At 42.2% G+C, this 109,907-nt stretch overlaps 2 protein-coding genes and 1 pseudogene across 9 annotated transcripts; 1 reads left to right on the forward strand and 2 right to left on the reverse strand.

Annotated features, from left to right (window-relative positions):
• Nucleotides 1–207: 207 nt before the first annotated feature.
• LOC144391368 (centriolar satellite-associated tubulin polyglutamylase complex regulator 1-like) lies at nucleotides 208–15,287 on the reverse strand (annotated as a pseudogene). The gene is made up of 13 exons (XR_013455274.1): nucleotides 15,108–15,287; nucleotides 14,969–15,010; nucleotides 14,388–14,760; nucleotides 11,555–11,613; nucleotides 11,284–11,435; nucleotides 10,701–10,831; nucleotides 10,306–10,384; nucleotides 9,651–9,736; nucleotides 8,397–8,610; nucleotides 8,265–8,269; nucleotides 3,477–3,602; nucleotides 2,111–2,174; nucleotides 208–1,637 (listed from the first exon to the last, which is right to left on the reverse strand). The product of XR_013455274.1 is annotated as a centriolar satellite-associated tubulin polyglutamylase complex regulator 1-like (transcript).
• Nucleotides 15,288–25,863: 10,576 nt separating this feature from the next.
• LOC120812446 (cytoskeleton-associated protein 5-like) lies at nucleotides 25,864–75,434 on the forward strand. 7 transcript variants are annotated; one of them, XM_040168394.2, is made up of 45 exons: nucleotides 25,864–25,963; nucleotides 26,658–26,753; nucleotides 27,574–27,767; nucleotides 28,444–28,650; nucleotides 29,623–29,794; nucleotides 29,890–30,019; nucleotides 30,118–30,218; nucleotides 30,301–30,414; nucleotides 35,648–35,752; nucleotides 36,232–36,321; nucleotides 36,913–37,077; nucleotides 37,761–37,889; nucleotides 37,995–38,156; nucleotides 38,468–38,566; nucleotides 39,023–39,133; nucleotides 40,818–40,910; nucleotides 41,804–41,989; nucleotides 42,114–42,208; nucleotides 42,301–42,484; nucleotides 42,578–42,723; nucleotides 50,928–51,102; nucleotides 51,361–51,474; nucleotides 51,603–51,731; nucleotides 52,111–52,305; nucleotides 52,405–52,531; nucleotides 52,844–52,926; nucleotides 53,215–53,304; nucleotides 53,828–53,950; nucleotides 61,606–61,755; nucleotides 61,841–62,044; nucleotides 62,136–62,271; nucleotides 62,376–62,569; nucleotides 62,648–62,829; nucleotides 64,335–64,358; nucleotides 66,261–66,434; nucleotides 66,523–66,658; nucleotides 67,988–68,167; nucleotides 68,253–68,440; nucleotides 71,571–71,643; nucleotides 71,713–71,901; nucleotides 71,988–72,125; nucleotides 72,597–72,680; nucleotides 72,810–72,969; nucleotides 73,048–73,169; nucleotides 73,973–75,434. In XM_040168394.2, the coding sequence occupies exons 2-45, from the start codon at nucleotides 26,697–26,699 to the stop codon at nucleotides 74,234–74,236; spliced, it is 6,174 nt and encodes a 2,057-aa protein (XP_040024328.2). In that variant the 5' UTR covers nucleotides 25,864–25,963; nucleotides 26,658–26,696; the 3' UTR covers nucleotides 74,237–75,434. The 7 variants fall into 7 exon arrangements, with proteins under 7 accessions (XP_040024328.2, XP_040024329.2, XP_077953712.1 ...); XM_040168395.2 differs by having other exon boundaries at nucleotides 66,538–66,658; XM_078097586.1 differs by lacking the exon at nucleotides 64,335–64,358.
• A 1,608-nt stretch (nucleotides 75,435–77,042) lies between these two features.
• On the reverse strand, nucleotides 77,043–82,273 carry LOC120812175 (homeobox protein DBX1-B-like). Its single transcript, XM_040167967.2, has 4 exons — nucleotides 81,650–82,273; nucleotides 81,109–81,192; nucleotides 78,915–79,117; nucleotides 77,043–78,764 (listed from the first exon to the last, which is right to left on the reverse strand). Exons 1-4 carry the CDS (start codon nucleotides 82,011–82,013, stop codon nucleotides 78,510–78,512), a joined length of 906 nt encoding a protein of 301 aa, XP_040023901.1. The 5' UTR covers nucleotides 82,014–82,273; the 3' UTR covers nucleotides 77,043–78,509.
• Nucleotides 82,274–109,907: the final 27,634 nt, after the last annotated feature.

Below are 109,907 nucleotides of genomic sequence, written 5' to 3' on the forward strand. Positions count from 1 at the left end.
ACAGGCCACAGGTCCGTCCTTTGACCATCCCTAGTGCCCGTCTGTCGTCTCCACCAGTGAACTCGAGAACAATGGTTCCTACAGGTATTTATAACAATGCTTAAAGGTGTGAAAGTTAGTGTCCACACCTCTGGGAGTGGTCTTCTGGTGAGTTCAATGTAACTCGGATTTCGAATGATCCTTAGTCAATATCAGTTGTTGTTCAAGTATTACATGCATGTATTTCAGTTGATTACATTACATCAAATACAATCATAACTGTACATTGGTATTATTCTATTACAGTTGCAGATTTACAGTGGTTTTACAATATTGTCATTACTTTATTGATTACACAGTTTCAGAATCATGGCTGTATTCTGGTGTACACTATATGCATTTTTATTAATTTTATGAACCGGGTCGTATTTTTTTTTCTAATATCCTACAAAAGCATACATCGTTTAAGTCTTCATCTTTTAGCTAGTACACCTTCATTACAACAACCCATCATTAATGATCCCCGTTCATCACACTTCATCCTAAGATCTAAAACAGTTGTGGTTCAATTTTCAAGACATTTGCCTCAGTCGGCTGCCTTACATTAAGTTGTTCATTTATTACCTGACAGGAGAAAAAACTCCCCAAAAACCCTCTTTGGGGATAAAATTGGGAGAAATCCATAAAGGACGGCAATTGGCATCCGTCCCCAGGTTTTAACATCACATTGTGACAGAATGTTAATGTGTACAGTGTTTATATGATTTAAATGACTATGAATTGTGTTTGATTGAAATTGCATTCACTTCATCTAATATGTTAATGTAATAACTAATATCTAATAACACACAAACTATAATTCTAACACTAAACATTATTACACATACTATAATTTCCTGACTAGGGGTGCACTTCTGGTTTAAATCCCTAACACATGACACCTCTGGAAGTATTTATACAAAACTCAAAATAGGACCTTTTAATAGAAGAGAGGCACTAATCTAGTCTAATAAAATACGAACAGTCTTAATGTAACGTATTGGTTTCATTATGGCATGCTATCATGAGTCTTCTCCAATATAACAATCAAATTTCAGGTAGAATTGTGTGAACTGTGATTCAGCGTAGTTATACCACTCACTGTTAGCAAAATAAAAAATACTCCTAACTAAATTCTAAGATCACAGTAAAATTCTAAATTGCTCCAGAGCAGTTATATGTTCGTGTGCAGACATGGGACTATCACATGAGCAGGACATACTGTAGGCCAATAATACGTAGCATAATCAGTCCATCTTGAGTCCAAGGGTCCTCATGAAGACTCATTTCCCTTTTCTGGACATCACTGGTGGACGAAAAGCAGACGGTCTGTTGCTAGCTGGAGTGTGCTCTGGAGTGGTCCAGTACTATTTTGGGTTTACATGAAAGTTGTGACATAAAGCACACCACTGATGAAAGGGGAGGTGTCAGACTAGTGAAAGATTAGAGGTCAGTTTTCAGAGGAGTCGGTCTCTTCCGTGGAACCATCGCTTTCCACCTCAATCTTCCTCCTGTGGTGGATGTTCCTCCTGGGGGAAGCCCTCCTGTGCACCTCCTTCAGCCCCCCCACCGCACTACCGCTGCTGTTGCTGCCGGGACTTACTGAGATCTGAGCAATTCTGGAACGCACCGGGAAATGAACGAGATGTTAAAAGGAGAAAGAAAGTTAGGCGAAGTGAGACAGGAAGTAAAAGCCAAAGAAAAGGAGGACAACAAAATTAGAAAACATTGAGCAGACATTTAAAAAAAACATGTTATTCCCCTCCCTAAATACAGCTAAGTGTGTTAGCATATTTTATAATAGTTATCCTTTTCAGTATACAGTACACTTTGTGTTTATTTATTTTAGGGACAATGCACACTAATCAACAGGTGTACTGTAAGTGAGCTAGAGAGGCTAATTTCCATCTGCTGTCCCCAGCCAGATGTTTTTATGGCACCCTAAAATAAAAAAAAACATAAAAAATCTTGAAAGGAAATTTAAATTAAATTCATAGACAAATGGACACAGCCAACACACAGAAAAAAGAAGAAAAGAAAAGTATACGACAACAGACTAGAGCAACCATAATAGGCAGCAGCATGCTCTCACAGTTTGTCCAGGTCCTGGTCCATCTCTGGATCAATGAGAAACTCTGCCCTGCTGGGTAGTACCCCTAGGGATAGAGGGATGAAAGGGAACGTTAAGGTTTCTAATTATATATTGTTTAAAATGTAATCGCATTTTCTTATTTTTAGGTCTATTTTGTAACATTTGCCACTTTGGACTACAGAGGAAAAATTGTGTTTTGGCTAAGCATTTACTGCAATGTTTCTATTAATGTGCACTGTCCCTTATCGATGAAAACCCAATAACAGTTAGGCAGCCTAGTGTAGAAAGGGTCAGACAGTAGTTGAGTGGAGTTAATCTCGTAAACATAATAATAGGATTACCGTCAGAATTAATAACTATGACTAATAACAAAAAACTAGTAATCTGAACTCATTGCCAACTCATTTGTTACGGCTGCCGACGGCAACCTCAGGTGAACAGGGAGTCAGGCTGCAACCTCCCACGACGCAGAGGGAAGTCCGAAGCGGATCCGCCTGGAAGACTCTCAGCCAACCAGAAGAGGGCATTGGAGTGCGCGCCAGGCTTAAAAGGCCAAACGAATTGCAGCTGGGGGCGGCTACCAGATCCAGAGAATGACTGTGAGAGCGAGGAAGAGGGCCATGGCCAGGCACCACTGAAACACTGCACCTCACAGAACGTGTGTTAGCCACATTAGGAGCAGGGGTGCCATTGGGATGTATCTTTATGTTTTGGTTAATGTAAGCAAGGATTTTTGTTACTTGTTGGTTTTGGCATAGTCTTCCTTCTGAAGGTCTCCTTTTGTTCTATTCGGTTTTTGATTTACACGGCACCCCCGGCCCCTTCCCTCAGTTCGTACGCTCTTGTGTTTGATTCTTGTCTCCAAGAATAAATATTCTTTTTCACCCAACAAAAAAGTCTGGGTTTATGTATGCGTCCGTCTCCCCCTAGTGACTGGACGTAACACATTATATAGAACAGTAGTCCCTTGTAGTTTTACGTTGAACAAGTTAATATTTTGCATGATCCATAGATATTGACGGCGTAATGTAGAAAGCTTATAACGATGACACCAAAGAACTGAACTAAAGATTAACAGATTAAAAGTAACCTTTTAAAGAGTATCTTGTGGCCGCCATTTTAAGGGAGGAAAGTTTGAGTAAATCCAAATCCCTGTACTAATCTTATCAGTAGAACTAGCAATAGCAGTAGCATTATCAGTTGAAGTAGCAGTATAATAAGTAGAACTAGTAGTAGTAGTAGTAGTAGTAGCTTTAGAATTATCAGTAGAAGTAGTAGTAGTAGTAGCAGTAAAAGTGCCAGTAATAGTAGTAGTAGCAGTAGAAGTACCAGTAGTAATCCTACCACTTTGTCTGTTGAAACCTACCAATAGTTTGGTTGATGCTCTCGTGTTTGGCCAGGCTCATTAGGAAGCTGTAGTAATAGACTTTGTTAGTCTGTCCAAGTACTTCCCTTATGCAGTTTGAGGCTGGAGCTAACGTTTTTTTTTCCCCTTTGAAGATCAAAGGGACCGCAAAAAACGTGTCCTAACATGCAGACGGGTGTTTCACGTGTCTAGTTCACGTGTCTAGCTATCCATCAGATTCTATGACCTGCAGTGTTGGAAAAAGTACTCATTTACTTAAGTAAAAGTATGTAAGTATTACCATTACTATAATTACCAAGTTAAAGCTAAAGTACAAAATTAGCAGAAAATCGGGGTGTGACTGATATATATGAATATTGTTGTATATTGAATATTGCAAATGTTATATACAAGGATGCAACAGGGACAGATGCAGTTGATGCAGAAATATTCAGCGACCTCGTTGGACAAGGCAATGTGGTCCTGACAGTTTTCTCAGATCAGGGTGAGATATCAAGGCAGGTATAATAAAGCACTCTACACCTTAGTATATCATTTAATAATTTAAATGTTCTCTATTGCTTTAGAATTCTCTGATTTCTCCTTGTCTTCTGAGACGTCTGACTCAAGCTTCAGCTCAAGTGCATCAACTATAATCCTAGATGTTCCGAACAAGAGACAAAGAATTGAGGATACACGTGATGCTGTGTCTGCTAAACAGGTTGCTTAATGCTTTCACATTTTTTCACTCTGAGTCACTAGAAAAGCTGTTTATCACCATGTTTTGTATTCTCATGTTTTTGTTTTTTATTAGTTGATAGAAGCTGTGCTAAGAGGCAAGTCCGGAGGTGAAGAAGTACTACAGGAGTACCAAACAACAGAAACCCTAACAGATGCTGCAAGAAGACAAATGGTTAATATCCTGGTGGCTCACATGATTGACAATCATGGGTATGTTTGTTTCACATTGTTTTTATTTGTGCCAAATAAATGCATGACCATTGCACAAATGTACTAATTTACTAATTTAATATCTCCTCTCAGGAACTGCCCCACTAAAACAATCAGAGAAGATTATGCACGTGGGATAGTGATGCTGTTCCCTTCCCTTAAGGATCCATACTCCAAGAAGGGCTATGTAATAGGCATTATTATTGTTTAAACTTCCATGTCATGTTGTGACCCAAAACTGTGTGGATGACATTGATATTTGAATTCCGTGAGATTTCTCATGAGCCTGGTATTACAACACATTTCTTTTTTTCATTTCAGGAACACTTCTATGATGCTGCAAGCAGCACAGGATACATTTCTTGGCGTCTGAAAACAGTCCAGAGGAAGATTCGTGAAGGATCTGCACAGACACCAAATAGCCCAATTTTCTCCAGGAGGCCCAAATTGCCAAAGGACTGTTAATGTTGAAGGGCAGCTTGATGGTGATGCTTGCCAAGAGGCCATGTCTTAACCATACAGCAGACAATTCCCTGATTTCCAGAAGATGAGAGAGACCTTTCAGCATCGTCAGAAGCTTGTTAATGACCCAGGCAGAAGTGTTGATATACTCTCCAGCTTCCCAAGATTTCTTGATACAAAAGGATTGGTAAGTTTGGGATGAGATGTTTGGAATGGCTTGAAATTTGAAAGTATTTCCAGTAGTAGTCGTAGTAGTAGTAGTTGTTGTTGTTTAATATCTTCTTTCCTAAAGGTGGACCAAGACTTCACTCTCCTATTTGACGAAGACACATCCTCCAGGCTTCTTCAGAAATGATATTTGTTCTTCAAGCCAAATGTCATTAAAGAGGCTAAGCGGCTCACCTCAACACCAGAGTTGCGTCGCTTGGTGCAGTCAGCAGAAAGTCCCCCAGGAAGTGATCTTGATGAGGCAACAAGTGAGTGTTTTGTTTATTTGAATACCTTTGCTATCATTTCAGTTAAACTATAACTGCAATAATATATATATTTTTTATTCTGTGTCTCTGAACGTTGATCTGATTTTTGGGATAAGTGTGACTAATAGATGGATGACTCCTTCTCATTCTTAAAGTGTTACATTTGAAGAGGTTTTAGTTCATTCTTGTGACTGTTTGTCCTCAGCCTACGACCAAGAAATGGCCTCCCTGTTGTTGCTGTTACATCTCCTTCCACCACCTCCAGGGGGACTGATGTCTCCAAAAATTAGTGCATGTGATGCAGTTGAAAGACTTATTGTCTTTCATAAGGTAATTATATTATTAAGGGGATTATAATAATTTGTCATGTCAACTTCTTAGCCACATATGTAAATGAGGGTTGTGGATTGTAATTATGTCTTCATTCCCATCTTGCACTAGCCAATGAGATGTTTAAATAATCACTTCTATAATGTTTTTTTATTTGGCTGCACATTATTCTTGTGTCTAATGTTCAGTTTTCTGATCTCAACCATAGTCATGCTGCAGTTTGGAGGAGCATCTCCTAAACCAGCAGGGTCGGCTCCATACTTTGGAGGACCAATTTATTCCACAAAATCAATGTAGTTCTTCCAGTATTTCTTCTGAGACCAATGATTCAGGACATAATAAAGATCCAACTAAAGAAATGTGTGCATCCATCGTGGCCAAATTACAGGGGAGTGGGATATCCAACAGTTTGGTATCCTCAATTGTAGGAGATTTGGAAGAACTAACGAGTGAACTTCGCTCACAAGCAAAGCATACAGCTATTTCTGCTTTACCTATAACTGACCCCAACATATCTGTGATAAATGAATCTTTTGAAGATTATGAAAACCCGTTTTCAAATCTGAACACAGAATGGAAACAAAATAAATACTTCCACCAAAAATGGGGAGTTGTTGAGCCAGTAGAAATAACACTGGGAGTGAGATATGACAACAGGCGAAATCAGAAATCCGGTACTTATGATCAAGTACCTGTGAAGGATACTTTTATCTATGTGCCTATTTTTAGAAACATTGAAGTTCATGTGCAGAAATCCAGATATTTGTGTTTTGCTAAAGAAGGAGTGTAGTTTAGAGCCTGACACTTATACTGACTTTTTTGATGGAAGTTATTTTGAAACCCACCCTTTGTTTACAGCTAATAGACATGCATTGCAAATTCAACTATACTATGACGATTTTGAAACAGCCAATCCCCCTGGCTCCAAACGTGGAATACACAAAATTGGCTGTCTTTATTTTGTTGTAAGAAATTTGCCCCCAAAATTTAATTCGGTTTTGATGAACATTCATTTGGTATCACTTTTTCACACACAAGATCTGCGTAAGTATGGTTTTGATGTTATACTAGAACCGTTGATAAATGATGTGAAAAAACTAGAAAGCCAAGGGGTAAGTCTTCCATTTGTAGATGAGCAGGTATATGGTACAATCTGTCAGATCACTGGAGATAATCTAGGGATGCACACAATTCTTGGTTTTAATGAGTCATTTAGTAGCCGTCATTTCTGTCACCTTTGTTTGATTGAGAAGAATGATTGTCAAACGGTATACAGTGAGGATGATCCTAAAGTGATCCTTCGTGGAAAAGATATGTTTGATATGCATTGCCATTTAAGTCACTTTATGGTTTGAAAAAAAGATCTGCACTTAATTCATTGAGGTATTTCCATGTTTGCAATAACTATTCATTTGATATCATGCATGATCTTCTTGAGGGTGTGGTTCAGTATGAGATCAAATTGCTTTTTGGATATCTCATACAACACTTTATGTCAGAACAAGACTTGCTTTCCAGGATTTATGGTTTTGATTATGGATTTTTAGAACAAAAAAATCGTCCTACAAAGATTATTTTGGAGAGTGCTGGCAATGGCATTGGTTTGAATTCTATTCAGACATCGTGTCTTGTGAAAAACATCCCACTGTTGTTTGGTGAAATTATTCCTGCAGGAAACAAAAACTGGAATTTGTTACTGTTGTTACTTCAAATAATGAACATTTTTTCACCTTCTCTCACTCTAGGTATGACAATATATTTAAAGCATTTGATTGTTGACCACCACAAACTATTTAAGCACTTGTATCCACATAGAAACTTGATACCTAAGCATCATTTTAAGATCCATTACCCATCTTCTATAAGGAAAATTGGCCCCTTATTATATACGTGGTGTATGAGGTTTGAGGTCAAACACAAGCTGTTTAAAGATTCTTTAAAAAATGTCAAAAACATAACCAAATCGCTTGCTATAAAGCATCAGATGGCCATTGCTTATCACTGAGTATGGGCCCATTAAATCTTTTCTCTTCAGAGATGAGAATGTGGTCAACAATGAAATGCTTGAAACAATCTTGTCAAAAGATGTTTTCTCAACTAGTTGGGTTAAAGTTGATGGTGTAGAGTATAAAGCTGGACTAGTTATTTGCAGTGCAATGGAAGAAGACATGCCAGTCTTTTGTCAAATAAGTGATGTACTTTTGGTTGAAGATCACTTTTTTTTTTTGACAAACAAGCTATTTACAGAGAATTTTGATGACCATCATCATGCATTCAGAGTATTACGAAGTGCGGAAAGACATCAAAATGGAGAAGAAAGGGTGATTTAAGTTACTTTGAACGCGGCATGGTTGTTGGTGCCAGACGGAGTGGTCTGATTAAGTCACAAACTGCTGATGTACTGGGATTTTCATGCACAACCATCTAGGGTTTATAGAGAATGGTCTGTATCCAGTGAGCAGCAGTTGTGCGGACAAAAATTCCTTGTTGATGTGAGAGGTCAGAGGAGAATGGGCAGACTGGTTTGAGATGATAGAAAGGCACCCGTAACTCAAATAACCTCTCGTTACAACCAAGGAATGTAGAATACTAACTCTGAACACAACACAAATCCAAGGCATACTTAACCAGTATTCTGCAGCAACATGCCATCCTATCTGGTTGGCGCAGTGGGACCAGATTTGTATTTAAACAGGAATGAGACCCCAAACAAATGTTTTACCTGTGTTTGAACCTGTCACAGAGGGCATCAATGCACTGAGCTAGAGTGGACGGGTCTGCTCCGTCCTGCTGTTGCTGCTGCTTTTCCTTGCTGATGTTCTCTGCAGCCACAGAAGGGAGCAGGTCGATAGAGGTAGATGTGGGAACGATGACGGTGTTGGGACTCTTCCCTGCTAACAGATCCTGGTAGATCAGCAGCATGCTGTTCAGGAACTCTACAGAAACAGGAGAGTAAATTCTGTGGGGATTAGAGTCAGGGATGCCCACACATTTACGGCACACAAGCTACTTTTCAACCGACCAAGTCATGGCGATCTACCACTACCCTCCGAGGACCATCCAAATTTGATACAGCTCCATGTGGCTTACTTCTAAGCTAAGATTGCTCTTCACACATTAATGAAAGATAGCTTTTTATTTTGAAACGTAATGGACTAAATAATAATCAATCCAAATATAAAATATAGAGTATCAAACACAAACGGTTTATTTTCATCATTCACGAAGACAAGACAGACAAACACAAACACAAACCTTTTCCATTTTAGCTGTAGTACTATTTATTCATCTATTCAGCTTTGGTAAAAATGATGAGGTACTAAAGCTGAATGGAAGAGCTTGCTGTTCTTGCTGCTTGCTGTTATTTGAGCCAAATAATATCCCGTGGTAACCACATAGTTTTGCTTAGTATTGAACAGAACAGGGACTTCATGCTAATCCTATTCTGGAATCATTAGGCACTAGTTAATCGTCTCTAATCTTAGCATTGGTCAATATCTGCAATAGTTAGCACCTCAGTGAGATTCAATGAGGGGTACGGCCATGGTTTTAGTGTGAGATACCAGGTGTTAGAGATGTCGCCTGTAGACACGTCTCCCTTCTCTTCAATGTAATGGGACTAATTAGTGCTTAAACCACCAAAACAAAATTGGGAACCGGTTGCTCAAGATAATCCAGACATTGTGGTGAGCAGCTTCCTGTAGAAACGATAGTGCTCTGTTGGAGAGAGTTGGAGAGTTGGTTGGACATTGAAGAGCAGGCGTCTCAATGGGTGATAACTCCAACACCTGGCATCCTATACTAAAACTATGTATATAGGATATACATGGATGAATAGCATTACAGGGAAGATGCAAAACGTGTAGTTTAGATTTTTGGGGTGTACTGTCCATTAAACACTCCTATGTTAGCCAAACTGAGTGAACTGATTACGCCTGGAAATACTGCACAGAGCCATATGAAGCTTTTATTGTACTTGGGTAGTAGAACTGCAGCTGGAGGGCATAAAGGAAATTAGAAAAAGACATTAGACAGTCTACGACATCTTCCATCTGAACAATTCTAAAAGGAGAAGAAAAGACAAAGCAGAGAACCATTTATAAGTGCAGTGGTGAACTGGTCAAAAAACAATTAAATAACCCAGTAACATATCAAAGAAAAAAGAGTATGTGCCTAAAAGCCCCCCCAGACAGAAGCCTCCTGTGAACCAATATTGATAGCCATACTGGACGAGGGGACTTCTATATTTTGCGAAGCATTATACTATTCATACCGTATTTCACTTTGTAATTGTATAGCTTCTGTTAGTTACTACATTTTTTATCATTTTTAAACTCGAGGCAGTTAATTCTTCTTAAAAGGAGCGGAGGCTCTGTTCTGCTGTTAGACCCCACAAAAACCACTAGCCACAGTGGCGGGTGAGCAAAAATGTCATGCCCTGGATGTCTCTACTGAACTTTAGTTAGTCCAGTCACCATCCTCTTTACTCAACAGCATGTACCTCATGCCATTTTTTTCGAGATAATTGAAAAGGCAGAATGTAATGTTAGCGTTGCAAAGGTGTGACCTCTTTGGATTGGTAAGCAACAGCTCAAAGAAATAATAACATATATGAGTGTCTGTGAAGTGACCTGGCTGCACGCATCTCCAAAGGGAAGTCTGGACACAATAACTGCAGAAGCGACCTGTACTCCAGCGTGGACAGTAAGTCTGGAATACAACGCATGATATTTAAAGAACAGACCACAGTGACGCTCTAATTTCAATGTTAACAACAGTCAAATCCACTGGACTCAACGTGTCAATAAATTAGTATTTGGAAACAAAATGAAAGTATACTACGGTAAATTAGTTTTGACTTTGTATTATTCATTTACTCAACTTATTTTACAGTCTATAATAACTATGTTCATGTAATAACAAATGCAGCCTTATCTAGAGAATAGGGAAATTATTTAATGACTACAACAATCAAACTAGAACCCAAACACAAAAGGTTTGCATTCCAATTATTCCTCTAACTCACCACCGCTTTTGCCAATCTGTCTGTAACATCTCCAGAAGACTCTGATGAAGGAGGCCCTGTTATGGGGAGTGGCCCTGATGTAGTTATATTCTCTGAAGAGTACATGGTTACTGTTCTTCACACTGCTGAAACTACAAACATACAGAGTAATTAATAAATACAAAGTCAAGTCAAACTCAAAATTCACATTATCAGTCAGTAAAAATGAAAGACAACATGCTATCTTAAATATAATCACAGTTACTCACAAAATGTAGAGACAAATACTGTGCTGTAAAGACAAACAGGCCATTAAAAAAAAGAGTAGACTTTCTGCATCACATTTAGAATATTCTAACATACACATGTAGATTGTATTTTAGAATGTGTTTAATTAACAATCAGTGGTTTAGTAAACAATTCCAACACAATACACCAGCAAATACAATAGTAATTGAATGATTGTGATTATAATGGACACCAAATAACAGATGGTACCGAAGAAGTTTGCAATTTGTAGTGAATTGAAAATGTTTTAGTTAGTTCGTTTAGTTAGTTGGTAAGATGAAGTGGGTAACCATTGGACTAACAGTGTAGGACATACTATTCAGCGAAGTAGCGGATCAGCCCGAACGTGGTGTACTCCTATTGGTGGTCCAGGAGCTGGGTCACTGCGTCCCTCAGGTAGAACAGCACGTCCCCGTCCGCTGAGGCCAACACACACACACACACACACACACACAGCAACAGGGGGGGTTAACGTTAATTACGGGTGGCTTCTTAACAAAATACTCATGAGAAAAAGCGATGACATAGACATAGCTAGCGACCAGAAGAAGCTAACGTTAGCTGTGGACAGGTAACACAGATCCTACCGAGGTACTCGTGGCCAGGGACAGGGGAATATACCGGTTCACTCGAGTCACCCTCTCTACTAAAGGGACGCGTGCGACAGGTCGCCACACATATAAGAGCTATTGCTGTAGCTTTATGATGGTGCCGACTCAGCACCGCCCGTTCTCAACATGGATGTGGTCCAAATATGGTGGCCCAGATGTTGTGAGCTCCATCAATTAAATTCCCTCGAACAATATAGCCTACAAAGGTTCCCCTTGTTTGTTTTCCAACACAATTATAATCCCCACCATCATTGTTAGTTATATTAGTGGTATTCTTCGTAATATTAATATTGGCTATTTTATCTATTGGCCAGTGTTTTGTAACTTTAGCTCAATTAGCGAGGAGCTGTTTTAGTTCATTCCTTTGCCTTTGCCATCCAAGGACGTCCCGACATCCGGTTAAAATGTGACCCGAAACCAGGCAACGATTTGGTAGTTTATGTTTGCTCACCTAGCAACGGCGTACGCAACGGCAGCATACCGTGAATAACTAGAAAATGCGTTGGAATGCTGAAAGCTTAAAGCTAAAAGCGGAAATTATTATTTTTAAATAACGGAAGTCAAATGGTGCTACATACAGTACCGATGGACATATCTTCTCATTCAAGTCCAAACGTGTGTCTAACCGTTTGATTGGTACTGTGTGTTTATTTTCATACACTCTTTATAGAACAGTTTTTTTCAGTCTGTCTCGACAGGATTGTAGTAGTTATCAAATCATACACTTTGTACACACTATGTACCCGTGGGGTGGTGGGCCTAAAACCTCTCCCCATTGACATTTGCACGTTGCAGTTATCCTGTACATCAGGGGTGGGCAATTATTTTTCCCAGGGGGCCAAATGAGAAACTGAAAATATTTTGGAGGGCCAGGCCAAAATGCCAAACTGAGCTGGTAAGAGTGTATGTTATTATTTGTCAATTCAAAAGTGAGGTTAGCTTTCAAAAGTATAATTTATTCAAATATAATTTTCAAAATGTGAAACATTTGACTTATTTTCAGTCACATTAATAACAAAGGGCATTTTGAGTTTCATATACTATTGAAACAAGGATTTTCTTAGCTTTCCAAAGACATCACATCATCAGTCGGTGCCGGTGATCAGATGATGGTTTGACTTTTTTCAGGGTTTTCACGTGTTTGAGATTGTTGCTGCCTAGTTGCCTTCAAATGAATTGCAACTTTGTCATGAAGGCTTTCACATGGATGTGCATTGTTAGGGATTTAAGCCAGAAGTGCACCCCTGGTCAGGAAATTATAGTACGTGTAATAATGTTTAGTGTTAGAATTATAGTTTGTGTGATGTTAGATTAGTTATTACATTAACATGTTAGATGAAGTGAATACAATGTGAATCAAACACAGTTTATAGTCTTTTAAATCGTAGAAACACTCTGCACATTAACATTCTGTTACAATGTGATGTTGAAACCTGGGGACGGATGCCAATTGCCGTTCTTTTATGGATTTCTCCCAATTTTATCCCCAAAGGGTTTTTTTGGGAGTTTTTTCTCCTGTCGGGTAGTAAATGAACAACTTAATGCGAGGCAGCCGACTGAGGCAAATGTCTTGAGAATTGAACCACATGAACTGTCTTAGATCTTATGATGAAGTGTGATGAACAGGGATCATTAATGATGGGTTGTTGTAATTAAAGTGTACTAGTTATAAGATGAAGACTTAAACGCTGTATGCTTTGTTAAATTCACTCATTGGGGCATAAAGCCAACTGAATCTACATTGTGTGCATTGGAATGTGAGGGACAGATAGGACAGAGAGGTTTCAGGTTACAGCTGCAGCTTCACACCTCGACGTGAAGGGGACAGTCCAGGAGGTGGCCCTTTGGAGAAGAAGCCAATGACATTCAAATGCACCAAGGAAGACACACCTCAAGAGTTTTCAAAGGACCATGGCGGGGGAAAGGACTGGTAGAATCTGACCTGCAGCCGCCTTGAAAAGTCACTTTAGACTTGCTCAGAGGATTCTCTATTTCGCGAAATATTCCACTGTTCGCTTAGTATTTCACTTTGTAATTGCATTCCTTATAACGTTGTTTAGTTATTAAATACTTTTTGAATTTTGAATCTAAACGAATTGACTCATTCGTGTCCTCGTTTCCGGCCGGGACGAGAACAAAGGAGTGAGGCCTCCCTCGAGAGCTTTCCGAAACCCTAACAGCATTTCATGAGCAAAAAGGCCCTCGCCCTGCAGCTGTGTGTTCAGTTCATTCATCACTGCAGTCACATCAACAGCAAATGTTCAATCTGCCATCCAGTCCTTATCAGACAGCTCTGGGATGGTTTTGTCTTTTATCTCACAAAACTCTTTTATCTCTGATTTCAGAACTCAAAACCTTTTTAGCACTTTGCCCAGACTGAGCCATGTGACAGCTGTGTGGTACCGGACATCACCATGTTCGCTCTCTTGCTCCTCCAATAGTGAAACAAACTGCCTGTGATTCAATGCTCGCGCTCCGATGAAATTAACTGTTGTAGTAACAATTTCTGCTCTGCGGTGAGTTCACTCGCTTTATCTTTCATTCTTTTCAAAAGCCCAACATCCTTCCCAGTCAAATTTCGACATCCATCCGTGGTGACCCCTGCCAGTCTGTCCCATTGGAGTCCCGGTTTGTCCATGCATGCGTTTACCTCGGTGAACAGATCACTCCCCGTTGTGGTTCCTTTCATTGGCTGCATTGATGCCAGCTCTTCCGTAAACGTGAAGTCGCTCGTCATCCACCGGGGAGATATGAGCAGCTGGGCCGTGTGACGGACGTCACAGCTCTCATCCAAAGCTTCACACTTCACCTTGCAGCTGAAACTCCAGATTCTCCGCAATGTCCTCCACCCTCCTCGTCACGGTGCGGCGGGACAGCGGGATGTTGTAAACGCTTCTTTTTTCTCTGGGCAGCAGCGCTGCAGACTCGACCACGCACTCTTTCACAAACTGCCCCTCAGAGAATGGCTTAGTGTTCTGGTTCTGGTCGCTGCATCTCTGGCTGCGTGCACCTTTGTAAAACAGCCGTGTTGTTTTTCTAGCTTTGCTAGTAAATCCGTTGATCCGCGCTCGTTCGGCATCAGTCAAGTTTTTGTATTTATCGCCATGTTTGGTCTCGTAAAGCCGTTTCAAATTGTACTCTTTTAACACGGCGACATGCTCCCCACAAACCAAACACACAAACTTTGAAACAGAAGGTAGAGAGTTCAGGGGTGACCCGGAGGGGAGACAGGTTGTCAATCACACGCATTTCATGTGCACAGTTGACGTGCACCGTGAGAATAAATGGGCTTCGAAATAAAAGCAATGCGGTTTTAGTTAGAAAATATGTTTTTTTTTCTAAATGATGTAGTCTTTCGCGGGCCGGTCAGAATCATCCCGCGGGCCGTACAATGCCCAGGTCTGGGTTAAGGGCACAGCCGGAGGAAGTTGCCTGAAATGAGAGGGAGGTTAATTTTCAAAATAAAACAACAGGAAATTACGAGACACAAGACGACTTGACTAACACCGTTTCCTGGACATGACAGTACCCCTCCCCCTTTAGGGATGGCTCCTGACGGACTTCCGCGGTTGTCGAAGTCCCTGATGAGATCCGGGTCCACGATGAACCTATCGATGAAGCAACACTTGGCCGTTTGCGTACGGCCAAGAGTCGCTGGGACCAAATCTGGGAGCCAATTTCCGGGAGGTGACACTGCGGACCATGGCATGGACAGACGGGACGACGACCTCTTTCTCGGTCTCCTGAAACACGGGTGGTTGGTAGCCAAAGACACACTGGAAGGGAGCCCAGTGGCCACTGTGGGGAGAGTATTGTGGGCATATTCGACCCAGGTCAGGTGTTCGCTCCAGGACAAGGGGTTCTGGGATACATTGTTCTCCTGATCCCTGGATGGCAGGTAAGCTTTGAGGTGTGAGCCCAGTGAATCACCTATGGGCGCATAGCAACCGGAACAAACCGGCGAATAACTGGACAACCTCCAGGTGTAGGGTTCTCACCATTAGCACGCTTCACCTCTGATTCTATCTGCCACGTTACCGCTCCTACCACACGGTGCAGTGGCAGGATTGGCTCAGGTTTCTTGGCTGTGGGCTTGGGGTCAAACAGACGAGACAGGGCATCCGGCTTGGTGTTCTGGGACCCCGGTCTGTAGAACAAAACAAAGTCAAAGAGATTAAAGAACAGTCCATCTGGCGTGGCGAGAATTCAAGCGCTTAGACTTGTGAATATACTCGAGGTTCTTGTCAGTCCAGACAATAAACGGGTGTTGAGCCCCGTTTACTTTACTTTACCGCGAGCAACTCACGGTTACCAACATCATAGTTCCGCTTCGCGGCCAAAAGTTTCCTGGACAGGAAGGCACATAGATGTAGTTTGTGGTCCTTTGCAGACCACTGAGACAGGACCGCCCCCACACCGTTGTTAGAGGCATCCACCTCCACCACAAACTGTCGACTTGGGTCTGGAACTGTGCGAATGGGGGCCGTGGTAAACTTCTCCTTGAGCTGGGTGAAAGCCTCCTCAGCTTGGAGAGACCACAAGAATAGAGCTTAAGGAGAGTTTACCCTCCACTACAGCCCTGCCCTTAAATAACCTCCAGGTGCCCACAGTATTACCCTATTAGTGGTCCAATAAACCAAACTATGCATACTTGTTGACAAAAAATGATTAAACTAAATTGAACACAAAACAGAAAAAGCTATCTCTAATACTATATCAACCTAAGAAACCAAACAATAATATTATATACTATATATACTATATTAGTATCCTCTTTAGTTGTAAATTTGATTAATTTCCTTGATCCTTTCCTTGATTACAGTACAGTTTACAATAGACTGTAATGTTCTTAATAGAGAAGCAACCAAGAGCCCCATGGTAACTCTGGAGGCGCTGCAAAAATCCACAGATGAGGAGAGAAAATTCGTCCACAGGACATCTATTAGTCGTAAACTCCACAAATCTGGCCTTTATGACAGAGTGGCAAGAAGAAAACTGCTGTTGAAAGTAAACCAGATAAGACTAAAACTGACATATCTCAATGCAAAATGTTCAAGATTCAAGATATTTATTGTCATGGTGTACAGTTTAACAGGTTATTCTGTACAATGATATTCTTATTTTACTATGCCCTCCTTCCACAGAGCTACAGATGTATAATTAAAAACTTAGTAAAAAGAAATATATACACACTAAAGAGCACAATGTATAAATGTCTGTTCTGGGTGGTGGAAACCCAACACTGGCCCTCATCCTGAGCACCCCATTCCAACAGGGAAATACGGTGGTGATAGCATCATGCTGAGGGGTAGCTTCAGAGCTTCAAAGTCGAAATTATGAGATAAAAAGTCGAAATTATGACTTAAGATATGCGCATGCGCAGCTTCCGTGACGCGGTCACAACGTCGCTGGTTTTGCAATGTATACGCTATCCAACTCTCAATGGGGTAACTATTACGGGTGACTTTTTTAAAATGTAAGATGTTATACATGACCATACGTTATCTTAATCAGTTCACTGTTAACGCTAAGCACGTTACAAGATCGAAGTTAATGTAGTTTTGGCTACAATATATTTTCACCGTTGATGAACCATGTTCCCCTGAGGTAACGTAACGTTAAATGTTCGTAAACGGAAATGAAAACTGGCAGTAATCAGCGATGTGTTCTGTATGTTTCTCAAAGGAGGATAACATCAACGTAGCGCTTTAAACAATATATGGTACATGTTGAAATATCCCATGAACGTCATTACAACGCGATGCGTTGACCCGGCACGCGAAAGATAATGTTATGGCGCATGACCAGGACACTCGTCATTGTACGCTTTTTCCGGTCCTTTTTTTGTCTATGGCCCGGGAAACGTCAGTGATGTTGATTCATACACGGAAATTAAAACTGTTAGTAATAAGCGATGTGTTTTCTGTATTTCTCAAAGGGGGATGACGTGATTATGCTGGTAACTGAACATTTCTATTAAAGTCAAAGAACAAAAGTGTGGTATTTAGACGTTTGATTTAAGATCACATTTGAGGTAAACTTTTATTCAACAGAGGTGTTTGAACCTTCACAAGATGGAGGACCAGTGACTACTTAAGTTCACGGCATGTACCTGTTGAAGACATACAACGATTGGAACACGAGAAGGTAGCTGATCTAAGAAATGCTTAAATTTTGATTAAACATTAAAAAAAACTAAAGTTAAGAAGAGCTTTATAAATATCTGGTATCGCAAATGCAGGTTATTCATTGTTACAATTTATTTCACAGAGCATAGAATTAATAAAGTATTCCTTCGTTGTAGATTGATTCCAGTGTCATACACCTCATGACAGATGACCAGCTGAGAGAGTACCTGCCATCCGATGGTGCTCGTCTGGCTGTGTTTGGCTTCTGCAGACGGAGAGAAAAAGAACCGAGCAGTCGCAAGTCAAAGATCTTTGAGCGACTGAGAGGAAAGCTCTCACAAAACAAAGATGAGTATGTATTTCCGAGAAAGCATCAAACCACTCCAAAGAATGCTCAAAAAACTCAGAGAAAAATTGAGATAGGATGGATGAATTTCCGCGAAGGGGGATTTTTACAGATGCGCGCCAAAAAAGGGAGGGGGAACCAGAAAAGAGAGTGTCCCAAAGAACAGTAAAAAACAGAACTTGATTGAAAAGGCTACCCTGTTGTTTTTTTCCAGATGGAGTAAATTTAGAGGGGAGCTGTTCAGATTTTGATATAGATTTAACTGACTTTCAGCAGCATTCATTGGATGATAGTATCACTGTGGGGGAACTCTACGAAAAGACAAAGTTACCTCTCCTGCGTTTCTATTTAACAACGAAGAAGAAAGACATTGTCAATGACATCCATCTTAAGGAAGAGAACGGTGATGTCACTGAGCAAAAAGGGGAAGAGACAAATGACAGATCTGATCCCTACCGTCCTTCTCCAAATACTCCTGGAACAGACAATGTGGAGATACATGTTTCTGATGTAATTTATGTTGGAAGCAGCACAGAATTTGCAAATGCAAGTGATGAAAGTATGTCCCTTCTTTACACCACAGTCAACCATACCGATGCACCTACCTTGCCAGAGCATAACACATTACATCATGTGGATGCTTTAGAGGATAGTGGCATAGTAACTTTCCACACAGAAACCATGGATAGGATGGAGTACTCTTCTCTTGATGACACCGTGGCTCTCTCTCAGGACATATAATTTGCATCAGCTTTGCTTCCTCCCATGGATGTTTTGCAGGACCAAGCCAGTCAGGGAGAAAGAGTGAAGAAAGTTATTGTTCTTCATCGTGGACAGATTCTCAGAGAACTTATTCTAGTGTTTTCTGAGGAAAGTATCATGGAAGATAACATTTGCTTTCAAGTTATTCTTCCTGATGGAAAGCTTGAAAAGGCTTTCGATGATGGTGGTGTTTTGAGGGATGTACTGTCAGAATTTTGGAATGACTTTTATGAGGAGTGCACCATGGGAAATGGCTTCAAAGTGCCATACCTACGCCATGATTTTGGTACACAAGAATGGGAAAGTGTTGGACGAATAATCGCATTTGGCTGGCAAAGAGAGTACCTCCCTGTGAAACTCGCACCTGTTCTTCTGGAGAAAGCTGTTTTCGGCTTTGTGGAGAGCGATCTTGTGGAATGCTTTTTCAAGTACGGGTCAGAGTCGGAGCAGGCAATCTTTGAATCTTGTCGTTCTGATTTTGAAGGTGTCGACTTCGAAGAATTGTTGGAAATCCTGGATATGCACAACTGCCGGGGGGTTCCAACAGCACAGAGCATGGAGCAAATCTTGAAGGAGCTTGCTCACCAAAAACTGGTTCAAGAGCCTGCTTTTGTGATTGAACAGTGGAGCAACATGCTTGTACCTGTTAGATCAGAGCTGAAAGGGATTGCAGCAGTCTATGAGACTAGAGAGAGCTACACCCAACATCACGAAAGATCACCAGATCAATCACTTACCCCATCACCCAGAATGCCCAGGAAAAACAAGTAGTCAAGTATGTAAGCGCATACCTGAGTGTCAGACACCCAGCATCTCTCCCGTTTCCTTAGATTTTGCACTGGGTCCGACTTGTTCACAGGAAAGAAAATCACGGTCAGCTTCACACAACTCCAGGGATTTCAGAGAAGACCTGTTGCCCACACATGTGGCTGTTACTTGGAGTTGCCAGTCAGCTATGACAACTACCCGGATTTTCGACATGAAATGAACAACGTTTTAGAAAGCAAAGTGTGGGTAATGGACATTGTCTGAGCTACACAGATGTTGGCTACCAAGTTAAGGATTTCTAGGTTTACAGATTGTTGGCTTATAAAGGACACATATCATCTACTGAGTGTCACAGTTTTAACATGTTGCCCATATTTTTCAGCTTGTTCAGCCAATTTCTAATCTTTTCTTTATTTAACATTGTTTTCAGTTTACGAACATGTTCCTTTAGGTGGTATGTTTTAATACACCGGGCTTAGAGGAAATCTCCTTTAAGGAAATTTCAGACAAACTGTTATGGTTGTTAAATAAATCACATGTGAAAATGTTTCTGTCAGAGTTCTATTTGATACATTTACAATTTGTGATTAAACTTGAAAAAATGAATAATTAAGTGTATTGTAAATGTTTTTACAAATAGTGTAAGGACAACAGAGTTTGTGTGTACACATAATATCAACAATTATATTAACATCCATAACATGAACCATTATTTTCACAGTTGCAATCATAAGTTTGCAATTTTAGTCCTGGAATGAAACGGAACCTAAATAAACAATTTTTGAAATTTGACACTGGCAAAAAAAGTTTAAGGATTTAGTTAATTCTTTATCAGATGCCTGAGTTCAATATACAGGTTCACTGTTTCAAACACATCATTGTTTAATTTCAGGTTATACTCTGACATCAGGTCCACACAGATATGAAACATGTCTTCATCGCAGGGGAAGTCCTTGAATACACACTCTTCAAGACAGACTTGAACATTCTCCAGGTCCACATGGTGCAAACAATCTCTGCCTCTGAATAGTTGAGGGACTGCATGCAGTATGGAGGGACGTCCATGAGGTGATCGGGAGTTGTGGACTCGACGGACTCTGTTGCTGTTCCAAGTCAAACTCACCTCATTAAGTTCCTCCTAAGAGACACATGATTTTAAGCCGCAAAAAGGTACAGCATTTTAAAAACGTATTCCTGGTTGATGCATTGGCGTAAGGGGCCTTTGTACACACTAGTAACTAGTTATGAAGAATACACACATTATCCCACGTTCTTGTCAAATGATCAAATAGCTCAACAATCATCAATAATAATATAATAATGATGGTATTTATTAGTGTGATCTTTCTCGTGGTTATATGGTGGGATGGCACAATACAATATTAACACCTGCAACATTTAAAATGCTAAAAATGTGTTGCAATAATATTTCACAGCAATCAGTGAACCTAAAAATGAGAAGGGTCTTTTACATCATTATTCAATGCCACACAATTATCTACAAAGAACATAGGAAATTACTGTCTTTTACATGGCTCCTTAACATATTATTTGACAACCCTCTGTGTGTGTGTGTGTGTGTAGGTCAATTACCTGTATTGTTTGAAGAAAGCAAAACTGGATCAAGGACTTATCCAAAAAGTCGTCTGAGAAGTAGACATCTTCTCTCAATTTGTCAAACAGGTCCATCCAAAACTGGACACACTCACTGCGCAGGGTCAGCCACCAACGCTCAATCCGCTGGTTTCCTGTGCTTGGACCAAAGGTTACACAGTCTGTCTCAGCTTGGTCCTTGGACAAATGCAAAAGCCGCTGCATTTCAGCCATATGTCCATTTTCAGTTCCTAAATCCAGTCTTAGTCTGGCAGGGCATCCATCAGCATTGATCACAGCATCCATGAAGTAGCCGGCAATGATATTTGGGTCATTGTTTGTTTTGTAGGCTTCAAGCCAAATCATCTTTCTTGGAAAAACCGTCTATGCATCCACTGATAGCAATTCCAAATGGCTTAAGTTTGTCATAGCCATCAATGTGCCAGACATAGTTTGGACCACAGCTGTGGTAAACACGCCTTCGCAGTCTGTTTCTTGACCTCAGATCAACACCTTCACCATCCAATAACTGAAGCAATATTTGAACGGTTTCTCTGTCAGTTGTAATTCCATGTAACCAACACTTTTGGTGCATCCATCTGTAACCATGACATTGACCAGAAGTTTCCAGTTGTTGTTCAATGAAGGTTGCCACCTCAGCCACATCGGTTTTATTCTTCCTATGCCAGAGCTGCTTTTTGTTTAAAATTCTTTCAAGGGTGCGTTTGCTTAGCACAATCCCATGTGAAGAAGAAAGCAATTGAAGGATTTCATCTGTTGTAAAGCCACGTTTAAAATAGTCTTCAATATACTGAAACTCCATTTCTCTGCCGGTAACCTGTCAGCTATGTTGATGTTGCTGTAACGCAGACCTGGGCATTGTACGGCCCGCGGGATGATTCTGACCGGCCCGCGAAAGACTACATGATTTAGAAAAAAAAACATATTTTCTAACTAAAACCGCATTGCTTTTATTTCGAAGCCCATTTATTCTCACGGTGCACGTCAACTGTGCACGTGAAATGCGTGTGATTGACAACCTGTCTCCCCTCCGGGTCAACCCTGAACTCTCTACCTTCTGTTTCAAACAAAAATGGTGTACTGACGAAGTCCTGAACGAAGTCTAGTACTGGTTGCTAATATGGTGGATTAGTTTTAGACGTGCGCCCGGTGCGCTCGAACACAGCAAAACGGAGTCTTGTGATGTTACAATTATCTTGCATGTTTATTTTACATCCAAATATCATAAAACGGCAAAACTTTAACTCATAATACAGGTACCCAAAATAATAAACCGCATTTCTCACCACAAAGGCACACACGCACACTGGCACACGTCTAAAACTAATCCACCATATTAGCAACCAGTACTAGACTTCGTTTAGGACTTCGTCAGTACACTTTAGGTCGAAAACTGTTTGCTTCCCAAATTACCAACACCTGTGTCTGACATTCCTGCAGGTTAAATGGCCTACCTGGGCTGATCCGAGGTCAGCTGAGCCACAAAGCACATACAGCCCCCTAGTGGCACAGAGCAAAATTAAATGAAATAATACCAAATGTATATGGCTCCTACAAATGGACTACTATTTCTTTCTTTAAGGAAGTCAAAGGTAAACCTGTGTGTTTGGTTTGTGGGGAGCATGTCGCCGTGTTAAAAGAGTACAATTTGAAACGGCTTTACGAGACCAAACATGGCGATAAATACAAAAACTTGACTGATGCCGAACGAGCGCGGATCAACGGATTTACTAGCAAAGCTAGAAAAACAACACGGCTGTTTTACAAAGGTGCACGCAGCCAGAGATGCAGCGACCAGAACCAGAACACTAAGCCATTCTCTGAGGGGCAGTTTGTGAAAGAGTGCGTGGTCGAGTCTGCAGCGCTGCTGCCCAGAGAAAAAAGAAGCGTTTACAACATCCCGCTGTCCCGCCGCACCGTGACGAGGAGGGTGGAGGACATCGCGGAGAATCTGGAGTTTCAGCTGCAAGGTGAAGTGTGAAGCTTTGGATGAGAGCTGTGACGTCCGTCATACGGCCCAGCTGCTCATATCTCCCCGGTGGATGACGAGCGACTTCAAGTTTACGGAAGAGCTGGCATCAATGCAGCCAATGAAAGGAACCACAACGGGGAGTGATCTGTTCACCGAGGTAAACGCATGCATGGACAAACCGGGACTCCAATGGGACAGACTGGCAGGGGTCACCACGGATGGATGTCGAAATTTGACTGGGAAGGATGTTGGGCTTTTGAAAAGAATGAAAGATAAAGCGAGTGAACTCACCGCAGAGCAGAAATTGTTACTACAACAGTTAATTTCATCGGAGCGCGAGCATTGAATCACAGGCAGTTTGTTTCACTATTGGAGGAGCAAGAGAGCGAACATGGTGATGTCCGGTACCACACAGCTGTCACATGGCTCAGTCTGGGCAAAGTGCTAAAAAGGTTTTGAGTTCTGAAATCAGAGATAAAAGAGTTTTGTGAGATGAAAGACAAAACCATCCCAGAGCTGTCTGATAAGGACTGGATGGCAGATTGAACATTTGCTGTTGATGTGACTGCAGTGATGAATGAACTGAACACACAGCTGCAGGGCGAGGGTCTTTTTGCTCATGAAATGCACATCCATGTGAAAGCCTTCATGACAAAGTTGCAATTCATTTGAAGACAACTAGGCAGCAACAATCTCAAACAACCCTGAAAACCCTCGTGAAAACCCTGAAATAAGTCAAACCATCATCTGATCACCGGCACCGACTGATGATGTGATGTCTTTAGAAAGCTAAGAAAATCCTTGTTTCAATAGTATATGAAACTCAAAATGCCCTTGTTATTAATGTGACTGAAATTTTTTTTTCACATAATAACAACATACACTCTTACCAGCTCAGTTCGGCATTTTGGCCTGGCCCTCCAAAATATTTTCAGTTTCTCATTTGGCCCCCTGGGAAAAATAATTGCCCACCCCTGCTGTAACGTCACCCCCCTTTGAGAAATAAAGAAAACACATCGCTGATTACAAACAGTTTTAATGTCCGTGTATGAATCAACATCACTGACGTTTCCCGGGCCATAGACAAAAAAAGGACCGGAAAAAGCGTACAATGACGAGTGTCCTGGTCATGCGCCATAACATTATCTTTCGCGTGCCGGGTCAACGTATTGCGTTGTAATGACGTTCATGGGATATTTCAACACGTACCAAATATTGTTTAAAGCGCTACGTTGATGTTATCCTCCTTTGAGAAACACACAGAACACATCGCTGATTACTGACAGTTTTCATTTCCGTTTCCGTACATTTAACGTTACGTTACCTCAGGGGAACATGGTTCATCAACGGTGAAAATATATTGTAGCCAAAACTACATTAACTTCTATCTTGTAACGTGCTTAGCGTTAACAGTGAACTGATTAAGATAACGTATGGTCATGTATAACATATTACATTTTAAAAAAGTTACCCGTAATAGTTACCCCATTGAGAGTTGGATAGCGTATACATTGCAAAACCAGCGACGTTGTGACCGCGTCACGGAAGCTGCGCATGCGCATATCTTAAGTCATAATTTCGACTTTTTATCTCATAATTTCGACTTTGAAGCTCTGAAGCTTCCCCTCAGCATGAACTGATTAAGATAACGTTTGGTCATGTATAACATCTTACATTTTTAAAAAAGTCTCCCGTAATAGTTACCTCATTGAGAGTCAATTAATTAATTAATTAAAGTCATAATTTTGACTTTCTTAAGTCATAATTTCGACTTTTTAAGTTATTATTTCGATTTTCTAATCCTTCTTTTTTGTGTGTGGCGGAAATGGGCTTCCATAGCTTCCATAATAAACAGCTCAAAAGGTGGAAAAATTAAATATCTATGGAAACAGCAACGGGACCTGCAACCACAAACGACTTTGAACTAAATTTAACCATTTGATTAACACGCATCAAACAGAGCATCGTTTAATGAGTATTGCTGTGTACACGGATGAATGAAAATAAATATATGTGGAGTTTGCTAACACACTATTTGGCTCGGATTATTTAAATATACCTATTAATGAACCTTTATTCTAATGTTAATGTGGTGTACGATTGCATCAAAGACGAATTTCTACAATACAAACTTTCTATTGTGTTGATTTACTGTGAAAGCTGCCAATCAAATCTCTACCAAGGATAGCTGTGTGTGATGGGCCAATCCGCAACGTAATATCCTACCTTGTGGGCGGGCCATTATTCAAATTCAACCAATCAATGGCTTTTTTTCCAGTAATGAATAAGAGAGCCTTTAAAGACGATAATGGGGCTTACATGGGTTTCCTATTCGCTGTTTTACTCTTCGTGTAATGAGACTGTATACGACTCTAGATTACGGATTAGATAAAATAAAGATGTAACGTTAGGCCATCAGGGTGGTGTCCATGTTTCCGCCCCTCTTTCGCGTTTCCAAAAACTGGAACAAGTTGGACAATGGCAGAAGAGACAATACCGGAAATTGGTGTTTATTTGTGTTTGAAATAAGAGCGCCACATGCCTCGGCTACACATAAAGACATAAGCAAACACAACTGTATATCCTGCAAAGCTGTTTCCACTAAGTCGTTTACTACTCAAAAATATAGGCCAATTAATTAGGTACTCCGTATTGAGAAAGAGACGTTCTTTTTCCGTTTTATTTAGAACCGGATGTGACCGTGGGTGTCACTGGCAAACCTTGTATAACGTTAAAGCTCGGCTGGACTGCTCCCTCGTAAAACCATTATCACCTTCATCTTGCGAACTGGACAGGTTGGATCTTATTGTCCTTAGAGACACACAAATAGGATTGTAAATAGTGTTTTAGTATTGGTAAAAGCGGAATTTTAGTCTGACTTAAATGCTCAGATATTGTGCTCAGCAGCTGTCAATGTGAACTGCGTTGTTAGGCCTGTCTGTTGGCGGATGTGGAAGGTTAATGGTAGCTCGTAGCCGTGTTTCTAAGCAGCTAACGGCTACCCACTGCGAGTAAATAATAAGCTATCGCTATGACTATTGGCTGGAGCTAATAAATATATACCAAACATGCTAACATGCTACATACTAGTTGTGAATGTGAGCTGCTTGTGTATTTGTCGTTGAGGCGTTATCCGGATGAGCGGGTTGACGTGCTAGCGTAGCAACGGTCACAGCCGTTGCTAACTTTGCTAGTTAATGGCGCTCATATATCTTGCCAGTCGTATAAGACGATATTTCGTGACCACTCATAGTGAGAGCAAACTGAGAATAGCACTGGTGATTAAATACAGAGCCATATGACCCCCACTGCTGCGGTCCTTCTGACCTATTTATCTGACTAAGTAACGTTTAAGTTTTGGTATTGAAGAAATCCACTATCGCCAATAATGAGAACGATTTTAGGGCTCACTTATTGTCCAAGCAACACATTACCAGAAGATGTACGACAAATGTAATGTAATTTTATTTCAATAACTGTGTTTTCTAGTTGAGTACCTTTGGGGAAACCCACCTCCAAGTGGCCACCATGGAGGACGATAGCGAGTGGATGAAGCTTCCCATCTATCAGAAATGTGAACACAAGGTGACTGAATAATATTACCTTCATACCTTCAATCTCATCCACTTAATTGATAGATGTCTTTTCAGGCAACATATGATCCAAAATGGGTTTCATATCCCGCCCATTTGCTAATAGCTCCTTCTCACTAGATGGTATTCACTGAGGCTCATCCTTGCTCCCACAACTAAATATCTTTAACACTTATCAATTTGCCGAGACCCTGTCACTACCACACATTGAAGAAAAGTGAGATGGAGGACGACTGTATTGTGACATTGCCAGGAACTCGGCCAGCCTGGCCAATAGTACACCACCAATTCTGATTGAAGGGCGATGCTGTGAGCACCACTGAGACTCAGTTACCCAATCCTCGCGTCCTAACCCTAATACTCAAGGTTAATGCCCAATCCTACAGTCAAACCAGCTACAAAATAGACAAGGTACAATTTTTAACAGCACCGCCTCCAAAATGTGCTAATTTCTCTGCTTCATTGCAGCCCAACCTTATGGATGGTTCTTCCCATATTGCCAACATTTTTTTTTTCAACCTATCATCTCCATAACTTAAATTCAGTGTCATGAGCTCAGAAACTCTTTTTAACTTTCACCTGAGCAAACAAAAAAAGGGGAAATGGAAAAGATTTTATGTAACAGTTTAAGAATCTAGGTCAGAGCCCCTCGTTACACATTCGCAGACACGTTTGCTTGGCTGTGCTTCTTTCTGCTTTTTAGAAAGATTATCCTATTTATGCTCATCGGATTTAGCCTTTTGAAAATCCTGTCTGATGTGAACTTTGTATTCCTCCTTTCTCTCCACCTTATCAACGTGACTCTTCTTCAGGTGTGGAAAGCTCGTCTGAGTGGTTATGAAGAAGCACTGAAGTTGTTCCAAAGGATACAAGATGAGAAGAGTCTAGAGTGGGGGAAGTACCTTGGACTGATAAAGAAGTTTGTTACTGACTCAAATGCTGTGGCTCAGCTTAAGGGCCTGGAGGCCGCCTTGGTCTTTATTGAGAATGCCCATGTAGCTGCCAAGTAAGTAATATTTTTAACAGCAGTGGTTAAATGGACCACGGTTGATCAGTGATGGGAACAAATCTAAATAATAACAGTTTACCCTCAACATCTGTTTAACAAAGCTAGCTAGCTCTATGCTTATAATACATAACTTCCATTGACTAGATTTGTCTTAATCCATAACAATAAAATCTTCTAGTCTCAGTGTTTCCCCTACCATTATGTTGTGATGTTAAAAAATAAAGAGACAGCAGTAACAGTAACCAATAACATGCGTAAAGATTTAATAATGATTTATTGTTATTATGCAGCAAAAGGATACACAACAAAATGCAGTTGTAGCCCACGGCAATGTAGGCCGGGTAGTGCAGCAGCCTCAGGTCCTAGCTGGGTTAGCTTAGCTTCCACGTCTTCTCTCTGGGGCACTTTGCAGAGTTTGGTCCGGTATGTGGGCGGTGATCGTCTCAAAGTCTGCTATACTTAATTCTATAGTCATACATCAGGTGTTGATGAATGTCTTTAAATAGTATTAGTGCGCCAGTATTGGGACAACGTAATAAAAATAAATAGGAACATTTAGTGAGATTCAGGGGAGCAATACTGGTACAATATTCATGTGAAAGTGAATTTGAATCCAGACATTGTATACATGTTCCGAGAATGAGTTTATTAATGACTGAATGCTATGTTACAGGACGACGGGGGAGGTAGTGTCGGGCGTGGTGACTAAAGTGTTCAACCAGCCAAAGGCCCGCGCTAAGGAACTGGGCACAGACATTTGTCTGATGTACATGGAGATAGAGAAGGCGGAGGTGGTTCAAGAAGAGCTCCTCAAAGGACTGGAGAACAAGAACCCCAAGATAGTGGTGGCCTGCCTCGAGACCCTCAGAAAGGCCCTCAGGTCAGTCTTACTCCATGTACATGGATTGTAGATTATGGTACACAGTGATGCCTTCTTGATTCTTGTTGTTCTGGCCTTTCGGCAATTGTAACTCGCTTTGAATAAAAGCCTAAACTGAATGTAGATGTATACATTTGTTGCAGACATGGTCTCTATCGGCTGGTGCATCCACGCACACATGTCTGTATGTGCACATGTCAGAATATGCGCGCACGTGTCTGAAGAACTGTTGTGCGTAGCGAGGAGTGGACAATTTTTTCTGTAGGATAAGGGGGGGGTTGTAAAAATAAGAAATAAAGAACAGAAATAAATCCCTATGGCCCGCAACCACCTAAAGTGCTTTTCATCGCGGACATATTTGTCCTGTATTTTCCTCCACAACTTTGTGCACCCCTCGACCGGCAAACCGATGTTTGCGGTGATCTCCCTCCATGAATCTGAGGCCATCTGCGCGTCCTTATAGTCAGTCAATGACGTGTCGTATAAGTGGTCATAGTTACGGATTTCTTCCGACAATTTTAATAATGGCGGTATTATGCCATAAAACTGGAAATCTGAGACTCCGGAAAGGATATAGTTAGCAGACCAATCGCAGCCTTGCTGCAATGTTTAATGTCTCAGCCTAATTTGTATGATCGATTAATCCCCGGGGCATGTCGCTGCCGGCCCCCCCACCTTGTGGTCATCTTTTCACCCTTTATGTATGATCATTCCATGTCTGTTTCAAAGTATCTTTCACTCAATTTTAACAGGTTCTAACACCACCTCAAAGAGGACTGGTAATTCTGTGTACCATGACCAGTACAACCAGTGTTTACCCCCCAAGGAAGTATGGAATTTAAAAAAGAAACTATATATTTTCTACTACAATTATCCACTTCTTAATCTCCCTGACACGTGTACGCATACACAACCATGTGCGCCTCAACTTTGTTGACTGGTCACTGCTAACCATTTTTCCTCTTCTTCTAGTGAGTTTGGTTCGAAGATCGTGACGTTGAAACCAATAGTGAAGATTTTGTGCAAGCAGTTTGAGTCCAGAGAGAAGGCGGTGAGAGACGAAGTCAAGCTGCTCGCGGTAGAGATCTACAAATGGATCAGAGACGCTCTGAGACCACCACTGCAAAATATTAATTCTGTACAGGTGGGGCACACTTACACAAATACATCCCAATCTTTTACTGTTCTGCCTGGGAAATAAAGTTGAGCTAAACAAGGATTGTCTGCCTGTTCTTGCAGTTGAAGGAGCTGGAGGAGGAGTGGGTGAAGCTGCCTTCTTCTCCTCCCAAACAGACCAGGTTCCTGCACTCTCAGCAGGACTTGAAGGCCAAGTTTGAACAGCACCAAGCTCATGGAGAACAGTCTGATGGTAGGCCTCAAAAGGTTTCTGCATGCAATATGTTGCTTTGATGTTGATGAGTTGTTGAGTGATGTCTGGTGCCAACTATTGTTTTCCTCCTCTTTCAGGAGAGGATGAGGAGGAAACGGTGGTTGCAGTGGATCCTTATGAACTGCTTGAAGCTGTGGAGATTCTCTCAAAGATACCCAAAGACTTCTATGACAAAATAGTATGATGATTCAAAACTCTTCATGCCTGAAGTCTGTTAACTCAGGTTTCAATATGTCTAATCGCTCCGTCCGTTACTGCAGGAAGCTAAAAAGTGGCAGGAAAGGAAAGAAGCTGTAGAGGCTGTGGAGGCGCTGACCAAGAATCCCAAACTAGAGAATGGAGACTATGGAGACCTTGTCAGAGCTTTGAAGAAGGTAAAGACTGAGTGTTTTTCGTGTGGTCAGTGAGGCCATCTCACCTCTTCTGGAATTAAGTGAAATAGAAGTGACTAGGCACACCATCTACACTAGGGGTGGCGCGGCCGGTACAGGGTTGCATTTTATGTTGCGTTACTCGTGGAAGTTTGAACGTGGGATTGTTTGTTTGTGTTTTTGCTTCATTGATGCTGGACGTGGATCTTTTTCTTTTTCCATGTGTCGTTCTGTACTAATTAGGGCTGGGCGGTATACCGGTTGAAACGGTATACCGATATAAGATATCCTTACGGTATGAATTGTTCACAGTTTATACCGGTGTTACGCCATAACTACTGATGCAGCTCTGCGGCTGGCGGCAGAATTTATTTTTACTGGGGGTGTAACGATTTATTTTTACAACGATTCGAATCGCGATTCATGGTTACCGATTCGATTCATGGACGATCTGGGTTAATTTAGAACAATTCGATTCGATTTGATTCAGTAACTTGAAATCAATTCAGTAACTATACTGGACAGTGCAGGCAAAGTTTCTGAGATCCCTGTTGTTTCTTGTAAGGAAATCAGGTTTAAATTAATTATTGATATTATAAACAAGCAAACAACAATTAATGGCAAATGTATTAAACTTTTATTTGAATCAAGTGCCATTTTCAATGTAAACATTACACAATAATTACACAATGTTTGGATCAATTTACAGAACCCCGGATTTTCAACCACATTGTAGGGTCGCATGCCTTTACAGATAAACTTGGCAATTGTTACTGTGATGTTGAGTTTCGTGCTGGCGAGGCCTGAGGCAGAAGGTAACTCCAGCTTTGCAGACATGCAGAGCTGGAGTTCTGCTGCTGCTGCTGCAGTAACACTGCTAGAGGTGCCTTACTGTCGGCGTTGTTTAATCCCATGGCGCCTTAGTAGATGGCCGGAAAGTTTTTTTATTTGTCTTCTACATATTCTACAAACAGCGACCGACTTATTTAGAACACCTCCGTGTTTACAAAAGCTAAAATGTTTCCACGCGCTGGATCGACATGTTAGTTTGTAAATGTCTCGCTCACAGTCGTCTCCTCCGCGCTGTGTTTTGTTGTTCTGAGTTTCGTGCGGCTGCCGCTGCGTACTGATGACGTCACAGACAGGCAGACTGAATCGAGTAACGTTTAACGTGTCTAAAGTGCTAAAAAACAAACAAACTAACACACATCCATACCGTTTTTGTACTTAAATTCAATGTGCAGTTTCCAAGTATCGATACAATCGATTATGTACCATTTCAATCGATTTGTAATCGATATATGTTAGAGATGCTCCGATCTGATCGGCGTTCTCAAAACGGCCGATAAAATTTGGCCGATCAGATGTCATAAAATCTGCGAGAACTACTATCAGAGACGTTTCAATAAAACGTTAGAGATAGGCATTTCAGGCCGCCAATGTTTTTTTTTTTAAAAGCTTGTCATTGTCTGTCTCTCCATGTTATTAAATTTCATTGGCCCCCATCTTCGGTGGCGGGTAGGTGAAACCACTGAGACAAAATGGCTTCGCCGGTCTGGCAAAATTACAAGGTGTCGGAAAAAGATAATAAATCTGCAGTTTGCAACGTCTGCTCAAAAGTAGTTCCCCGTGGAGTAACGCGTCAAAGGGGTTTCAACACCACGAACCTCATACGGCATTTGAAAGCTTGTCACATCAAGGAATTTGAGGAGTTTACGAAGTTTGGATCAATTTACAGAACCCCGGATTTTCAACCACATTGTAGGGTTGCATGTCTTTACAGATATCCTTAAGCGAGCGTTAAGGCAGATGAAGACAAAGAGCGTGCAACCTCTTCCCAAACGCCACTCACTCAGCTGACCGTAACAGAGACATTGAAACGACAGCAACCATACAGCAATGACAACAAGAGACGAAAGGAATTAAATGCCAAGGTAATGGAATTCATATGCCTTGATCAGCAGCCGCTGTCTGTTGTGGAAGACTCCGGGTTCAAACGCCTTGTATCCTGCTTGGATCCACGCTATACGCTGCCGGGCCGAAAATACCGATGTTGTCTGATGTTTGTCTGCCGGAATTATACCGAAATGTCTACACGCACATCGAGAGCCTTATGAAGGACAGCATCAGGGCCGTTAGCTTCACGAGTGACATTTGGAGTTTGAGTGTCTGTCCTGTGTCTATGCTGAGCCTAACTGCGCAGTTTATTAATGAACACTTCGAGCTGACCAAAGTGGTGCTTCACTCACAAGAGTTTCCCGGATCGCACATCGCGGAGGCACTTGCTGCAGCTTTCACAGACATGTTCCAAGCATGGGGAATCCCACAAGAAAAGGTGCACGTTATTCTGCGGGATAACGGCAGGAACATGGAGAAGGCCATGAGGGATGCGTGTTTACCTAGCCTACCGTGCATGGCGCACACCCTCCAGCTCGCTGTGCATGAGGGAGTTTTGGCACAGGTTGACTCCTAAAAATGCTGAGATGCTTATATTTATCAAGGCAAATCTGGCAGTGATGCTGCTTAATCAGAAGTAAGGTTTGAATACTCTAGTATGCCCCCTCTCCGCGTGAGTTGAGTGAGTGAAGTATGTGAGTGAGTGAGACACTATAAAGATAGATATACATGTTTTGTTTAATTGCTGACTTCCTGTGCACCTTTAATCTTTATTCTGTCTTGTTATCTCCTCCTATAAGCTCCAAGTTCTATTGAGAGCCTCTAGAGAGTGGAATGTTGCACATGTTATTCTATTGTTGTGATTTTCATTTAAAGATTTATATTTTTATTATTGTTTTAATATTTATTATTATTTACACATTTTATAGTAAGCAAGAGAGCTTTTCTACATTGAAATGTTGCATGTTCCCTGCAATAAAACGGATGGTTGTCAATTCATGATACTCTCTCGTCTCGGAATTTAAATACTTAAAATACAAAACCAATGTTGTTAAGAATAATTCATTTCATAAATAATGCTACACAATAAATAGAATGCTTAAATCGACTAGGTGATCGGTATTATCGGATCGGCAGATACTGATTTCAGTGATCGGTGATCGGCACCAAAAAACCTGATCGGAGCATCTCGAATATATGTCGTCCGGAATGCAGATTTGCGGAGCATTTTTTTTTCTCTCGATTCAATTAATCGATTCAGTGAATGAATCGTTACACTCCTAATTTTTACACTTCATCGCGGAGTGCGCAGCGGTTGGAGCTACTTGTCTTACGTGTGTTGAGATTGAGTTATGGTTATAACTAGGGCTGAAACTAACGATTATTTTGATAATCGATTAATCAGTCGATTATTCTTTGATTAATCGTTGAATCGGATCATAAAAATACATTAAAAAGCTTTATTTTCCAACCCTGTATTACAAAACAGAACTGCAAATTTGCAAAAAATACAGGTTGCTCCTTGAACATAATAATCATTTATAAAAAAATAAGAAAAATACAAATCAGAAAATTGAACAGGATTTGTTTTAACGTCCCAACTTGTTCAACTCAATACTATAAATACAAGACAACAGATTGAAAAATGAATGGTCCAAAAAAGGTGAGTAAATTAAAAACGTGTCCTAGTCTTGCTAACTGCTTTACTGCTTTTATTAGCGAGCTAACGCTAGCTTGTTGCCTCTTGGAGGCTCCTTACCTTCCTCATGTCAAAACGGGACAACGTGGTGCTCCTGTGCCATGTTACGTTGACTTTGCATATTTGGCCATTAACACACTTTTTTAGTTTAGTATGAAATGCTCGTACACCATAACTTAACGTCTTTGTCTGCGTCGTGTGACTCCCAACTGCCGGTGCTGCTGGCTGCTCTTTCCTCTACGTCGGCTCTGCTTTTTTTAGAATCGATTTTGATCGATTTCCTTGATGCGTTATTGCAGCCCCAGTTATAACTTTATAACAACAATGAATAACTCACAAGAAACATTCTTTAACAGGGTAAAGCACCACAAAACAACAGCTTGTGACATAAGCGACTGTGGGTGAGTGGGGAGCACGGTCGTCCTCCAATCAGAGGGTTGTGGGTTCGATCCCAGGCTCTGCTAACCCACATGTCGACACTGTGTCCTTGGGCAAGACACTTAACCCAACATTGCTCCTGTAACTGCGACTACAGTGTGTGAATGTTAGTTACTGATGTGCAGGTGTTACTGTGTATGGGTCCCCTGTCATCAGTGTATGAATGGGTGTAAATGGGTGAATGATGTCATGTAGTGTTAAAGCGCTTTGAGTGGTCGGAAGACTAGAAAAGCGCTATACAAATACAGTCCATTTACCATTTACCATTTATATAAACAACTTAACACACATAGTTGTACATTTATGAAATTACCCCACCAAACTGCATGGTGGGTAAAGCTAACAACAAGAAGTAACTTTCATGCTACATTAAAACACAGAAAAGAGCAATACAGGAGGAACAATGAGAGACCAGAGATGCACCAACACAACTTGTGGCCAAGAGAGGAGCTGTGTCGTAAGTTAGATCAGAAAACTATTTTTTGCAAAGTTGGTTGAGCCGCTGGTATTTTCTCTGGTGGCAACACCAGCAGCCACAACAAGCTAACTCAGCTGGCCAGTTGCGAGTGAGTTGGCCAGAGAGCAGCGAACAGGTGCCATACCGCACAGCCCTACTACTAATATCGGGTGTCATGGAACTTCGGGTGAACAGCTTTTGACTTCAATATTTTCTCCTCCATTTTATGATTCAGTGAAGCTGACTGCGTCACGCATATTTCTTGTGACTATTAGCCAACCTCAATTCTGTGTCAACACGTTGTAATGATGACTCTGGATGTATTCTCAATGTGCAATAATTTAGTGTCACATTTTTACACTGCTGTGAACACAGAACAGAGACACGAGCAGTGGGAACATTGTACGCTTTGTAGGGGCGACTGTGGGTGAGTGGGGAGCACGGTCGTCCTCCAATCAGAGGGTTGTGGGTTCGATCCCAGGCCCGGCTAACCCGCATGTCGTTGTGTCCTTGGGCAAGACACTTAACCCAACATTGCTCCTGTAGCTGCGACTACAGTGTGTGAATGGTAGTTACTGATGGCAGGTGTCACTGTGTATGGTTCTCCTGTCATCAGTGTATGAATGGGTGTGAATGGGTGAATGATGTCGTGTAGTGTTAAAGCGCTTTGAGTGGTCAGAAGACTAGAAAAGCGCTATACAAGTACAGGCCATTTACCATTTACGCTTACTTGCTTAATATTCCAGGTTGTGGGCAAAGACGCCAATGTGATGCTGGTGTCGGCGGCAGCAAAATGTCTTGCTGCACTGGCCTCTGGTCTCAGGAAGAAGTTTGGAACGTATGCAGGACAAGTAAGTATCTCTTTACACTAATGAGTCTTTTTTTTCTTTTTCTTAAAATGTCCATGACAAAAGTTTGTATTAGCACCTGAAAGGTTGGCGTTTTCATTCCAGTGAAACCATTGTGTATAATCTACAACAGCAATTAGTATTGCTGTTTTCATTCCACAGAATATTGCTTTAAGTCGCTTAAAGGCATTTTCACATTGTTTTGGTTTAAATGTGGAGGTTTAGTTAAAGGTTTTTTGCATGTATCAAATCAATGGACTCACATGCTGATTCATGTGTGGGAATTAAGGGTGTAGTCAGAATTATAAATTTACCAACTACATGGGAATTTAAGATTTGCCATTCGTGATTTGCTATTCATGCTACCATGTGTTTCCACCACTTTGTTCATATGAACGGACAGATGATAGTTCTATTTCCTGTTTCTAAATCATTGATAACTGCTAAATTAGATCTCCTGTTCTTTTTGTTGCTTTCTTTAGGTGGTTCCAACTATTCTGGAGAAGTTCAAGGAAAAGAAGCCTCAAGTGGTCCAGGCCCTGCAGGAGGCTATTGATGCCATCTTTCTCACTGTAAATCCTCCTTGATTAAACTATTTAGTGTAATGACAATAACTATGTAATAACAATGGAGCAATCAGTTACTGTGACTGAAGCAGTCTGTAACCCTTGAATTTCTACCTACCACTCACTGGATGTTACACAAGCCTAATTGGGCCCTGATCTTTGAACTGATCGATGTACAACTCCCAGTTGACTGTAAACAGTCTAAAAGCATAAAAGCTATGCTGACCATAATATTAAGACCAGCAACAATAATTCCTTAATGTGAATACATTTGGCCATCTCAAATCTTAAGCAGCAGAACTTATAACATCATTAAATCGACAAGATTACAGCAGTAAAAAAAAATCACAATCAAACATGAATCGCTACACAATGATAGTGGACTCAGCTATATAGTACTACGTTACAATACTACCACTAATTAATGTGAACAAAACTCGTACTTTTCGGTGGGTGAGTCAGTTTTTCAGATGCGTTCTCGAATTCGGCGATCAGCTGTTTCAAGCTGGAAAGCTGCCTTTCAGCTGATTCCCTAATGTAAATGTGCTGGATTGTATTTTGATGGGCCAAATCTAAGATTGCCTCCTTTTTTTCCAGACCACTCTTCAGAACCTGTCGGAGGATATTTTGGGTGTGATGGACAATAAGAACCCTTCCATTAAGCAGCAGGCCTCTCTGTTCCTGGCCCGCTCCTTCAGACACTGCACACAGGGCACCCTGCCCAAAAGTGTCCTCAAACCGCTCTGTGCTGCTCTCATCAAGGTAACGCAGAGGACTTACTACTTTTTCTGCAATACTCTACAGCAGTGGTTCCCAAACCTTTTAGACCACGCACCCCCTTCTACATCCCAACTGGCTTCATGCACCCCCAGTCGCCCACACTTAAAAAGAAAGGGTCTGTTCATAGCTGCATTAAAATTGGAGCAATGACAGAACAGTTTGCTTACACATGATGTTTGTTTACAATGCTAGAGAGTAAGAGACGGGAGTATTAACTCTTTTTCCATCGCCTGTTTCCTCCGTCTCTGTGTCCCTCTCGTCTTTCGCGACTGATAGCTTCAAATGTCCACTTGACAGTTTCCCGATTTCAGCCATTTCAGCGTGTTTTATAAATGTTGCTGAAAAAGTTAGCTGCACAAACTAGGTTACGTTAGTTAGTGTATTTATTAATTAAATTGTACATTTTTAATTCTAAATTTGAATCTTGTAACGGGTATAATTCATGTCTGTATTTTGTGTAAAATCCACCATTACACCACACCATTACATGTTTCCTCTTGTGCACCCCACTTTGGGAATCCCTGCTCTACAGGAATAACTTGTGCCATCATTGACATAGTTGTGTGTTACCTGAGATGACTTCCGGCTGTTCATCGAGAAAGATGTAAAGACCCGTGGCTCTCATTTCAAAGGCATCCCTTTGCTTTTCCCTCTGACCATTTCAGCAAGTAAATAACTCTGCTCCAGAGGTGCGTGACGCCGCCTTTGAGGCTTTGGGGACAGCCATGAAAGTGGTGGGAGAGAAAGCCGTGAACCATTTCCTGTCTGATTTGGATAAACTCAAACTGGACAAGGTAATAAACCAGCAGAATAAGGGGTAATACATTCAGACCAGGAGAAGCATCACTATAGCTACCATGATCTGTTTACCACTGTGCTTTTATTCCATATGTCAACAGATAAAAGAGTCTGCTGATAAAGTAGAGCTTCCTGGAGGGAAGAAGGCTGCGGCAGTGGGTGGGGGGGCAAAGAAGGCTCCAGCTAAAACTCCTTCCCTTGCTGAAGCTCCACCTAAATCTTCTGGCCAACCCAAGAAGACTCAAACTGGTGCTGCAAGCAAGGTATGCTCAGTGGGATGCACATATAGAGAAGTAAACTGATGAAGAAATGTCATTGTGGCCAATAACCTGATTGCATTGAGTGTGTACAGTTGTACTATAAGAGCATTGTGGGGGTCGTCGTGGCGCAGGGGGTAGAGCGGGTGTCTGGGAACCGCAAGGTCGGTGGTTTGAGTCCTGGCAGCAAGACACCTATTGCTAATTGCTCCCCGGGCAAAAATGTAAAAGCCATGGGTTTAAAGTGTAATGTAAGCCGCTTTGGATAAAAGCGTCAGCTAAATGACCTGTAATGTAATTGTGTCTCCTTTGTGCAGTCATCGGCGGCGTCCAAGAGGTGCAAACCAACCGCTGTAGCTGGTGGAAAGACTAAGAAGAGCCCTGACAGTAAAGAGTTCACTGAGGGGGAACTCTCGGTGAGACCCTGTGCATGAGTTTTCCCCCTTGTTGGAGCTTTTGTCTGGGCCGCACAGTTCTTCAAAAGTCTTCAAACTTCTTTTTGATATTCAACGTCAACATTTTTTTTTAAAGCGATGGCGTTAATTCAATGTCGTATTGTTCGCTGTCCCCTTCCGCTCTGAATGCCAAGATGGTTTGAAGTACAAGAGCATAAAGAGTGTTGTGGCTTTTTTGAATCTAGTTCAAACATCAGCTACATTACAATTTCTGGTTCCTCTTAGATTTGAGGATTCTTTTTAGTGGTTCAAAGCAGGAAATAATGCTAATAATGATGCTCGCTGCACCGTAGCCTCTTTACCTTAGAGAGACCAATCGATCCTCTGCAGTCAGTGTCCCTTGATGACACAAACAACTTTAAACTTTGTCAGTATCTTGTTGATGAATTGACATTAATGTTTGCGTTGTCACGACAGATGGAGGTGTGTGAAGAGCGGGCTGCAGGTGTGCTTCCTGCCTCCTGTCTACAGCAGCTGGACTCAGCCAACTGGAAGGAGAGACTGGCGAGCATGGAAGAGTTCCAAAAGGTGAAGTCTTTACTTCCTTAATGACTATTTATGTCACACATTTTAGAGTTACATATGGTGACACCAAAATATCTAAAAATGTGTGGTGAAAATAATCAGAACAATTGCATCAGACCAAGATAAAATGTGCAAATATCACTTGCTGCCGATACTAATTGAATATTATTCCTCATCCATATGGTCCGGAAGAGATCGGGTCTAGTCTATATCCAGCACATGGTCTAACCTTCCCTTTTATCCAGTCTAGCTAACAACGAGCAACGAGCTTCGCATAGCAGTGCTTTAAGTGATCAGTTTGCCACTCACTCCCTTTCTGTTTGACACATGCAGTGTTTCCCACAGATCCAACATCTATGTGTGGGGGCTGACCACTGAACTGGAATAATTCGTTCAATATTAATTTTGAACACAGAACTTTACAAAACAGGGATTCACGCCTATACAAACGTCAAACACTCATCACTGGATAGAACTATACACAATTCACACTATATACAACTCCCATAGCTGTTGTACACATTTCACACCCTATACTACTTGTTGTTACAGCCCACATGCGCAAAACAGAACTGTCAGAGCAACGGATTTTGCAGGGCTTGCTAAAAAAAAAAAGACGCAACACAGACGCGGTGTGCACGGAGGGGAGTGGCTGTGTGTGTGTGTGTGTGTGTGTGTATGTGTGTATGTGAGATGTGTGACTGACCGACAGAGGGAGAGCAGGGAAAGGAAATGCAGCTGGATGAATACACTGCGTGATTTAAATGGCGTTAAAAAAAAAAAAATACACCAAACGCAATGTGTGGCGGCCGGTGTTGAATCTGTGGCGCGCTGCCACAAATTAGTTTATGTGTGGGAAACACTAACATGGAGTAATTCCTCTGCACAGTTTCCGCTGTATGTTGCACCTCTTGTTTATTTTACTTCCAATGCAAAAAGCTCCATCTTGACGTAACTGACTGCAGCTAGCGGCCGTTTCGTTTCTGCGGTTAAAATATTTTGTTTGTTTGTTTGCATTAATCTCGGCCACATTAATCTCATATATTAACGCGTTTATGTTGAGAGCCCTAAAAGAATTTATGACAAAAATGGTTGTGCAGAAACTTGATAGATATTAACATGGAATTTGCATGAGGAGGAGGCAGGTCCATGTACATGCCAAGTGAGATGTTTGCCGATCGGAACCTGCCACTTCTCGCTCTCCGCGCTACTGTGGGAAACACTCTGAGATGGGTAGATACCAGCCGCCACTTTATGATGACAGGGTCACTCCAGGCAGCGGCGCACACTTGAAAATGATGGTGACCCCCATGTCGGCTGGAGCATTGTGTATAATTTTAGTGGTCTGGCCCACTTCAGATTAAAGGGGACAGTATGTGGCCACTTACCGGAAATGAGTTTGACACCCTGTTACAGAACAATACATGTATGCCATAAAGTGAGATTATATTGTATAATCTATAATATGAATTATGGTGGGTGACGATTGATTAGATTTAAGAAACGTTAACATTGAATTACTTTAATTACAGTTGCTATAAACATGCGGTCCTCTCAACAAGTCCTCAAACCGTGTGACTAGTGCAGTTTGATGTATTACAGCGAGTCATGTAAAGTGGTAAAAAAATAAAAGTAAAATTTTGTTTACCAATTTTTTTTGCGATGGGCCATGACTGTTTGTTTCTAGGCTGTTGAGACCTTGGATAGGACAGAGATTCCCTGCCAGGCCTTAGTGAAAATGCTGGCCAAGAAACCCGGTTGGAAGGAGACCAACTTCCAGGTAAGCTCTCAAATTCCTGAAGCCTTGTGGTGCGTTGTTGTTGTATGCTGTCAGGATCAGGAAACATTTATTTATTTATTCGTAATATATGTCAGACATATATTGGCCATAATGTCCCTCCCCCTCCTTCCAAACCTGAAATGAGTTTGACACCTGTGATTTACAGCCTCACAAAATACTGCATAGCCTCCTCCTTTTTGGTGTTATGGATATGGTCACCCTAGTGCGGATCTGTGCAGCCAACCATCGGGAACGGGTTCTCTCCGGTACTCCGGCTTCCTCCCACAGTCCAAAAACATGCTCTGGAGATTAGGTTAATTGGTGACGCTGAATTGCCCGTAGGTGTGTGGATGTGAGTGTGAATGGTTGTTTGTCTGTTTGTTAGCCCTACGATTGGCTGGCGACCAATCCAGGGTGTACCCTGTCTCTCACCCGAAGTTGGCTGGGATAGACTCCAGCCCGCCCCGCAAACCTGTGTAAGGATAAGCGGTTTGAAGATGGATGGAATATGTCTCCTTTAAGACCCTCTTTTTTTGTCCTTTTTTTTTTTTGAGACAGTAACGATGGAAGCACAAACCAACGATTCCACATCCTTAAAGGACAAGAAAATATATCTAAGAACATAATGATAATCATTTTTAACTGGAATTATCAGGCCAAAAACACAGCATAATTATTAGTTCTTCTTTTTTTGATCTGACATCATTAGAAATTACTTTAATTTAAGCAAGGATCAAATTATTGGAAAAACTATTCATGGTCCGGCACTGCCCATGATTAATTAGTTCATTAGTTCACCTTCAACATTACAGATAAATGTTGACAATATAGATGATTGCTGTAATTGATCAGGGATCAGGATGTACCATTCTGATGCTGCCTGCTCTGTGTAGGTGATGCAGATAAAGCTGCACGTTGTGGCTCTCATCGCTCAGAGAGGACAGTTCTCAAAGACTTCAGCCTCTGTAGTGTTGGACGGCTTGGTGGACAAGGTTGGAGATGTCAAATGTGGTGGAAACTCCAAAGAAGGATTGACTGCTATTGGAGAGGCTTGCTCTCTGCTGTGGACTGCAGAACAGGTCTGTAGAGCGCTTGTCTGTAGTCGGGATGCTATACTATGGACAGAAGAAAAGTTCATTTTCATGTTTAAGAGCCTCAATGGGCCAGTAGATGTTGATCATGGTGAATGTACCATATTTACAGGTTATGTCTATAGCGTTTGCACAGAAGAACCCCAAAAACCAGGCAGAGACTCTCAACTGGTTAGCTAATGCCATGAAGGAGTTTGGCTTTGCTGGGTAATTAATACTCCTTATTTTAGTGTTAACATGTGTAAATGATGCCATCGTTTCAAAGTGTTTTGGCTCAGGAAGAAATCTGTTCTCTGCAGTATCAATGTTAAGGGTTTCATCAACAACGTGAAGACTGCTTTAGGAGCAACTAACCCTGCTGTTCGGACAGCTGCCATCGCACTGCTTGGAGTCATGTTCCTCTACATGGGAGCTCGTCTTCGGATGTTCTTTGAAGACGAGAAGCCTGCTCTCCTTGTACAAATAGATGCCGAGTTTGAGAAGGTATGGAGGAGGGATGGATGTTTCAAGCAAAATGATTTGCTTTGCTGCGCTAATGTGGGTGGGTGTGTGTGTGTGTGTGTGTGTGTGTCACAGATGCAAGGCCAGTCTCCACCAGCACCAATTAGATTCACCAAGAAGTCTGGAGAGGAGGAGGAGGGTGATGAAAGAGAGGATCAGGAAGAAGATGGGGCAGCAGCCGCACAGGACATTATGGACTTCCTGCCCAGAACCGACATCAGGTAACCAACACGCCGTTCCGTATTAAAGTAAGGAACGTTACGTGCCTCCACCAGCTCTTCTCGGCTGCTTTTTACGCATTATCCAGATTGACAAGCTAGCATTAGCGTTAGCACGACTAAAGACACGTTTTTATTGACTCTCCTTTCTTGGCCCATTCATTTTTCAATCGTATGTATATATTCTATGCTTTGTCCCATATTGTTGACAAATATATATGTGTGTTGTACTTTTTAAAGTAATTTTATAGAATTGCATTGGTCATCTTAAGCTGTGTTTAAATGTGGTGTATAAATGTACTTAAAATGATGGTAATGAATAAGCTTCAATGATCTGAGTGTAGTGTATAGAACAAGTTCTGACAAGTTTTTTGATTTGTATTTTACCTACTTACTTTACTTTTTTATAAATTATTTGTGGTGGAAATTTGTAGATTTAGCCCATGTGAGAAATCAAAAATATCTTGAGCATGCTTTGTGATTAAGTATTTATTACTAACTAGAATATAGAAACAAGATAAAGAATACAGAAATCATCAGCACAAGTCGTAAGCACAGACAGAAGTCAAATGACTACAATTCAGCTGAAAAGGGACAGATGTTCCTTCCCCCAAAAGGAGCAGGGCACGTATGATTTCATCTGTGTCTTATTGTGTCATCCCTGGACTGCCTTAAGTCACCGGCTCACATCAAAGGTCACATTCCTGAGAGCCTCACCCCACGCAGGCTCAACAATTCTCCCCCAACATCCCTCTCTTTTTGTCATTTTTTGACAATCAGTAATCAACTTAAGAAACTCTAAAAAACAATCAAATCGAAATTAAGAAAGAAAATTAAACAACAAAAAAACTCTTAGATTTACAGAAGATTCAGAACATCACATCATTAACTTCTAGGTAAATTGAGAACTCTTGCTAAACATTAACACATACATGCTGTCTAGTTACACACAATCCTCACACTCATCACTGTCAGAGCTATCCGGATATGGTGGAGTCCATTTCTGAACCGGACACCGTATAGTATTACTTGTGTGTTCAACTGATATATGAGTACTAACAACCTTCCTTACAAAGAGCTTTAAAACAGTTACAATTAGGGTTATAACAATTACAGACAGATTGATGCCCCCTAATTCCCATAGCAGTTCCTTGAAGAGAGAAGGTCCCTATGATCCATCAAATGCCTGTATTTCCCCAAACGGATTCCAGTCGTGGTCGTGCAATTCCTTAATGCCCCGTTCTGTGTCTGCCACCGCATCATAAACTGATGATGTTGCATCGGAGATGTAAGCGCAACATTCAGTATGAATCGCTTTGCATACCAAGCCTTGTGCAGCCACAACGAGTTCCAGAGCCATCCTATTTTGTAGTACCATGTGTTTGATGTAATTTACTACAGTCACTTGTACCTAGAGAGGAACCACCTAGAAAGTGATAATGTTGGTTAAGGGCTGGACCGGAATCTAACCAACATCACTTTAATATTATTGTCGCCGTGTGCGGTGGAGGAGTGTGTAACAGTCTTCATCATTACTCACAAATCGATGAGATAGCTCAGGCCACCCCATGTCACCCCAGTCGGCTTCCGTGAATGGAACAGGAACCAACATGGGTGCTCTAGATGAAATGGGCATATGCTGACATATCCAACAATTAGAGACATTCCTTTCATTAGCAAACTCATTCATAATAGTCAACGCAATATTGTCATGCTCGTACGGTGGTGTTCGGTTTGGAAGTTCTTAACGTTAGGCTTACTTGCATGCATACTTCCAATCTAACCGAGTGAAATGGGCTGGTTCTGTTGTACAGGCTGCAGGTTGAGCGCACCAGAACGGGTATTCCCAACTCGTGTCATATTTAGGCTTTAGAGTCACCGAGCAAGTGTTGTTTGTCTGACACTGAGTCCTAAATTCCTCCAGGAGTCCAGGTCTGACCAGCGACCTAAGTGCGGCATGCTCAGCCGTAACATGTAAGCTTTACAACCCTACTTCTCAGTCCCCCCTCTCGGACAATTGAGAGAGATCAACCCTCGCCTCCAAGTTGCTTTAGTGGGGGCTGTTCTGGCCTGCGGGAGGTCAGGGCCTGTGGTTTAACAGCCTCGTAAATGATTTCAGGTGGTACTGTTTTAGGCTGTGTCTCGCTGACTGGCTGGTAAGTTCTTTTGCATGCCTCCCTCCAGTTGCTGGAGCCAGTGTGGCCTGGTATCTCCTGACACGATCGTGGTTTACTGCACCAGAATGCTGGATCTTCTAAACCAAATCTTCCGTCCACCCACACAGTACATATTCTTCTCCCAACCCGGCAACACACACAATTTCATTTACGTGACTTTCTATTTTAACCCATGCATCATGTTCGATTGTGTAGAGCAAACACTCTGTCTCGTTGCATTGTTTTGCTGGACAGTGGAAACTTCCTGAAATTCTCTATTGGAGAGGTGGAGAAGGCTGGAATCCGTGATGTTCACATAAGGAGGTTGTAGTTCATTGATCGTGAGGGGAATCAGCACAAATGTGGCCAGCGTCAGTGATATGCACATGTTCATTCTCAGGCTCCAACCATGCTTCCTAAGTGTTCTTTGGCGCTGGAGATCTGTCTTTTATTGCTGTTCTCCGGGTGGCTGCCGTCCTTGCTGTCTCTGCCGTCTCTGCCATCTCTACCGGGCTCGTTGGTGTCCTGGAACACTGCAGTGGGAGAGGGCTCTCCACCCTGCAACCCCCTAACCGGAACCAGATGTAGGTGCTCTTTCGTCTCCAGGATCCGGGATGTGTTTGCAGTGGCTGGCGTGGACCCACGTCGCTTTCCCTTCCACCTTAACTGCCGTCTCCGTGGTCAGGAGTACTTGGAAGGGCCCTGTGTAGCGTCTCTGCTTCCAGTGCTTTCTCCGGTGATCCTTAATGAGGACCCAGTCTCCTGGTTTTGGGTGGTGCTGGATTGCTGTAGCTGTGGATGGAAGCGCCGCTTTCACCTCTCCGTGCAGTGCTGAGAGTGAAGGGGAGAGGTTAGCACAATATCTCAGCATGCTCATTTATAGCAGTGCACGTCCCCCCTTTGCCCACGTGATCTTTTCCGTGAGACAACTTAGCATAAATGTGGTATAGAGCACGTGGCAAACAGGGCCTACTGTCTGGCCCTGTCCAGATTCCGCCCTCAAGAATGGCACCAGATCGTTTCCACAGGGAATGCTCCTCTGCACCGGCAAGAGGCTGAAGTGTTGAAAGATCGGCATAAGGACTAGGATCGGTGTGGAAAGCATTTGAGTGAAAGGGAAAAGGAAGCCCTATGAGGCTGCCTTCTTTGCCGCTGCATCCGCTCCCCTGTTTCCTGGCCGCTGCCTGTTTCGGGTGAGCGAGAAGCGGAGCCGTCCACAAACCGCCCAAGATCTGCATTGGGAAGAGCTGTGTCCAACAGATCAGGCCATGTCTGCTGCAAGGCTTCGACACAATCATGAAGCTCTCTCTGTCATCTGCAGTTGGAAGAAGTGTAGCTGGGTTAAGGACATCGCATCGTTTGACAATTACGTTAGGCAGTTCCAACAACGTTGTATGATATCTGAGCCATCTCTGAGCAGAGAGGTGAAAATTCTTCTGGGCATGTAAGATATGTAAGATAAGGAGACAGCATGTAGGACTATAAGTGTGACATCACAGTAGCCCACAATGTCACATGATGCTAAAATGTCTCTCTCGGCTGCTGCCACTGCTCGCAAACAGAGAGGAAGACCCGAGGCAACAGGGTCAAGTGTTGAGGAGATGTTGGCAACAGGCCTAAGTTTTCCTCCATGAAGATGACACAAAACTGATGTCATGTAGCAGTCCTTCTGGTTTATGAACTGAGTCTACGGTAAGTCGGGTCTCAGCAGGCCCAGAGTCGGGGCCTGTGATAAGGAAGTCTTTAAGTCCTAAAAAGCCTTTTCAGCTTCAGTAGTCCAAGTCAGTTTGTCATGCGCGCTGAGGCCTTTACCATGGGCCATGAACGAGAGAGGTGCCTCTCTTTCTGAATAATTAGGGATCCACTGTCTACAGTATGAAGTCATCCCCAAAAAACTCATCATTCGTTTTTTTTTTTTATGTTTTGTTTTTGGTACCAATTGAATTGCCCCAATATGTTTGGGAGAGAGGGATTTTGCCCTCAGCTGTGATCACATGTCCCAGATAAGTCACTTGTTCTAGAGCAAATTTAAGTTTTCGTAGGCAAGCCTTATGTCCGTTCTCTGCCAAATGTTTAAGTAGCGAAATTGTATCAATTTTACAAGCCTCCTTTGATGGGCTGCAAATCATCATATCAGCCACATAATTTAGATGGGCCGACTCTGCAGGGAGTTATAAATTATGTAGATGTTCCTAAGCGCTTCTGTGGAATACACCTGACTTCCGTGGTAACCCACTGGACATCCTATCCATTTATAGCTGCACCCAATAAAGAAAAAAACAAACAAACCAACTTATGTCTTCTTGTTTGGGTGGCTATACAAGTCTGCGTGTTGTGTGCATTCCTCAACGAGCTCTACTGTTCTGTGTACACTTACTCGTGTGATCAACGTAGTGCGATCTACATTACCACTAGCGCTATACTCTTCATAAGGATCCTCTGCACCCGGTCTGAACTTTAGGCCGAGACACACCCATGCAACCATGGACCAAGATCCTGTCATTCCCAGTGAGATGGTTTAGCCAATGAAATGTGGAGTAGAATCAAGGAACACCTTTTTTTTCCCTTTGGGAAGGAGAGAGAGATACAGACACCGCAGCAGCCTCCTCTGACCAATACACATGCTTCAACCATAATCTCTCTTTCTCCAACTTTTGGTCATGCTGTACTTCCACATACCTGCTATCTCGCCCTGTGCTTACATGGGATGTGCAATGTAATGACTGTTCATGCATGTAATCTTCTACCGTGTGTGTATGCGCAATTTTTACATGGTCATGAGTAATTAATGCATCAAATGCTCTTGAGTCAACTACAAGTGTTACCGGATGGCAAGAAATCGTCAATATTAATTATGGGAATTTCTGAATATAACTCGACATGCAATCTAAGATGTGTGTGTGTGTGTGTGTGTGTGTGTGTGTGTATCTGCAACTATTTTTTTTCGTTTATGAGTATGTGTAGGGTGCGTTACTTTCTCCTCCGTGATGGGGTGCTCCGTCTCTGGGGTCCGCCCCTCCCTCTGCCTCCCTCAGTCAGACGTGTGATGTGTCTCATCCTCATGTGCTCAGGACACTCTGCTCGCCAATGTCCTTGCTGTCCACAATTGTAACACACGTTTGGATCATAACTCCCGTAAGTCCGATCTGCCACGAGCTCTTCCATAACCTCTTCCTCTTCCACGTTGTCCTTGGGCAAATTGTTGGCACTGCAAGCACGTAAACATCGCATACTGAGCCTTTTCAAAACCTTTTAGTTTGTCCTCTTTCTTGTGTAACTCATCTTCAGCGTGTTCAGCGTGCTGAAGGATGTCTGCAAGAGCACACGTTTTCCAGGTTACACATGATCTTTTCACCATCCGTTTAAGTTCAGGTCTCATTCTGCTTATAAAATGTTCTTTCAGATGGACTTCATATGGCATTAGGGGCTGTGCCCCCATCGGATCAGGTCGCTTAAGGCCACTGTGGATGTCAAAAGCTGTCGTCAGGCATGCCAGGAAGGAGCTGCATGTTTCTTGTGGCCCTTGTGTCATAGGGGTGACGGTGGGGAGGTTCAGTCTCAGAGGAAATTGTTCTTTTACCAACACAATGAGAGCATCTACAGCACTTCTAATGTCCACATCTGTGCCGTGCTCACAATCAGGATCTTTAAGGCAACAGCCATTCTTGTGGTGTTGAACACACTCTGAACCTTATGATAGTCATGTGTCAGAAGTCTGCACATCAGACGCCGCAGCTCTGACATGCTAGGATGGTATTTTCTGACAAATTGCTGAAGATCAGTCTCCCACTTAGCAAGATTGTCCTTGGGACTGCAGACGTGGCTCATTGCCTTGGTCACATCGGTATCTGACCAGGGTCGTCCATTGTGAACCCGCCACTTCTACCATTGGAAAAAAAGCTTCAGGATCAGACAATGCCTCCTGTTTTCCTCTTAGCAAGGCCTGCCTTTGTTGAGCCTGCGAGCGGGTCACAGTAGGTGAAAAGGTCGTCTGGCTGGTGTTGGAGGTTGAATCTGGCTTCCCTCCTGGTGGGCTGTTGTCAAGCCGAGGAAAGTTTGCTTGTGCTGCTTCCTGCTGAGGAGACTGCGGGCTCATGAAGGCTGGCGCTGGAGGAGCAGTGAGGGGAGGGGGGGAGTTCAGATCCGTGTCCACCAATCTCCTCAGGAACTCATAAAAACAAGGATAAAGTGTTTTGGGGTTAGAAGGGGTACACATTTCAAAACTGTTTGTAGGATCTTCGGTCTTTAATGAATAAATGCTACCAACCTCTGTCTCTCCCTTCTCTCCGACTCATACTTCTACATCTTGAAAGCTTCCCAATCTGCCTTACATACCACATTCTTTTTCTGCTTTCTTCCCGACAGGCCTGCATGCTGAGCTGCATCGTTCTTCTCCTTTTCCCTCAGTTGCAATTCCAACTGTTCCAATTGATTCTCACTCAAACTCCCCTTTGAAGGAAACCCCAATTCAGCCCATTTCTGTATTTGATTCAAACTGCCAGGATAACGCTCTGACATAAATTTACACAATAGTGGCAGGATATTAGTCTCATGGTTATCACCCGTCTCCCCTTTACTCTGAACACTACCCATTTAGTTATCTGTATCTGTACACAAGGAGTGTACGCGCCTATAAAGGTGCATACAAACAAAGAAATACCACACGTATAACTAAGGCAAGTCAGTTGACCATTGCTTTCTCTGGTCACTCAGTCTACTGCATTGATCCAAAGTCGCGCCTGTGAACTTCAGACACAGGATGTTGCAACTTTGTGACGAATACTACAGGTGACCCAGACACATCTGTCTACAACACACTCGTTGTGAGATAGGCCTAAAACCCTTTTGTCAATGACTGTCTGCCTTAAAATAATCTTGATCTCTCACCGCGTGTTCGTCGTTTCTTTTTCTTGAACTGGATGGATCGGCGTCCAGGTCTCGTCGGGACGGCAGCTTCTCACCCTTAGGGAGGAATCACCTATACTATATGGCCTCCTGTCCGTCCGTCAGAGTCCAGATCACGCGTCCATCCCATCCTCGTCTTGCGCGAGATATTTGCTTGTTCACGGAGCGTGAACTTCCTCGCTCGCGAGGTTAGCCTCTGCTCGCGCTCGAAGGTGTTTTCTACGTGCTCGCTGTGGTGGAAATTTGTGGATTTAGCCCTTGTGAGAAATTAAAAGTATCTTAAACTTGCTTTGTGATTAAGTATTTATTACTAACTAGAATATAGAAAAATGATAAAGAATACAGAAATCATCAGCACAACTCGTAAGCACAGACAGAAGTCAAATGAATACAATTCAGCTGAAAAGGGACAGATGTTCCTTCCCCCAAAAGGAGCAGGAAGATCTGACAAAGTTAAAGAGGAGAACAGGAGCTTATGTATACTTCAGGGAGGTTTGTGCTGCCTCAGCACAGGAGAGCCCACCCCTCAAGAGGAGTGTTGGAAAAGTACCAGATGATGTAGGGGTGACCCCGTGACCCTCCCTTTATGGACCCAGACAATCGACATCTAAAAGGTCAGTCAGGGCACGTATGATTTCATCTGTGTCTTATCTCACCCTGGACTGCCTTAAGTCACCGGCTCACATCAAAGGTCACATTCCTGAGAGCCTCACCCTATGCAGGCTCAACAATTCTCCCCCAACATTATTATGTTGAAGGAGCAACCTGCAACTTTTTGAAATTTCTTTGCACTGTGAATTTGAAGTTCTGTTTTAGAATAAAGGGTAGGAAATGAATGCTATTTTTTTTTTTTTTTATCCAATTAATCAAAAACAAAATCGATCGATTAATCGATTTATCAAAATAATCGTTGGTCAAAGCCCAAGTTAATTTCATCACCTGGCGGTGCACACACTTTTTTCAGAAACTACTTCTGGTTGGCTGCTGCTTCTCGTGATAATTGAGCCTGACAGACCAATCGATCGTGATAAAGATGATGCTCTAATGAAGAAGAAGAATGTGTTGTTTCAGCTTGCTGCTACATTGTCTAAAAAAATGTGCCTGTGTTATCTTCCTAATTTGTGTCTCTTTCCTCCCATCCCACAGTGACAAGATTACATGTGATCTGCTATCTAAAATTGGGGATAAGAATTGGAAAATCAGGAAGGAGGGTCTGGATGAGACTGCAGCCATCATCTCAGAGGCCAAGTTCATCACAGCCAACATCGGAGACTTGCCTCTGGCCCTAAAAGCGCGACTCAGTGACTCCAACAAGATCCTGGTTAGTAGGAGAGGACATGTCACTGTAGCACCTTAGCTCTGTTTAGTGTGAAAGTTCCTAATAACATCACTACACCGACTTTTGGTCTACTTATCGACGAAGATTCAGGCGGTTATTTACTTTTCATTGTAGACTTCTACTGGTGTATCGGAGGGAAATGATCAATCTATACGTGGTGTATAGGAAAATTATGTGTATTTGACCTGTTTTAATTTACAGTAATATCAATTTGAAATGTCAATGATGTTTGGCCTCCAGGTGCAGCAGACTCTAAGTATCCTGCAGCAGTTGTCTACAGCAATGGGACCTGGACTCAAGCAGCATGTTAAAGCTCTGGGCTTCCCTGTTATCACCGTTCTGGGCGACAGCAAGGTAAAGCACAGTGGCCATGTGGTGCTTCCATTGGAAAATGTCCCCAGTGAAAATGTCTGTACTAATGTATAATGAAAAGAGTAAAATACAAGGTTTGTTGCGTCCTCTTATGCTCTTTTTCTCTGCAGGCTAATGTAAGGGCGGCAGCAATGACCACCCTGCAGGCCTGGGTGGAGCAGACAGGGATGAAGGAGTGGCTGGAGGGAGAAGACTTGTCAGAAGAGCTTAAAAAGGAGAATCCCTTCCTACGACAGGAGGTACACTGTGAAACACAAACTCGTTACGTGCAATGTGCGGCCGGGACAAAAGTTTGCTGATCTCTAGTGGTTTATTTTTATTTTGGTTGTTTGTATTTGGATCCTGTTGACCGGCTGCTATCATCAAACACGTATATCTGCCATTTGTATCGGGGCAAAAAGAACATAAAACCCTGAAAGTTGTATTTACTCCTTTTTTTTATTAAATGTGCTGATCTAAATCGTAAGTGTTATGTTCTGTTTGAACACCATTCTGGAACCAGATTTCAGATTATATTAGTCCTTTCAGGATGCCATTTTCCAGAGACGTCAGGATGCCATTTGGCATACAACGCAGATGAGACTGCTGGTCTCCCATGAACCTCTCTTGATTACCCAGGTGCTCGGCTGGTTAGCAGAGAAGCTGCCGGCCTTGAGGGCGGTGCCTGGGGACTTGATGACATGTGTCCCTCAGCTCTATTCCTGCCTCGAGGACAGAAACGGAGATGTGAGGAAGAAGGCTCAGGATGCTCTGCCTACCTTCATGATGCACCTGGGCTACGACAAGATGGACAAGGCTGCTGGGAAACTCAAAGTACTTATATTGTCTTATATAGTCAGATATATTGTGCTGTGGCTAGATCTAAATACACTCATAATGGCATTGGCGATTGTATCTCTCATTTGCCTGCAGACTGCTTCCAGAGATCAGGTGGTAGGCATGTTGGAAAAGGCTAGAGCTGTGATGTCAGCTAAACCTGCTGCCCCCGCCAAGGCTGGAGGGGGGAGAGGCTCTGCAGAGCCAAGCAGAGCTGCTTCAGGTTTGTGTCACATTACAGAGAATCATTATTCCAGTCAGAGAGATCTCAATGTTCAACCACATCTGTGGTTCTGTTTGGTGATCTTACACCTGCTGTAAACAACTGTAAAAGATATGACTCAAGATATGAGTTGGAATGGTGACGTTCTCATGCCTCACCTAGTCATCCAGACCTTGTAGTTGGCCAATGACAGTCTCCCTTTTGAGCACAGCCAGTTTACAAAGCAAAATGGGTAGAAAAAATGCACAGTGGCAATTGACGTCAAAAGTCTGTTTGGTATTGGTTTGATCACATTGTTTTCACAAACTGCAGCCTCCAGGCAGCCAGCCATAGAGGACCTTGTGGACAGTAAACCTGAAGTCAAGAAGGTCCGAGGAGGAGCTGCCGGGAAGAAGGTAGGGCTTTCTGTTTTAGATGATTAATTAGTCCTTTCTGACACTTCCCATTGACTGCTTTGACATTTTTAGACATTATGTCACTTTTTGTAAATGTTCAGGCTAGGTCTGGGCACTATGGCCAAATATTCATATTTTGTATGATTCTGGGAGTATATCACAGTACTTCAGTCATTGAATCTACTGTTCAGGCATGATTATTTGACATTGTTTCATTTTTGTTGATCCGCACCATTTAATCTGATGACAGTGAAGTGTAAACATGATGTGGTTTTTCTACTCATCCAGCCTCCCTCCCCTCCAGTGGAACCTTCAAAGGACAGTAACGCTAGTAAAAAGCCCCTCAGCAAAGGGAAGGCTGCTGCTAGCAGTCAACAGGTAGTCCTTCCTCAGCCTGCTGCATTTCAGACGTAGGCCCAGTTTTTCAGTGGACAGATGTTAACCCCTGTCCTGCTTCTCTTTGCCTTGACCGGTCGGCTCTAATCCTGTGTCACTAATACTGCCAATCAACACCTAACTGTATCATCAGAAGCACATGGACACACAGCCGTCAGCTGGAATGAGATCAACACACATCTGTATTACATGTAAAAACCCACATCCACTAGTGCAGTGCACTCAGTGCATGCTTACAAAAGCACAAACCGAAGAGGAAACTTTAGTTTTCAGGTCACCCACTGCATGCTTGTGTGAGTACAGCATCACATTGGTGCAATATGTGAGATCACTTCTGCAAAACATCCTTTGTCTCTGGTTTCTACTGTCTGCTACACACACACACACACACACACACACTCTGTCCTGAAAATCTGATTACACACGCTGTAAAGAACAATTCCACAGGTGGTGCACATTAGTTAGCTTGCTGTACCTCACCCCGTGGTGCTGCCTCTTCTCTCAGGTTGCAGCTGGCAAGAAGCTTGCAGTCAAAAGTCAAAAGGATGACGAAGATAAGTCTGGGCCAATCTTCATCCTCGTCCCTAATTCTAAGGAGCAGAGGATCAAGGAAGAGAAACAACTCAAGGTATGGGACCATTTGATCAACATGGTATGATCTCTGTGGAAGATCAGAGAATGGAAAGTGTCACCTGATAGGTAGCAAGCAGAGTAAATATGAGTGCAGTGTGGTAAACTGAAACCAACAACTCGTAATACCAAAACCAACATCTATACATGATTTCATTACTGTGCTTGTTATAAACTGACTACTGTATACATGCCAGTGTATTAGGTCTACTAAGCTTACCCAGTAACTGTATTGTGTGTGGAGTAACAGGTGTTCCTAATAGTTTAGTTTACATGAGGGAGGGGCCTTTTTGTTTTACATTAGTTCAAGCATGTTTTCCCCCCCAAAGAATCCGGCAGTGGGGTTGATCAGCATTTGGCTACACTGCATGAGTTTGTTCTGACCCAATGGATCAGTGAGCGGTCGAGAGATTTACCATAGACATGTAAATGATATTTGGTCTTATGAAATTGGTGTTCATTGCATACATTTCCATTTTGGCAACATTTGAGTCGAGGGTTTATACTGAGGGAATTTGGAATATCTTTGTATCGACAAAAATCCACCTTCACCATCTTCTTAGGAATAAAATTATTTAAATCAGACAATGAATGATGAACAAACCCCTCTGTAAAAACCTTCAGAATATAGATAGCAATGAAAAGTAACTGAAATAAACTCAAATAAATTGCTGACATTAAGACATTGTCATCTAATAACTTTTGTTGAATTTAGGATGAATCTACTGATGGAAACAGTAGAATATACAGCTAAATGTGTATTACAGACTAGACTACTGTCAGCTGAGGTCGGACCGCATAGTGTTTCTATTAGGGGTGGGGGGGGAAAAAAATTCTCTCGTTTCTCACTACAACGATTCGGTCTCGATTCAGAAAAGTTAATAATCGGAATTAAAAAAAAAAAAAAAGTCTTGCGCGAGATATTTGCTTGCTCGCGGAGCGTGAACTTCCTCGCTCTCGAGGTTAGCCTCTGCTCGCGCTCGAAGGTGTTTTCTACGTGCTCGCTGTGGTGGAAATTTGTGGATTTAGCCCTTGTGAGAAATTAAAAGTATCTTAAACTTGCTTTGTGATTAAGTATTTATTACTAATTAGAATATAGAAAAATGATAAAGAATACAGAAATCATCAGCACAAGTCGTAAGCACAGACAGAAGTCAAATGACTACAATTCAGCTGAAAAGGGACAGATGTTCCTTCCCCCAAAAGGAGCAGGAAGATCTGACCAAGTTGAAGAGGAGAACAGGAGCTTATATACACTTCAGGGAGGTTTGTGCTGCCTCAGCACAGGAGAGCCCACCCCTCAACGAGGAGTGTTTGGAAAAGTACCAGACGACGTAGGGGTGACCCCGTGACCCTCCCTTAAGGGACCCGGTCAATCAACAACATCTAAAAGGTCAGTCAGGGCACGTATGGTTCCATCTGTCTCTTATCTCACCTTGGACTGCCTTAAGTCACCGGCTCACATCAAATGTCACACTCCTGAGAGCCTCACCCAACGCAGGCTCAACAATTTTCCCTCTCTTTCTCTTTTTGTCATTTTTGACAATCCGGAAACAACTTCAGAACCTCTAAACAACAATTAAACCACAATTAAGAAAGAAAATGAACAACAAGCAACAACAAAGTAAACTCTTAGAACATACATCAATGGTGTAAATTCCCTAAAATTCAGAACATCACATCATCCAAGCACATGAGAACTCTTGCTAACCACTAACACATAAAATGTTGTTTAGTTACACACAATCCTCACATTCATCATTTATGTCAGAGCTATCCGGATATGGTGGAGTCCATTTCTGAACCGGATACTATATAGTGGTACTTGGGTGTTGAACTGAACTGAACTTCCTTAAACGGATCTTAAAAACAGTTACAATTAGGGTTATACCAATTACAGACAGATTGATGCCCCCTCAACATCCATAGCAGTCCTTTAAAAAGAAGAGTTCCCCATGATCCAACCCATGCCTGCATTTCCCCAAAAGGATTCCAGCCGTGGTCTTTATGCAATTCCTTAATGCCTTGCTCTGTGTCTGCCACCACATCATAAACTGATGATGTTGCATCGGAGATGTAAGCACACATTCAGTGTTGATTATCTTGCATACCCCGCCTTGTGAGGCCAGAACGAGGTCCAGAGCCATTCTATTTTGTAGTACCATGTGTTTGATGTCATTTACTTCCTTTTACATTTCGGAAAATGCTATTGAAGTCTTATTCATGTGTCTTTCCAGTACTGTTGAGAGTGCCATTATTTCCTCTTGGCTCCTGTAGGTGCCATAGGATGGTATTAGTATGCTCAAAATCCTTGAACCTAGTGAAATGGCGCGTTTATGACGTACATGGAACGGCGCAAGTTCCTTGGAGTCAGCTTGTCTAATTAGGGGTATAAGATATGCTAAATAGCATTCCCCAGTAACTGACCTTTTACGAAGGTTCCCTACGACCGGAACACAGCTGTAAGCGATGTTGCCACAAACTAAATACATCTTGTCCGGTAATGCGAGGTCGTTAGACTCCGTGGCAAAGCTGACAATATCATTACTACAGTCACTCGTACCTAGATGAAATCCATCCAGAGTATAGAAGTTAACACAGCGGCTGACGTTGGTTAAGGGGTGGACCGGAATGGGAGGTGCTGGGTTAGTGCAATCTCTATTCGGAGGTCTAGTTGGAATTTAAAGGTTTACTACAATTATGTCTACTCCCAGTTGAATGTATTTTGCCATGGGGATGCTCTGTATGCCCATCTCCAATCGAATAGATGCTGTATTTGGTATGAGAGTACATGCAGTTTTTAACACTTCACTCTCCGCCGTCATTTGCCCTTGATATCTTAACCCTTGTTGGACGTATCTTTTGTAATAGGTTAATCTAAACAACATCACTTGATTAATACCTACGGGTCTTTTTTCACGATTAAACTGCTTAACTGCAAAACGTACAACTTCCCCCTCTTCACCCTCGCAGTTGTGCTTTGCGCTCATGTCGCCGTATGCGATGGAGGAGTGTAACAGTCTTCATCATTACTCACAAATCGATGAGATAGCCTAGGCCACCCCATGACACCCCAGTCGGCTTCCGTGAATGGAACAGGAACCAACATAGGTGCTCTAGATGAAATGGGCATATGCTGACATATCCAACAATTAGAGACATTCCTTTCATTAGCAAACTCATTCATAATAGTCAACGCAATATTGTCATGCTCGTACGGTGGTGTTCGGTTTGGAAGTTCTTAACATTAGGCTTACTTGCACGCATACTGCCAATCTAACCGAGTGAAATGGGCTGGTTCTGTTGTACAGTCTGCAGGTTGAGCGCACCAGAACGGGTATTCCCAACTCGTATCATATTTAGGGCTTAGAGTCACCGTGCAAGTGTCGTTTGTCTGAGTCCTAAAGTCCTAAAGAGTGCGGCGTGCTCAGCCGTAACATGTAAACTTTACAACCCTCCTTCTCAGTCCCCCCTCTCGGACAATTGAGAGAGATCAACCCTCGCCTCCAAGTTGCTTTAGTGGGGGCTGTTCTGGCCTGCGGGAGGTCAGGGCCTGTGGTTTAACGGCCTCGTAAATGATTTCAGGTGATACTGTTTTAGGCTGTGTCTCACTGACAGGCTGGTAAGTTCTTTTGCATGCCTCCCTCCAGTTGCTGGTGCCAATGTGGGCTGGTATCTCCTGACACGATCGTGGTTTACTGCACCAGAATGGTGGATCTTCTAAACCAAATCTTCCGTGCACCCACACAGTACATATTCTTCTCCCAACCCGGCAACACACACAATTTCATTTACGTGACTTTCTATTCTAACCCATGCATCATGCTCTATTGTGTAGAGCAAACACTCGGTCTTGTTGCATTGTTTAGCTGGGCAGTGGAAACTTATTTTCCCTTCCTGAAATTCCTTATTGGAGAGATGGAGAAGGCTGGAATCTGTGATGTTCACATAAGGAGGTTGTTGCTCATTGATCGTGAGGGGAATCAGCACTAATGTGGCCAGTGATAGTGATAAACACATGTTCATACTCAGGCTCCAACCATGCTTTCTTGGAGTGTTCTTTGGCGCTGGAGATCTGTCTTCTATCCCTGTTCTTCAGGTGGTTGTCATCTCTGCTGGGCTCGTTGGTGTCTTGAAACACTGCAGTGGGGGGAGGGCTCTCCACCCTACAACCCCTTAACCGGAACCAGATGGAGGTGCTCCTTCGCCTTCTGGATCTGCGATGCGTTTGCAGTGGCTGGCGTGGACCCACGTCGCTTTCCCTTCCACCTTAACTGCCGTCTCCGTGGTCAGGAGTACTTGGAAGGGCCCTGTGTAGCGTCTCTGCTTCCAGTGCTTTCTCCGGTGATCCTTAATGAGGACCCAGTCTCCTGGTTTTGGGTGGTGCTGGATTAGGGTAGCTGTGGATGGGAGCGCCGCTTTCACCTCTCTGTGCAGTGCTGAGAGTGAAGGGGAGAGGTTAGCACAATATCTCAGCGTGCTCATTTATAGCAGTGCACGTCCCCCCTTTGCCCACGTGATCTTTTCCGTGAGACAACTTAGCATAAATGTGGAAGAGAGCACGTGGCAAACAGGGCCTACTGTCTGGCCCTGTCCAGATTCCGCCCTCAAGAATGTCACCAGATCGTTTCCACAGGGAATGCTCCTGTGCACCGGCAAGACGCTGAAGTGTGGGAAGATCGGCATAAGGACCAGGATCGGTCGGTGTGGAAAGCATTTGAGCCAGGGGGAAAAGGAAGGCCTGTGAGGCTGCCTTCTTTGCCGCCGCATCCGCGCCCCTGTTTCCTACAGATACAGGGTCAAGAGAAGAGGTGTGAGCTTCACATTTAATGACTGCAATGGCTCTGGGTAGTAAAATGGCATCCAGACAAGCCGACACAAGGGTATGATGTGCAATAGGCTTGCCAGATGACGTAAGAAACCCCCTGTGTCTCTAAAGAGCTCCGCACCAAAAGAATAACGTGAATCAGTGAAGATGTTAACTGTTTTACCTTCAGCTGCCTTACATGCATCGGCAAGTGCAATCAACTCTACCGCCTGTGCTGAGAAGTGTGAAGGAAGCCTGCCACTAATAAGTGTGCTGTGTGATGTAACCACTGAAAACCCAACCTGACCGCTGCCCGTGTCTGGTGAGCGAGAAGCGGAGCCGTCTACAAACAGCTCAAGATCTGCATTGGGAACAGCTGTGTCCAACAGATCAGGCCTTGGAACGCATGTCTGCTGCAAGACTTTGACACAATCATGAGGCTCTCCGTCATCTGCAGTCGGGAGGAGTGTAGCTGGGTTAAGGACATTGCATCGTTTCACAATTACGTTAGGCAGTTCTAACAATGTTGTATGATACCTGAGCCATCTCTGAGCAGAGAGGTGAGAAATCTTCTGGGCATGTAAGATATGGGAGACAGCATGTGGTCCCATAAGTGTCACATCACAGTAGCCCATAATGTCACATGATGCTAAAATGTCTCTCTCGGCTGCTCCCACTGCTCGCAAACAGAGAGGAAGACCCGAAGCAACAGGGTCAAGTTTTGAGGAGAAGTAGGCAACAGGCCTAAGTTTTCCTCCATGAAGATGACACAAACTGATGTCATGTAGCAGTCCTTCTGGTCTGCGAACTGAGTCTACGGTAAGTCCGGTCTCGGTAGGCCCAAAGTCGGAGCCTGTGATAAGGAAGTCTTTAAATCATGAAAATCATGTTTTGTTTTTTTTTGTAATCGGTTTGGTTGAATTGCCCCAATACGTTTGGGAGAGAGGGATTTTGCCCTCTGCTGTGATCACATGTCCCAGTTAAGTCACTTGTTCTAGAGCAAATTTAAGTTGTTTTTTTTGAGGCAAGCCTTATGTCTGTTCTCTGCCAAATGTTTAAGTAGCCAAATTGTGTCAATTTTACAAGCCTCCTTTGATGGGCTGCAAATCATCATATCAGCCACATAATTTAGATGGGCCGACTGCAGGGAGTTATAAATTATGTAGATGTTCCTAAGCGCTTCTGTGGAATACACCTGACTTCCGTGGTAACCCACTGGACATCCTATGTCCTGGACATCCAACACTCGTTGTTTTTCTTTTTGACAGTAAGGGGGCGGAGCCAGTCACCATGGTATCTACATCTGATTGGTTACAAACCCCGTCTTTGGATTGCTGGAGTGATGCATTCACACAACTATAGAAGCCCATTTCCGAACTACAGAAAGGGGATAGAAAGTCGAAATTATGAGATAAAACATTGTCAAAAAACAAACGCCCCCTTTCGGTAATCGTAGTGGACCGTAGATGATAACCAGCTAAAAACATCATTTACCATCATTACCGGCACATTAAGAGCAATTTGTCCAGCTCGCAGACCAGTCCGTGTTATGGAATATTTCAATAAAAGCTCGGTAGAAGAGAATGATTTGTCTGATAAAACAGAGTCTTGATGAATGATCAAAGTTGCAAAAAGTCTATTTATTGCTTGCAAGCAGGAGGTCAAATACACAGGCATGTATCACGGTGCTCTGTGGAAATGGCGTCTCCGACGCTGAGTTTTTATACACATGTGGAGGACATTCTCCGTGCCAGTTACGAGAAGCTGCAAAGCAGGTTGAGATAAGGACCCAGGTGAAGCTGAGGGTAGCACACACACATACAAGATCCTCCTCAGTGGCCGGTGCAAATCATAATTAATTGACATGAAAGTAAAACTTGGATCTGGAACTTTCGTACCGAATAAGATATGAACCAAGGCGATGAACAGAAGTCCTTGGTTTTGAAGCTTCTATGAGATCGAGTCAACCATTCCCCCTTCTCAGGGCACAGCTGCAAACTAACATTTTGTATCATGCTGCTCTTTGCACATCAGGGTCACTTGAGGGTCACAAGTACAGGACACTTGAGACACGGCTTTAGCACAAAACAATGTTATAACATATTTTTACCATTACATCCGTCAGTCTGAATCTGAATATCTTGCCAACTTTACCGAACTATGAAGGAGCCTGCGCTTACCTCATTATTTTGATATTCCAAAAAATCGATCCGTATTGAAAGTTGGCAAGATATTCACAGATTTGGACTTTCTTCCGGTATTTTACAACTAAGAGCAGCTTTTTCTTCATTTAAAAGAAAAATGAATTTGTTTAATTCTTTTTTACATATGCTACTTATTACCATATTGTGTTGAAATGCAAGCTGCATTGGTTCTTGCATTGTTGATAGAAAATCATATTTGTGACAAAGATTTTTTTTTCTCTCATAAAAAATTTGAGACGGTAATTCATTTGTTGATTTTCTTTAATTATCAAATAAAGTAGGAAGTGATTAGCAACCTCTGAGTAGCAAACTCAGATTTGAGAAAATTTAGAAAATCGAGATGTATCGATAATCGTTTTATTAGTTTAGAATCGATAATCGGTTTAGAATCGAATCGTTGACCTCGGAATCGAATCGTGAGGTGCCAAGAGATTCCCACCCCTAGTTTCTATGATGTTTCATCTGTATCCCCAATGAATGTGTTCCTAGCTGACAGCACTCACTAGGAACCTGACATGTAAGATGTTCTGGTACATGGAAGTTCTTGTATCACAGTAGTGTTTTATTCTTCAACTTTCAATCCTCAAACGAATAGTTTAGGCAGAGAAGCTGTGCAGCTAACAAAAGGTTTCCTTTTTGTAGATTTTGAAATGGAACTTTACTACTCCCCGAGACGAATATGTGGAGCAGCTGAAAACGCAGATGTCCACTTGCTTTGCCAAGTGGCTACAGGACGAACTTTTCCACTTGGACTTCCAAAGACACGTCAGAGCTATAGGAGTCATGATTGAGGTAGTGGTTGGTCTTAATCTACAGATTTCATTAGGAAAAGCCTGATTCTGATAATGGAGTCTGCATGTCTGTTCATGTCTGACAGAGGTTGGAAAGTGAGAGCGATGCCACCATTAGCTGCCTGGACCTGATTCTAAAGTGGTTCACCCTGCGCTTCTTTGACACCAACACCACAGTCCTGATGAAGGTGCTGGAATATCTGAAACTGTTGTTAGCCATGCTGGACAGTGAGAACTACCACCTGACGGAGTACGAGGCAAACTCCTTCCTCCCCTACGTCATTCTCAAGGTGAGTACACCCCCCCCCCCCCCCCCCCCCTTCTCTCACGTTGATAAAAGCCACCCTAGAGCTTTCTCTGCTCACAGTTTATTTTCTTTAGGTAGGAGAGTCAAAGGATGTGGTTCGCAAAGATGTCCGGGCCATTCTGGCCTCGATGTGTAAGGTTTACCCTGCATCTAAGGTCTTTCCTTTCCTCATGGATGGGACAAAATCCAAGAACTCCAAACAGAGAGCTGGTAAGTCTCTACAGACCGGTGAGCACCGTCTATTATAAGCCTCTTTTAATGGCATACTATTGCGGCCCTTGAGGAGAGTCTAACAATGTTTCTGTGCTCCTCAGAATGTCTGGAGGAGTTGGGTTGTTTGATCGAGGGCTATGGGATGAATGTATGCCAGCCAACCGCAGCAAAGTCTCTGAAGGAGATTGCTTTGCATATAGGCGACAGAGACACGTCTGTTCGTAACGCTGCCTTGAACACTGTGGTGGCTGTCTACAATGTCTGTGGGGATCAAGTCTACAAACTTATTGGAAATGTAAGCTATACCATTATAGTAAGAATCAACCCTGAAACGCAAGATTGACATAACTCATCCCCCCCTTATCCTGTCCAGTTATCAGAGAAAGACATGAGCATGCTAGAGGAGAGGATCAAGCGTTCAGCCAAGAAGACGACTGCGTTGGCAGCGGCTCCTGCCAAGGCCATTGTGACCGAGAGGTCTCAGAGAGAGCACCCTGCTAATCCAAACGGCACCTTCCTCCGCAAGCCTGCACAAGAAGACCCCAACAAGCTCAAGTAGGTCCCCTCCAAGGCCCAACGAAGACTAGTAAAGAATACTACTCCCCACAAAACAAACGGTATTGAGGGAGAACAATAAGTATGCATGTATGGCCATAGAGGGGGAAAAAACGGTTAATTCTGCCCCATGCTAAAGTTGTAGATGGTTCCTGTAAGAGTCTTTATATGAGCATTACTAGGTGTATCGTTTATTTGTTCATTTAGGATGCTTTTGACTTGATAGTTGTGTGGATGGTCCTGGAAAGCTTTGTGCTTAACAGTGGCTGGATAGCCTTGAATTATCTGCACTTGTGAGAAACACGTGATAAATTATGTCCTGTTTCGTAACATTTTCTTTTTAATTTAGTTTTAATTCAATAAAGCGTAAATTACAACAACATGAAACACAGTTCATGTATAAGTGAAGTAAATACATTTTTTAATATATTTGAGATCTTCAATACTGAACAGCTACATTCCAATGTCCTAGGCATAAATGTAATACTGATTCATACATAATTAGTGTAAGTAGTTGAGCAGACTTCCAAAGCCTTATTAATGACCAAATCTTACAGACGGGAATACAATTCAATATTAAATAGTTGGAATAACTATTTGGAATTCTTAATTGGTAACATGAAATAAATTAAAATTTTCCCTATTCCTAGTCAGTAGTTATAACCGTGATATAAATGTGATTGTTTTAGTTTTTTGTTGTGATGATGCCCACAGAAACTGCTAATGCTTTAACAGGGAGTAAAAGAAGGATAATTATTAGGGATGGGGTAAAAGATTAACTTATTCATAGTTCAACAAACAACCAATACTGCACAGCTTCACGAACCCCTCCCCGACAGTCCATACATGACTTACTAGTAGAGCGGAGCATACTTTTGTTTTACCAAAAACATTTATCCAGGGATGTTGTTCAGTAAACACTATTACACTTTCAGAAGACTGTAGCATGCTTCTAAATGATTGCTGTTGAAGTGTCCTGTTGGACATCCAACTGACAATATCGTATGTGCAAAACAAATCGCTATGAAAAACAAGGAGCCTCTCATCCGACAGAAGCGAGGGAACAGTCACAACCATTCCGGACACTCTTTTGTCATTACCTTACTCAGATGACTTGATTGGATTCAGCCAGCATTGCTTTTGAATTAAATTGTATGTGTCAGTTAGTAAACAAGGAACGCTAATTAGACATACCAAGTTTTCCGTTTCTGTCGACGGAGCATGCGTGGTGACCCAACGTGATTATTTTTCTGATGACAGGCGATCTACCGGCACCGCCTTGGATCGTCCTATGGGGCGCTCCTGCTCTAAATATTTTCAATGTTTGTGTTCTGCTTGCAACTAATCTGTTTCTTCATTGCATGTTGAGTTGCTCTCACAGACACATATTGCCACATAAAAATCCTCTTCACTTTGTCTGTGAGAGCAGCCGGTTGTATCTTAACCCTTCATCTTACCTTCTTGGTGACTTCCTTCCTATGTTCTGCCTCCCTTCTCCGGAGCAGAATAATGTATCGCACATATAGGATGTGAGTACCTCTTCCTCCTCGCTACTCTGTTCTTCATGTTGTCGTTGTAAGAACTCTGTCTGGTTGTGAACTAATACTCGCCGTTCAGACTTACTCTCTGAAGCTTTGTCGAGATAGATAATATACCAGACGAATATTTGTGGTGTCCAGCTGTCACATCCTCCCCCACCATCCCTTTGTCTTTGGTGTGGTTTACCCCTGACAGCTTTATACGGCTGCAAATAATTCCTCTTTTTGACAGTTGAATAGAAAACTCATTAGTTGAAACACTTTATTTTCATTACATTACATGTCATTTAGCTGACGCTTTTATCCAAGCGACTTACAATAAGTGCATTCAACCATAGGGTACAAACTCAGATGAACCAGAAACAAGAAAGTGCAATTTCCTCAAATAAGCCTATTTACAATTTGCTATAGATGAGTGGCGTTATAAGTACAATTTAAGTGCTACAATTTGTTAGTCTTTTAGTCGAGGTAGAGTCTGAAGAGGTGTGTCTTTAGTTTGCGGCGGAAGATGTGAAGGCTCTCTGCGGTCCTTTCATTTGACTTATTGTAGTTATCAAACCTTTGGGTGGTCCTATGGTTTGAAATCTGAATCTAATTAACACTAAGTGTGTGGTAAGTTGACTTATGTGGCAACCAACAGTAACATTAGTTGTCTGAAAAATGTAAGTACGTTCCTTGGTAGAGCAGGGCTGGTATACTGGTCTTACTATAGTATGAACGGTAGCGTTACTATTATACTAGTAACATCTTCTGCACCTTCTATTACTGTCACAATGTGGATTTTCCTCCCTGTGTACTTTGATCAGCCTCAGCAGTAACATTTTACCACTTGTGTACTTTGATCAGCCTCAGCAGTAACATTTTGGCACGTGAATTGAGATACTGTCACTGTAGGATCATTCAAGTTGAGGTTCACTGTCAAGCTCCAGCAGTTTTTGCCATGACGTGAAGGGTGGCTTCGTTAGCTTTAACCCTGCTTTGAGAGCCGTAGTTACTTTTCCTCCCAGGATCACCGGTCTCGGCGGTTGGATTTTTACGCAGGTTCTGGTCTTTTCTGTGTGAGAGTAGGAGAATGCAGCTGTTTTTTATTCATTTTTAAACAAAAATAATAAGAGGACAACACAAAAAAGAAAAAAAGACTAACTAAACAATATGAATGCAAATACTGGGTGTGTGCCCACGTAAACTACTGATTTAATGGGAAGAATCATTAGTTTGCCCGCAGGCTTAACAGATTGTTGGTTCAATATAAGTTCACAACATCTAACTAACAAGTTAAACATTTTGAAGTTACTGACCTGACAGCAGGGTAAACTATTATATCGGGGGGGTGCCCCGCCACCTGCATGCATATGTCTGTGTATGCACGCATGTGACGCTCGCACCAAGGGAGAGACAACTCCCTCATCGATCCTCAAATCCAAACAGTAGCCACGCGAAGCCTGACTCTGAACTCCCTCACTGACGTAACTAATTCTATTCAAATTATTATTACTAACATGACATCATATTTCTAATATCATATAACATGATATCATATTGGCAATATCATTAACATAAGTTCTACCACTAGCCATGCTTTTTACTTCAAACCCGAACGCATTCCAACTCATTTTCTAGTTTTAAAGTAACATTGGGTTCATTATTGTGGTCAACATCATTGACTGTAAATGTCATACAGACGATGATGTTAGTTTTACATCAGGGCTGATCGGCTCCAGTCAAGTCCAAGGGGCAGAAATTATGCTTTTTGAAAAAGGAATTATATATACCTGTCTGCAGTGAATACACACTCCTGTTAGACCCAGGGCTATGGGATACTTATAGAATGTCACAACAATCGTAGTCTCTTAGGACTGACTAATCATATATCTATCCTTTACGTCCATTCAGCCAAGCCCGGCAGAACGCCCAGCACAGCGAGTCCTCCCACCCCTCCATCCCTAAGGAGTTCCAGCTAGACCTGGACATGATCGAAATGGACCAGAGCAGGGTTTGTGAGCTGCCAGACCTCGTCCAACATAAGCTGGACGAGCTTTTGGAGCCAATCATGATCCCTGAACCCAGGTAAATGCCCATTCTTACTGAGGTCACTGAAGCAGATGGAAAGGACATCCATGGGGAAATACATCTCTTTCATGCTTAATATTATCAGTTTATGTGTTCAAAGGATGCGTTCAGTCTCTCCACACTTTGATGACCTCCACAACAGCACGGCCTCCACCATCAACTTTATCATCTCTCAGGTGGCTAGCGGGGACATAAACAACAGCATACAAGCACTGGCACAGGTATAAACGCATGAAGCTGGGGCCCATAAAGCTTACCGTGTACTACTATTATTGAGTGTGGGCAGCGAAGCTGAGCCAAACTCCTTGTAATCTCATATATTTAATTATAATAATATTATTAAAGCGAGGACATTACGGCGGGGAAAGGGGGCTCTAACATGACGCTAGCTAGCCAGAGAAAAACGAGGGGCACGGACGTCACGGCAGGGGGCGGGGCTACGATACGGCCTTCACTTGCCTGCTTGGCCGTTTCATGCACAGGCATGCACTGCCTGTGGGCAGGCTAGGCCACACTGCGGAATTTTCAAGTTACAATTACTATAGCTACAATCCAAAATTGGTCAAAGGGTGAGGCCTAGGTGGAGCAACGCCTTCATGAAGGTGCCTTTTTTTGTCCTTCAATCTGTCAAGAGTTTTGGAGAATTTGGGATATAAAAAATGAATCATGGAGTCAGTTGTTTAATTAGTTTAATTTAGATCTCATTTGTTCACCAGCGACTTTTTGTGTCTCTTTGCTCAATAAAGCATACATTGGTACCTCTCTGTATGTGCAACAGTACAAATAGACAGCCCTTCCATATTCTCACTAGGGCTGTCGAAATTGCTCAAAAATGACGTTTGAATATTCGCTTTAAAAAAACACATATATTCGAATATCGAACATATATTAGACACGTCAATAACTGGACAAATGAATAAGACGGGACATAACTACTTGTTTAGGTAATTTATTTAAGTTTAAAACATATTAACATATTACCTACACAAAAATAAGTAAATTAACTAATGGCCAAGACCGCAGATCTCTCGGTTGCACACACTCGAGCTCCCTCTCTCTCTCTTTCCCGCACCGTCGCACTCTCTGCGCGTTAAATGAACGATAATATTAAAACAAATGCTGACTGCTGATCAAGAGTTTTGTCCAAGCAATTTAAGGTCGCGATTCTTGTCCCAAATATGGCAGGCTTTATTCAGTGATTGAAACTGAGTTTACCGTACCGACATTGAACACTCCGAGCAAGCTGTGCTGTAAACACGGAACTTTTCCTTGGGATAAAACTGCAAATAATCAAACCTGTGCATGAAGCTGTTGTAGCCTAATTTATTCATGCAATATATAGTCAGTAGTCAGGCGCGCCCCGCTAAGCAAACAGTCCTGCCGCAGTTTGTTATTTATTTATTTTTTACATTTAAATATTCATTTTTACATTCGAATAGTTGTTTTGAACAACTATTCGAATATATATTCAAATATAGATTATTCGTTGACCTAATTCTCACAAGATCCATTTGTTGTAAAGGTCGAAATGTTGTGCTTTGTACCCTCAGATTGACGAGGTGCTGCGGCAGGAGGACAAGTCAGAAGTCATGTCAGGACACATCGATCAGTTCCTCATTGCTACCTTCATGCAGCTCAGGCTCATCTACAGCACACACATGGCTGATGAGCGGGTGGACAAGAAAGACATCGTCAAACTATACGGCTGCATCATAGGAAACATGCTCTCAGTGAGTCCCATTTGATAACAGGAAACGTTAATAACAAGGTTCCTGCTGTTGTTGATGATAACAAGGAGACATTTCTTTCTTTCAGTTGTTCTCTATGGAGTCCCTCGCCCGAGAGGCCTCTTTGGGTGTGTTGAAGGACCTGATGCATGGTGTGATCACACTCATGCTGGATGGCAGAATGGAGGATATAGAAGACGGACAGCAGATTATCAGAACACTCAACCTGCTGGTGACCAGAGTTCTTGTAAAGTCTGACCAGACCAACATGATTAGGTTAGTGTGCACATATTCCTGTACCCTGCTTGTGTTCATTTGATAAGTGCCATATACAACTCTGTTTTGGGACTGTGAGGAAAGAGCGGATTGGTTGGAACCAAACTGGAACCAATTATCATCTTTCAATCCCCTGTGTTTTGATAGAGCTGTGAATTCCCACCGCTTCTCGGATACTGATTTATATGTACGTTAATCAATGATTGGACCTGTCGTTTCTAATTTGGAATTGTGTCATGAATTATTCATACGACATTTGTCAATTCAAAAGATCATAGTTCATAGTTCATATGGTTTCAGATGCTCAAAATACAAGCAGGACGCTCTCATACACTCAAAAAGTGCCAAATAATTGGCACCGCATTTGTGTGAAAACACCTTAACTGAAAAGTTCGGTGGCCGTATAAACAGTAGCTCGGGAATCATCCATTGTGCCAGGGAATTATAGATTTAACCGTGGTTGGCTACATATAGAAAAGTGCATGCCATGCGTCATGACAAACAAAGACCTGTGACGAGCGGAAAATAATATGGAGGCATAACATTAGATATTTCCAACATGGGAGAGCGGTCTTACGAGCCGTGCTAAAGGAAGCAGACATTAGTGCGCCGCAGCTGCTAGCGAACCTACTACAGGAACCCCATCGGAGGGGGACTGCTAGCGAAGTTACACGCCGAGCAGCACGTCTCTCACTTCGGCTACTGGCTCCATACGCAACACCGTCATTTTCCCACGCGCTTAGCCCGTCTGCTGGTGGCAGCTCCAAATTGTAAACCGATGGCGTAGCGGCGATCCTTCGGTGTTTGTCATTGAGCTTTATTAAGCTGCAGACACATGACTTCATTTTTTTAAAGGCTGGCGCATGCTTCTGCGTCTTTTATGCGCAGTTGTGTCTACGCACTTCATGGTTCAAAAAGGCTTGCGCGTGCAAAGTAATTCGCGCGTCCTTATAGTCCGCCAATGACGGGTTGTAGAAGCAGTCATATTTACGCATTTCTTCGACAAAAGTTCTTCAATCTGATTTATTCTCTCGTAAAAAATCTGTTTTAATAATGTCAGTATTGTGTTATGATACCAGAAATGTGAGACTCCGTAAAGAATGTAGATAGCAGACCAATCACAGCATTGTGGGCTGCAGGAGGCTGCGTAGCTTTTGACGCTATTTTAGAAAATTGTGTCGATGCACGCAAGAAGGTGTAAGACACGCAAGGGGCTCTTGTGTCTGCGTGTCCTTGCGTCTCTCTGAAAACGCAGAAGCATAAACTATGATTTACGCGTGATTATTGTCGTTTTGTCTTTATTTTACGCAGCAAAGCTTATCTTAATATACAATTTTTCAATTTTGTCACACGGTAGATAAACAGTATGCTCTCGTGCCTCATGCAGCTCATCTGTGTTGCACCTGTTGTATTCATGACGTCAATACATCGGGACACACAAAGGGCGTCAATCCAACATAAATGCTTTCAATATGTTACATATCTTTAGTTCCTGCACAATAAGCATAGATTAAATGATTAATATTCCCCAAATCCCAATGAAGTAATACATTTTCCGGCTCTTAGAGACTGTATACTGTAAACTGTTTTGTCCATAATTTGAAGTAAAAAAAGAAAGTGAAAAAAAAGTATTTGTTCAGGCACTGGTATGTTTTAAAAGTATTGATTTAGCACTAGTATCAGGAAAACCCCAAACGATACTCATCCATAGTGGATAATTGTATTATGGCATTGCCTTTCTTGGGGCCTAATTGAATGGTAGGGAAAACAGTGTATGCCTTCTCATTGTTAGTTTAAATACATTACACTACATTTTCTTACTTTCATGTATACACCGAGATTTCACAAAATATTTCGTCATGGAAATCCATTGGTCAAAATGTGTATGAACCCTGGAAAATAAACATAAGATCGAAGAATCGGCGTGCAACACATATTGGCTTGCTAGCAAATTAGGCCAGGAGTAAAAACAAAGTATTTAACAACTATACAACATAAATTGTTAGGGGTGGGAATCACGATTCGATTCCGATTCAGAGGTCAACGATTCAATTCTATACCGATTATCGTTTCTAAACTGATAAAACGATTATTGATGCATCTCGATTTTCTAAATTTTCTCAAATCTGAGTTTGCTACTCAGGGGTTGCTAATCACTTCCTACTTTATTTGATAATTAAAGAAAATCAACAGATGAATTACCTTCTCTAATTTTTTATAAGAGAAAAAAAAATCTTTGGCACAAATATGATTTTCTATCAACAATGCATGAACCGATGGAGCTTGCATTTCAACACAATATGGAAGTAGCCTATGTAAAAAAAATATTAAACAGATTCATTTTTCTTTTAAATGAAGAAAAAGATGCTCTTAGTCTCAGACCGGTCCGTATTTGTAAAATACGGATCGACTTTTTGGAAAATTGAAATAATGAGGTAAGATATGCGCAGGCTCCTCCATAGTTTGGTAAAGTTGGCAAGATACCGAAGGGGGGCGTTTGTTTTTTGACAACATTTTATCTCATAATTTCGACTTTCTATCCCCTTTCTGTAGTGCGGAAATGGGCTTCTATAGTTGTGTGAATGCATCACTCCAGCAATCCAAAGACTGGGTTTGTAACCAATCAGATGTAGATACCATGGCGACTGGCTCCGCCCCCTTACTGTCAAAAAGAAAAACAGCGAGCGCGTAGAAAACACCTTCGAGCGCGAGCAGAGACTAACTAACTAAAGATCACGCTCCGCGAGCAAGCAAATATCTCGAGCAAGACAGACTTTTTCTTGCGCGACACGGGCTTTTTCTTCTTTTTTTAAATTCCGATTATTAACTTTTCTGAATTGAGACCGAATCGTTCTAGAGAGAATCGAGAGAAATCGAAAAATTGTGTGATTCATGGTCTAATTTAAACCGGGGCAAATTACATTTTCCTTCCGTTGACCAGCCTACATCCATATAATTGGCCTCTCCATATAATTGCGTACGGTACAGAATTAATTAAACCTTTTAAAGTAAGAGATTGTTATGTTTGTTGGACAATATTGAACAAAGAATTGATTCCCAGAGGGACATGGTGTGTAAAAACAAAATAAAAATCCACATGGTTTTTAACTCTTCCCTTCTGTCTCTACAGTGCTCTGCTGGTTTTGCTTCAGGACAGTTTAGCCACAGCAGCCCCCCCATTGTTTTGTGAGCTGGTGATTAAGGTAAGTAGTGTCTCCACGTTCTCATACTGAGCCTTTTGTCTGTTGACTGACACTTTGCTGTGTCTTCAGTGTCTATGGAGGATGATCCGCTTTCTGCCAGAGACAATTGACAGCATCAACCTGGATCGGATATTACTGGATGTCCACACCTTCATGAAGATTTTCCCCAAAGAGAAACTCAAGCAGCTCAAGAGTGATGTCCCACACAGAACCCTCAAGACTCTGTTACACACACTCTGCAAGCTCAAAGGGGCTGAGGTAACACTATTCCACTGTAGTTCTGAGGTTATTCTTCTTATTTTAGACTTGTTGAGTTTTCTACTTTTGTATTAATGTATCAACAGATCCTGGACCACCTATCAATGATCGAGAACCGTAATGAGTCTGAGTTGGAGGCCCATCTGAGGCGGTCTGTCAAACACAATGGAAATCTCTCTGGACTCAAGAGGGACCGTGGTAACGAGAAGACTGGTCTGTGTACGGTGAGTAGGGCTGGTTGAAATAATAGATTCTGAGATGCATTGCAAATCCTTCATCAAATATTCAAACTCATCCCTCAACGTTTTGATGGGTTGTAACAATTCTGTGATCCTGGGCTTTCCGTTACTTACCGCTGCCCCTCAACGCCACTGTCTAGCTTAAATTCAAAGATAGGCTAAATACAAGCAGAGCTTTCAGAGCAGCTGAGCTTGAGCATCTGAACATGGGTACGATATGACCAGCACTACCTAACATGTACACCGTATTTATGTCCCTCCTCCTTCATCTTTTATATTGATCAAAAAATGTTGATCTATGAAGAACAATAGAGTGTAATTTCATTTCTGCTCTCCAAAAAGAATTGTAGGAACCTCCCCTAGTTGTGAACTAGACATACCAAATACACAACACAAACTTGGGATCTGTGGTTTTGGTCAAATATTTACACAAATTCCTTTGTGTTTTGTTCCCAGGAGGATCGGATGTCAAAGGCCAAGGTCAGCGACATTCTGACGGAAATCTTCAAGAAGATCGGCTCCAAAGAGAACACAAAAGAGGTTAGCCTTTCGTCAAATCATTCCAGGTGTTAAAGGGAATGTTTCTACAGCAGCTGACTTGTTAAAACCGAAGGATTATTATGGAAAACGTGCTGAGAAAACATTGAATGTCTCTGATCTTCTCTCCAGGGTTTGACGGAGTTGTACGAGTACAAACAGAAGTATTCCGACGCAGATCTGGAGCCTTTCCTCAAAAACACATCCCAGTTCTTCCAGAGCTACGTAGAGCGAGGGCTTCGCTTAATTGAGTCTGAGAGGGAGGGCAAGGCTCGCATCCAGACATCTGCAGGTAAAATTGTTAGCTGTGCTCGGCTCTTTTGTCAGAAAGAAGCCTGCCCTGTATAGTAAGGTGAGTGCGTCTCCTCAGTGATCCCTCAGCATGGCGTGGACTTTAGTCTAAGCAGCAGCAATGAAGAGCTGAAACCAGCCGTTTACTACGAGAGACTCAAGATCCTCAGACAGAGGCAAGGTCTAGAGAACAACTCAAAGGTCAGTATACCCACCACACATCTCGATGAAGACACTCCGGGAAGTGTGTGTGTGTGTGTGTGTGTGTGTGTGTGTGTGTGTCTCTCTCTCTACCTACCTACCTATATGACAGTTACAACAAGGTGGAGAAAGCTTTTTGCATTTACTCCACTTGTCAAACAGAAGGGGGGGGGGGGGGGGGGGGGGGGGGGGGCGTGGCAAACGGAACACTTATGCTAAGCTAGCTGCTAGGCTGCTTCCATCTCAACATCTAACGTTACCCTGCGTGGCACACAGTCTGCAGAGGACCACCACTGTGTCCCTAAAAGACCGTGGTTTGAAAACGTCCTGGCTAAATGTTGGGAGATTGTTGGCACTTCAAACACAGCCGTTAAATTATGGAGTTGAAAGTGCACACGGACATCAGGAAAAGGCGCTAGTTCAACATGTTTCACCTGGTGGAATTCTGCCTCAAAGATGATCAAATGTGTGTAGTTTTGTGTTTAAAATAACATTACCAATTAAACAACAGTGTATAAAATACAGGTTTTCTAAAGTGATTACTTATTACTTATAAGATTTAGTTTTTAGAAGAAAAACAAACATTCATTAAAAACAATCTTTAATCGACCATTTATTGAGATTAATGTTTGTTTTTTTAATCTATTGACAGCCCCAATATATATGCACACTAAAAAGTAGTTGGATGTTTGTTTTTTTAGTTATTTTGTTTTTTTTCCCATACCGGTGGACCAGGTGATGGTTCTGCATTTGTGCTCAAGAGGAGCTGACCCGTGTGTGTGTGTGCTCTCTCTCTCCTGCAGCAGGGCGTCGGTGGCAGCGAGGACGAGCCTCAGCAGAGACCTCCCATATCCTCCCTGCTGTCGTCCAAGCCGCCTGTGGCCTCGTCCACCGACATGCTCCACACTAAGCTGTCTCAGCTCAAGGAGTCCAGAGAGCTGTACCAGCAGGAACACAACACACACTCCCATTCCCCGACACACGCACACACCCGCTCTGCCTCCCCGGCAGCCAACCTCGACGACCTGAAGAAACGTTTGGAGAGGATAAAAAGCAACCGGCAGTAAGAAACCCCATGCGCCCCTCATCCCATCTCCCAGCTGCTGCTAGAAATATTCATGTTCTGGTGGACGGAAATAGGAAGTGGTTCAACAAAACACACCCTCAAGTTTGAATTTGAACCCACTCCACCCACTGTGCCTGTAAGTTATTAGACATCAAACGCACCCTTATCTGATATGTGTGATGTAGATGAGTAAGTTCATATTGATATTTTTAGTGCCTGCACACACCGATAAACTATCGAAAAGTTATGTACTATTGGAACTTCTGTCTCTCAATGAGCTTTGATGTTGTGTACAGGATCACATAGTCAGCTGTACAGTGTTAGAACGTCCTTCTGTCCCGTCCCAGCTTTCTCTTTCAGGGTGCCTCCCACCCTTCACTCTCCCATGTACACTTTTTACTCTGATTATCAAACGGTAAAGTATCCCTTCTCTCTGTTTCAGTATGCATATTATGTGTATAAGTTAAATGGTTACAACATTTTGAATATGTACAAAGTTGTCATGTAGTTCCAGGACAAAACAAATCTAATTGTGTTTCTTCCTGATTGACCATTGATGTTCAATGTCACAGCTGCTGGATTTGGGAGGAGAGATGCTTGTGACCATCCCCATCTCTGAAAATACAGCACGTTACTGCCCGGTACAGCTATACGCATGGAGGTGCAGTGTGCTTTAAGCATGGGGTTAGTTTGGGAGATTGTCCAGTTTGAGCCCTCAAGTACTTGCTATTTTAAGGTTTGTGCTTTTAAAACCGCTTCTGATTTAAAAGGGCCAAATGTTATCAGATTGTTCACTCAGTCCAACTGTAGTGAGCTGACTTGGCAGTTCTGGGTCAAGTAGTTCTGCTGGTTTTCTGGAGAGCATTGTTGCTTTACAGCTAAATAAGACTGAGAATGTGTGGCCAAGCAGAGCTGTAAATACTGTCCTGCACTAATCTCCCTTCATTTATCGAACACGTGTGTATACGCCTGAACAGTACGGCATGAAGTCAGTGATTGTTTTTAATTTGTCATGTAATAAATAACCTTTCCATTAACAAACCGGTTGTTTAATAATTTTTCTGCTGAAAATGGCCTTGTCAGTTATCTTAAGGAAGGAAGCAAAGAAACTCTTTTTTATTTTTTATGTTGGTACATTGTTGCTCACCTTGTATAATCCATAGTATAATATGCCAATAAAGTTTTTTTTCAACAATCAAGCTTTGAGTTGGCAGCTGTTCTGGTGTTCCGGTTTGACGACCTGCTAATTGGTGGCTGCTATTCTTTTTTTCGTTTTGTTTTTTGTTTCTACATGTTAATCATTGTGGCCACTCCTGGCTCACATCTGCCTCATGCACCCTGGCACCAATATCCAGGCTGGAGAACGGGAGCTGTGATCCTGCCCTATCTCATTGCACATTGACGTGTGCCGTTGCTGGGAGACACAACAAATCTCCTGAACATGGACTGTTACGGAGAACCAACACACATTTATAACAAATGCACAACGACCAGCTGACATTACCAGGGGCGCTGCGCTGTTAACGGCAGCTCGTCTGCCCGCATCCGCCCGAAGTTATTAGCGAAAAATCACTTTAATGCCGTAACGGTTGTGTTGGGGTGTTCGAAGGCCCTCGAGGGGAATCACACGTCTTTGTGGTCCCGGCCGGAAACGAATCAAAAGTCAACTGGCTCGAATTTAAAAATAAAAGTATTATTATAACTAAACAAAGTGATAAGTAATACAATTACGATGTGAAAAACAATGGGAATAGTTAAATATTTTGCGAAATAGCTAATTCTCAGACCAAGTCTATTGCGACTTATCAAAGCGGCTGCATGAAAATTCTCCAGTTCTCAAGTTTTAGTCCTTTGAAAACTCCTGTGGTGTGTCTTTTGGGTGAGTTTGAATGTTTTTGGCTTATTCTTCAAAGGTGTCTCCTCCTGGTTTGTCCTGTATGTGTGAGTCTGCTAGTGATAACTCGAAAGTAACAAGTCCTCTCAAAGAGAGATTAAGAATTAACCCTTTCTTTTCATTGTATTTAAGATTGGATGTAAAACCATTGACGCCAGAGAAAAAGATTGAAAAAAAGTAAATATATAGATATAGATATATATAGAGAAAAAATATAGAGTTGAGTCAAAACTATATTCAAGTTGTATATTTTCATGTGATGTCTTCCTGCTGCATACAAATTGCCCTTCTGGAACAAAGAATAAACTGAACTGACTTCTTATCCATTATGGGCTTAGTAGGAATTTCCATACAATTTACAGTGACACAGTCTCATCATCAGCAGCAGAAGCCCCTTCCCATACTGCAGAAGCTCCTACCCCCTGCCATATTGAATAGAATTTGTAATGACAGGATGTGCCAAGCCATGTGTTTTTAATGAATAATACTCACTGGATCTTCGTCTGGTGGCAGGGGAGTAACTGTGTCGTCACTACGAGGCAAAACAATGTCTGGAGCTGGTGCCCCTTCCCAATGCCAGCCAAATGAGACTTCTTCTTAACTGCTAAATCATAGATAAACCCATTCACACACTGATGACAGGAGAACCATAGACAGTGACACCTGCCCATCAGTAACTAACATTCATACACTGTAGTCGCAGCTACAGGAGCAATGTTGGGTTAAGTGTCTTGCCCAAGGACACATCGACATGCGGGTCAGCGGAGCCTGGGATCGAAACGACAACCCTCTGATTGGAGGACGACCGTGCTCCCCACTCACCCACAGTCAGATAGAATATGTAAGCAGCCATCTTGTAAGTCATTTCTACATACCATTTGCAAACTGTTAAGGCACTTACCAACCTGCAAAATGTTTTTATATTTTATTTTATTTAAAAAAAAGATCCTAGCAATAGGTAATTTTTATTCTGTATGAACATTAATTAAAGATATTTAGAATTAGACACCACCACCATATTCTCCAGAGGAACATTAATTCCCGCTAACCTTTAAGGCAAAGTATGCTAAATAATAAGACATTTTATTTATATAGTGCATTACATGGTAGGCTACTCAAAGACAGTAAAAACGGCACAATTAGCACATAAACACAGATAAAGCAATAAAACCAACTACAACAACCATACAACTTTCCTAATTCACAGCCAGGCTTTCTCTCTGTTTAATTACAGCTGCCATATTTCCTTTTTGGCATATTATATGCTTTCACTTCCTCATACATTTCCATGATTAGTTGAAATCATGAATTAGGTGAAAAATATGCCCCGCTTTTCTATTTCTGCATCAGTATATCTGTGATCAATACTGTGGTCTATTTAAGAAAGCCGCGGACTTGCACTTATCCCAACTGCGTACACCTAGATTGACATTCAGCTTCACCTTCTCATACTGGCTCGTGCAACCGATTTAGCCACTCTGAGCGGATCACACTAAGTCAAACTGCGCTTTTTCAGTTATCCTGGCTTTCTTTATTCTACTTTAGTGCAATAGCCCCCAGCTGTGGAAGAACAAAGACACAAACCTGTATTCAGTGGTGACTTGCTAAGCTCATGTTCCCTGGCAGGTTCTAGGCGTGTCCCGGTGCATGAATTGAAATATTGTTACACCTTCTATCAGGTCACACCAGAACAAACACCTTATAATCTGAAATCACTACAGTGGTTTACTTTCATAGTGTTGCCTTTATAAAATCATCCACAATTTAACGTCAAAAACAAGATTTAATGATGTGAGCTGTTGAAATATGCTTCCTCTTGGAAAAATATACTGTTATACCTTAACGTGCAGTAAATTCAAGTTTTTTTTTAAAGGCAATCTGCGGTTGCTCAGGTAACCAAAGCATCAACTCTCCACACAGCAATGACGCTGTAATGCAGAATTAAATTACCAGTCTATAATGTTTAATCCAAATAAGACACTGAGTTCATGGAGCATGACACTAAATATAATCACAATATGACCATTGCCAAGAGTTATTTGAGAAAGTATAAAGAATAAACATATGTATGAAAACAGCACTTTGTATACTTAAGAGTTTAAGACATTTCAAGCTACAACTACCTAAAATATCTCTAAAATAATATCCTTTGTTTACTGTATATTGATACACTGGACTACAGCGAGTTGTGTAAACATCACTGTACAGGCATATGAATCACAGGGTAAAAGGCAGAATAGAAAACTATGTACAGAGCCACTTCAAGCACTTGTGGTATTTGCCTCCATTCATTAGTTCTTGTTGAGTTATTCTTTGCAGCTGATGGGATATTTTCAGAGGAAGCTGCTGTTTGAAAAAGAAAAAAGGAGTCTGACCAGTCCTATGACACAGTGATCTCTTCACTGTCCGACCCCGAGAGTTCCGACAGTTTGCCGGATAGAGATGTCAGGTGCTGGTGAAGAGGTGACTCATGGCTCTCTCGCCTTTGGCAGTGGGGGCCGCCTACATCAGTGAGGTCCGGGTGGGGATTGGTTTTGGTGGGGAGGGTCTGCTGTCGACAGCCCCCTGTCGAAAGCAGCTCCCTCTCTTTGGAATTCCTCCATTTCATCCTGCGGTTCTGAAACCAGATCTTCACCTTCGCAGAAAAAATAACCCGGTGTGAATGTCACTGACCTCGTTCACAGCTCACCAAGTTTTTAATACCGAATATGAGAGCAAACGGACATGAACAACCTTTCTCGTAAACTAAAGTGTTATTCAACAAAGAGACATAACCAAATTGTACCTGGGAATCTTTAAGTCCTAGTTTACTGGCCAGTTTCTTCCTGTCTGGTTTGCTGATGTATTTCTGCCTCTGGAAAGTTCTCTCCAGGGCCTTCCTCTGGAGGTTTGAGAACACAGCCCGCCTCAGCATGCCCCTCCTGGGCTTTCCTCTGGGGGCTAAGGGCCATGAAAAAGTTCCCAGGACAGGAACCACAGAGGACAAAGCTGAAGGGACAAAAAAGATTCATAAGCCGTCCTTGTTTGTAAACATTGCATTATAGTTTTCATTGTCCATTATGCAACTGGCTAGTGGTGAAATAAAAATGAATCAAATTCAGTAAAACCCTTGGTGCCACTGCAGCCAACCGTTATCCCATTTCTTCATGACAGAACAACGGCTGACATGAAGAAAGAAGAAATGATATATTTGATTAGGTTTATAAGTCATGGGCCTGGCTTATTAACATTTACGGTGATCCTAACAGCATACATTAGAATACATTGTATGCCTTAGAATAAATTGTATCCATTAATCTGCAGTTGTTTCTGTATCCACTGCTAAAGGTAACATAGTTTCATTTTAAAAATACTTTTCATTTGATTAATTATCAATTATTTGCATAATCAGTGTCATTATATTTTGGTCTTCTCATGGAGCAAGTTTCTTAGCATCTTGACGAGACTGATTCCAGGTTCTTTCTTATCATTCTTTGAAATATTTGGCCATAATATATTTGTTCTGCCCGAAATGTGGCGCTAAAAAGCCCCAACGTGTCCAGCAGTGGAAACAGAGCCTATGGTAATGGACAGTCTCTCCAAAGCGCAGCCCATACTACCTTTAATGAGGCATGAAGGAGGATTGTATAGGCTGCAAATGCAGAGAAAAGGGATTGTGTTGTAATGAACTGAGGGCCGTCGACACTACGGGCCCATTAAAGACAGGAGAGTATATTACAGGCCCATTAAAGCCAGCCCAAAACACTACATTTTTCCAAAAAGTGAGCCAGTGTAGAATGATTCAGTGATTGTCCTAAACACACTTCACATTGCTGCCACACAAGTCTAAACTGAGTTGATTAAGATCCTAGATTGCGCCGAAACACGTACGATTATAATAATCCAGTGTCTGCTTTTCACGTGAACCAACAAGTGGACGAAAAGAAGGGAAATGAAGACGCTGTACAGATCTTAACGCTGATTGGCCATGACTCAGACATGTCACATCTTTTATTGCAAAGATCACGTCACCTTTTCATCTATCTCAGAAACGCTGGCCAGCCAGTTGAACCCCACCACCAAAAATAACCTACACTACACAATTCATGTGGATGACATATTTTGATTTAAAAATAATGAATTTTCCATTAAAAACCGGCCCATTAAAGACAGTCCAGTATAGGCCTTAAAAAAGAGCCAATAGATTGACACCGCTTATGGATCTTTCCTGTGCTGCTATCAAACCATTTCCCTTTACGTATTGATAAGTGATCAATTAATCAGTACAATGTTGGAAATTAATGAGTGAGTGTCTGTGTGTGTGTGGTTTTGGCTCCTATTGGTCACGGTTAGGGATCTTTGTGGGATTGCAGAGGGGCTTAGTGGATAAATTGGAGAAAAAAAAAAAAGAGGTTCCTGAGCTTGGAAAAGACCTGACTCACATTTAGACCGTGACAAACAGCGCTGGTTTACTGAGAGCATGACTAACTGAACTAATTTGTAGATTGTGACAACTGGTGCTAACATCAGCAGTCAGTGCAGTGCCTAATAGACCTTCAAATTGGTTGAGCTGATTCTGAACTGTCCGGGGAATTCCCATTGTAAAAGGCTGAAACACCTGCCGAGAGCACATCAGCAGCAGCAGCATCATCATCGTCAGCATCCATAACAGCTGGTAAGATTTGCAGCTGCTACCCTACACCCTATTTTTGTTGTTTTATGTTGGGAAAAGATGTGGAATGCCAGTGAAAATGAGGTCCATATTTTCAGCCTGAAGTGAAACCACAATGAAGAAGGGATCAACGTATGGGACTAAGGGATGTGACTAAGGGATGTTTGACAAGTAAATATTCCTTTGGAGATTTTAAACTGTACAGTCAGAGTTTTAAAGGATTATTAAAACACTTTTAATTGCAGTTTATTGAGTAGTTGTCCTCTTGCAGATCTCTCTTGTAAAAGTTGTTAATCTCAAAGAGACTAAATTGACTCATTGCACCAACCTGTGAAACAGGAAGCTCTGATGAAAGGATGGAAGCCCCCTTCAAAGAAAGGAAGAGGGAAGGACTTGGTCTGAACACTCTGGACTGAGGAGCAAACAGTACAAGAACACATTGACTGGGATGATATTTCCTAACATAAACAGGAGATACCACAGGCACAAAAATAGCACAATGACAAATATGTCAAATATCCAATATTTTGATAAAAGGGTCAAGGCAAGTGATAACAGATGATAGTTTTAATTGTTTTGGATGCACCTCAGCAGTTAATTTATTAGCCATATGCTATTTTACTGGCCTATTTTCATATCAATTTATCAATGTCAGTAACAGTGAGAGAGGGACAGCAGGTTGCTGAGCTGGTGTCCTGATATTGCATCGGCTACTGTGGGATTTCAAAAGTACAAATATTACTGCTACTAATACTATTAAGTAATAAGAAGTAGCCTAATAATCGCAATGATAATAATAATTAATCCAATAATAATTACAAAAATAAATATTGTGTCAGAAGTGTATCGTCATTCGGCCTGATACTCACTGCTCCGTGTAGACGGTGCCAGGATCGCACTAACGCCAAATTTGAGGTCGCTGGAGTTAGGGCAGCCAGTGTGCGGAGATCCGGGGCTACTGCGGCTCGGCTGGCTGGAGCTCTGGCGCACCGAGCGCTCTGCGCTGGCCTCTAATGCCCGGGGCGGGCCGCACGGTTCCACGCTGAGTGGGATCATGTGTCCGGAGCCTCTTAAAGACAAAGTCCTGTGTATGTAGGTGACCGGCTGGCTCAATCGGAGGTCTTCCACCAGGAAGCCTGAGTGGAATGAGCGGTTCACGGGCGAGGAGAGAGCCGCCGCGGGATGCAGTGAGCTCGGGTACAGAGCAGGCGGTACAGAGCAGGGAAACATCATGGTTCCGATGTGGACAAGTTTCAAACTATTTTGTGTTTCGTTCGCAAAGAACCCTTGAAGGAAAAAATAAAGAGACGGCTACAGAAACGTTCGCTGCACGCGCTATGTCTCTATGCGCCCTTTTGGAGAAGTTTTATACAACGGAGTCACACACACACACACACACACTCTCGTACACACGCACATGTTCAGCCCTGAGCCTCCGCCTGGTTTCTCTGAACAGAAAGGCTAGGCCAGGGGATTGGTCAACCGTCGTCTATTGTTTGATCTATTGTAGGTCGACTGCAAGGTGCTCGTGCATAAATGTCATTACCAGGATCCAGGTGAAGGGCCAGAGCCTATGGAGGTTGAAGCTCACCTGGGCATTTCATGACCAGCAGGACTCCTTTTAGTAGTTGTCCACAGGGTTCTACTATTGACCCATTGGATTATCTGTGATGATAGCTGTGACATGCTGACACAGAAGGTGAATCTGTTCTTACTGGTTAAGAATGCTCTGAAAAAGTATACCCCACTGCAGTGCCGGCTGGCAATAGAGAGCAAATGGTTGCCCCACATGGAGCCCCCGCTTGAGCCCCCCAAACAGTTAGAATTAAAGAATAAAAAATATCAATATTTGTTTTTTTAAAGTATAGAATGTATTCAGTAATATTTGTAAAGTACAATATCTGCGCAAAATATATGCTTTTCCTGCACGTCTCTGTCTGTCATAAGCACATCCGGTCTTTGTGCGCATTTTAGCTGCGCTAGGGGCAATCTACAGAAAGCTGGTTTAAGAAGTACTTTAGCCATTTGCTGATTAAATTAAAAAAATGTGGGACGGCTAATTTGGCCAATCAGTCCCCTTAAATAGACTCAGGCTGGGGAAGCATCGGTTGTGCCCCAAGCTTGCACGTTTTTGCAAAGGCAAGTATCGGCAGGCGGATAACATTCTGGAGGAAGTAAAGAGCATCAGCATCGCCATTCAAGCAGACGAGTTGACCAATATATATACAGTACGTATATTATATCATACTGATTATTATTTGATTTTATATATATCTATATAAATAATAATCAGTTATTATTACGGCTGTCAACTTTAATGCATTATTCTATACGATTAATGTGGCCTAGATTAATGCAACAAAAATGTTTAAGTTAGTTAGTTAACGTTCGTTCGTTTACTTCTGGCACCGGAAGTATGTGAAGTGGTGCGAGATACAGCAGAGAACTGTGCAGAGGAATTACTTCACGTGTCAAATAGAAGATGGGTGAGTAGCAAACGGATCAGTTAAAGCACTGCTATGCTAAGCGGCAAATCACTGTCAAAATTCGAGAGCGCCAATCAGGTTGATGCGCGCGCGTAAATCAAACATCTGCGAGCAAATCTCCGTCTCGCGCGAGCAAAAGTCCGTCTCGCGCGAGCAAAAGTCCGTCTCGCGAGATTTTTGCTCGCTCGCGAAACGAAAGTGTTTTCTACACGCTCGCTGTTGTTCTCTTTGAGAGTAAGGGGGCGGAGCCAGTCACCATGGTATCTCTACATCTCTACATCTATTTCCGCACTGGTTGTCATCTACGGTCCACTACGGTTACAGAGAGGTATCGTTTGTGTCTTGACAGCGTTTTATCTCATAATTTTGACTTTCTATCCACTTTCTGTAGTGCGGAGAATTAAAAAAGAATTACTACTACAGTGTTGAAAAGTAGCCGTGATTTACAAAACTCGATGTAATCCAAATAGTTAAAGATGCTGTTCTGGAAGAGGTGTTACTGTGGAATCTACATTCCTTTTGAAATCCCCCAAACAATCAAGAAAAACCTTTTTAAAAACTGAAATTTTTACAAATGTGATGAGCAGCTATCACTGAAGGAAAGAAGAAAAATGAGCAGTGCATAAAGTGTCTATTGGATTCTAATTAGAAATTATTAAATAAATATACAACAGCCACAGGTTTAAAAAAAGGACAAAGCAACAAACAAAATAACTGTTGGGCTAGTAGATGTGATGAATATTATAGGTAGACTCCCCCTCCATTTGGATTTTCTTTCGAGGCCACATGAACCACTAGCATGCCTTTAACCAAAGTGTGAGAGCTAGTTGAACAGTGTCAGCCTTCTCATCTATGTGACATTTCAAACCGAGATCCATAAATACTTTTTATGCGCACCTTTCAACATAATCTTTTAAACTACTTATTTTGAATATACTCATAGGCATACTATAATAATAAAAAAATAACTTCACTAAATTTGCAGCCAACTTTTGATTGGTCATCCTGCCGGGAAATACAGAGAGAGCAAATAGTTGCGTTCAAAGCATTTTATTCCTTCAGAAAATCCCTCTAATGTATTGAAGTGGAGCAGATGGTTCCCTTGGGGGAAATATGGGCATCAGCAGAACTAATATCAGCCTCTGGTCTGACAAACAGACCGGGCCAGCTGCTCGAATCTTAACCAGTACAACAGCTGTCGGTATATTAAACACCAGTTAAGACTAATTTTTACAGGAACCGTCTTCACCTTACTGGCCGAATTGGTTATACATACAAAAAAGGGAAAACAAATAGGGCTGTGTCTTTGGTGAACCACTTCACTGAATGCTCATTAGTTATAGATTGGTAATGGGAGCTCAGAGCAACACATTGCTGTGCTAACAAACGATCCTATTATAAGATGTTCCTTTCTTCTATTGACAGCCCATTCTGCTCTAATCTTATTGAAGTCTCATAACATTCTGCAGCCCTTCTGCAGGAGACTTAAAGCACCTGGCAGGTTGTTTAGAGGGGAGCTTGTAAATGCCTGTGGTTAAAATGAGCTCTGTGGCCTAAACACAAGCCAAGCACTGTCGGAGAAGAGGGGAGGGGGACCGATTTGGTTGTCAAGTCCACTTAAAATTTTGGTTTTGTCACTGGTTGAGGAAAAAGAACCCTAACCCTGTGCCTGACCCTTTTGCTTGGAATTGGCTCAAAACAGAGGCAACCAAGGTAGATCAATCGACAAACAACAAAATCACCTAATATGCCAACAATGCTCATACTAAATAGTTAGTTTCTTACAAAAACAAATCTTTAGCTTTACAGAAGCTGAAATCCATATTTGTCATTTTACACTCAACACGTTTTGGCTTGGTTAATGGATCTGGTGCTCTTAATCGGGTCGATTCGAAAGAGGGGTTGGACCACCACAGCCAGTAGATCTCAGAGTCAATCCAGTCACAAACACTGGAAACAAAGTATTGTGGAACAAAATAAGTTGTGTGCATTAATGTTGACAGTAATGGCAATGGGACTAATAACAGAGAAGCAGTAGGTGTCAGTGGGGCCATGTCAGGGTGCAGGTCCGGGGTCTAGAAGTAATCATGATCGGGGAAGAAGGTGAATTGATGATGTGCTTTAATGAGATGTGAATTCTTTTGGTACATTCACACCAAAAGCGAAGCAAATTATTCGTGTGTAGATTCCATGTAAAGTCAATTCCAGGAGCAGTCAGTGAAATTCAAGCTGTGTGCGGCGACGAATGATGTCATGAACCCAAACACAACACCGTTTGTGTAATTCACACAACAAATAAAGAGCAGAAATTGTGGTTATTTATTTCCATGGTGGATAGCAGAAACGATAACTGTCTTTACGGGGACACGTAACGGAGATAAGCGACGCCCCCTTCCAGGTTCTAATGAAGCGAAAAAAATGTGACGCGAATGGAGATCAGTGTGTCCTAGGAAATCCCCCAGCAGTGTAGGCCTATAGCAGCTTATCAACAGGGTTCGTACGGTCATGGAAAACCTGGAAAAGTCTAACCAGAAGGCTGGTCTCGTCTGGCTTGATACAATTGATTATCGTCTGCATAACTGCATAAGGGTATGCAATTTTTTCACATCGCTGTGTCATTTTAAACATTGGTGGAGTTCCACAATGATTAGATTAATGAAACAGAACCAGGCGAAGCTGACAAAAACAATGCGCATGTATATTTCTGTCTTTGTGCATACTCTGTTAATGTCATCAGCTCCACGAAAGAGACCACTGGAGTGGCTTTGCCTAATCCACACACGGCTATGAGCACAGTTGAAAAGAACACCTTAGAGGACAATATCTTTGATAACTAGAAAGCTACTGTGCATGCTGCTGCAGTGAAATGTAATGTAAATGCAAGCCTAAAAGAAATTGTCACAGTTAAAATCACAAAGGATTAATGTGCCGTACACTCAATACTATTTTTCAAAAGACATTTAATGAATGACTCAGAGGTGGCGTCAGGACTTTGACTTTCTGTGAGGACCAGGTAGAGCAGTGGTGTATAATTAGAGGTAAGCCTGCGGAATATTTTGGTTCCAATGTAGTTGGACATATTCCACTTCATGATTGCTGTTCCATTGTACCACTATTCCTAAATTCAACAGATATTGTTCTACATAGTGACATTTCAAAACCATTTCATTTTGGTTGTTCTTGGTTGTTCTCTAGAAACGTCAGTCACTCACAGAAACATAACCTCATTACTTTACACTTATTTATGACATTAATTATGTATATTGTATAAATAGATAATTGTTTCCATTGCTAGTTTGGGGCCTTTAGATGGTTCAGAGGGGATTGTCTTTTAGCCTGGGGGAATCATCTTCTGAAAAGGCCTGCGTTAACTCAGGCTGATGGGTTGAGCATAGGGTTAAGGGCATAGTCTCAGAACTAGCTGAGGTGAAGAGACCAAGGTTAGCGCTAGGCTTAAAGATGAATACGACCAGTCTTATTTCTGAGGCGGCCTGAATACAAGGACGCCAGCACAGCACTGCATGGCTTGCAGGTATTGAGGCGGGCTGTGCTACATAATTGGATTGAATGCTAGCCACGGTATTTATGTCACTTCACGTCTTGTCAATCCCATAACAGGCATGGCAACGGCGTGGAGATCTCCCATGGAGACGGGACTTTGCCTTATTCAGATAGAATGGAAAGAAAGAAGCCAAGCCTCATTTATTTCACGTTTAATTCTCACTCAAACCATTTTAAGGGCTGATGCTATTTGCATAACTGGGAAAAAAAGGTTTCTGCCTTGTCCCAATGACACTGTGTGTGTATGGGAGAGAAAGAAAGAGAACTGTGTTGCAGTGTTGTAATTGAAAATGTATTGTAGGCTTATGTATGCATATGCTGAGGGACAAGCTTTCTCACACGGATCAGCAGACAGAGAGATTCTGTTGCAGCACACTGATGCGTACTACTTTTTACACAGCCTAAAATCTTTTATGTGATGGCATTTCTATGCACCGTGACATAGTTATATCTCACAATTCTCCACGGCGAACAAATATCTGAAACATTTTGCTACAAAAAACACAATTTATAAGTTATACAATATTTAATGAAAATAATCCCAATCACAAATTTCGCAACAAATTTGGAAGTTTAAATTAAAAGTTCAATAGTCCATTGCTCTCTTTGGAAAGGCCTTTACTTAAAATGCGTTTTTGATACACAGAAAACAACATCAAAATTACATATAAAAATGAAAGAGGAGAATCATAGATATCTCATAAGAATTGTGCAGACATCAAAATTAAAACAAATATATTGACTAATTTAGGTGTAATAATATGCCTACATCTATTGATATAATCAAATAAATTTGCACAGTAAAAACTCACCAAAAATAAGAGGGAGGTTGAAGGAAGAAATCTTTGGGAGAGCAGCAGGGGAGGATCCATCTATGAGGGTGAGCAGAAGTAAATGTCATGTGTACGACGAGTGAACGACATAAAATATTTTAAATACATTCACTGCATTATTCATGTAATAAGAGTAGTGATAAGAATAATGCTAGAAAAATTAAGACTGCTAAAAATAACAGCAGTAATAATAGCAGTGGATATAGATATGAATATATAGAAAATATCTATGATGACAAGAGCAGTATTAGTGTAAACAATAATGTGACCAATAATAATAAGGACCGTAGCATTGGATGTCAGGCAGGACCATAGCAAGAACCACCTTCAGATATAACCACCATCAGATAATACCGCCATCAGCTAAAACCACCATCACAACAGAAGGGAGCTTTTATTACTTGCTGGGCCTCAATGTCCCTTTGGCAAGATAACCGATGGCGGAGTCAGGGAACATGTTTTCTAAGAAAGTCTCTTGCTTATTTTGTCCCATTTTTTTTTCCAAATACGTGCAATTATTTATAGTGTTAGCATAGGCAAAATGCTAAACAAAAACTGTTAAAATAAATAGGCATTAAGTTGCCAGGCTATGTCTCTCAAGACCCTGCAAATTTTACCAATGAGCAACACTATGTCACAGTTCTTTCTCCCTGCACAGTAGAGGGTGGATACCTGACCCAAGCCCGTCGGTACCCGTCGGGACCCGACGGGTCGGCCGGGTTCGGATAAATATTTAGAAAATATAGTCGGGCTCGGACACATCAGCGCGATAAGGCATTGAAGTCCACAACAACGTGGATTAAACCTAAAGGTTGGACAATGTACATAGTTTTGTGTCGTATGTATTCTATTTCTCCGTTTTTGCATTGTTTATAATTATTTTCAACGTGCTCGTGCGTTTAACAGCGCTTGTTTGTTTGAGCGAGTATATTTATCTGTTGTTAAAAAAAACGTTCGTGAATGTGTATTATGAAACAGTTGAGGCATTGACTCCGTCGGACTCGGGTCGGGTTCGGACAAAATAGTTTAAAGGCTGTCGGACTCGGGTCGGACTCGGGCCCAAGACTGTCAGACGCGGGCCGGGCTTGGACAGAAAAAGTCGGCCCGATCCATGCTCTACTGCACAGCCCCCTTGCAAGTGAGGCCATAGGGCCTAGTACAGCCTTAAACTAGCTGTAGCCCCACCCACTAGATTGCCCCATTGCTACCAAAACAATTAACGCTGTAATCACACAAAAATAACCAAATAATAAACCAAAAAAGCAACCAACAAATATACATACACATACCAAATGTTTCCCACCAAAATCACATTTGTAGAGAGAAAAACCCATATTAGTGATAAACACAAAAACACCCCTGCAATAATGGTTCCCACCACCAATCCCCTGCAAAATCCCTCTATTTCCACCTAATAGAACATCCCCTCGGCTTCCCCACGCAAAACCACGAAGTTGAACCGGGCTTTGGGGCGGTGGTGGGTTAATTGCGTAGTGTTGAAATTACAAAGTTTTGACTAAATAAATGAATAATAAATAAATAATACGTTTGACAGCCAATGTGGATATTTTCATTACCAGAAGACGTTAATACAGATGGGTGATGAAAATGATAATGTATAGTTTGCGTAATATATGCTTGGAGTCATATTGGAGTCAAGCATTTGCTACTTAATGTTGGTAGGCCTTTCCCTGCACCTTAAAAAGCATTGCATGCTAGCTGGCATTTATGCCGAACTGTGGTAAATTACATTGTGAATAGTAAACCAGGAATAGAACAGAGCAACGGTGAGCTGGCATCATGTAAATGTGACAGGGGATAAACAGAAGAATATTGCGTTAATCTGGGCCTTTATCTGGGTTTGAGTACAATGCCTAAAAGAGCTTTGCCTAGTGATGTGGGCCTACCGGGTTAGATACCCTGCTGCTTACTTTTGCATTTAATTCCCCACAAATTAAAGAAAGACAACCAAACTCATTTCGGTCATAGTGGTTGGAGTTTATTGGATGTCTTTAAGACAAAAATGTTAGACATTTGTAACGGCTGGCGTCCTCAATCCAGTGGCTATTGTAAAACCAATCAAAATAAAATATTTACAGTATTTAACACTGTATGTTACAGTTATTATAACATACTGTAAGATACCGTTAGAAATGCACCATACATTTACAGCAATTTGTTACAGTGTAGTAAAATACTCAGTAGTCTGAGACACAGAAAAAATATAAAAAAACACCAGCTAGAGCAGTGATTCTCAACTGGTGGTCGCGGACCCGTTTTTATTGGATCGCCTTTGCCTGGAAAAATAAAAATTAGAATAAAAAAAAAATATATATATATATTTCGTCCTGTGATTTTATTTTGAAGGGAATTTTTTAATGCTTCAGAGTGTCGTTTTTTTTGCCGGCTCGTCCGTCCATGTTTTCAGCAGCGTGTGCCAGGTTTATTTAATTTATCTTGAATTTGTGCAAAAGCTGCTCCTCGAGACATAGTGTTTGTCATAGATCTGTTAAAGTTAGGTCATTTGTGTCTTTTTTCGACTTTTTTGTTTGTGCATGAATACTGTTGAGTTTGTTTGAAATGGCTGGAGATTCTTAATTGTTATGTATGTTGGAATACCTTGTGTCCTTAAGGTACACTTTGGGGTTTTAGCTAATTGACTGTAAAAGGCAATAGTTCCCTCTCTAGCATCGCTACCAGCTGGCTGTTTTGTTTTTTCATTAAACTTGTTTTTGTGTTGGCATACTTATTCTGTCTCCATACTATCTCAGTTAGTATTTGGGTCGCGGCTTGTCATTAAGGGGTGATGGTGGGTCCCGGAGCCAGACCAGTTGAGATCCACTGATCTAGAGGCTTTAGTACAGTTCTCACAATCTGTAGGGTGTGTTGCAAAACATACTGTATATATTTTGTCATCCTTTGTCTATCGTCCAAGTAACTTAAAAAAGGAAAGTCAAAACAACGGAATGAAAAAGAAAGTATACAATTATAAACAGAAGTGATTTAAAGGAGACTGATTCAAATGTTAATATAATTTAAAACATAGGGTAAACAGACATTTTGGGGGGCATGTGCTCAAACCAAAATAAAAGGCCCAAATTATTTATGAAATTAGAAATAATATTAATAAATAAATAAAAAACACAGTATGATATTTTCAACTTCTATTTTGTTTATTTTTGTTAACAAACTTAAGTTATCTAATTTAATACATAAATGAATAACAGGCAAAAACTAAACAAAACAGGGCCATATTGTACTTCGTAGCATTACAATAATAATATACCACATAATATACGGCAAAATGTTTTCAGCGGCGCTAATGTGGTTAATTTATCACTAAACAACGTTGGGGGTTTGCACAAACACCGTCATTATCTATTTGTCCGATGTCCGGCGCTCAACACTGCACGAGCACCCAGCGGAGGAGGAGGGAGCAAATCACTGTCAAAATTCGAGAGCGCAAATCAGGTTGATGCGCGCAGGTAAATCAAACATCCGCGAGCAAATATCCATCTCACGCGAGATATTTGCTTGCTCGCAGAACGTAAACTTCCTTGCTCGCGAGGTCTCTGTTTGCGCTCAAAGGTGTTTTCTACACGCTTGCTGTTCTTTTTGACAGTAAGGGGGTGGAGCCAGTACCATGGTCTCTCTACATCTAATTGGTTACAAACCCCGTGTTTGGATTGGCTGGAGTGATGCATTCACAGAACTATAGCAGCCCATCTCCGCACTAAAAAAAGGGGATATCCATCCATCCATCTTCAACCGCTTATCCGGGGTCGGGTCGCGGGGGCAACAGCTCCAGCAGGGGACCCCAAACTTCCCTTTCCCGGGCCACATCTACCAGCTCTGACTGGGGGATCCCAAGGCGTTCCCAGGCCAGTGCAGAGATATAATCTCTCCACCTAGTCCTGGGTCTTCCCCGGGGCCTCTTCCCAGCTGGCCGTGCCTGAAACACCTCCCTAGGGAGGCCCCCAAGGGGCATCCTCACCAGATGCCCAAACCACCTCAACTGGCTCCTTTCGACGCAAAGGAGCAGCGGCTCTACTCCGAGCTCCTCGCGAATGGCTGAGCTTCTCACCCTATCCCTAAGGGAGACGCCAGCCACTCTCCTGAGGAAACCCATTTCAGCCGCTTGTACCCGTGACCTAGTTCTTTCTGTCATGACCCATCCTTCATGACCATAGGTGAGGGTAGGAACGAAGATTGACCGGTAGATCGAGAGCTTTGCCTTCCGGCTCAGCTCTCTTTTCGTCACAACGGTGCGGTAAAGCAAGTGCAATACCGCCCCCGCTGCTCCGATTCTCCGGCCAAACTCACACTCCATCTTCCCCTCACTCGTGAACAAGACCCCGAGGTACTTGAACTCCTTCACTTGGGGTAAGGACACATTCCCTACCTGGAGTAGGCAATCCATCGGTTTCCTGCTGAGAACCATGGCCTCAGATTTAGAGGTGCTAATCCTCATCCCGACCGCTTCACACTCGACTGCGAAACGCTCCAGTGAGAGTTGGAGGTCACAGACGGAAGATGCCATCAGGACCACATCATCTGCAAAAAGCAGCGATGTGATCCGCAGCCCCCCGAACTGTAGACCCTCATCCCCCCGACTACGCCTCGATATCCTGTCCATGAAAACCACAAACAAGATTGGTGACAAGGCGCAGCCCTGGCGAAGGCCAACCCCCACCGGAAACGCCTTCGACTTACTGCCGAGCACCCGGACACAGCTCTCGCTTTGGGCGTACAAGGATTGGATGGCCCCAAGCAAGGACCCCCTCACCCCGTACTCCCGCAGCACCTCCCACAGTATCTCTCGGGGGACCCGGTCATACGCCTTCTCCGAGTCCACAAAACACATGTAGACTGGATGAGCATACTCCCAAGCCCCCTCTATGATCCTGGAAAGAGTGAAGAGCTGGTCCGTTGTTCCACGACCAGGACGAAAACCGCATTGTTCCTCTTCAAGCCTTGGTTCGACTATCGGCCGAACCCTCCTTTCCAGCACCTTAGAGTAGACTTTACCCGGGAGGCTGAGTAGTGTGATACCCCTGTAATTGGCACACACTCTCTGGTCCCCCTTTTTGAAGAGGGGTACCACGACCCCGATCTGCCACTCTTTTGGCACTGTCCCAGACTTCCACGCAATGTTGAAGAGGCGTGTCATCCAAGACAACCCCCCAACACCCATTGCTTTTAGCATCTCTGGACGGATCTCATCAATCCCCGGGGCTTTGCCACTTCGGAGTTGTTTGACTACCTCAGTGACCTCCACCAGGCCAATTGACGATGATCCCTCCTCCGCCTCCAGCTCCGCCTCTACCAACGAGGGCGTAGAAGTTGGGTTCAGGAGTTCCTCAAAGTGTTCCTTCCACCGCCCGATAACCTCCTCAGTCGCGGTCAACAGGGTCCCATCCTTACTGTACACAGCTTGGATGGTTCCCCGTTTCCCCCTCCTGAGGTGCCGGATGGTCTTCCAAAAACACTTTGGTGCCGACCGAAAGTCCTTCTCCATAGTTACCCCGAACTCCTCCCATACTCGCTGCTTTGCCTCCATCACGGCAGAGGCTGCTGCCCTTCGAGCCTGTCGGTACACTGCAACTGCCTCTGGAGTCCCACCGGATATCATAACCCGGAAGGCCTCCTTCTTCAGTCGGACGGCTTCCCTGATCACCGGTGTCCACCACGGGGTTTGAGGGTTACCGCCCCTTGATGCACCTAAGACCTTGAGGCCACAACTCACCGCCGCGGCTTCAGCAATGGAGGTTTTGAACATAGACCACTCTGGTTCAATGTCCCCTACCTCCACAGGAATGTGAGAGAAGCTCCGCCGGAGGTGTGAGTTGAAAATCTTTTGGACCGGGGCCTCCTCCAGACGTTCCCAGTTCACCCTCACTACACGCTTGGGTTTACCGGGTCTGTCCCGAGTCTTCCCCCATCCTCTGACCCAGCTCACAACCAGATGGTGATCAGTTGACAGCTCTGCCCCTCTCTTTACCCGAGTGTCCAGAACATGCGGCCTCAGATCAGACGATACGATTACAAAATCGATCATTGATCTTTGGCCTAGGGTGCTCTGGTACCACGTACACTTATGAACATCCTTATGTTCGAACATGGTGTTTGTTATGGACAATCCGTGACTGGCACAGAAGTCCAGTAACAAAGACCCGTGCGCATTGAAGTCTCCCAGTAGGACTATGGAGTCCCCTACTGGAGCCCCATGCAGGACTCCATTCAGGGTCTCCAAAAAGGCCGAATACTCTGAGCTGCTGTTTGGTGCATATGCACAGACAACAGTCAGAGTCCCCCCCCCCCACCACCCGAAGGCGTAGGGAGGCGACCCTTTTGTCCACCGGGGTAAACTCCAATGTAGCAGCGCTCAGCCGGGGACTTATGAGTATCCCCACACCCGCCTGGCGCCTCACACCATGGGCCACTCCGGAGTAGAATAGAGTCCACCCCCTATCCAGGAGTGTGGTTCCAGAGCCAAGGCTGTGCGTAGAGGTAAGCCCCACCAGATCCAACTGATAACGCTCCACCTCCCGCACAAGCTCCGGCTCCTTCCCCCCAGAGAGGTTACGTTCCACGTCCCCAGAGCCAGCATCTGCTGCCCAGGTCTGTTCCGTCTAGACCCCCCACTGTCACTGCCACCCTTGTAGCAGCGCACCCGACCCCATCGGTTTCCTCCACAGGTGGTGAGCCCATGGGGAGTAGAGTGTTGGGCTGCCGCGTCACTCCTTCGGGCTGTGCCCGGCCGGGCTCCGTGGTAAACCCGGCCACCAGACGCTCGCTGTCGGGCCCTCCATCTGGGCCTGGCTCCAAATGGGGTCCCCGGGCTTCCTCCGGGCCGGGTAACTCCTTCCCTCTTCCGTTTTTTCATGGGAGTCTTGAACCATTCTTAGTCTGGCCCCTCGCCTGAGACCACTTTGCCAAGGGTAACCCTACCAGGAGCACAAGGCTCCCGACAACACAGCCCTCAGGTTCATAGGGACACACAAACCTCTCCACCACGATAAGGTGACGGTTCCCAGAGAGGAGAAAGGAAAGGGGATAGAAAGTCGAAATTATAAGATCAAACGTTGTCAAAACACATACGACATCTCTCTGTAACCGTAGCGGACCGTAGATGACAACCAGCTACAACCATAATTTACCATCGGCATCAAACTCCGGAAGTCAATGCAGATGTGTAGGGAATCAGAAGCAGAAAAATCTGAAAGTTGAAGTTTGAGAGGATTTGAAAATGAACTCCATTGGAAAACCATGTTAAAAAGAGTTTATGATTTTAATTCATATAAATTCAAGAGCTAGAAAGCTGAAGAGTCATTGCTGGAAAGCCGGGAAGGAACTGAATGTGTTTTAATAGCTGAAAGTGAGAAAGAGTTGAAAGGTGCCACAGAAGAAATAGAAGTTGAATAAAGATTCGAAGAATTATACTGAAGTAATGCTGAAGCAGCATTCCAACAATTATGACAGGCTAGAAGTGCTATTGTTCACCTGTCTGGCACCCAACTCCTACTTTTAGTCTTTGGAAGGGAAACCTATGTTACAAACCGGAGCTGTCAATCCTCTCAAGCTGGACACTGAGGTCAAAGCCAACTTAATGGGTGAACGTGACATTAGAGGCATGAAGGTAAAACGGATTCATTGTAATTAAAAGCCTACAATGTACAATGGACCCTAATCAACACAACACAAGGCAAGAGCAGACTGAAAGTGAAATGTAAAGAAAAAGAACATCAGCGTGTGTTTGTTGTTGTTCCAGATGGACATGACTCATTATTAGGTGAAAAAAGCACGTGAAAGGTTAGGCTTAACTTTTTTACGGGTTTACTGCATTTGCAACATCAGTGCAGTACAGCATCGTGTAGCTTCAATTGTGGATTAGTATACCGACATCTTCAAGGGGTTTGGTGTCCTATTATTCACCTACACAATACAACTGAAGGAAGCAGCCTATTGCCATTCATATGATTGGAACATGTCATTATTCAGAGTGGCATGACAAGACTGCAACAATAGCAATGTGTCAACTGTACATGCTAAAACAAATAAATTGAGAACCCCTTTTCCAGTGACTGCTTAATGAAATGAGCAGACAGGACGAGAGGATGAGAGGACATAGACACACGTTGTTACCATTGATTAGTCTGAATGGTTACGGTACGTTATCAAAACATTGGTCAAATGACCATTTTCACGCTATTAGCGAATATAGAACCCCTTTATCTTCATTGCTAAAGCCTCGCATTAACAAAACAAAAAAGACACATTTTTTTAAGACGCTGTGCTACTTTCAAGTAGCTGTGTTGTGGATGAGGGTGCAAGTCCACGTACCTGCTGAACCTGATCAACATGTAATAACACATCGTAACAATTATGTTTAACTAATTTTATACAGTCAAAAATCAAAACAATTGCCTCGCAGGGCTCTCCTATGTCCTTTGCTCATTACATTACATTACAGGTCATTTAGCAGGTCCAAAGCGACTTACATTACACTTTAAACCGATGGCTTTTCACATTTTGCCCGGGGAGCAATTAGAGGTTAGGTGTCTTGCTCAGGAACACTTCGACATGGAACATGGGGCAGCCTGGACTAAAACCACCAAACTTGTGCTTCCCATCATTCCTTCTCTAACCCCTGCGCCACGACGACCCCAGACGCATTGACAGGAGCAACATGGTATTGTCAAGCTTTCTCCCCCAAATCGTGATAATACTACGTTTTATTTTGGCCTATTCATTTTGGTCTTGCAACTACGTCACTAGAAACTAATAAACGAAAGGTCTTCTACATTCTCCGATAGAAGATTATGAAAATATAACTCATACTTCTCGCCAGAAATGCCATCAAAATGCATACAAATGCTGATGCTTTCTTAAAATATAGTGTTTTGCACAGATAATAGACAGACAGTCCGCCATTTTCTTTTTTTTTAGCTGAGGGAAAGTTGATAGTCACGTGACCTAGTTGCAAATAAAACGTTGTATTTGTCACGCTTTCTCCCCAAAAAGCGAAACAATACCACGTTGGTCCACAACATAGCTATTACACGTTTTGCTGTGAAACTGAGTTGTCACTGGACAAGAGTTGATGGACGATGCTGTGCCGAAGGTTGTGGATGAGAGAGCAGTCTCAATGGCTGATGGAAGTGCATTTATTTGTCAAATAGATCAGTCTGAAGAGGAGAGAACCTGCTCAGTCAACTTTCGTAAGTAATCAGGCTTTTTAGGCATGTCAGTCAAGACAAAGTCGTGAAAACTAACTGAAATAGGAGCAAAATGGGGTTGGACACGTATGTAGGTCTACACAGGGGATTGATTGATTGATGAAGCATAGCCTTATCTAATTTTTCAAGTTCATTTTTTCAGTATATTAAAATCTTGTCAGAACTCAGTCAATTCAGATTGGCCAGAGTTGGCCCTCATCAGTGGGTAAAATATCAAACTGCATTAGGAACAAGATAGATACAAAACAAAAAAACATTGATTCTTTACCATGTTCACCATTAAGAAGTAACATTACTCAAAATAAGCAAAGACTGAATAAATAGAAACACCATACATCAATCATAACTAAAACATCTAACAAGTTAACAGGCCAAGGGTAAGTTAGGAAGGAAGACATCCATCTGATGAATCAAAATTGACTTAATTGTTTTAAAGTTGTTTGTAAAAGTTATAAAAGTTGTTGTTATAAAAAAACACTATAACAAAGTATGAACCTGAAATATCACTTTCTAATTCAATAACGTTACAAGCATTTAGAAATAAATATACAAAGATACTGAACTTGGTGGCTTTGCTAATTTTGTTTTGTGGTACGATTTTAAACTAACTATACAACTTGTTTTGATTTAGGGAGACAGGAGAAAGCAGCATCAAGCTGAGGGGGGAAACAATGTGGGTTGTAACATTCAGCTACTATAGCTTGGACATATTTTGTATTATCTTAAGGTCACAGTTAAATTAGCGTGTACTGTATACTATGCATTGAAAAAATAATTCTGTGCAAACCAGTTAAATGTATTTAGCTGTGGTTTTATTGACTGTATTGATTGTTTTCCTGCCTTAAGATTGCAATATTACTTTTAGATGTACATTGCTTAACCGATTTTAATTTAATTTAAAATGACCAGAAAATGTTCGTCTCTCAGCCTGGAATTGATCATACTGCGGAGTTGAATCATATTAATCAAATTAAAGAAGTTATTCGGGTTATAAGGCTTTCGATGTCAAGCGTGGCAAGTTGCTTGAAGCGGCGGAGAAAAAGCACATGGCGCAAGCAGGAAATTCCCCCCGTCGGCCAGACCATCTCATCTCAGGGACCACACAGTTCAGTCTATGCGGTCATTGAAGATCCCGGCCCACGTCGACTGTAAAGATCGGGTTCTCATCAGTGTTAATTTCGTCGACGAAAACTATGACAAAAAATGTTCGTTAACGAACCTTTTTTCCATGACTAAGACGAGACTAAGACGTGACGAAAACGATCTTAAAAAATAAAAACTATGAATAAATCTATTCTAACTTCGTTAACGAGACGAGACGAACATGTTGGTGGTTGACGAAGTCACACTACTTTTTCCCCCCTAAATTCGCACGCAGCTAACAGACAACAGACAGGCAAAGTACGGCGGATATTAACGTGTCATGATGACGTCATCCACGAACCCAGAACACGCGCTCACATCGGTGCAGCGGGGGTTCTTGTGCACCGACTACGGACCGCGACGACTCTTTTAGTTTGAACGTGCGCTTCCTTAGTTTAGCTCAGCTGTCTCTGTTTAGCTGACTGTTAGCAGGCTGAAGCCGCGGTGCTTCACAGAAATGAAGACCCGTTTAACAGACTGTCGGACCTTTCTGCTCTGTTCTCTGGCGACGGCAGGCAGCGTTTCCTCGGCTGGATGAGACGGTCCTTTACAGGCTTCTCTAAACACGTCTAACATAATAAACTCATTGCAGGTTCTGAAGTCAAGAAAATAATGTATTGCAACGATTGTAGGACGTTAAGGGGAAATAAATGCTTTGCTATTTGTTAAAATCCAAATCCTTTCATGTAATGATTTTTCACATGTCATATTAGCTCACACAAACACTTCAACCATTTGTTCTTGGCCCGGCTCCTCCGTCAAATTTTACAACCCATTGTGGCCCGCGAGTCAAAATGTTTGCCGACCCCTGCTATAGACCTGTCCTAGGAGGGACATCTAATGGACAACTAAGTACTGCAAGCTAGACTATTATGCAGCTATAGACACAACACAGGGGGTCCCTGGGCCCGTGGAGGGAAGAAAAGGAGTTTAATATGGCTATTAAATGTGATTAAAACTAGACTAAAACTAATTACATTTAGTCTAGTTTTCGTCGACTAAAACTAGACTAAAATGTTCTTGTTGAGTTTTTGTTGACGAAAACGAGACTAAAACTAAGAAGGATTAAAATGACTAAATGTGACTAAAACTAATATGCATTTTTCGTCTAAAGTAGCTGCCAAAATTAACAATGGTTCTCATCAGGATGCAGCCGACCAAAAGAGGCAGCTTATGTGCCGTGCTGTCCTGTCGCTGTTTCACAACGCCATAAGAGGCTATGTTGCCTTTGCAAAAAGTGTCATGTCCACTCCCACTAAGTCTGTTCTAAACGTTCTAATCTTTTCTCTCTCAGCGCAGTCATGTGGTCTTTCATCCTGGGTGATCCCTGTTGTCACTTTTTGTAAATTATGTGAGATTATGTCACGCCTGTCTTGGAATGCTTATTACCCTGTGTTGTGTGGGTATTTTCAGTGGGCGGCACAACTATGTGGGCTGTCGTCTTTACTGCTTTAGCTACGGCAGCTATGTGTCTGCAGCATCCTACCTGGCCTGTCTTAATGGGGTCTCACGATATGTCATTACTGATATGATATCACACTTTTCTTCAACTAACTTCTTCATCTAAGTGGAAATCTGACTCGTAGTTAGCCAGTGCAACTGTTTGGGTCAGGCATTGTTTTATTTCGCTCTTCACCTGGTGTGATCCACACCAGAGTTGCTTTTAGATGTCGGTCCAACTTGTCACCATGTCTCTGAGGGGCTGGGTGATGCTGACTATTTAGACCGGGATGTAATTTCAGCTCTAACCTGTGAGTCCCAGAAAACTAAGTATATCTTGGACCGCCGGTGGTTTGGGAAACGTTAAGGCGAATGATTTTTGTCCAGGTTCAACCTTTTAGTTTCCTGACCGCACTCCCCAAGAAGATCAGCTGACCCCTTCCTACTTTCTACCCCGTCTTTTCTTTCTTGATTTTGTAGCCGCGAGCTGACACACTTAGCACCATTTCCGTTGCTTCTAGGCAACCTTCTGCTGATAGTACAGCCAATAGTATGTCATCTTCATATGGTATCAAATTGACTAGCTGGACATTGGAGGTTTTCTACATCAAGGAAGGCAGGAAGAGAAGAGAATCGACCGATCCTCCAAAACTGCACAGGCAGAAAAAGGCAGGAAAATTAGCATAGAGTATAGAGCAGCGGTTCCCAAACTCAAGAATGCCGCGGCCCAAATCTGAAAATCTTTTGCGGCCCACCCAAACCTTTAATCACAACTCTGATCAAAACATAAACTAGGGATGATTAAATGACCTTAAGAATTTAACAGACTAAAAATGTATTAACCGACAATGTATGTTTTGTATACCATTTTCTCCGGAGCTCATGTGCCGTGTTTTCCGCACAATAAGAGGCACCTTCAATGAATGACCTATTTTAGAACATTTTTCATATATAGGGCGCTTCGGATTAGAATGCGCATAAGATACTGCAGTGAAACATTTGACGTCAGGGCGGGTGGATGGGGGGAGGTGGAGGCGGTGCTGCCAGGGTCCGACCGATGCTGCGAGGTGCGTCCGCTCCCGCCGCCCCCCTCGCCATCGTTAAATATTCGGCTGCTCTCCAGCGAAGCTCCTTTTAGAATAACTTATTTCTCCGTTAAGATGCTTCAGCCACTGTAAAGAAATAGGCACCGTCTCTCGCTCTTTAATCTCATGAAGTGAAGCAAGAACGACCGCTTTGTTTCTCCGACACGCCCTGAAACAAGCTCCATATCTCACGCGCATGAGCACCCGCTCAGCATCTCGCCGTTGTAGACCGAGCTTTGGCATGTTTGGCAGAGTGCCTTGAGCGCGGTCTACAACCAGTATGGATCAACCGATTAACCAATTAATTGACCTCTCTGGATTATAAGGCGTACTGTCGTTTTGTGAGAAAATTAAAGGCTTTTAAGTGCGCCTTGGAGTGCGGAAAATGCGGTATACTTACTTTAATACTACAAGACTGCGCCCCATTTGACACTGTTTTGTTTGGCGGCGCGTTTTGTTGAATAACGACAGGCGGACAAGAGCAGCCGTTGTTTTATTAATCTGTTCGTTTAAATTGTTTGTGCTTCATCAATTAATGTTTCACATAACTAATGTGCCGCATCATAAATATTTTGATATTAATTTCAAACTTTTCAAAATTGAAAATTAAAAACATTTTATTTATTTATTTATTGTAAATAACCTCTCGCGGCCCACTTGCAGTACCTTCAGGGCCCACCAGTGGGCCGCGGCCCACACTTTGGGAATCGCTGGAATAGAGTATCGGCAATCCTAATTAATTCAGCTTTATTTTGTGAACGGACCAAACTAGCTCAAGGTCCTTGAGCTAGTTTGGTTCCTTTCTCCTTGAGGAAGGCTGAACGTGTCATTACCAGCAATCACACCCTTAGAGGTTTTAGCAGTACTCTGACCCAAATGCCCGAAATGGACAGACTGCAGGAAAAGTGGGGTTTAGTCGATCTGTCAAGCAAACCATCGAAAAGGGGCAGGCAAAAACGCTGGAGACCTTGGCAGGAAAACAAAAAATCTGCCGTGGGATGAGGAACCCCTCTACTCTAAATGAAGGAAACTCATACAGTAAATGGTTTGTAATGGGTTTGAGAAGCAGTAAGCATCAAAGGATGCCTCAAACATTTCCAGCAGTGTTTTTATCAAGATAACCGCATTCACCTTTTTATTGCGTTTTATATTAATTGTACTTTGTTTTATGTTAGTTATGTGCTTTGAAACAATGTTACTGGACTGTACTTGTATTTCTTTATAATTAAATTATGTTCATTTTATAAAGGTTAAAATCATACAATTGCCAAAGAGGTTTTTACATCTGGCCAAATGTGACATCCTCTGTCGCAAATGTCTTTCATCAGCACACAAAAAATGCCCCCCAAAAAATCTAAAAGGAGAAAAAATATGGAAGAAACCTTCGGGATGACCTCCATGTAAAGGTTTCCCTGACATTACTCTTTTTCTGGCTGCCCTGATGAAGCTGGTGGATCTGGTCTGAAGACTGGGTGGAGATGGGCAAGTGAAGGGATGTGTAACGGCAGCATGAACATACTTTAGATAGAGATAATCATATTTTGAAGAGACAGCAGTAAAATCATCGACAGCCCTGAACGATGACAGCTTGAACAATGAGCTGCGTAAGGAACTAATTAGCAGATGTATCAGAAATAAACTACGGATTTAGGAATAAAAAAATTAGTCCTCCTGAATGTTAGAGCTTCATTTGTGTGTTTCTGTTTTTGAAAGAGAGGGAGAGTGAAAGACAGTAGTGTGTGGCCTGCCCTCCCTCTGCACTCTAATCCCAGTGATAGAGTGCAGATCATGAACAGCCCTCTTGCTGGACCAGCTTTCACCACTTCACCATGTCTGATGTTGAAACATTCTCCTCAAATTATCATTCCCATCATTTTGAAAAGAACCCACCTTCTCACCCACCTACTAAAACATCTTAACTCTAATCCACAAAACATTTCAACATTGAAACTCATTTATAAACAACTTCACTCACACTTTCTTTGAGATTTGATTGTAAGAGACCAGACATGTAGTTCACTTACATAAAACTAAATGTTACCATTTGACAACATCTATTACAAACTGCAACTGTCTGACCTGCAAAATTACCTTTTTAAATTGCTAAACAATGAGCACAATGGATCATATTTAAAAAAATATCCCATTTAAAAATATCATTAAAAGAAATTTACAATGACAACAAATACAGTTCTGTTTTTGTAGCCCCCCAAAACAGAACTGGTTTTGCATGTGGAGGCCAATTCAAGCTTCTCCCTGTGGGGTCTAATCTCTTTGACTGGTTTTCCACTAGTGTTGGCTTTAGCTAGAGTCATAACGCCTGAGGGAGCATGAGGTCATGTCTTAACCCTACCGAAGTTGCACAGATTGTTCAACTCTTCCAGGATGGCACATCCACATGTGCTGTTGCAAGGAGATTTGATGCATCTCCATGTACAATCTCCAGAACATGGAGGACATTCCAGGAGACATGTTGTTACCCTCGGAGAGCTGGACAGGGCTGTAGAAGGTCCTCAACCCATCAGGAGGACTGATATCTGATGCTTTGTGCAAGATGGAACAGGTTGATCACTGCCCGAGCCCTACAGAATAACCTCCAGCAGGCTACTGGTTTGAATGTCTCTACCCAAATAATCAAACAGACACAAGGGTGGCTCGATTGGCATTTGCTATAGAACACCAGAATTGGTCAGGGTGAACCTGTGATGGACGTGGACATGGTTCAACATGACCAGTTTGGTGGTGGGTCAGTGATTGATGCTTTTCACACAAGGGAGCAGCGGCTTGATTGGTTTGGTTCCCTTGCTTCAAGCAAATGAGCGGTTTGTTGTCTTTTTTATATTTACTTGTTTCGTGCTTACAGTATGCAGCATTGTTTTTATTATCATTATTCATTTAGTAGTTGGGGGGGTGGTTGGATCGCCATGACTTGGTCTATTGAAAAGTATCTTGCGAGTCGAAATCCGGTTTTGACTCCCTCCAGTCATTACCATTGTTGTGTTCAAAAATGAAGAAACGCCGGACGGACAGAGGTCATCGCTGATCAAAAGGTTAAAATCAAATGTATTTAATAAAGGAGATGGCGTTGCGGTAAAAAGAACATCTCAGCTGAGGAGCCGCTGGTCTCAGCAACCAACAGGCCCCAGATCAGTCCTTTGACCATCCCTAGTGCCCGTCTGTCGCCTCCACCAGTGAACTCGAGAACAATGGTTCCTACAGGTATTTATAACAATGCTTGAAGGTGTGAAAGTCAGTGTCCACACCTCTGGGAATGGTCTTCTGGTGAGTTTAATGTAACTCGGATTTCGAATGGCCCATAGTCAATATCAGTTGTTGTTCAAGTATTACATGCATGCATTCCAGTTGATTACATTACATCAAATACAATCATAACTGCATTGGTATTATTCTATTATAGTTGCAGAATTACAGTGGTTTTACAATATTGTCATTACTTTATTGATTACAGTTTCAGAATCATGGCTGTATTCTGGTGTACACTATATGCATTTTTATTAATTTTATGAACCGGATCTTCAATTTGTTTCTAATATCCTACAATTCATCCCTTTACACCAATTTTGGTGTAAAAACTAATCAGAGAGATCGGTTCATCAAATTCCCCAGTTTTGTCAGATGTGTCGTCTCTATTTGTTTAGCATAACGTTCGATCCAATATGATACGCTTGATCTTACACGTTCTAATCATAAGACGTGCATCTGGACACACCTTGTTCACTTGTACCTGGCACAGAACAAAAACTCCCTCGAAAACCCTTTTTGGGAATAAAACGAGGAAGAAATCTGTCGGAGAGATTGAAAGATCTTCTCCCAGGATTTAACATTTCATCACAGATGTCATGTGTACAGTATAAATTGATACAGGACACATTCATTTAATAAACCTTATGGCATCATGGGGCTGGTCTTCTCTGATGATTCTAATGATAAGAGTCCTGATGCAGAGGATGCAACAGCATCCACCTAGGAATAGAATGCTGGCCATTACGCTCCTAACTCAGAAAAAGAAAGGAAAGGCTTGTTTAGAATTTCTTAGGGTGTTTTAATTAAAGGCCCAAGAAAGGACCCTCTGCACTTATCGCATTGGAAAACTCATCTGGATTACAATGTGAGAGGCATAACAGAAGGGATGAAGAGGGGGGTACTGAAAGCAAATAAGAGGCTGTTTACAGATAAACCGATTAACATTTCTCGTTAATTAATTAAGTCATTCATGGAAAATGAAAAGGCAAATTAACTCCTGGTTAAAAAGGCATGGGAGCCTGATGAAGAATAGGTGCTTGCAGAATGAAGATTGTGAATAGGCAATAATCCAACTGAAACTGGCTTTTTGAATGATAGATATAAATGTCATGGTCTGGGCTGTGGTCCTCCCACTAATTGACCGGCGCAGCTGGAAGTCATTCACCAATCAAGCTCCAGGCTTGATATTCCCCACCCCTCATGTCTTACCTGATTGCCAGTTCACAAACTTGGAACTAATGCTATGGTTAAAAACGCTTAGCAATCATTGCCACCTTGTAACTTCTTTTGTCTGCCTCAGCCTGAGGTACTCTGGCCTTCTGGATTCCCTGCAACCTGCACTGTGGACAGCCTGCTGACCATTCCTCCAGCCTGCTCACAACATAGCAGCCCCAGGTTTTTTATAATAAAGACTGTTGAACCATTTTGGCTCTGTGTTATGTGCTTGGGTCCGGCACCATAACCAAAATGACAATAAAAACCTTAACTATTTTCGTCTTTGCTTTTCTTTCTCACTCAAACTAACTCCTCCCTTTCTCTTTTCATTAGATCGTTTCCTCTTTCTTTGTCTTTGTTTAAAGTTAAATGAGAAAAACTGTTGAGCCTGCGAAGATACTTATGATATAATATTGAGTTATGTTTTTATGTTTTTTTCAAGATGAGGACGAGAATGTAGTGCTGCAACCAACAGCTCTGTAGACAGGACAACAATGACGATATAGTATAATAAAAGTAATTGAGACCTACCAACACCGATCCACACGTGCAGGATTCCAATCAATTTAATCAATTTTACTTTGCCAAAATAGTAAATTACAAATTTGCCTCAGAGGGCTTTTCAGTCTGTACAAACGCAACATCTCCTGTCCCCAAACTCTCCTATAAAGTCACAGGAAAAACCCCAAAATAAAAAAAATAAAAACCATAGGGAGAACGTCAGAGGAGGATCCTTCTCCACGATGGATAGAATGCAATGCCTATCAAGTGTACCTGAAGAACAGGAACCATTTATTTACAAGACCTTCTTGGGACAGATATTGTGAACACCATGCGCCGCAGCCAACCATTCGCTGTCCCAGACTGTAAATTTCTGTATGCAATCCGGAGAACATTGGGATAGCCGCTGCATACCTAGTTCTCAGTAAAGTTTATTTCTAAGTTTCTTCATAAACTTATGTTCTATGTTTTGCTGCTTCAATATATTGAATTTGAGATTATGAATAATACATGCATACATACTGATCTTTGAATCAATGTCAAAATCTGGGAGCGCAAATCAAACATTCACGTCCCCCCAGAGTTTCATCTCTGTTGAGAGTTATGCATTCCCAGAACTATGAAAGTCCATTTCTACCCCCCCAAAAATTTGGAGATTACGAGAAAACATTGATAAAAGCCCTCTGTAACTAGTTGACCATAGCGTACAACCAACTACAACCCTAATTTACGATCATTTGACCAATAAGGAGTCTCACTTAGGCCGCACATTAAGACCAAATCGTCCAGCTCACGGAATGGTCCGTATTGGTAAAATAACGTTTCTCTGACGAGCTATTGAACTGTAAAGTCTGGTTCTGTGAATATCTTGCCAACTTTACCGAAGGAGCATGTGCATGTCTTATCTCAACTTTGACTATTGATCGACGTTGTTCAACCATGTCAGAGCAACAGGGTCCCAGGGTAAATTAGCCATGGATATCAGAGATCAGAGAGTTTTAAAGATACTATTGCATGCTCCCACTCCCGCAGATAACCACAAAAGGCTTTAAGTACAACATTGCAATAAGACCTGCCACTGTTAATACCGTGCTTTCAAATATGATGATGCAGTAACAAGCCAGCCTTACCTGAACAAACGCTGTTAATACCGTGCTTTCGAATACGATGATGCAATAACAAGCCAGCCTTCCCGGTTCGATCTAAATAGGCCTGGTAAAAAAATTTAATTGAAGATGCATTGGTAATTATCCTCACGCATATAGCTGCAGATTAGTCTTATTATCTGAAAATTGTAGATGGATTCTTTGCATGGCAGTTAGACATAACGTGAACTAGGTGAACAGTGTTTTTGTTGCTGAAGGCAAACAGGAGTGGAGAGCTTCCTCCTGTTTGCTCTTCTTAACATGTCTCTCACATAGAAACATGAGGTGTTGCTTCACCGAAGAGCCTATGTGCTTAGTACATTATTTGAAGTCATGAAAGGTGTACAGTAGCCTGTAAGGGAAATATACTGGAAACATTTACTTTCTTTACTGTTTTCTTGATATTTAATAAACTAAAACTACATGCAATATTTACACATTAATTTACTGGCATTGGTTTAATTTTACTTTAACCAGGACAGCCTTACACGTCACGTCAGGTTTGTCTTATCGAAATTCATAGTTTACCCACCTCATATAATCACCATCAAATACAACCACCATCCACAAAAACTTGTGGGTAGAGAAAGCACAAAGACTTCAGGAACAAAGGAAAGTTGGCAGTGTTGATAATAGCAGCGTAAGTGTGTAGTGTAAGCAGGGACATGGCAAGAGGCAGTAACAGTTCCTCTTCTCAAATACAGCGGACACGACAGAAACCGACTACGCCTCCCTCCAGGCTTTCAGGAGGTTCAGGTGATATATCTGCGTACCATCGCCGAGGATTTGACCGCGCGTCCGTTACATTTAACATTTACATTTAACATTTAGATGTACATTTACATTTATATTATTTAACAACTTTGGGTTACTGCCAAACATTATCCTTGGAAAAGTTATTGCATGAATTTACATGAATTTCTCTCTAAATGTTTGAAAAAGTGACATATGAATCTTGTCGTGCTTTTTGTTCATATGATAATGCTAAATGTAGCAAAACTGCGCAGGATTTTAGAACCTGCGACATTTTACAAACGGCGCCCCATAGCTTGCTCGCCTGTTATCTGCTGGCGCGCGAGTAGTTTTTCTTTGACAGACAGTGGGAGGACCCAGTGAACATTGTATCTCTACATCCAAGTTGCTGGTTGGCGGGATAAAGCTATTTTGTGACTGGCCAATGACAGAAAACGCGCAATAGCGCAGAGATTGAAAAGCGGTAGGTGGCGGGTTCCTTTTTCAGAACGGCATAAACCGATCTCAGGACGCCACGTAGCGGCATGGACCTTCCTCTTTATGCAAATCATGTTAATGTTTTTCCTTTTTATTTGTTGGCAAATTGGCACAACACAGCGACTTGAAAGTAGCATAGTCTTAAATAAAATGATTTTTTTATCTTGGCAATTTCCTTCTTTGGCTAAATACAAGGCTTTAGAAAGGAAGTTAAAGGGATTCTGTATTTGTATAGAGCCCGAAACTGGTCATTTGGCTTGTTTTGATAACCTACCGCAGCATGTCTGACTAATCAATGGTAAGAACATGTGTACGTACGTACTCCAACTCATTTCACTAAGCCGTCACTGAAAACTGGGTCTTCAATTTTTTAGCATGAAGTCAACAGATATGTGCCTCTCGATTGTTTTTTAGCGTTAATGATCCATAGCAGCGTATTCTCTCTTGAGCTCATGAATATGACTAACATAAAAAACTACCTTTTACAACATGGCTCGAGTACATGCCTTTTTGAGATCAGACGTCATGGCGAATGACGATTTATTCACTTGGATGTTGACATTAATTTGCCTCAGAGAAGAGAGTCCGCTCTGGTCCTTGTTCTTAGCACATCTGTGTATTGACCACATTTCTCACCCATAATTAAGAAATATTTTATGGAACCAACCAACCAACTGTAAAATAGAATAATCTGCTCATGCTCAATTTACCACAAATGTAGCAAGTGTGTTTTAAGGCCAGTTAGAAACGGGATCACGAAGTAGTGTGGCTGTAGTATCTTTTTCTGTCAACCCAACTTACTAGTGCCGATGGCTACCGACCCAAACCCATTGCCACTTTTTCCATTGTTGTGCTTGTAAGTGAATGCAAATGTTGCAAATCTGACTCTGCTAGTTATAAAGAACTAGAGCAAACTTTGGTAGATTCTGTCAGCTTGACACTTTCTGCTGTCTAATGGCATGTGTGCAAATGACGCATCGCTTACATGAAACAAAACCTGGTTTCTAATGTGTGTGCGGTTACATTGTGAGTAAGAGTGTTAGACGATACCACACAGAGCTGTGACTAAAGGAGCAAAATACAGACATCTCTCACACACGCGTACACTTACCCAGCAGTTTTTCAGCTCATTAGGCAGAGTTGCATGTCTAATCACATTTTGCATGGATGGCTCTCTTCGGAGAGGGAAGGAAGAGGAGGATGGTTCAGTACGAAGAGGCATAGAAACGCAGTTTCCAGATTACACAATTTTACAGTTTAAACTGCAATGTGAACTTTTTGATTCAGCAATAGCTGTTGTTGCTAATCAATTTCATTTCAATATTTTTTTTTATCCTCAAGGCACCCCGGTAACAATTTAGAAATGTGATGTATTGTATTATATATTCTGTATATCTAAAAAATAAGGACAAATGAGTCTTGTCGGCCAATAATCTCTACTGCAGCATGAGAAAAGACTCAAAAAACAGAAAAAGAAAGTGTAACATACAATTTAGACTTTTTTTTAACAGAATTGTATTCAATCAGAGAACCCAATGCAACATCCGAAATAGATGAACGCCTCTTAATGATGCAGCTCTTTTGATGCTGAATTTGAAAAAATGTTCATTTTTTTGGATTTTTTTCTCATATTTGATTAGATGAAAAGAATTAACAATTTGTAGAAATACAAAATAAACAAACAAACGGTCTTTAGGATGTTTAAAGCTTTCAATTGTATTGCGGACACAGGGCAGGGTGTGTGGTTGAAGTCTCTAATTGTTACTTCAGTTAGATTCACATGTTTGGCAGAATTAACTCTTTGGATGAGTGGAATGGGAAAAAAATCTTTCTCTGGACCCACATTTAGAAGCCAGTCAACTCTGTTTTGTAGATTATTTACAACGCAGCCAATTTGACCCTTCGCTGTGTTATGTCGATACTGATCTCTAGCCTACAGTGCAGCTGTACTGGAGGTAGACAGGTATGTCATAAAAGCATATAGT

This window comes from Gasterosteus aculeatus, chromosome Y, assembly GCF_964276395.1.
Source record: "Gasterosteus aculeatus chromosome Y, fGasAcu3.hap1.1, whole genome shotgun sequence".
In the NCBI taxonomy this organism is placed as follows: domain Eukaryota; kingdom Metazoa; phylum Chordata; class Actinopteri; order Perciformes; family Gasterosteidae; genus Gasterosteus; species Gasterosteus aculeatus.

Bases quoted from the DNA above. Each gene is read 5' to 3' on its own strand.
- LOC120812446 (XM_040168394.2), top strand. From the start codon at position 26,697: ATGGAGGACGATAGCGAGTGGATGAAGCTTCCCATCTATCAGAAATGT. The intron at 28,651-29,622 runs GTCAGTCTTACT...CTCTTCTTCTAG, and splicing joins ACCCTCAGAAAGGCCCTCAG to TGAGTTTGGTTCGAAGATCG. The intron at 39,134-40,817 runs GTGAAGTCTTTA...GTTTGTTTCTAG, and splicing joins GCATGGAAGAGTTCCAAAAG to GCTGTTGAGACCTTGGATAG.
- LOC120812175 (XM_040167967.2), bottom strand. From the start codon at position 82,013: ATGATGTTTCCCTGCTCTGTACCGCCTGCTCTGTACCCGAGCTCACTG. The intron at 81,193-81,649 runs GTGAGTATCAGG...TTTGCTCCTCAG, and splicing joins GGCACCGTCTACACGGAGCA to TCCAGAGTGTTCAGACCAAG. The intron at 78,765-78,914 runs GTACAATTTGGT...TTTTCTGCGAAG, and splicing joins TAGGACTTAAAGATTCCCAG to GTGAAGATCTGGTTTCAGAA.